Source organism: Oryctolagus cuniculus, chromosome 1 (genome assembly GCF_964237555.1).
Source record: "Oryctolagus cuniculus chromosome 1, mOryCun1.1, whole genome shotgun sequence".
NCBI lineage: Eukaryota > Metazoa > Chordata > Mammalia > Lagomorpha > Leporidae > Oryctolagus > Oryctolagus cuniculus.
In genome coordinates this window covers 236067998-236194152 of record NC_091432.1, presented here as the reverse complement: position 1 = coordinate 236194152, position 126155 = coordinate 236067998, and the positions used below count along the sequence as shown (strand labels likewise).

The 126155-nt window shown below is 69.0% G+C and overlaps 2 protein-coding genes and 1 long non-coding RNA gene across 6 annotated transcripts; 1 reads left to right on the top strand and 2 right to left on the bottom strand.

Moving 5' to 3' along the window:
- Nucleotides 1-458: 458 nt before the first annotated feature.
- Nucleotides 459-2016, bottom strand: LOC138846226 (ficolin-2-like; the record flags this gene model as incomplete). Its single annotated transcript, XM_070061469.1, has 4 exons — nt 459-706; nt 790-803; nt 1095-1212; nt 1812-2016. Coding segments are annotated over 4 exons (585 nt in total), but the record flags the coding sequence as incomplete, so codon positions are not given.
- Nucleotides 2017-10228: 8212 nt separating this feature from the next.
- On the bottom strand, nt 10229-116716 carry COL5A1 (collagen type V alpha 1 chain). Of its 4 annotated transcripts, none has more exons than XM_070066681.1 (66): nt 116658-116716; nt 88554-88721; nt 86433-86646; nt 85655-85817; nt 74766-74897; nt 73739-73876; nt 73338-73580; nt 72500-72673; nt 71960-72016; nt 68845-68886; nt 68596-68658; nt 65204-65278; nt 64348-64440; nt 64038-64094; nt 63736-63789; nt 63145-63198; nt 62125-62178; nt 61089-61142; nt 60581-60634; nt 59079-59123; nt 58481-58534; nt 57299-57343; nt 56822-56875; nt 56649-56693; nt 55159-55212; nt 52918-52962; nt 51647-51700; nt 49222-49266; nt 48701-48754; nt 47249-47356; nt 46693-46746; nt 45248-45301; nt 43194-43238; nt 43043-43096; nt 42394-42438; nt 42001-42054; nt 41503-41556; nt 38940-38993; nt 37983-38090; nt 36404-36493; nt 36202-36255; nt 35727-35834; nt 34106-34213; nt 33475-33528; nt 31930-31983; nt 31380-31487; nt 30472-30525; nt 30269-30376; nt 29542-29595; nt 28718-28825; nt 28250-28303; nt 27958-28011; nt 27505-27558; nt 27006-27059; nt 26420-26527; nt 26285-26338; nt 26145-26198; nt 25356-25463; nt 24500-24553; nt 23821-23856; nt 23630-23683; nt 22757-23012; nt 22210-22322; nt 18487-18555; nt 15515-15748; nt 10229-11964 (listed from the first exon to the last, which is right to left on the bottom strand). In XM_070066681.1, the coding sequence occupies exons 1-66, from the start codon at nt 116704-116706 to the stop codon at nt 11818-11820; spliced, it is 5466 nt and encodes a 1821-aa protein (XP_069922782.1). In that variant the 5' UTR covers nt 116707-116716; the 3' UTR covers nt 10229-11817. The 4 variants fall into 4 exon arrangements, with proteins under 4 accessions (XP_069922782.1, XP_069922781.1, XP_069922780.1 ...); XM_070066680.1 differs by lacking the exons at nt 18487-18555; nt 116658-116716 and adding exons at nt 18617-18685; nt 112371-112638; XM_070066679.1 differs by lacking the exon at nt 116658-116716 and adding an exon at nt 112371-112638.
- Nucleotides 116717-117845: 1129 nt separating this feature from the next.
- Nucleotides 117846-119197, top strand: LOC138847546 (uncharacterized). The gene is made up of 3 exons (XR_011385425.1): nt 117846-117983; nt 118234-118296; nt 119064-119197. It is a non-coding gene; the product is annotated as an uncharacterized lncRNA (long non-coding RNA).
- Nucleotides 119198-126155: the final 6958 nt, after the last annotated feature.

Here is a 126155-nt window from a genome sequence, read left to right as displayed (position 1 = left end):
TCCAGCAGGAGGGCTCTGCCCACCGTGCACCCCCCTCCCCCTGTGTCCATCATACCATCACCCCAGGACCACAGCAGGCCGGGTCAGTCCCGGAGGGGACCCAGGAGAGCAGGCGGCAGTGGGCAGTGTGGGTGAGTGGGTGGGGCTGGGCCCGGCGACCAGGGGCCTTGGGCAGTCCCCGTGGTCTCTGTGGCTTGAAACCTGTGAAGGCTGGTGGAGGCCAGCCTGAGGGCCCTAATCCAGCCGCAGGGCCAGGTCTCAGGGCAGCAAGGGGCAGGCCTGGGGCCGAGCAGGGGGTGGGAGCTGGGCCCGTCGGCCTGGGAGCTGAGTGGGGGTCTTCACTGGCAGCAGGCGCTGCAGCTGGGGGCCTGGGGTGCTGTGCAGCCCGGCAGGTGATGGGGAGGGTCTGGGAGTCCCGGCCGTGGGGGCAGCAACAGGATCCCGCGTGGGCCCCCGGGCTAGGCGGGCTGCACCTTCATCTCCGACCCCCACAGCTGTGGCTGTAGCCTCTCCCGAGCGCCAGCTACGTTGTTGGCAAAGCTGCCGTGGGAGCCGCCGAGGGAGCAGCCGTCCAGGTTGGACACGTGGCACGCCCCGTTCCCCCAGGCCCCCCGGTACCGCTGGGCACAGCTGGCAGAGCTCCGGTGGGAGTCCTGGACTGTGGCGGAGGAGGGCCGGTCGCTGTGGGGTGTCAGCAAGCCGTCTGCTCAGGGGACACGTGTGGTATTTCACACTCATTGGGTCTGGTGCGCAGCCGCCACGCACAGGTGCACACGCCGTGCACTGCACAACTCCCAGGGGCACTGCTCAGACCACAGAAGCCTCAGCCCCAGAGGGGCCGGGCCACAGCACAGGGAGGGGCTCCTGCTGCACAGGGTGGGAACAGAGGCTCTGACAGCGTGGACGTGGACGGTCACTCGGGGCCATCGGCATCAGTAGGGGCCGTGACCAGTCCACGAGCTGAGCCTCAGCATGACCTCTGGTTGTGGGTGGAGAGACCCAGGTTAGGTCACCACCCTACCCACACAGAGGGGGCGGAGCCAGGAGGCACTGCGGGAGGCCCCGCCCCCCCACTCACCGGCGCTGCCCCCGACAAAGGCCCCAGGACCAGCGCACACGTCTCGGCCTCGCTCGCTGTCTTTAATGAGCCGTACCTGGCAGTGTGGTGGTTGCCCTCGAAGTCCACCAGGTCCACGCTCAGATCGCTGGTCCCTGCCGGGGAGGGGCGGGGGGCAGAGGTCAGCGGGAGGGGCCCTGGGCCTGCTGTCCCCGCAGGAAGTCCCTTGGTGGGTGAGGGACGGGAAAGCCTGCACCCCAGGTCTGTCTCCTGCCCCGAGACCCCGCCCTCTCCTTGTGCAACGGGGACAAAACGCGGCTCCCACAACGGGCACAGTCCTGGGATGGACGGAGAAGCCCCCGGCAGCCCCCTGGGAAGCTCGGAGCCTCCCTCAGCCCGGCCCCGCCGGGCCCAGCCTGGGGCACCTGGAAGAGCAGGGGGGCGGAGGATGGACGCGCTGTCCCCTGAGGCGGCAGGTGGCTCAGGGCTGGAGCGGGACCCCAGCCCCAACCCCAACGGCCTCCCACGGCCTCGTCTGTTGGGTGTGAGAACCAATGGCCCCAACACCAGAAGGAGTCGCAGCCAGGACGTCCTAGCATCCCGGGAGCCCTGGCAGGGAGCACACGGCCTGGGATGGCACAGGGAGGCCCCAGCGCCAGGGTCTGAGCCTTGGGGGTGGGCAGCAGGGGTCGCCTGATCCAGGGGAGGGCATGGCCCCTGGGTTCCCACCCCACCAGGTCCGGCCAGGCCCTACCCTGGGCGGTCAGGGCGTGGATGTGGTCATTCCCCAGCCAGAACTCCCCCAGCTGACTGCCAAAGCCCTGCTTGTAGGTGGCCCAGTCCCGGTAGAAGTCCACGGAGCCGTCCACCCTGCGCTGGAAAACCTGAGGGCAGCGGGGGGCTCGGGAGCCGGGGCCCAGGCGGACGCCGCAGTGCCAGGCCCCGGTGGGCGATGCAGAGATGGGGTGGGGGGGGAAAGAGGGAGGGAGAAAGGGAGGGAGGAGAGGGAGGGGGAGGGGAGGGAGGGACAGGGAGGAGGAGGGAGTGGGGGAGGGGCAGGGCTCTCCCGAAACAGCTCAGGAGCCGTGGACGTGCCAGGCCCGCACGGGCGAGCCTGGCTGGGGGCAGCAGGCTCTGGGGGTGCAGAACGGGCCCTCTGCTCGTGGGGGCCAGGAGGCCTTGGGGCCAGTGGCTGGAGGCCCCCCGTGTCCTGCCCGGTGCCCTGGGCGGGTCGGGGTCCCCAGCCGTCACAGCGGGGCACACATGGTGGAGACTGAGTCGCATCTGGGGCACCAGCACCAAGAAGCCAGAGCCTGGACTCCGCGAGCTGCCACCCCGACAACCCAGCAGAGGACGCGCGCATCCATCTTTGCAAGCAGCAAGACAACGCCCCGAGTCACCGGGATCGCAGAAGCGGAGCAGCACCCGGCGGCGAGGGCTCCGTGTGGCCGTGCCGGGGCTCAGCCGGCGGCGCGCACGAGCCCCCGGCGCTCCGCTTCCCGCCGGCTCCCTGCCAGGCGCCCGGGAAAGCAGCGGGGGATGCTCAGGGCCCTGCCTGGCTCAGCCCTGGCCGTGACGGCCATCCGGGGAGTGACCCAGGGGCTGGAAGACCGCCCTCTCCCTCTCTTTCTCCCTCTCTCCCTCTCTCTGTCTCTCTCCCTCTCCCTGTCTCTCTCTCTCTGTCCCTCTCCCTCTCTCTGTCTCTCTCTCCCTTTCTCTCTCTCTCCCTCTCTGTCTCTGTCTCTCTGTCCCTCTCTCTCCTTCTCTCTGTCTCTCTCTGTCTCTGTCCCTCTCCCTCTCTCTCTCTGTCTCTGTCTCTCTGTCCCTCTCTCTGTCTCCCTCTCTCTGTCTCTCTCTCTCTGTCCCTCTCTCTCTCTCTCTCTCTGTTTCTCTCTCCCTCTCTCTGTCCCTCTCTCTCTCTGTGTCTCGGTCTCTGTCTCTCCCTCTCTCTCTCTCTCTCTGTCTCTGTCTCTCTCTCTCTGTCAAATAAATCAACAAGCACAGGGCATTCAGGAGTCACTCTGGCTCCCGGGCCACGGCCCCTGCTCCGCGAGCACAGCCGTCAGGAGACCCCCGCTCCCCTGGGGAGCCTCCTGGCAGGGTGGAGGTCTTTATTTTTTTTTTTAAGATTTATTTATTTATTTGAAAGTCAGAGTTACAGAGAGAGAGAGGCACAGAGAGAGAGAGAGGTCTTGTATCTGTTGGTTCACTCCGCAAATGGCTGCAATGGCCGGAGCTGGGCTGATCCAAATCCAGGAGCCAGGAGCTCCATCCGGGTCTCCCACGTGGGTGCAGGGGCCCAAGCACTTGGGGCGTCTTCTACTGCTCTCCCAGGCCACAGTAGAGAGCAGGATGGGAAGTGGAGCAGCCGGGACTTGAACCTGTGCCCATACGGGATGCCGGCGCGGCAGGGGGCAGCTTTACCTGCTGTGTCACAGCGCCCACCCCGGGCTGAGGTCTTTGACGTAGTGAATGAGTGACCAACTCACGGAGCCAACCAGGAGCTGGAAAACTGGAGTCCTGGGACTGGCGCCTCCCCTGCGGCCACCCTGGTGCAGACCGTCCCCGCGCTGTCCCCGTCACCCTCAGGGCTCTAAGAGGCAGGGGCGAGGCTTCCTGCTGCGCGCCGGCCTCACGGCTGGGGGAGAGGAGGCCGATGAGTCCTGCGCGCCTGGGGTCTCAGAACACACACAAGGAGACAGGCACACGCGGCCTGACGTCACGGGCCGGCATTGCCGCGCCCTGAGAGCGGGAGGTGGCTGTGCAGGAGACCCACGCACGGGCAGACTGAGCCCAGAGCCCGTGGCCTCTGCTGCTCCGTGCACACACACACACACGCTCACGCATGCACACACACAAGCAGTGCCCACAACCCACACACGCGCACACATGCTCACACACATGTGCATATACACGCATGCACACACTCGCACATGCACCCACGTGTGGGATGCTCACAATGCACACACACACATATGGTCACACAGTCACACAATGCATGTGTGCACACGCATGAACACTCATGTATGTGCACACACTCGCAATGCACCCATGTGTGTGATGCTCACAATGCACACACGTGTGCGATGCGTGTGCACATGCACCTGTATTTCTCACCCTCATTTGGTTCAGCGAGGGAGCCCCAGCTGGGCGATGTCTCCCCGACACCTGTACACCTCCCGCCACGGCCCGGTCCAGAGGAGGAGGATTGCACAGCAGCGCCCCCTGCAGGCTTCCGGGTGCTCAGCACCGCCTCTCGGCCCGACACGCGCTGATGCCACAGGCAGGTGGGGTCCCTGCGGGAGGGGGAGGAGGGGGGAGGGGGAGGGGGGAGGGGGAGGGGCCCGGGCTGCAGGCTGCGGTGCACACGGGGAACGGACCTGGCCATGGAGCGTGCCAAAGGTCACCGCGCGCTGCCCGATTGTCCTCCAAGCTCCCTCCTGGTTTCCCCCTGCAGGGGCCTTCCTGGAAAACAGCAATCTGTGGACCCCGCCTTTCACACAGCGTGCGCTCGGAGTTCTGCTGACACGCGTGGGATGTCACAGCACACGGCCCAGGGGCCACAGGACATCCGTGTCACTCCTGCGTGGCCCTTCGCTGCCACGTCTACGCCCTCCGTGTCCGTGGTGGCTCCCGGGTGTGAGCTGACCCCTGTGCCCCTCAGACCACAGGGCCCAGCTGGGAGCTTTTCCTCCTGTGTGCCCGGGTCTCGCGCCTGCGCGCGTGGTCAGCGCGTCACCGGGTCTCGCGCCTGCGCGCGTGGTCAGCGCGTCACCGGGTCTCGCGCCTGCGCACGTGGTCAGCGTGTCACTGGGTCAGCGGGCTGTTGACAGCTTTTCCGACAGCTCCTTCGTGGATGTCCTCAGGCTGGCCTGCTGTCCCCGCTGGCTGCTGGTGCCGGGAGCCGGCCTCCCACGTGTGCTCCCGGCTTGGGACCTCACCGGGGAGGCCTCGCTCTCACCGCGGTTTGGAATCCCGGGTCTGCTGGATGTGGCCACTTAGGAAGCGCCCCCACCCCCACCCCATCTCACCCCGCGGCCTGTCTTTCCCTGCGGCTGCAGGCTCGGCTTTCCCCGGGGGCGGGCGCTGTGGGGTGGCGGGATAAGCCACTGCTAGGACGTCACACCCTGGCTCTGCGGATGCACCTGGGAGACAGCCGATAGTGGCCGAAGCCCCCGGGCCCTGCCACCCACGCGGGAGGCTTGGATGCAGCTCCTGGCTCCTGGCTTCCACCTGGCCAAGCCCTGAGTGTCGCAGGCATTTGGAGAGCGGACCAGTGAATGGAAGATCTCTCTCTCTCTCTTGCTCTCTCTCTCTCTCACTCTCTCTTGCTCTCTCTCTCTCTTGCTCTGTCGCTCTCTCTCTCGCTCTCGCTCTCTCTCACTCTCTCTCTCATCTCTCTGCCGTTCAGATGCACAAATCTTCAGGGAGGAAAGCAGTCCCTGTCTCGGGGCTTCACCCGCAGCCACATTGTCTGTCACAGCCCTCGCCCGGCTGGCAGGAGGGTTCACCCCGTGAGAGCCGTCGTCCAGTCTGCACCAAAGGCTGGGTGTCTACACACTTGGACGCGTGGCGCCTGAGTCGAGAACGGGGCACCCGTGCAGTGGGACTGGGAGACGTCCAAGGAACAGGGAAAGCACCTGTGGTGTGAGAGACGGGAAGGAAACCGGGCCCCAGGCAGGAGCAGAGGGCATGAGAGCAGCGTTAGCTTTAGAAGGCACTGACTGCACGGGTGCAAATGTGTGTCCGCTGCACCAAACATGGTGACACCCCAGGTGCACCCGAGTCCTACACCCTGCACAGAGACACCCCAGGTGCACCTGTGTCCTACACCCTGCACAGAGACACCCCAGATGCACCTGTGTCCCCTGCACCCAGCACAGAGACACCCCAGGTGCACCTGAGTCCTGCACCCTGCACAGAGACACCCCAAGTGCACCTGTGTCCTGCACCCAACACAGAGACACCGCAGGTGCACCTGTGTCCTGCACCCTGCACAGAGACACCCCAGGTGCACCTGTGTCCCCTGCACCCAGCACAGAGACACCCCAGGTGCACCTGAGTCCTGCACCCAACACAGAGACACCGCAGGTGCACCTGTGTCCTGCACCTTGCACAGAGACACCCCAGGTGCACCTGAGTCCCCCTGCACCCAGCACAGAGACACCCCAGGTACACCTGAGTCCCCCTGAACCCAGCACAGAGACACCCCAGGTGCACCTGAGTCCCCCTGAACCCAGCACAGAGACACCCCAGGTGCACCTGAGTCCTGCACCCTGCACAGAGACACCCCAGGTGCACCTGTGTCCCCTGCACCCAGCACAGAGACACCCCAGGTGCACCTGTGTCCTGCACCCAGCACAGAGACACCCCAAGTGCACCTGTGTCCAGCACCCAGCACAGAGACACCCCAGGTGCACCTGTGTCCCCTGCACCCTGCACAGAGACACCCCAGGTGCACCTGTGTCCACTACCCTGCACAGAGACACCCCAGGTTCACCTGAGTCCCCCTGCACCCAGCACAGAGACACCCCAGGTGTACTTGTGTCCCCCTACACCCTGCACAGAGACACCCCTGGTGCACCTGTGTCCCCCTGCACCCTGCACAGAGACACCCCAGGTGCACCTGAGTCCTGCACCCTGCACAGAGACACCCCTGGTGCACCTGTGTCCCCCTGCACCCAGCACAGAGACATCCCAGGTGTACTTGTGTCCTGCACCCAGCACAGAGACATCCCAGGTGCACCTGTGTCCCCCTGCACTCAGCAGGGGCCAGCATGCAGGTGAGCTGGCGTCCACCTCCTCACAAAAACACCTGACGTCCTGCTGGCCTGCGGGAAGTAGTTCTGGGTCTCTGTCCTCCGTGCCCATCCTCACTCCGGTGCCAGCTCCACACGCCTGGCCACTCACCTCTGTCCTCGGAGCTTTCCCTGGACGCCTGCCCGGTGCTCCTCAGGACAGCCTATGCCCAGGCCAGGTTCAAAGCCGTAGCCCCCGGTCCAGGCGGTGCCTGACTCCCTGCCCCCTCTCGTTATCCGACCACCGCGGTCTCAGGCGGCACAGAAGCAGCGCCCTCCTCCCTGGGAAAGGTGGAGACAGGCGGCCCGGGCGCCCCCGGCTGCGGCAGCACACACGCCCTGCTTGCCCCACCTCAGCAGCCCTGCAGGCCCCCTCTGCGCCCAGCCCCGCCTGGACCGAGACCCCCTGGGAACAGAGGCTGTCGGGGGTCCGTCTCTGTCTTTGCATTTGAAGGGGTTCCAGAGGAGCGTGGAATTCCACCTCGGGGACTCAGGGACGGGGACGCAGCTGTTCCCTGAAACGCAGCAGGTGTCTCCTTTCCAGGGTGGCTGCGCCGGTTTCCGGCAAAAGCACGCAGGAACATTCTAGAAATGGGAAACCTCGCTGCCTCAGGCTGCTGCCTTCCGGGTGGCTCTGGATGTGGCAAAGAGGGGCGGACACAGGCCAGCCCTCTCCCTTGCACGGGGGCTGCAGCCACCTCTCCGGAGCAGGCAGGACCCTGGGACTCAGAGCCCCGGCCCCGGCCCCTGGGGCTGCTCAGGCCCAGGGCACCCCCAGGGAGGCAAGAATCTAGCTTTGCAGGGCGACTGTCCCTGAGCCCAGGGTGGACGAGCAGGGGGCAGGGGCTCAGAGCCAGGTCATCTCCAGTGCTGGGTCAAGTCCACTGCTCCAGTTGTCCCCCCGACACACACAGCCTGCTGGGGACGCAGGGAGCCCAGGAGACGATGGTGAACCAGCGGCGCGCCCCCAGCCCTCCGGCCACTTGGCGTCCATGCCAGGCCCTTGTCACTCCTTCCCCCGGGCTCACCGCCTGCTGCTCCTCTCGTCTGTGAGATGGCCGGGCCCCAGGGACGACTCCCCTGTCACTTGGAGGGGTTTGGTGACCTCATAGGCACCACAGGTGTTGGACAGATGAGTGGATGGACGGGTGGAGGGGTGGATGGGTGGATGGACGGGTGGATGGGTGGATGGACAGGTGGATGGGTGGGTGGTATATGGGTGGGTGCTGGGTAGCACAGCTTCCTGGAGGTGGAAGGGGGTGTTGCGTTGAGGAAGGCAGTGCGCATCTCCAAGGGAAGCGTCCACACCCCATCCTCCCAGGCAGCCCAGGTTCAGGGCCAGCTCTGGGAGGCCAAGGGCCCTGATGACCACGGAGGGACCCCTGCCCCACAGCTGGACCTCAGGCTGGGGCACGCGTGGCCCCCTGCCTGCTTCCTCCCTCTCGGCCACGCCGAGGACACAGGGCACCAGCGCGAGAGGAAGGCGGCCCGGGGATGCAGGGAGTTTGAATCGGCCGCTTTCCTGTCCTTGGGGGCAGACGTGTGCTGTCGGCTCCCTCCCAGAGCGGGAAAACCAAAGGACCGCTCCTGGCGGGCATGGCACTCGGAATTTCACCCTGGGCTCGTGAGACGCACGGGGCTGCGGCCCTCGTCCCTGCTGGTGGCACTGTCCTCTTCACAGGGCGGGGGGCAGGGGGCTCACCCCTTCCAAGACTGAGTGAGAACCAGGCGCCCTGGCTCTCCCCCACCCCCTTTGAAGACCCAGCCCCGGTGTGGGCAGGCTTCGGTGGACGGTGGCACTTGTAATGTGTTGCTGGGGACCCGACAGCAGGGGTCGGGTGCCTGGGAGCCAGGGCCCTGGCCCAGCCCAGCCGCTCCGCTCCCATCCCTGCGACGGGAATCTACGGGGGAATGGTCACTTGTTGGATGCCAAGTCCTCCAGCCAGGCTGTGGCAGGTGCTGCTGTCAGCCAGGTCCTAGGGGTGGGGAAGCTGCACGGAGCAGCGAGCGGCTCTGCAAGGCAGCCCGCCACGGTCCCCTCCCGGGGAGCTCTGGTCGGGAGCCTGCGGCCTCGGTGGCTGCCCTCCTCCCCTTGCTGGGCCCCGGGGAGCTGGGTGTGCGGCTGCGCTGTGCAGCTGCACGGCAGAGGGGCTCAGTCCTGTCGGGACCTGCGGGGAGGGCTGTCCCCTTGTCCCCGGCTTCTCCCCTGGCCCAGCCTGTCCTGGACTTGACCCAGGGAGGAGAGGGCCCTGGCTGGTGGTGCAGCAGGGTCAAAAGCGGCTCCGTCCAGGTCTGGGGGCCGGGTGCTTCCTCTGTCCTGGTCGCCTCCTCTCGCCCAGTCCAGACGGGCGTCTGTGGATCTGTGCTGCCTGGCAGGTGCAGCCCCCGGCCGGCTGAGCAGTGTTCTCCCCACAAGCTGCCTGCGAGGGGGCCGGGGGCCGCGGGCTGTCACCTACCCGCTCCCTCCTAACCCTCCGGCAGGCGCCATCAGCTTCCTACCTGCGCGACTCCCGCCCCGTACCCACAGCTCCCCCCACGCCGCCACTGGCCTCTGCCTCCCACCACAGGGACCCCCTCCGACAAGCCTCTCTGCATTCCCGCGGACCCCGGCACCACCTCAGGTGTGCCGCTCGGACCCGTGCCGGCGCTTTCCGGAGCTGTGTCCCCGGAGCACCTTCTGGCCACAGCAGAGAACTGCAGACGGCGAGAGACGCGGCAGCCCCTGACCTGGGTCCTGGCCCCCCAGCCCCCGCCCCGTTCCCAGTGGCGCTGTGCCGAGCTGGTCTCTGTCCCATGACAGCTTCCCAAGGAGAGTAGAGCGTGGCCGCATAGCACTTCCCCATCATCCCCCAGGGCTGCGAACGCCAGGTGTCCAACAAGGCTGCGGTGTGCTGGGGTCTGGGTGACCAGGGCCCGCAGCTCTCTCCCCTGCAGCACGGCCCCGCCCCAGATTGGCCCAGGTCGGCAGGTTAGCAGCCTCCCTTCCCAGGGCCAGCTCCGCACAGTCCGGGGTCACTGGACCGGCAGTGACCACCCTGCGCGTGCATCAGAGTGACCCGGAGGCCTGGGTGAACCACAGCCTGCAGGGCCACCCCGCGGAGCCGCTGTGGGGCGCGGGACTCGGCACGTCTCGGCAGGAGGCGTAGGTCACAAGGCACTGGCTCCAGGTCGGCCGCTGGGGCGAGACGCCCCTGTGCAGCACTCACGAGGGCCGGGGGTCTGCTCCCGCCACACAGAGGAGGGGCAGCTCGGGCAGGCTCCGGACGTCGCTCCAGCAGCTGGGGACCCCGGGCGGCTGTGACAAGGGCAGCATTTACCTTCGGGGTGCAGTCGCTGTGTGGGGGAGGGGAACAAAGCAGGCCCAGAGTCGCTGTGCAAATATAAGTCATTTTATTGCAGAATACCGTAGCTACAGTGGTCTGGAGAGCGCGGGTACAAACCACAAGGACTCGGGGACCCACGGCAGAGGAGGGGACAGACGAGAGGGCGCCTGGGGCGGGCGAGAGGCGGGGCAGAACCACATGACCTAGGCAGGGCCCACGGGGCGGCGCAGCCCTCGCGATGGCTTGTCCGGCGGGAGATGAGGGCGGCCGGCACTGCGCACGCTGGCCTCGGGCTCTTGGGGGAGGGGGCCGTTCTTTGGCAAGGGAGCCAGGCTTGCTCTTTGCGGAGCTTGGTGCCCAGCGCCACAGGTCTCAGAAGCCGGAGCCACGTGCCGGGGGGCGGGAGGACAGCACCAGAGGGGACAGCTCGCTCCCAGGGGGCCCAGCTGCTTGTCCCAAGGTGGAAGGCGGGCAGCTTTTCACAGTAAAGGGGCCGCCTGGGGTCCTCCGGCCCCCGACCCCAGGCACTTGCGGTGGAAATCCAGGTGGCCCGTGCCGGGAGGCAGCCCCAGGCAGCCCCACGGAGACTCCAGGGTTCACTGGGCTCTTCTGCCTCTTGCCCAGGCCACAGCGCGGGCAGCGTGGCCCCGGCTCCATCTCAGTTCTTGGAACAAACGGAAGTTAGCACCACAGACCTTCGGCAACCAGCAGTCTGCCATGGGCGCACCGCGGACCGTGCGGGGAGGGAGGGTCTCTGCATCTGGGGGTGTGGGCGTTTGCACGTCAAGGCCCCGCCGGCTGTGCCATGGCCCGGGGCTGGCAAGAGCCGAGGACAGGAGCGCAGGCACGGCCAGGCACCCCCGTGCGGCCGCCGGGGGTCAGGAGATAGCACCGCAGACGTGGGAGGGAGCACCGGTGTGCGTCTCGCTGTCACGCACGGGTGGACAGGGAGGCACCTGCACCCAGAAGCCGCCCCGTGGAGCTTGGCCGGCACGCGCCGCTTCTGTCTCCTCCCCACCAAACCAAAGTCTGGAGCGAACCAGGGGCTGATGTGCGGGGGGGCTCCGGCCCAGCGTTGTCCACGGGGCGGGGGCGTCCCACCCCTGAGGCCTCGCCCCGTGTGCCGGCCCCCATGCACAAGTCAGAGACAGGCACACGTAACACGTATGACAACACAATACAAATATTTACTCACAACTCACAAAAACATAAGCACCGTGGGTCCACGGGAGAGGCTCCCGCCGGACCGTGGGGGGGGCTTTGGTGGCACCGGCTGACCTCGGCGAGGCCCGCCCAGGACACTTTTGGAAGGTAAGGGAAACGCACATCTTCAAGTCGAATTGAGGAGGAAGTGAGATCCAGAGACGGCGGCCCCAGCCCCGCCCGCGCCCAGTCCCCGGCGGAGGCGGAGCGGGCGCCGCGGCTCCCTTGCCTGTGGCGCGCGGTGTAGACGGGGCGGCCGTGGCCCCCGGGCGGCTGTGGTGCGGCTAGGTCATGTGATTCGGCTCCGGGGTGGGGGCACGGCTCTCTCCCTCGTGCTCTGTCTGGGCCTGGGGTCCGGGCGCCGCCAGAGCGGGGCGGGAGTGGGGGCGGGCGTGCTGAGGTCACGAGGTTGCTCTCTGGAGACCGGCTGGGGCTCCTAGCCCATGAAGCACGCCGGCCCCACCTCAAATCCGAATTTCTGTGTGGCTTCACCAAAGTCGTTGAACATGATGTCCACGATGGGCAGCTGCTCCACCTTCGGGGTGTCCAGCTCCAGCACCGTCTTCTGGTAGCCCTTCCTGGCCTGCGGAGGGGGAGGGGGCGGGGTGAGGGGACACCAGGGCCGCTGGGGGGGGGCAGGGGTCACCGCCCCTCCCCCACCTGCCCAGACTGCGCGCCCAGACCCTTCCCTGCCTGGGACACCGCCCGCGACCCCAGGACCGGCTGTGGAGGACGGGGGCCCACGCCGGATTCACATGAGGGGGTCTTTTCCCAAATGGACCAATCCCGGGATGCCGACAGTGGCGGGTATGGACACAAGTGGGGGCCCCTCCCATACGCAGGGGCAGGAGGCACCGGAGCCTTCCACAGAGGCGTACGCGGCAAACGACGCAGGGAGCCCGGTACCCGTGCTGGCCCGAGGACGGGACCTCAGCCCCACCTTGCCAAGGGAGGGGTGGGGTGGGGGGTGGGGCAGGCCTCGGGTGACAGAAGCTTCCTGGGAGGGGTCTCCTCCGGGTCCTGGGGCGCCTGGGTCCCCAAGGCCAAGAGCTGAGATCCTCTGTCAGCGAGGCCCGGGACGGCGCCCCCATTCCCTCGGGACAGCCCCGATTCTGCCCCCCACCCCCGCCCGCAGCTGGATCTGGGCCTCCCTGCGCTGCCCGCCTCCCTGCAGAAATCATCCAATGGAAGAGCAGGGAGGAGCCGGCGTGGGGGCCGGGGCTCCCAATGCCAGAGCTGCTCAGGGCCCTGCTGTGCGTCAGGCCAGGCCTCCCGAGGCCGCTGGAGGGGTGAGGAGGTGGGGCCCTGCTGGCCCACTCCGGGGCTGGCAGCCCCTGCTTGGGGCCCGGGGTCATGGCTCCTGGAACGGACCCACACAGACTCGAGCCAGGCCTCCCGGCCGAGCCGCCTGCACACGTCCGACCCGGGAAAGCTGTGGCATCCTGGGCGGGATTCACGCAGGGTCACAGCGAGGGCGTGAGGACTCAGCCCCCCCCTGCAGCAGGGGCTCCCCAGCTTCCCAGAGGGACCCCTGCCCCCGCCCGGCCCGTGCTCCCGCCAGGCACCCCAGACCTGAGGGCGTCCCCTCTGTGCCGCGGGGCAGGGGGACAGCACAGCCGGGACTCGCATCCCTGGAGCAGCGGCCGCTCCCTGCGCAGCCCCACCTGCCCCTCAGCCTCAGGCTGGGCTTCGGAACCCGCGCCGTGGGAAGCCGGGGCCCCAGCCGGTTCTGGTGGCCCAGGTTCGCTGTCTGCGTCCCAGGGGGCACCGGGTGGCCCGGGACCTCTACAGTACAAATGCTGATGGCCACCCGCAGGCAGAGTTTCGGGGAAGCCAGCGCCCTGTGACCGGCCTGGCTGGGGGCTCCCCTGAGCTGCAGGGGAGGGCGGGCTGGACAGTGAGGGTGCGGCTGGAGGCCACCTCTGCCGTCCATTCCCCGTCTCCTTGGGCCTTGGGCCAGGAAGTGAGCAAATCAGAGTCCCCCATCGGCAGTGCCGGCACCCTGTGACCTGGGTGGCGGCAGAGCATCGGTCTCTGCCGCCCCGGGGACCGGAGGTGACGACTGAGCCGGCGGTGATTTCCCAGGACTGATGGGGCCCGTCTGTTCCCGTTAGCAGAGCGCTTAGCGAGGGGCGGAGGGAAGCAGGTGCCGCTCGCGCTCCGACACCCCGTTATTCCCGGGCATAAATAACCATTACGGCTGGCGGTGGCCCCGGGAGGCGCCCGGAGCGGTGCAGACGAGGGGATCTGCACGGCGCAGCCCTCCCCGCTCCCGCCCGGTGATTTGTGCTTCTCCGTGGGCCGGGCCTGTGCGGCCTCAGGGCGCCCGCGCCAGAGTTCCAATTTCTCGGCTGTTATTACCGAATGAACTGGGCGGCCTCCTGGCGCTGGGCAACCCGGTGATTAATGGGGGTCGTGCCTCCCCCAGCTGTGGCTGCACTTGCCAGGAGTTGGGGCGAGCGGGGCCCGGGCCGGCGCGGCTGCACCAGGCTGCAGGCGGCTCCCCGCGGACGCCCCGGCCCTGCCTCCACCTGCCTGCTGCTGACCCCATGTTCCTGCCGGCCGGCCGGGCAGCCGCCCGCCTTCTCAAAGAACCTCTTCCTTCCAGAATTCACCCCATTCTGGGGTCGGAGCCCCGGGCCGGAGTCCAGCCCGGATGGTCCCACAATGCCAAGGGTGCCCCTGCGTCCCGAGATGCACAAAGACCCCCCAGAGCCGGGGGGTGACCGCTGGGGGCGGCGGCGAGAGCACGGAGCTTCTCCGATCTGCGCGGTGGCTTTGTGGTGGAGAACGGCCGGACCGGGTGGCGGGCGGCCAAGTCCAGAATCGGCGTGGGCTGTCCCACCCGGGCAGGGGCCATGGCTGTCAGGGCGCGGGCAGGGATGCGGCTGGGGACGGCTCTGCCGCCGAGCCCGCTGGCCCCCGTGTCGGCACTGCCCAGGTTGGCACCCGAGGGTGACTGCTGGACATGCCTGGGCCCTCCCGGTTCTGTGGCTGGGACGAGGGGAGGGCACTTTAAGAGAAATGGGGGCAGGGTGCCGCGGCGCAGGCAGTGCAGCCCCCTGGGGACCCCCGCACCCTGCGGGGAGGTGCTGGCTTCAGCCCCAGCCCCTCTGCTCTCCACCCGGTTTCCTGCGAGCGCTCCTGGGAGCCTTCAAGTCCTTGGGTTCCCGCCACTCACAGAGACCCAGGCAGGGTCCCTGGCTCCGGGCTTGGGTCCGGTCCTGGCCTGGCTGCTGTGGGCGTTTCGGGAGTGAACCAGCTCCCTGTTAACCCACAAAGCTGCCCCTGGGGGCAGTGAGAAAGAGACCCCGCCCTAGGAGAGGGGGCAGGGCAGGGGGGGGCAGGGCCGGCAGCAGCCCCAGGCCTGGGTCAGGGTCAGGGTCAGCGTGGCCTCTGCATTCCTGCCAGGCTGAGCCCCACTCTGTAGAAACCTGGGTGGCTGTGGCCAGGCTGGACAGCACCAGGTCCCCCCGGAGGAGGGAAGGAAGCAGCCCTCGAGTCCGGCCCAGCTCCACCGGGCACAGAACTCCTGGCAGGGGATGTGTCGCGTGCTCAGGGACTCCCCCAGGTGTGACCAGCTTGGGGTGGCGGCCAGGGGCAGGGGGAGCCTAAGGGACCCAGGGGTCTGAGTGGCCTAGAAATCCACGTGGAGGGGTCCTGCGTGGAGCCGGGGGCGAGGGCCTGCCTGGCCCACTGGCCAAGCTGTTTTCATAGGGGCTCCCACCCAGACCAGGGCTCAGCGCAGGCCGGCCCTGGACGCTGGGCCTGGGCTGGGGTAAGCGGAAGGGGTGGAGCGGACACCGGCCCCACCCCTGTGGGCGCTGGCCTGGGGGAGGGGCCGGCAGAGTGGAGAGCAGGGTTCTGATGTTGGCTGCGGCGCTGGGAGCCAGGGAGACCTGCCAGGGTCTCAGCAGAACCGGCCCCCCGCCCCGACATGCGGACACACGGCTGACCCGGGCCGGGGTGGGGGTGCCACGTCCAGCCCCTGTCCCACGGGAGCTGCTGTGACGCCATGTTCTCAGGAGCAGGTTCACTCTGGCTGCCCTGGCTCTGCCCGCTCCAGGCTGAGCCGCCCGGGGCAGGCGCCTCGCGGGGGTCCCGGGGGGGGGGGCGCCCGGGGCAACACTCACAGCGCAGCCGTCCACCAGGGCGCGGATGTAGGGGTTGTTGTCGTGGGACATCTCCTCATCGTTGGAGCCCAGGAAGCGCATGGCCCTGTCGTAGCTGCCCGTGGCGGCGTCCTGCCAGGCCACCGACTGGTAGCAGTGGTAGGTGACGTTCTGGTAGGCGGAGGCACTCAGCAGCCGCAGGAAGGTCATCTGCACCACGCCCACGGGGGTGCCCTCCGCGTCCACGTAGGAGAGCTGGGGGCGGGCAAGGTGGGGCTCAGCCGGGCAGATGGGTCCCGCACTGCCCGGACTCACCGCACCCAGCCCCGCACCATGGTTCCCCCAAACTGAACCAGGACCCACACCTGGTCTCCTGCGGATTCAAATACTCCTCCCCCTCCTCCCTGGCTGGCTAGCCCCTCCAGGCTGGTTCCTCCAGGAAGCCCGCCAGGGTTAGGTGTTCCTGCACCTGATCCGCCCCCCTCGCCCTCTTCCCTGTGCAGGCGGTGAATCCCCGCTCACTGCCAGGCCCCGGCGCCTACTCCAGAGGCTGGCGAGCTTGAGCGAGTCTGCTTTGTGGCTGACTTGTGGCCTCTCAGAGGCAGCAGCCCAGCGGCCCCGGGGCCAGCGGCCACTTGCAGCACCCACAGCAGCTGCCTGCCCAGTGAACCCGCCTGACTCCCCTCCCCCCGCTTCTGCCTGGGACGTGGTGCTGGCCTCTGCCGTGCCTGAGTGCGGCTGTCAGGTCTCCGGCGTCCAGGCAGTGGGCACCACCCTGACACGGGAGCTCTCCCACAGCGGCCCCGACAGCCTGGGACGCAGGCTCTGCACGCCCATGGGGCTGGGTTCCCTGGGGCCTCCCCTCCCCCGCTCTGTGACCCCCCGTGGTGGTGCTGAGGGGGTGACAGGCAGGAATGATCAGGGCGATGCAGACGGCTGGGTGACAGGGGCCCCCTGGAGACGCAGGGGGCCCTGGGGGTGGCCTCTGGCCTCGCCACGAGAGAGAGGCCACGTCTGCCTGTGCAGTGCTGGGCCCGGGGCTCCATTAGCTCGGCCTTGGCCCTGTCAGAGGCAGCCCTGGAGCCGGTGGACCTGCCTGCCCGTCACTGGAAGCCCACCCTCCACGCGGATGCACCACGTCTCAGCGGCTTCCCCAGCGTCCCCGGCTAGGGGTCAACAGCTGGGCCCTGAGCTCGGCCAGGCATGGGGCCGGGGGCCCGGCGGGGAGGTCTCAGCCTCTGCATCTCTTTCGCAAGTGCAAGTGGTTCCCACCCTGTGGGGTGGGGCCCCGTGCCCCACCCACCCCCGTGTCCAGCCCCAAAGACGACAGCTCTGCCGGCTAGAGTGGCTGCACACGGGGCAGGGGCGGGGCGGGGGCCACCACCGTGCCACCTGCTACCGCTAGAGCGAGCCAGGAGCCCAAGCCCCCGGCACACACGGTGCCGTCGGGCACAGCAATGGCGTCACCGTCGGAGCCTGCGGAAGGAACGGATACCAACCAGCGGCCGGGCCATCGGGCTCCTCCAGGAGGACGTGTGACTGACTCGAGAGGGGGACGCGTGCCGGAGAGGCCAGCGGGCGGCACCGGACACAGAAGGACCTGAAGGGCCTGGCGGTGGGGAGCCCCGGGCCCCGGGATGAGGGTCCTGCCCGGCAGAGGGCGCTCGGCAGGAAGCACGGCTTCCAGGGGGTCGCCCGGCCTCCCCGGCTTCCCCAGGGGACCCTCCGAGTGCCTCCTGTCCACTTGGGGTATCACAGACAGCTGGAGCACACGGCCGGCCCCCAAGTCCCAGGGACAGGGCTGTCCCCGTGGCTCATCAGCTGAAACAGGACAGAGGCGGAGGTGGGCCGCCACACCCCTGCCTCTGGGCCGGGAACGTGGGCTTGGGGCACCAGAGGCCTGTTTGGAGCCGGGTCCTCCAGGAGGAGGGGAGGCGGTGACCGCGGGAGCACAGAGGGGGCCGGCCGCCTCCCAGGGGGAGGGGCTCATTCTCTACCTGACCCCGCCCACTCCCCTCCCGGAGGGCTGTGTCTCAGGTCCTTCTGTGTGCCGGCAGCTCAGGTGTGAGGACAGCACAGGTGAGGCGGGAGAGGTGGGGAGAGGCGGGGAGAGAGGCAGGGAGAGGCGGGGAGAGAGGCACACTCAGTCCCCGGCAGGAAACAGCAGAGGAAGCCGGGGGAAGGCGGCCCCGGCCGGCGCAGGGCGCGGGGCATCAGTAGCGCAGCAGGTGCAACCCCGAGGGCCAGCGGTGCTGCAGGCCAGGGCGCGGGGGGCAGCAGAGGTGGGGACAAGCGGAGGAGCCCTGGCTCTCGGGGGATGCGTGGCCTCTGTGCCCACCCAGAGAGGCTGGGGCTGGCACCCGGGGGCCGCGCTGCCGGTGACGGCCGGGCTGGGGGCCGGGGAACCCAGAGCTGCCTCCTGGGCTCGTGTCGGCAGCGTGCGGAGGGACAGAGGAAGGGACGCACGGGCTCCACACGGCCCCCGCGCCGTGGCCCACAATCCGGCCTCAACCTGCCAGCAGGAAGCCGAGGACTTCCGCTCTGCACCCACGATCGGAGGCGCCGCGTGCGCATCGTGGACGCGGCCAAGGCCTCACTCGCATGGGGAAGTCCAGCCCGGCTCTCGCAGGGAGTGACCCCGGTGGGTCCTTCCGAGGGGAGGCCACGCCTTTTCATCTCGGGGTGCCCATTTTGTCAGACGCGCTCCCCGGAAGTTAGAGACCCAGCCACGTGGGGCACAGGTCCCCACAAGCCCTCTCCCCATTCCTAGAGTCTCTGACCTCAAGTCCCGTGCTCTGGTGTGGGGCTCTCCCCAGCCGTCAACCGAAAACCAGGGTGGGCAGGGGCTCTGGTCAGGTGGTGCTGGGGGGCGGAGCAAGGCCCCCACACCCTCGCGGAGCCCTGCTGTCACGTGACGGGCAGCGGTCCAGCCAAGGGGAGCAGCAGGCGTGGCCGGGCATGCAGAGCCGTGCGGCAGCCCAGGGACCACTCACCAGCGCGCCTCGCTTGTACTGACTATACCAGGTGGAAGGCTGCTCTTTGGGCCAGCGGGCCATTTTACTCTGCAAGATACGAGACGGGCAGCTTGAAACCACACCGCAGGGGACCCGGAGGCCACCTTACCAGCTTCCCGCGCTTGAATTCACTGAACCAGGAGCCTGGGTTTTCCTTGGGCCAAGCAGTGATCCTGGCCTGCACGAGGAGCGGCGGGCGCGGGCAGGGGAGAGAAACAGAGAGGGAGAGGGTTACGGGGTTACTTGTCCTCCCCTGCCCCAGGCCCGCCCGTGCTGCCCGGCCGGGGACACGGCCCCGGGGTGACTGCCCAGGGCTGTGGGTGCTGGGGGCAGGGACACAGCCTCCGGGGTGACTGCCCAGGGCTGTGGGTGCTGGGGGCAGGGACACGGCCCCGGGGTGACTGCCCAGGGCTGTGGGTGCTGGGGGCAGGGACACGGCCCCGGGGTGACTGCCCAGGGCTGTGGGTGCTGGGGGCAGGGACACAGCCTCTGGGGTGACTGCCCAGGGCTGTGGGTGCTGGGGGCAGGGACACAGCCCCCGGGGTGACTGCCCAGGGCTGTGGGTGCTGGGGGCGGGACACGGCCCCCAGGGTGACTGCCCAGGGCTGTGGGTGCTGGGGGTGGGGACACAGCCCCTGGGGTGACTGCCCAGGGCTGTGGGTGCTGGGGGAGCCGCCAGCAAGGGGTGGAGGAGGAGAGACGAGGTTTGCTCATGGGCAGGGACATGTGTGTGCGTGTGCTGGGGGGAGGCAGGGTCTTCCCAGGGACCCCCCAGTGCCTCTGGGAACTGCAGGGCAGAGCCCACCCCCTCATTACAGCGGCCGAGCGCGTCCGCCCCTCTAAGAAGGGGACCGTGAGGCGCCGGCTGCAGGCAGGGATGGGCACCGCGGCTGTAGGTGGGGGTGGGGAGCCGCTGGGCTCAGCCTGGGCCCAGCCTGGGTCCCGGATCCCATGGGGGCGTCTCTGCTTGCGACCCAGGCCCCGAGCGCTCACAGTGAGCGGGCAGGGGTCTGCTTCCTTGCTGGCTCCCCTCGCCTCCCCTTCCGGGCTGGCCTGGTGCCCGAGCAGCTGGACGGGGCCACTGCAGGAGGAGGGGCGCCTGGTCGGCCTCCCGGCCCAGCCCCACTCGACTCCAAACAGCTGCTGCCAATCAGGTTCCGATCCCGGGGTGGGGGGTGGGGAACAGGGCAGGCCTGGGGTCATCCCTGGCTCCCGCTTCCGACTCCTCCGGGTCCAAGGAGGCTGGGGCCCCCCTTGCCCGTGGGTGGACTGGCCACCGGGGCCCCAGGCCGCGGAGTGGCAAGCAGCCGCCCGGCCGCCAGGAAAGCCTGGCTCTGGGGATTCCCCAGCAGAGGCCAGAGGGCCGCAGGACAAGGAGAAGCCCCTTCCTGGCCGCCTCTGGCTCTGGGCCTCCACGCGGGAGGAAGTAGAATCCGTGACCTTGCCTGTGGCGTGGGGGCCGTGGCTGGGAATGCAGGACAGAAAGCAACTGCGGGGGAGCAGGGCCCCCACGGATCTCGCGTCCCCCCCACCCCGCTCAGCTCGGGCCGCCTCCAGCTGGGCGTGGCCCCGGCAGTGCCGCCTCCAGCCACCTTTACGGTGTGACTACGGTGTGACTACGGTGTGACTCAGGGACCAGCAGGCCGGGGCCCGGGGCAGGCTCAGTGGCTCCTGTAGGAGCCGCTCTCTCGGGGGCAGGGCCGTTTGCACGCGGGGGCAGCACACGGGCGCTGGGCCGGCCCCACACTGCACGGTGGGGTCCAAACGTGACGGGGTGGTGACAAGAACCAGCCACCCAGGCCGGCGCCGTGGCACCGCACATAAAGCCGCCACCTGCCACGCCGGCATCCAGTATGGGCGCAGGTTCTAGTCCCGGCTGCTCCACTTCCGGTCCAGCTCCCTGCTGTGGCCTGGGAAAGCAGTGGAGGGTGGCCCAGGTGCTCGGGCCCCTGCACCTGCGTGGGAGACCCGGATGGAGCTCCTGGCTCCTGGCCCAGCTCCGGCCGTTGCTGCCATTTGGGGAGTGAACTAGCAGATGGACTCTCTCTCTCTCTCTCTCTCTCTTTCAAGTAAACACATAAACCTTTGTTTCTTTAAGAAAGAACCAGCCGGTCCAGGGCATCATGGCCCCGGGGGGGGGCGGGGTCTGCTCAGGCCGACCAGGGCAGAGCCGGTCGTCTTCCCAGTGAGTGACGCAGAGACCTCGTCCTGCTCCTTGCTCTGGGCCAAGGTGGCCCCTGCAGGAACAGCAGCACACGCCTGTGCACACATGCACCCCGGCATGTCCGTCCACACACACACACACAAGTGTCCATCCACACACATGTGCCCATCCACACAGTCCATCCACACACATGTCCACCCACACGTGTCCATCCACACACAAGTGTCCATCCACACTGTCTATCCACACACATGGTCCATCCACACACATGGTCCATCCACACACATGTCCATCCACACACGTGTCCATCCACACACATCCACCCCCCGTGCATGTCCACACACACACCCTTCCATACACACCCACCCATGTGCACATCCACACATCCACACACACGTGCCCACCCATGTGCACACAAGTGTCCACCCCACTCCCGCACAGCACACACACACCCCATACATATCCACACATATGAGCCCCCATGTGCACACCCATGCACACTCATGTCCACCCTGCGTGGACATCCATGCACACGCACCTTCCATACACAGCCGCCCCACGCACACATGTCCACCCCATGTGCACACTCATCTTTCCATGCACACTTGCCCCACGTGCAACCCCCCCACATACCCTGCATGTACATGCGTGCACACACACTCTTCCATACACGTGCACCCCTGGGTGCACACACACACAACCTGCCACACGGGCACACACACGCACCCCCCCACACGCACACACACACCTGCCGCACGGGCACACACACACCTGCCACAGGGCACACACACACACACACCTGCCGCATGGGCACACACACACACACACCTGCCGCACGGGCACACACACACACACCTGCCACACGGGCACACACACACACACACCTGCCACACGGGCACACACACACACACCTGCTGCACACGCACACACACACCTGCCGCACGGGCACACACACTCCCGCTGCGGACCTGAGGCCCCGCCGGCCCCGGAGGGGACCACTTGGGCGACATTCCGCGAAGTCCCATGACTCGGCACCTAGCCGCACAGCGCAAACCCTGCAGGACCACACGTCCCACTTTGGGGGGCGGTGAGACGCCCGTGGAAGGCAGCATCGGGCAGGCGGCAGCTCTGGGGGGGCTCCGGGCCCCGCTCCGCCCGCCCCACAGGGCCCTCACAGCGGCCGGGGCTCTCGGGCGGGGAAACCGAGTCGCTCGGCGGCCGTGGGCAGGGGCAGGGGAGGCAGCCGCCCGCCTCGCGCCTGCGCCTCTGGGCTGTGCTCGGCCACCGAGCCCCTGCAGCCCCTGACCGCTCCCTGCTCGGGCGTCCTGGGCGGCAGCGGTGGCGGCCCAAGTGTTGAGCCCCGCCACCCACGCGGGAGCCCCGCGGGCTTCCTGGCTCCTGCCCAGCGCAGGGAACCCGCGGACAGGATCTCTCTCTGACCGTCTCGCTCTCTCTCAAACGAATTAAGAAACGCACACCCGACTCCAAAGCCTGCAGCCCTGGGGCCGCGGGGGCGGGAGGCCGGCCGGGACACTCACCCCCTCGGACTTCTTGTCGGGGAAGACGCAGGTGGAGCCGCCCGCCGTGAAGTTGCAGAAGACCTTGAAGGAGTCCCTGGGGCAGCCCTGGTTGGGGTCCACCCAGTATTCACCTGGATTTCGGGCACAGGGGGAGCAGCGGAGTCAGGCCAGCTGCGCCCGGGGCGCCTGTAGACGCCGCCCGGCTACACCGCCCGGCCGTGATGCCCCACCCCCGCATCCGGCTTTGCTGCAGGCCCGGGCCAGGCCCCGAGACCACGGCTGCAGCAGGAAGCACCTGGGGGCCCTGCTCTGGGGAGTGGGGGTGGGGGCGGGGGCGGGGGCGGGGGCGGGGCCCAGCCCACTTGGAGGTGGACAGAGGTCAGAGAATGTTCCAGAATGACAGGGGTCTCACAGCAGACGCTCCCGTGTGGGTCAGGGACGTCGAGGCCCCCGGTCAGGCAGGTGGCCCGCCAGGGGACGGCCGAGGCAGGCCCGGCGTCCCGGTCTGTCCGGCCTCAGAGCCTGGGCCTGGCCCGCGGAGCCCGGGAGCCGCGGGAAGCCTCACCGTCGGGGAAGTCGGGGTGGCAGAGCTGCAGGTCCTTGCAGGTGCGCGCGGGGCTCTGCTGCGTGCCCAGCGGCCGCCGCATCTGCTCCACCTCCAGCTTCAGCGAGTTGAGCGAGCCGAAGATCTCCTCCATGCCGTCCGCGTAGTCCGCGTAGCTCTCGCCGGCCCCGTCGTCCAGCAGCTGGCTGGCGTCGATGTTGCGCCGCGTGCGCGAGGCCTGGATCGGCAGGGGCTGGATGACCTCGCCCGGGGGGCCCTGGGCAGGAGCAGGGGGCGGCGGTGGGTGGGAGAGGCCAGGCGTGGAGCTGGGGCGTCCCCAGCGGGGCCCCTCCTGGCCTGCTCCCGCCTCGCCTGGGCATCCCAGCATCACCCTGCTCCCCGCGTGTCCCCGGAACATTCCGCACGCGTCTGCGCTGTTCTCGCCTGCACAGGGCCGCCCCCGAGCTCCCAGCAGGGGAGGCCTTCCCTGTCTCCACTCCAAAGCTCAGTTCTCGGCCAGTTCGCGGCGGAGTGGTGACCCTGCCTCCGGGGCCCACCAGGAGAACCGGCGCCTGCTCACGGAGGACCCAAGTGCTCCCGGGAGGCCACGGAGGGAGGGACCGTGTCCAGAGACTGCACCCCCAAGGGGGCGTGCCCTAGAGTGTGCACGGCCGGCTTCACCCCGCACCGGGCTTTAGCCGGGGCCCTCCCCCGACACGTGTGCACAGCCCTTCTCCGCATCGGTCTCTCCTCTCCGGGCTCTGGTCCTTCTCTGGACTGGGGCTGTGCCTCTGTCCCTGGAACAAGCCCCCGCTGCCCCTCCCCGGGATGCCTCCTGAGTCCCCTGGGGCGGCTGCAGCTCCTGCCCTTTCCCCGTCTTCCACAGCGACTTACGGGCAGGCCGGGGGGTCCTGGCTGGCCTGCCTCCCCCTTTGGACCGGTCGGGCCCTGCAGAGAGAGAAAAGAGAGCCCTACTCACGGAGGTGCCAGGGCGCAGAGGCCCCCGCTGAGTGGACCTTGAGACCCGGGCGGGAAGCAGCCTCCACCGGGGTCCAGGCGTCTGGGGCAGGGGCGGCGTCACTTACCGAAGAGCCCTTAGCACCTTTTGGACCGGGAGGACCCTGTGGGGTGGAGGGAGGAACGTTCATGGGCAGAGCCCACCCCCCCAGGCCCCGCCCCCAGGGCCCCAGCTCCCCCGAGTCCACCCTGCACTTGTCTGGCTGGGCGAGGCCGCCGCCCACCAGCAGGAGACAGCGGTGGGCCGGCCACCCTCCCCAGGTGGGGAAGGACCACCCAGCTCCCACCCGGTGAGAGGGGAAGGCCTGTCCAGGCTCAGAGGCCCTGCCCTCGTCCACGGCACGTGGTGGGGTCAGGGGTCCGTTCACAGCGGCCGGGGACGCCTTGGGCCACGTGGACTTGGGCTGGGGCAGGTGGGGCCCCAGGGCCCCGGGGGGGTATCCTTGTGGAATGCAGGGGAGGCCCAGGCGGGAGCCCAGAGGGTGGGGCCGGCTCCTGAGGGCTGGGAAGGCTGGGGCCGCCCGCAGACCAGTGTCCACTTCCCGGGGCGCCAGAGGTGGGGGCTCCTGGCCCGCCTCCCCGCCTGGGCCCGCACCCCCACTCTTTGCATCTGAAGTTTGGGACTGCAAGTCTGTCGGGTGAGTTAGGCCGGGGCCCCATCCCAGCCGTCTCATGTGACTTCCTGGTTCCTTCAGATGCCCCGCCCCCGGGAAGGATGGGGCCCCCTAAGTCCCCCCAGATACATACCGGCAGGCCGGGGGGCCCTGGGGGCCCGATGGGGCCGGAAGGACCAGTGATACCCTGTGAGGAGGAGGGCACAGGTCACGGCCTGCCCTGGGCAGCGCTGCACACGCGGCTGCCGCCAGCGCCCCCTGCCCACCCCCACACGGCCCCTTCCCTCCCAGGTCCGGCTCTCGCCAAGGCCGGGCCGGCTGCACCAGGCTGGCCTGGGGTGGTCGGAACAGCAGCCGCTGGGTGACACCCCCACGCTGCTGCCCAGGCCGGAAGGGATGCCTGTGTCACCGGCCACGGGGCCTCACTTGGGAAACGTCGGCCCCTTGGACACACAGAGTGACCGCTCCAACGCCCCAGCCGGGCCCCTCCCCGCTCTCTGCCTGTGGCATCGGCGTCCCCACTGGGGCGGGGGTCGAGAGGGGAAGCAGGGGCCTGCGTCCTGTCCTGTCCAGTGCTCGGCTCATCCCCGGGGCTGCCGGCCCCTCCCACACAGAGCAGGCTCCAGCGGGGCCCCGGGAGCCCCCAGGTGCTCGTGGTGAGGCCCCAGGGCCGCCACGAGGACCGCGCCCTTACAGGGACAGCCAAAGACAGGCGCAGCCGCCGGTCCCCTCCACTCCGCTCCTGCCTCCGGCACCCGCGCCGCTTCCCAGACCACGGCTCCGAGGGCCACCACGGTGACGAGGAGGGGGCGCCCAGGGCTGGGACACCACGGCAGGCCTGGCTCCGCCCCCACCAGCAGCTCCCACGTGCAAAGCAGGCGCCACCAGGCTCTGGGGTGCAAGGACGCCCTGCTGGGCCGGGCCGCCCCACCGAGTGCGGCAGCCCGGGCGGTGCTCCCCGCGTCACCGGGCAGCTGCTGCTCACGCACCTGCTCTCCTTTTGGACCGGACGAGCCCTGGGGGCCGGGGAGACCGCGGTCACCCTTTTCTCCCTGTTCTCCTGGAGGTCCGATGAGGCCGATGAGGCCGGGATGACCCTGTGGGACGAGGACGTCACGAGGGGGCCCTGGTCGGGGCGGCCACGCAGGACGCCACCGAGTCGCCAGCGAACCACGCAGAAGCCGGGGCAGGAGAGCCAGGCGGCTCTGACACACCAGGAGCAGGAGCAGGTGCAGTGGGGGCCGCCGGGCTCCTCCCGCGTGGCAGCGGGTGCACGCGTGTCCCCTCCTCCCACACATTTTCCCCGGGGAAATCCACGTGAGGAGCTAACGCAGAGTTTGACAACCGACAAGATGGCGGTGGGCGTGGCACGGCTGCCCGGGTTTCTGTCTTTCCCCTGGGCCCACAGAACTTTCTGGAAGGGCTTTGGAGAGGCAGTGGGCGGCGGGGACGGACGGGCGTCACCCCGGGAGGGAAAGTGGGGTCTCTGTTGCTTCCCCACGCCCAGCTCTGGTCCCGAGACGTGGCGTCTTTGTAGAACGCGCCCTTCAGGGAGCCAAGTGGACTAAGCCTGGCCCGGCTCCCACGCGTCCCAGGGGAGCGCCCACTCCCCGGCGAGGGTCTGGCCCGCACCGCCCTCTGCCAGCTCTGCGGGCGCCCACCCTTCACTGCCTCTCGGGGCCCCTGTCCCCGCCCACAGCAGGTGCCCGGCAAACCCAAGCCACAGAGGTCGGAGACCTCGGGCGCCACACCCACAGGGAACCCGGGCGCCCTCTCACCTTTTCACCTTTGGGGCCGGAATCTCCTTTGAGGCCGGGGAGGCCGGGGGGCCCCTGGGGGGGAAGGTGGGGTGTCAAAGTCCACATCACAGGGGTCACCGGAGGCAAACCTGCCCTCCCGCCCTGCGGCCGTCACTCACCATGGGGCCCGGGGGGCCGTCGGGGCCTGGCGACCCCGGGAGACCTTGCTCACCCTGCAACAGAGACCCCGGGCGTGAGCCCCGCGCCCTGAACCTGCCACCCTGCAGCCCCCTCCCCCACGCCCGTGTACTCACCACAGGCCCGGGGATTCCCCGCAGCCCGTCGGGGCCAGGCTTGCCCGGGGCGCCCTGGGGGCCGATGGGGCCAGTCTTCCCAGGAGGGCCTTCCAAGCCGGCTTCTCCCTGCGGGGTGGCGGGGGAGGCACTGGCTCAGAAACCTGGTGCCTCTGGGGTCTGGTTCCCGGCAGCTGGGGCTCCCCAGGGCTCTGTGGGCCTCATGGCAGCCCCCTGCTGGTCGCACCAGACACCGCCATGCCATGGTGGCCCTGGTGGCCGCGGCCGCCACGCGGGAGCAGGCACAGGGACATAAAGGCCTCCACTGTCTCAGCCGATGCCGGACGTCTCTGGGTGGAGGCCGCGGTGCCAGCCCTCCTGCAGAGACGGTGCCCGGCGTGCCAGGCGGAGCCCCAGGCTCACCGTAGGGACGAGGCCACCTCCCTGCCCACGCTGGGCATTGCTGGCATCTCCTTCTCAGAGGTGCGGCCGGCCCGGTCTCCCCCAGCTCCCACACCCCACCTGCCCCCTCCAGCAGGCGCCTCCCTGGGTGCCACCCTGAGCCCCAGCCCCTCCACCTCCCACCGAGCCGGCGCCAAGCACTGACCTTGGCTCCCTTCTCTCCCTGTCTGCCTTCGGGGCCCGCGGGGCCGGGGGGACCCTGGAAGGAGCAAGGGAGCAGGTGGTGAGCTCAGCCCGAGGGAGCCGGGTCAGGAGCTCAGGGTGCGGACTCGGGCCAGTGTGCGAGGGGCCACGGGGGCGGGAGGCTGCCCCGGGCCCTGGGGACGAGGCTGCTGCTGTGTGCCAGGGGGCTTGTTGCCAGCCGACAGGTGGGTGCTGGACGGCCCGCAAGCACGGACACCTCCTCCCTCTTCTGGCCACAGGGAGGCCTGGCCCAGGGCAGAAGCAGCGTCTGGGTTGGTGTCTTTTTCTCCCACCACGGGACTGACCGCTGGGGCTGGCGGGCAGCGTGGGAGCTGACGGCCGGGTCTGGAGCAGAATTGGACCCTGGTGTCCCCTGCTCGGCCTGCACGGAGCACCCAGGGCCCCCGGCTAGTATGGCTGGGCGGGGCGGGGCAGGGGGACACGCGTGCCGCTTTATTTACCCTTTTTCCAGGAGGTCCCGATGGACCAGGCTCGCCAGTGGGGCCTGGGGATCCCTGTGGACACAGAAAGACCGTTAGGGTCCAGGCCATTCCCAGGGGTCGTGGGCTTCGGAGGCGGGCAGCCGAGGGTCTGGACGCTCAGGCTCCGACTCCCTCTCCCAGGCCCGCTGTGTCTCAGAGCCTGGGTGACAGCCAGCTCTGCCCCCACCCCACCCACAGCTTGGGGCTGTGCTCCCGTGGCCATGGGGCTGCGTGTGGATCGCGTGGATGTGGCTGGAAGAGGCCCCGGGGCTGTCGGCCCCCCGCAGAGGGAGGCCCCGGGCCCCAGCACAGCCAGGAACCATCGCTGCAAGGACCCTGGGTTTGGTTTGCTCTCAGAAATCAGCCGAGAGCGGCAAAGCCCAGAACACGCAGCGGCGGCCCCGCAGAGGAGCCCCGACACCAGCATCTCACCGTCTGCCCCGCTTCGCCGTCGTCTCCCTTGTCGCCAGGGGGGCCATCTTGACCCTGAGAGGACAAAACCAAGTCTCTTCCCGCTCCCTGGACGTCACCCCCAGGCCCCACCCCTCCAGCCCAGTCCCCCCTTCCAAGGTCAAAGCCACTGCGGGGCCAACACCCAGCACCCCAGGAGAGGCCATCGCCTTCACCAATCCTCAGGACAGGGGTGCCGAGACCCGGGGGGGAGCAAGGGGACACCGTGGCTGGCAGGGGTGGGCAGGGCGGGCGGCAGCCCCCGAGCACCTACCGCAGGACCAGGCTCTCCAGGGGGGCCGGGGTCACCAGGAAATCCTACAGGGCCCTGGAGAGGAGACAGACAGAGGCCCAGGCCTTCAGCACCCCGAGCCGCCCACAACACACCGTCCAGCTCCAGACAGCACGGGCAGCCGGAGGTCAAGGCAGGGGTCACAGACCGGCCAAGAGCAGGCGCTCAGGCTGAAACCAGAACCAGGCTGCTAGAACGAGGTTCTCTGTGGTACCCCACCTCCACCCCGGTGTGAGAAGAGCCAGAGCCGCTCTCCGCTGCGCGCCCATTTCGGCGGGCGGCTGGGCCAGGAGCTCCGGCCGCCACGGGCCTCGCCTGCCTCCCAGGTCTCTGCCCACTTGGCGCCACCTCTGCGGCTCAGCCAGGGCCTGAGAGAGCCACCCCAGGAAGCAGCGTCCCAAGCGTGGGGAGACCTGGGGTGCGGGGGCACGGCCTCCCCGAACTACTCACCGGGCTGCCTTTGGGGCCATCGTCGCCGGGAGGGCCTTTGGGCCCGGGGGGTCCGGCAGCACCCGAGGGGCCTGCCTCGCCCTTCTCGCCTCGCTCGCCCTTGGGGCCCTGGAGGAAGAGGCCAGCGTCCGTCTCAGGGCCGACCGTGGGTGCCCAGGGCAGCGCTGCCCTCCCCGTCATGAGCCCGCCCAGCTCTGAGTGCCGTCCAGGGAGCGGGCGCTGGGCTGGGGGGGCACTGTGCCGGCTCCTCCACTGGCCATGACCGCCCTGGCCGTCCAGAGCTATCTGGGGCCGAGGTTGAGCTTGGCTCGGGGAGAGCCCCTTCCCGGCTCAGGACGGGGGTGGGGGCCGCAAGGCGCACCCACGGCCCCACGGTTCCCAGACGGAGGGAGTGGCCGGAGCCCTGGGACCTCAGCCCCCAGGTGCTCCTGGGCCAGGGGCCGCCGCCTGGCTGCCTGCGATGACCCCGTCTGACTCCTAGGGGCCTTCAAAACCTGGGGTGACAGCAGCGCCCTTGGACTCAGGGCAGCCTGTGACGGCCTGGACGCCGCCGACGGGGAATGACAGCAGGCCCTGGTTGCTGGTGGCCATGCTAAGGTCTTGCGTGCGCACACACACGTGTGCACACGTGTGCACCACACACGTGTGCACACGACATAAGCTCAGTGCCCCCTCCCACAGCAGCTTCTCCTCTTACAGACTCTGTGAGCCGGGCCGAGGCTGGGTCGTGACCCCCACTTCACAGATGGGGAAACTGAGGCAGTCAGGGCCCACCCCCACTCCCTGGGCCACATCCCACCCCTCTCCCACGCCCGCTCACTCACCGGGGGGCCTCCTTCTCCGGGAAGGCCGGGCTCACCAGCTTCGCCAGGCTCCCCCTGAGGAGACAAGACGGGGTGTTCTAGGGGGCCAAGCGGGCCCAGTAGGGGGCGCTGGAGCCACATCCGGGCCACAGGGACGCTGTGGGGGCCCCAAGTGCAGATGTCAGGTCAGGGTGGGCGCTCGGGGAGCACGGGGGGTGGGCAGCCGAGAGGAGCAGGCGCGGACCCCACGGCCCGGAGCGAGGCAGGCGCCACCCCTGCCCTGGGGATCCTGAGGGCGGAAGGGGGGCCCCGGACACGCACAGCCACAGCCACGCCTCCCTCTTGTCCAGGGAACCCACACACCAAGGTCCGGGCGCTCACGCGGGCCCAGATCATGGCACCGCCACACCCACCACACCCGGGCACGCACAAGCCTCACCACGCGTGTACAGCACACACACGCGCACACACACAGGCCCATCAGGGTCATCTTGAGGGTCTGGGCCTAACGTCCACCAGATCGAGTGACAAGGGGTGGAGCTTCTGGCACAGGAGCTGGGCTGCAGGGCGCGGCCGGGGCCACGCGCCACTGGGGAAGCCTGCAGATTCTGCCACACACACACGTGTGCACGCACACACGTGTGCACACACATGCAAGCCCAGGAATCAGCACACGCACACGCGAGAGCTGGCACACGCACACCCCCGCCCTCCCTCCCACAGCTGCAGCTGCAGCGAGAGGCGTCACCTTCTCTCCCACGGCTCCGGGATTTCCTATTCCACCGGGTGGACCTTGGGGCCCGTCGGCGCCTGGAGCTCCGGAGGGTCCTCGGGGGCCGGGGGGACCAGGGGGGCCCTAGGAAGAGGGGAGCCGCTGAGCCCGGGGAGGAGGCCACCTTCCCCTCGAGGGCAAGGGGCTCCGTGGCCAGGGCCCACACCCCCCGCACTCACCATCTGGCCCACGTCCCCGGTGTCACCCTTCTCACCAGGAGGGCCCGGCAAACCCTGAGGAGAGAGAGGCAGTGAGAGGTGGCTCCACACGGCTCACGGCAGACACCGGGGACGCCCCGCTCCCTGCCTGGCCACGCATGGCACGTGTGGCCCTGCTCTGTGGAACACTTAAACCCAGGAGCCAAGGGCAGGCAGGTGTCAAGGTGGACCAGGTCCAGGGCATGTGACCACGTGTGCCCAAGGGAGCAAGCGGCCCAACGGCCACCGACACGGCACCCTCGGTACACACGCCACACGCGACTCCATGTTGCAAAGATCACGCGTGCATCTGTGTGCACAAGCACACACAGACAGGGCTGGCGGCGAGTCGTGTGTCTGCTGTTGCCGAGGGGGCACGCGTGTCCTGTCGGGCTTCTCTTACAGGTCATGCACCTGCACCGGGAGCGCGCCGAGGGGGCGGGCAGAGCCGGGGGGCGGAGCAAGGGCGCCAAGGTGGGGGCAGAGCCTGGGGACAGAGCGAGGGCGCTGGGGAGGTGGGCACAGCTGGAGAGCAGAGCCAGCAGGCCGAGGGGGCGGGCAGAGCCGGGGGCGGGGCAAGGGCGCCAAGGTGGGGGCAGAGCCAGGGGGCGGAGCAAGGGCACCAAGGTGGGGGCAGAGCCAGGGGGCGGAGCGAGGGCGCTGGGGAGGTGGGCACAGTGGGGGGGGGCAGAGCCAGCAGGCCGAGGGGGCGGGCAGAGCCGGGGTGGGGGTGGAGCCGGGGGGTGGAGTGAGCAGGCTGAGGGGGCGGGCAGAGCCAGGGGCGGAGCGACGCGTCGGTGGATGCCCTGGGTGTGCAGCAATTCTCGGCCGCCCCCCCCCCCCCCGACAGCCCAGCAGGGCCCCCGCATGCGCCGTGGTAACCACGTTACCTGCAGCCCCACCGGCCCGGGGGGCCCGGGGAAGCCTCTGGGACCTTCGTCTCCTTTCTGCCCGAAGAGGCCCTGCTGGCCACGGGGCCCAGGCTCCCCGTCAGCGCCCTGCAGAGACAGAGTGCGGCCGTGGTGAGGGCAAGCTCCTGGCAACCAGGCCCACCTGGGTGGGGGTCCCCTGGGTGGGGGTCTCCTGGGTGGGGGGTCCCCCTGGGTGGGGGTCTCCTGGGTGGGGTCCCCTGGGTGGGGGTCCCCTGGGTGGGGTCTCCTGGGTGGGGGTCTCCTGGGTGGGGTCCCCTGGGTGGGGGTCCCTGGGTGGGGGTCCCCTGGGTGGGGTTCTCCTGGGTGGGGTTCTCCTGGGTGGGGGTCTACTGGGTGGGGGTCCCCTGGGTGGGTTCTCCTGGGTAGGGGTCCCCTGGGTGGGGTCTCCTGGGTGGGGTTCTCCTGGGTGGGGGTCTCCTGAGTGGGGTCCCCCTGGGTGGGGGTCCCCTGGGTGGGGTCTCCTGGGTGGGGGTCCCCTGGGTGGGGGTCTCTGGCCACAAGCACTCACCGAGGGGCCTGGCTGTCCGATGGGGCCTTGGGGACCTGTTGGCCCAGGAGGACCCTGCAGGGGACAAGGCAGAGGCTTGGGTGAGGCGGGGAAGGTGGATCCTGGCCAAGGTGTGGACCGGGCAGCCCCAGGGCCGACGTCAGGGGCCGTGCGTGGGTTCCGTCCTCAGATGAGGCATTCGAGGGAGCGCTGGCCACACCTCCGGCCCTGAGGGCCGCGTGGGTCCCGGTTCGGCCAAGCCTGCCGCTGCTGGTGGTGGGGACAGCAGCCCCAATGACAGGAGCTCACGAGGCCCCGTGTTGCCAGGAGGAACCGGGGCCACGCTGCTCCTCCGTGGCTGGACTCCACCGTGACCCTGTTCCCGGGCTGTCCCCAGACACAGGTCACTGTCAGCCCAGGGGCGTGGGACAGGGCTTGGCCGGAAGGGAGCAGAGCCCGAGGCCAGCACAGAGGCGTGGCCGCTATGCCTGGGCCCAGCCAGGACATCCAGGACATCCGGGACGTCCGGGACATCCGGGACATCCCACTTCCGCGGCTCCGGGGGCGGGGGCTGAGTCTGCGTCCTCCGCGGAGCCCTGGCCCGGGGCTTCCTGCTCACGCCAGGCTCACGAGGCTCGCGACGGTGCTGGTGCCGCCGGGACAGGCGCTCGTGAGAGCACACTGCGTGGATTCAGCCTTTTTTTGCACCAAAATAAACTAAACTTCTAACTTCGGCTTTTCCACAAACGTTCTGAAGTGCCCCCGCACACAGACGTTGCCCCAGGAAAAAAAGCCAGGCCACGTGTCCTACCAACCACGCACGATGTCGGTAATCACCCCACATGTGTGTCACGCGTGGCGCCACCATGTGGCCCCATTAACCAGCCCCCGGCCACCCATAGTCACCACCGCCCCCCCGGCCACCCCAGTCACCGCCGCCCCCCCGGCCACCGCCGCCCCCCGCCACCCTGGTCACCACCACCCCCCGCCACCCCGGTCACCACCACCCCCGGCCACCGCTGCCCCCAGCCACCCCGGTCACCACCGCCGCCCCGGCCACCCCGGTCACCGCCGCCCCCAGCCGCCCCGGTCACCGCTGCCCCCAGCCACCCCGGTCACCACCGCCCCCCCCAGCCACCCCCATCACCACCGCCCCCCTGGCCACCGCCGCCCCCCAGCCACCCCGGTCACCACCACCCCCAGCCGCCCCGGTCACCGCCGCCCCCAGCCACCCCGGTCACCACCGCCCCCCCCAGCCACCCCGGTCACCGCCGCCCCCAGCCGCCCCGGTCACCGCCGCCCCCCCCGGCCACCCCGGTCACCGCCGCCCCCCCCCGGCCACCCCGGTCACCGCCGCCCCCCCCGGCCACCCCGTCACCGCCGCCCCCCCCCGGCCACCCCGTCACCGCCGCCCCCCCCCCGGCCACCCCGTCACCGCCGCCCCCCCCCGGCCACCCCGGTCACCGCCGCCCCCCCCCGGCCACCCCGGTCACCGCCGCCCCCCCCCGGCCACCCCGTCACCGCCGCCCCCCCCGCCCCCCCCGTCACCGCCCCCCCGCTCCTCACCTGCTCGCCTTTGTCGCCCTTGCTTCCTTTCTGCCCCGGCTCCCCGATCTCCCCCTGGAGAAGACGAGAGCCCTCGTCACACGGGCCCGGGACGGCCGCGCAGCCTCCAGGCCCCAGAGGACCACCCCCATCCCGGGGCCGGCGGGCGGAGGCCAAGGCCTCACGCGCACAGTTCGGGGCGGGTGGAGAACGCGCCGGGCCACACTGGGGCACCTACGCTGCTCCTCAGATGGGACGCCCCACGCGGCACCCCAGCGCCACGAGGCTCCGGCACGAGGCGGTCACACCTCCGCCACCGCTGCTGGGGCGGGGCCGGCCCCTCGGCGTGTGCAGCCGGAGCCGTCACCGGGGAGTCTCCAGGGGAGGAAGCGCCTGGTGCAGGAGCGCCCGCGGCGCGGCACAGGAGTCACAGGTCAGTGCAGAATTCCCAGGACTCGGCGCTCTGGCTGCCAGCACGCGGCTCTCGTCCACGGCCGTGTCCCCGTGGGCTGCTGTGAGGTCGTCCCCGAGCTGGGACCACTGTCGGCTGAGCCCCCCACTACCACCATCACGTCCATCCTGGCGCGGACCACGACCACCGGGCCCTCCCCTGCCTGCCCGCCCGGCCTCCCCTCACTCCTGGGCTCCGCACCTTATCTCCGTCTTCTCCAGGGGGGCCTACGGGGCCGGCAGGACCAGGGAGCCCCACGGGGCCCTGGAGGCCGTCTCGACCAGCCGGGCCTTGGGGGCCTTTCTCGCCCTAGGGGAGACACAAGATGCCAGTCCAATGTGGCTCCCCAGGGGGGCTGCCCCTCCCCCGGGCGCAGGTGTCTGGGCCAGCTCCCCACGGTCCGGCACAGCTAAACAAACCCAGCCCACGTTGGGCTCCTCCCATTGAACAGCGGTCTAGACCCCCTGGGCCACACCCACAGACATGGACACACAGCGGGAGGGGCCCTGGACAGGGCACAGCGGGAGGGGGGCCTGGACAGGGCCACACCCACAGACATGGACACACAGGGGGAGGGGCCTGGACAGGGCCACACCCACAGACATGGACACACAGCGGGAGGGGCCCTGGACAAGGCCACACCCACAGACACGGACACACAGGGGGAGGGGCCCTGGACAGGGCCACACCCACAGACACGGACACACAGGGGGAGGGGCCCTGGACAGGGCCACACCCACAGACACGGACACACAGGGGGAGGGGCCCTGGACAGGGCCACACCCACAGACACGGACACACAGGGGGAGGGGCCCTGGACAGGGCCACACCCACAGACACGGACACACAGGGGGAGGGGCCCTGGACAAGGCCACACCCCACAGACACGGACACACAGGGGGAGGGGCCCTGGACAGGGCCACACCCACAGACACGGACACACAGGGGGAGGGGCCCTGGACAGGGCCACACCCACAGACACGGACACACAGGGGGAGGGGCCCTGGACAAGGCCACACCCACAGACACACAGGGGGAGGGGCCCTGGACAAGGCCACACCCACAGACACACAGGGGGAGGGGCCCTGGACAAGGCCACACCCACAGACACGGACACACAGGGGGAGGGGCCCTGGACAAGGCCACACCCACAGACACGGACACACAGGGGGAGGGGCCCTGGACAAGGCCACCCACAGACACGGACACACAGGGGGAGGGGCCCTGGACAAGGCCACACCCCACAGACACGGACACACAGGGGGAGGGGCCCTGGACAGGGCCACACCCACAGACATGGACACACAGGGGGAGGGGCCCTGGACAGGGCCACACCCACAGACACGGACACACAGGGGGAGGGGCCCTGGACAGGGCCACACCCACAGACACGGACACACAGGGGGAGGGGCCCTGGACAAGGCCACACCCACAGACACACAGGGGGAGGGGCCCTGGACAAGGCCACACCCACAGACACACAGGGGGAGGGGCCCTGGACAAGGCCACACCCACAGACACGGACACACAGGGGGAGGGGCCCTGGACAAGGCCACACCCACAGACACGGACACACAGGGGGAGGGGCCCTGGACAAGGCCACCCACAGACACGGACACACAGGGGGAGGGGCCCTGGACAAGGCCACACCCCACAGACACGGACACACAGGGGGAGGGGCCCTGGACAAGGCCACACCCACAGACATGGACACACAGGGGGAGGAGGAGGAGGGGCCTGGACAGGGCCACACCCATAGACATGGACACACAGCGGGAGGGGGAGCCCATACAGGCCCCCCCGAGGCGAGGGCAATACTTACAGGGGCCCCTTTCTCTCCAGCAGGCCCTGGGGGGCCCTGGGGCCCAGGTCTCCCGGGAATGCCGATGGGCCCAGCAGCCCCGGCGGGGCCTCTCTCCCCTGGGGATCCCTGGAGGGGTCAGAAGGCGGTGACTCCAGGAGCACGGGCGCAGGTCCCGGGGGCAGGGTGCCCACCCGCCCGGGCAGCTCGTGCAGCCGTGGACAGCCGGCTCTGGGAGTCCAGGAGACCGTGCCCACCCCTCCCCGCTGGCCCAGGCCAGATCCACACCGCGCGTGGGGTCCCCTCCCTGAGAGCCCCTGCCCCTCCGGCCCAGCCCCCCACCCTCCCTTCGCCGTCCCCGCCAACGGCTCAGGGTGCACTGTCCCCTCCCTGTCCTGGCCGAGGCCCTCCCATGCCATCGGTGCACACTGGGGGTTCGGCCAGCCATGCGGGCCGGGCGGGCTTGCGGGCAAGGCTGGGGCAGACTTGTACTCACCGCGGGCCCTGGGGGGCCGGGAGGGCCCTCGCTGCCCTTCAGTCCAAGTGCACCCTGCAAGGCAGCCAGGTGTGGTTGAGAGCACCGCGGGGAGAGCCCCCACCAGCCAGGCCCACACCCCCACCCGCTGGCCTGCCGGGGCCACACCCCCGCCCGCCCAGGGCCACGCCCCCTGCCCGCCCAGGCCCAGCCACTCACTCACCACTGGGCCTGGCAGCCCGCGATCCCCAGGGAAGCCGCGGAGTCCTGGGGGGCCGTCCTTGCCAGGGAGGCCGGCAGGACCTGGGTCACCCTGCAAACAGAGACACTGACCGCTGACCCCCACTGGCCTGAGGGAGGCCCAGCCGGCACGGCCGGGAGCCAGGGCACCAGTGAAGACGCCCTGGGCCGCCCCGGCCACCCAGCCCCGAGGGGAAGTGCGGTCCTGGCCGCTCGCTCAAAGGAACCTGTGGCCAACGAGTTGGGAGGGTCTTCCTCCTGGCGCCCCTGGCTTGGGGCACCTGCTTCCAGCCTGCCCCTGGGCCTACACCTGCCCAAGTTACGCCTTCCAGAATTTTCTCTGGGGCCCAACAGGGGAGCGCAGAGGTCTTCCCGAACCAGCAGGCCCTCGTGTGGCCGTTTATGCTTGGAGCCTCTTCCATGCAGCTCTGAACGCTCACAGGCGACAGCCAGGGCTGGGCCAGGCTGAAGCCGGGAGCCTGGAGCTCCCTCTGGGTCTCCCACGCGGGTGCAGGGGCCCAGGCACTTGGGCCATCTTCCTCTGCTTTCCCAGGCCACAGCAGAGAGCTGGATCAGAAGTGGAGCAGCCGGGACTTGAACTGGTGCCCCACGGGGAGGCCGGCACTGCCAGGGGCTTAAGCCACGACCCCGGGCCCTGCTGTGCTGTTTTTCTGCGGTCACGGACAGGCAGGCTTGGGCTTCCTGTCCCATCCTAAGAAGCTGACGGCAGGGGGCTCTTTGTGCCTTGCTAACGGTGGGGTGGGGTGGCCCCACCAGAGGGTGGGAGCCAGCACTCAGCGCCGGGCTGGAAACAGTAGTTCCCACGTCTGTCAGCCTCTCGGGGCGGGACCGCTCCCTCCTGTTTGCCACAGAACACAGAGCGCAAGAGCTTTGCACCCAATGCCAGGAGCAGAGTGGATTGGGGCCGGTGCAGCTTGGAGGCGGGGCTACGAGGGAGGTGGTGTCCCAGCACTCCTCTGAGAAATGAGCCGCCGGTCAGGAAAGAGGGCGAGACAGCACGGAGATACCACGGAGACACGGGCGGGAGACAAGGGAGACACGGGAGACACAGGGGAGACATGGGGAGATACGGGCGGGAGGTACGGGCGGGAGACACGGGCGGGAGACACAGGAGGAGACATGGGGGGAGACACAGGAGGAGACATGGGGGTAGACACAGGGGAGACATGGGGAGATACAGGTGGGAGGTACAGGCGGGAGACACGGGTGGGAGACACAGGAGGAGACATGGGGGGAGTCACAGGGAGAGTCACAGGGAGAGACACGGGGGGAGACACGGGGGGAGACACGGGGGGAGACACGGGCGGGAGACATGGACGGGAGACATGGGGGGAGGCTCCCTAGGAGAGACACGGGGGGAGAGACATGGGGGGGCTCCCTAGGAGAGACATGGGGGAGAGACACGGGGGGGCTCCCTAGGAGAGACACGGGGGAGAGACATGGGGGGGGCTGACTAGGAGAGACACGGGGGAGAGACACGGGGGGAGAGACACGGGGGCGCTCCCTAGGACACTGCCTGATCCGGGGAGCCAGGAACTCACCTTTGTCCCTTCTTTTCCCGCAAGGCCCGGGAGGCCCTGCTCACCAGGGGGCCCGGGAGGCCCGGGGTGGCCACGCTCACCCATCGGACCCGTTTCTCCTGTGGGACCCTACAGGGGAAATCAGCGTCAACCACTGCCTGGCTCCAGTGCCCTGCAGGGGAGGGGGCACCCTGTCCACAGACACCACAGGCCCACTGAGGCCCCTCCCTCACCCCACAGGACCCTGCTCCTGCCCGCTGCAGACCCCCCCGCTCCTGCTGGTGGCAAGGACAGAGGGGAGGGGAGGGGCGGGGCTGGCCAGGTGGGGACCCTGCAGCCGCCCACTGCTGGCACTGCCCGGGATGCAACGGGCAGACACGCAGGATGGGGGCCGGGCGTGGGCGTCCTGTGCCTTCCCTCTGGTGGCAGCAGGTTAACCTCTGACCCTGCCCTGTTCCATTGCTCCAAGTCCAGCCATCCTGGCCCTCGGCCCCCCTGTCACTGGTGCCCACAGCAAGGCCAGGTAGACATGGCTGCCCTCCCTGGCCCCCATGGGAGGGTCAGCGCGTCCCCCACTTTTACCCTGGGGGGTTTCCTGGGTGTGAAGGGGACCCCGGGAGTCCTCGTGCCCCACGTGGGGTCTGCATTCCGCAGGGGCCTTGCACGCGGGGACTTGGGAAGTCACTGGGGCAGCTCGCCCCACGCCGCCACGCTCTGCTCAGCCCTGTGGGACTGAGCTCAGGGGAGCCAGCACTGCGGGACTGAGCTCGGGGGAGCCAGCACTGCAGGACTGAGCGCAGGGGAGCCAGCACTGCAGGACTGAGCGCAGGGGAGCCAGCACTGCAGGACTAAGGAGTCTCCATCAGCAGTGTGGACATGGGCAGCGTCACAGGGAGCACTGACCACCGGCCATGACCCTCTCCCCTGTGGGGTGCCTACACTCGCTGACCCACGGAACCCAGGGCTGCTGTGTCTCACCTGAGGGCCGACCACACCTGGGGGGCCTGGAGGGCCGGTCTTGCCTTGGAAACCCTGCAAGAGAGAATCCGCGAAGAGTCTGCCGGGGGCCCATGCCTTGGGGCCAGCCGGAGTCCCGTGACACAAGGGGACTCCCCGCTGTCTCCCTGCCACACCCCCAACTGCTGGGCTACCCCAGACTTCACCGGGAGGGCCCGGTTCTCCCACTTCCTGATCGTGTTGATCTCACAAGGGCACGGAGGCCGGGGGTCCCACAGCCCCTTGCCGCCCCGGGGTTCCTGCGCTGAGCGACACACCCGAGCGTGCGTCTTCCAGGAGACCTGGTGTCACCCCTGGCTTGGGGGCCACCCCACCAGTGATGCAGCGAGGCCCCTCCTGCTCCCCTGGGCGGGCGGCCTGGCCACAGCACTTGTCCTGCTGTGCTTAACGCGAGCGGAGGAGGGACCGGCTGGCCGGCTGCGGCCCCAGCGGCTCCACCGCATGCCCCCTGCTGGCTTCAGCGGCTGCGTCTCCCTCGGGCTGCGTCTCCCTCGGGCTGCGTCCACCCCGGCACGGGCGGGAATTTGCTGGACGTTCCGTGGTCCTTTCAGAAGACGCAGCTGCCCTGGAGCAACGCCGGCCCCATTTCTGGGCACAGCCGCCCAGCGGGCGGGGGCAGGGGCTCACGAGAGGCCCCCTGCGCGCGCCGCTGGCCCGCATGTGCAGAGGCCCTGCCTGGACGCCTGGAAGGGAGCGGCAGGCCGCGCCCGGCTGGCCGGGAGGGTGGGCACGCCCAGCACCTGGGCTGGTTCCAGGCCCCCCAGGTGGCGGGCGGCGGACTCCGGGGCTCAGGCGTTACAGCGCACAGCTGCAGGCAGTGGGCCAGACGGCCGTTTCACGGCAGTGCCATCTGGGGCTGCACTTATGGGGTCAGCAACGAGGGGTGGTGGGCGAGTGCAGGGGGTGGGGCGCCCACGGGGGGCGGGAGCCTTGGCTGTTTCTCGCTGTGCCAGCATCAACGACAAAGGCAAAAACAGCCATCAGGGCAGAGCCATGGCCGCTGAGGGCGGAGCCACAGCCGCTGAGGGCGGAGCCACAGCCACTGAGGGCGAAGCTACAGCCATCAGGGCGGAGCCATGGCCACTGAGGGCGGAGCCACAGCCACTGAGGGTGGAGTCACAGCCGCTGAGGGCAGAGTCAGTCATTGAGGGCGGAGCCACAGCTGCTGAGGGCGGAGTCTGTCTCTGGCTGTCACTTAGGAGAGGCAGTGGCCTCAAGGGCACCCCCCTGCGAGGACCCCTCTGGAGGACAAGGTGAGGAGACCCTCAGTCCCCCCGACCCCTGAGTCTCCGAGCTGAGGCCTGCAGTGCAGGAGCGAGGGGCGGTCGGGCAGGGTGGCAGGTGCCACGCGCCCCACGTTCCCGGGAGAGGAGCGGCCCAGGGCTGGTCTGGCCTCCGTCCTGAGCCACGAAGAGGAGGCACGGGGACTAAACCCCCGCGGGTCTCCTTGCAGCGCCGGGAGGGGAAGCCCTCATTTTCTCTGCAAGCAAAGGAGCCAAGGCCTCCCCTCCGCCCGCCGGCCCGGGCGGCGCAGCCCCCAGGGAGACACGGGGTGCGCAGGTGCCAAAGACGCAGGCCCGGGCGGCCGCCTCACCAAGGGATCCTGCGTACGTGGGTGCCGTCAGCCACAGGGGCGGCTCCATCCACCCTCAGCCTGCGTGTACGTCCACGTGATGTGGGCACACAGGCAAGGTGACAAAGCTGAACCCTGGCAGTCAAAGCCTGGAGCTGGAGGTCACAGGTGTGCACCAAGGTCGCAGGTCAAGGTCAAAGTTGTGCCCCAAGGTCATAGGTGTGCACTGAGGTCACAGATCAAGGTCACAGTTGCAGCCCAAGGTCACAGGCATGTGCCAAGGTCACAGGTCAAGGTCACCGTTGTGCCCCAAGGTCATAGGTGTGCCCCAAGGTCACAGGTCAAGGTCACAGGTATGCCCTTCCTCAGGACACTGCTTTAGGGCTTGGGCCAAACCCCAAGTGGCTGTGGGGGCCAGGAGAAGGCCCATTTCCATCAACACTTCTACCGAACACCATCAGCAATGCGGCTGGCCCACCCACGTCCAAAGTCAAGGGCATAGGGTATCCCAGCCTTGCAAAGACGCCAACAGATCACGTGCTAAGCAGAGGGCTCAAGGGCCAGACTTTGGTCACCGCCTTTTCACCACAGGGCGGTGAGCCCTGTCCCCCAGCCCCGAGGCTGGCCAGGCACAGAGGCGCAGGATTGGGGGGTGAGGCCCATTGCCCGACCCTCGGAGTTCTGCCATGGAGCGCAGCTGAGCGGCTGCAGGTGGGGAAGCTCCCGGCCACTTCTCCAGCGGGAGCCAGGCTGCGTCCCCGTCCCCGCCATCCGGTTTTACGGCCTCTGAGCAACACCAGCAGGGGGCCGCACCTGCCCCCAGGCCGCACAGGCAGCCTGGCCCCCGGGCCTTCCGGGGCTGGAGGTCTCTCCTAGCCGTTGCCCTGTGAGGAGCCTGCCAGCAAGAGCCCAGGCCAGACACGTCCCCGCCCACCCCACCCGAGTACTCACGGTCTCGCCTCTCTGTCCAGGATGTCCTGGGAGCCCGTCCTTGCCCGGAGGGCCCTGAAGAAAGACCCAGAGGAGACATGGTGCGTCCAGGCCCGAGAAGCACCGAGCCCCGGGACCGAATGGCACACCATGCCATGCCGTCAGCCACTCCCTCCCAGGGCCTCTCGCCTCGGGAGCGCCATCTGACATGCAATTGTCCCACCAGTCACGGGGACAGGGACCACTGACAAGGGCCACGGAGATGACCGTCCAGGCGCTTCTAGTGTGGTTTGTCTTGTACAGCCCCCAGGGACGCCCACACGGCACACAGCTGGCCAAGGTCGGCGACCGCTGGTGGCGCTCGCCAGCAATGGGGTGGGGGTCCTCTCTGCTGACCCAGCCAGGCCCTGACCGCGGCCTCCCCTCTCCCTGCTGCTGAGAGGGCCATGTAGGGGCTGCAGAGGAGGACAGAGGGGACACAGGTGCCCAGGGAGCCCCAACATGGAGGAAGCCACTCACCGGGGGGCCCTTTGGCCCGGGGAACCCTGTGGGTCCTTGGGGTCCGTTGGGTCCCTGGGGACAGAAGATGCTGCCTCAGGACAGAAGCTCCCTCCTGGGGTGGGGGTGCCCAGCCGCTCCCCACAGCTGCATCCGCCCCACCCTCATGGGGGAAGCAGCAGGAGCCCGAGTCGGGGTGCTTGGGGGACCGGCCCCAGCTCCCCACAGTCTCAGCCCCCATCCAAAGCCCCAAGACCAGGGGTGGTGGAGGGGGCAGAAGATGCCCCTGTGGGGATCTTAGGAAACCCCCTCCCACAGTGGGGCCCACGCATGCCCCCTGCTCCCCGGCCCACCCCAGGGTGTCACACGCAGAGGACCTCGGGGGCACCCCCGGCCTGGGCTGGAGATCCTTACCCGCTCGCCGGGGGGCCCGGCTGGGCCGTCGCCTCCAGAGGTGCCCTGGGGAGAGAGGGAGGAGCCTGTGGCCGCCGTGATCGGGATGCAGACCCTGGCCACCGGCATTGTCATAGCGACCGCCCTGTTGCTACCCCTGTGCCTTCTGGGGTCCTGGCCCTCAGTCTTGGCCCTCGGACCACGACTCAGCACTGCCCAGTGGTCCCCGACACCTGCCCGCCCACAGAGAGTGACGGACGGCGGCATTCCCACCACGGGCTTCAGGAGGTCCCACAGATAGGGCCCAGCCGCAGGAAGGCCCATCTGAGCGCATCTCACTAGGAGTCCAGGGTGGGACAGGCACAGCCCTGCAGCTCGGGGCACGGCCTCACGACAGCAGGGAGAAGAGGGTCAGCACCAGCCACAGCCCCTCCGCAGCTTTCCCAGGGCAGAAGCCCCCTCCCCGCCCCAGCACGGGGAGTCTGCACGGGGCCGCTGGGGTCCCACGGGGAGGGGCCAGGACCTACGAGTGTTGCCCTGGCCCTGCTCCCTCCAGCTGATCACTGAGCCTGTGACGCGCCCGCGAGACGTCCGCCTCTCTCCTTCTCTAAGGCGGCAGCCACGGGCCGGCCACGGGCGCGCCACGTGTCCACAGCCACTCTGCTCGTACCTTGGGGCCGGGCTTCCCGGTGATGCCTCGCGGGCCTCTTTCACCCCGGGGACCCTGGACAGACAGAAGCAGGTCAGTCAAACCCTCGGACGCCCCGGGCCCGCCCTCCCGCTCCCTGGTCATGGTGGCACTCAGGCCCCGGGGCGGTTACCGTCGGGCCTCGCTGTCCTCGCGGTCCAGGCTTCCCAGGTGTCCCCTGGAGAATCAGAGCAGGGGGTGGTCAGTGCCTCTGGCCCGGCCATGCCCAGGTGGCTGCCCCCATCTCGGGGGACGGGGAGCGAGGCTAGGAGGGGTGTGGCCCCCCGGGTCTCCCCCGTCATCTGGACTCTCACGGGAGCTTTTTCCAGGCCCCGCACCCTGCACCCTGCACCCTGCACCCTGCACAGGAGTAGAACCTACTTCCCTCCAGCGGGCTGGGATGTTTCCTGCCGCTGTCAGCTGCCCCCAGCTCCCTCCCCTGCTCGCTCGCGCCCGCTCTCTCTCTCTCCCTCCCTCTGGGCGGGGGAGATCATGATTGCAAGGAAAGAGAACGGGAACTCGTTTCATACATAATTGACTTGGGCCACCGTGGAGAACATCGGCCATTAAGTTTTCAGCAGGCTCGGCGGCGGGAGCCACGCGCCCACCTCCCGGAACTGAGGCCCCCAGGGCGGCCCTGGCTCTGCCGCTTTCCAAACCCAGGTGGCAGGTGCACCGCACCTGCTCTTCCGGAAGCCAAGAGATGGCCACGGGAGGGTGCAGCCCACCACAGCTCCGATGAGAGAGCCCAGCCTGGCCCTACCCCATGAGGGGCCCCGCGGCAGGGCTCTCCTTGGCTCTCGCCCCGAGGCCGCCAGGATCGGCGCAGCTTCCAGTCTCCGGTTCTGAGCGCATTACGGATGCCACTCACAGCGCCCAGCCCGCCCAGCACTGCGAGGACACGCTCCGGCCCGGCGCCGGCACCGTGGGGCCACACCCCTCGGTTCCATGTAAACGTGGGCAGAACGACCCCCCCCAGTGTGGACCCCGTGCCCACCATGGTTACTTCCTCTCCCTGAGGCTGAGCCACGCCTGCCTGGTTTTCCGACCCCCGCCTGCACCTAAGCCAGGGTCGGGGTCCCATCATGGTGTTAACCTTGCCGCCCGAGCGGCCTCAGCTGCCATCCAGAGAGCTGTGCCCGAGACCAAGCACCAGAGCCCGGGCAGGGGGCAAGACAGAGCCGGGCTGCAACCCCATCTGGCCCCGGGCTGCGTCCGGCCCGCCGGCTCCCCACACTCACAAGACCCTAGGCCGCTCCTCACCAGTGCACCCGAGAGTTTCAGAGGACGGACTTTTCCCAAACGCACAGTGTCTGGGAGAAGGACAGGCAGACGGACAGACAGACAGAGAGTGCATGGCCCCAGGGTCCATGCGGCCCCCCTCCAGCACCCGAGTCCTGTTTGCAAACGCGATCTCGGCCAACGCGAGGCCCTTCTCCCCGCCCTCCGAGGAACCCGGCCACTCTGCTCGGCCGGTCACGGCCCCCAGCCCTCTCTGCACCTGCAGGCCAGCAAGGCCAGCGGGGGCAGGTCCTCCCCAGGCTTGCTCGGCTGCTGCTGCCCTGCAGGTGGCCTCTGTACCCCGTGTCCCGTGGACACGGCCAGCTCAGCCCAAGGTCCAACACGACCGTGGCTCCTGGGCCTGACCAGGCTCACTCAGGTGTGTGCCTGCCGACCAGGCCGGGGCCAGCGGCGGGGAGAGCAAGACTCAGTCGCCCCTGCTTGGCCCCAAACACCTGCACTTATGGCCACGGCCACGTGCTACCCCCAGGGGTGACGCCACTTCAGTCTGCACGGGGGAGGTGGGTGTGGAGCATTCAAAGCGAAAGGCAGAGAATTCTGCCCCCGCCTCCCCCACACCTGCATGCAGGTGTCTGGGGTGGGGAGAGAAGACTCCGCCCCACCCCCACGCTCTCAGAGGAGAGAAGACTCCGCCCCACCCCCACGCTCTCAGACGGGCAGCACCGGCCCTGGGCTCCCCCCACCAGGGTCCGCCCCTCCCCTCCGCCCAGGCTCCGGGATGAGCACAGCACTCGGGCTGACGGCCGCGCACTTACAATCCGGCGTCTGGAAAGCCATTCGGGCAGCAAAATGGGAAAGAGACAGACGGGCCACGGCGTGCGAACCAGCCCGCCACGCGCCCACAGCAGCAGAAGCCCCGCCCAGAGCCCCCCGTCCCGTGCTCACCCTGCCGCCCTTCTCGCCGTTGGCACCAGGGAAGCCGGGGAATCCGATGGAGCCCTGAAAGAAACAGAGTCAGAGTCAGGGACAGGGGCCACGGGGCGGGGCTACGTGGCCAGTGCGGGTCACGGCCTCCGACCAGGCTCCACCCACCCAGCTCCCCATCACCCACCTACCCACCCAGCCACCCACCTACTCATCTCCCCCACACCTGCCCCGCCCACCCACCCACAACCACGCCCCTCCTAACACCTGCCCACCCACCCGCCCGCCTCCCCACCACCTGCCCCCTTACTGAACACCCATCCCCCCACATCACTACTCCCCCCACTGCCTACCCAACACCCGCCCACAGCCCTGCCCGTCACTCCCTACCCCATGAACACCCGAGCATCCCAGAGGCCACGTGTAAAACCCAGATCCTAACCACGCTCCCCGCCCGGCTTCCCCACCCGCCTCCCACACGCCCGGGCCGACCAGACCAGCGCCAGCTGGGGTTTGGGAGGAGGGGGCGTCCACACTGAGCTCAGCCGGGCCGAGCTGGGAGGCTCCGTTCCGGCACCTGCGTCACCCGGTGTTTTGTTATCTCCCCACACGCCGCCAAATGAGGCCTGGCAGGGTGCCAAGGCCGAGTGCGAACGTGCGCCGAGCGCGGCAGCTCACGGCTGTTCAATCAGAAACCCACGCGGTGCACGCGGGCGAAACACGAACCCCCAGCACCGGAGACGTCTCCGGAGACGCCGGCCAAGGCCGCCCGGGACGCACGTGCTGCCCGCTGTCCTCCACTCTCTCTGCTCCCCGGGCTCAGCGTCCACAAGCTTCCAGGCCCTGCTACTCCTCAAAGGGCCGGAGCAGAGGCGGCCCACGCGTCGGCCCACCTGCCCATCCGGGCAGGAGACAGGACGGAGGAAGCGTGGGGTGCAGGCGACAACTCGGCTGAGACACGGGGTCACCGTGGGAGGGGAACAGCGCCCCAGGATGCACTCCCGGCTTCAGCACCCTGCCCGCCCCTTCGAGGAGCCGCCAGAACGGAATTTCTCCCCCGCCCCCAGCTCGCCCAACGCCCCTCTTCCGCCAGCACTCGGGTGCACCAGGCCACGGCCACAGCCACATCAGAGCCACGTCCCACGTGCCCCTGAGGCATTCGGGGCACACTCCTGCTCTGTAGCCGAGCGCCTCCCCCCGGCCTGGGCGTGTGTGCCTACGCCCGGCTTGGGGGCAAATCCCGGAGAGGATTCGGCATCACGGTTCTGGGTGCGGGCACCAGGCACAAGGCCACCAGCAGGACGCCGGGCGTCCGCGCTGCCTGCAGCTTCGGTGGCTTTGTGCTCAGGCCCACCCGCCCACTTGGGAGAAGTGAGGGGCCAGTGAGGAGCCAGCGGCCCCGCCCCCGTCACCCAAAGTAGGACCTCGGGCGTGGCTGGGCCGGGCCTGACCCAGCTACGAGTTACCTTTGGCCCCTGTCGTCCTGGGTACCCTGGCAATCCGGGGACGCCGAGTTTCCCCTGGGGGACAGAAGACACGAGTGTTGGAAGTGCACATGCCGTGGCCGCCCCGTGGCCTCGCGCAGAGGGGTTCGGGTGCTCCGGCAGGGGTGTGCACAGGCCGCAGGGCCGACGGGGCCCAGCCGTCCACGGAAAGAGCCCGCCCCAGCCTGGAGCAGACGCTGCCGGAAGCCAAGGCAGGGACACCGATCTTCTACCTCCTGGGATGGCCCTGACTCCGTGCCGGGGCCCAGCCACTGGGTGGGCAAGACAGGCGGGAAGCCTGGGCCAGCCTCCCTGCCTGTTCCTGCCAGGGCCAAGGACAAGGGCCAGGCCTGACCATGGCCGCGGCGAGGGACACCGTGACCACCCCCAGTGTGGCACAGGGAACTCGGAGGTCCAGACGCAGGGCGAGAGCAAAGACCCGATCAGGACACGCACCCCCGCAGGGGCAGCCAGCGGCCTGGCTGGGGACGGACGGAGGAGCCGCTCAGGAGCCCCCCGCCCCGGGAGCTGCACCAACCTTCTCCCCGGTGGGCCCCAGAGGCCCGGGATCACCGTTGGGACCACCACGGCCCTTGGGGCCCTCGGGGCCATCTTCGCCCCTGGGACCGGGTGGGCCGACCTCGCCCTGCAAGGGAGAGAAAAGCGGGTGAGGGGGACGCCCACTGTCCCCAGGCCCCCGGGGAGGACTCGCCCACAGCCCCACTCAGAGTCCCCAAAAGCCACCCATGGGCTCCGCCCAGCACACCCGCCTCCCGTGGCCCCTCTGAGCCGGGAGCCTCCCAAGACAACCGTGGCAGTAACCGTGGCTGGGAACGGTGCCTCCCAGCAGCCCGGGACGCCGGGAGGAAGGAAAGTGGGCGGGGCCCCAGGGCGGGGCGGCCGGAGACCCCGACACAGAGGGGCTTCCTTGCTGCCTCATTGGTCCCCCCAGGCCCCAGGGCAGCACCCACGGCCCCCGCTGGCCCCTGACTGGGTTTCCAGGAGCTGCTGTCAAGCAGGCGAGCGAGCGGCAGCCGAGCTGGGCAGGGCACGGACAGAGTGGGGGTCTCTCCCGGACGTCTGCCGGGGACTGCGTTCCGGGGAGAAGCCCCCGCCCAGTGCCAGGACCCCTCACGAAGTCGCCGGGCGCCCACGAGAGCCCAGTGCTGGGCTGTGCCCTCGGGGTCCCTCGCTGCCCGGGTCCTCGGGCCCCCATCGCATGGCACCCACACACGAGGAGGGCATCGTCCTCCCGGCCGTGTCATCTGAGGCTGTGCCCCGTGAGGGGCCCGGGAGTGGGCTGAGCCTTCCCCAGGGAGGGTGACCCGTCAGTCACAGGGGCCCTCTCCACCCTGAAGAACGTTCTAGAACGACGTCACTAGCAGCTGCCTGCGGGGGCAAGACCGAGAGGCAAACCCTCACGCCCAGCGTCTCCTGCTCCGGGTGCTGACTGCCCCGGCCTCTTGCCTGCCAGGTTGGGACAAAATGTGGACAGCGTGGGGCTCTCCTGTCCTGGAACATTCTGGAAAGACTCCTGCAGACCCTGCTCTTCAGGGGGACGATGAGAGAGGCGGACGATGCCTTGCATTGGCCAACAGATGGCCGGCCAAGCGACACAGCGCTACCGCCACCGCGGGGCCCGCTGGCCTCCCAAGCTCTCCTGCCCGGGCCCTCACGACGTCTGAAGCCGTCGGGGGACCTCCGAGACCGCATGCCGGCAGTGGCCGCCCCGGCTGCTCCACACTGCCCAGAGACGTCCCCGGGGTCCTCGCCATCACACAGCCCTCAGCTGCCTGCAGGCACTGGCTCCCTCTGGTTCATTTAAACACTGGCCTGGGACCGGCACCGCACTGCAGCAGGCTGTAGGGGCGCCTGGTGGCGCACCTGGGCCAGCAGCAGCACTCCGGGCTCCTGGCTTTGCCTGGCTCAGCCGTGGCTGCCGCAGCCACTTGGGAAGCGAACCCGCGGGTCCAGGAGCCGAGATACTCACCCGGTCACCCTTGATGCCCATGTCACCCTTGAAGCCAGGGAAGCCGTCTTCACCCTGAACAGGAACACGCAGGGGCTTCAGTCCCAGGAGAGACCCCCCCACCCCCACCCTGGCTTCCACAGCTGACCCCGGTCAGCCCCAGGGTCCCCCCTCGGGCCCTGGGCAGGGTCCCTGTGAGCCCTGCTGTCATTAACTCTGGGGCTCACAGCACACAGAGCAGCACCCCACCGCCCCCCTTCCTGGCCAGGCTTGGGTGCAAAACGGCCCCTTTGCCAGCTCCCCACCAGGGAGAGGTGGGCGCCAGCCCCCGCGGATGGCGTCTTGGCTGGGCCGGGGCCTTCCCTGGACAGAGGCACGAGCCCCAGGCCCACCTGGCCCTACCAGAAGAGGCTGCCCACGCTGCCCTGGGCCCATGGGAGACATCGGCTCCCAAGGCGCACAAAGGAGACCCCCGCCCCAGCTGCCCCCGCCCCCCGAAGCCCCTGCCGTCCAGGGGCCGCAGCCGGAGGACAGACACTCACCTTCTCGCCCTTGGTGCCCTTCAGGCCTCGGATGCCGTCCGCTCCCTGCACAGGCAGAGGAAGACGGGCGGTCACCGGCCGAGCCCTAGCCCAGCCTCCAGACGCAGGACGGCTCAGGCCCCGCCCCCAGGCCCAACACTCCCATGAGGGGCTCTGTAGTGTCTCCCGTCCACAGCCTGACCCTGCCCATGCCCATGTGAGACCCAGAAAGCCCACGATTCCTGGGTTGCTCCCCACTGACGTCTACCTCCAAGTTACGCCCCCAACTTCACCCCAAGAGAGCCTGGGTCCTCCTTCCCTCGGCCCCCATTCCCCAGACCAACGCCCCTCCCTCTTCTAGAAACTTCTCCACCCCTCATCCCTCAGAGGTTCGGAGAGGAAGCAGGACTGGGCCCTGGGGAGGGAAAGATGGACTCAGCTCCCAGCCAGCCCCCCCCCCCAGCGTCCTAGGCTTCCCCATCCGAGGAGCAGGGTGACAACCCCCCGGGAGCCCCCTGGTACACGGACACGATGCACTGGCCAACTGTTTCAGGTCTACGTTATCCCTAGCACGGCACTCGGTGTGGTTTTACCTATTTCCTCATCTGACAGGCAGAGACACAGACTCACTCCCCGAAAGCCTGGGACAGCCGAGCGAGGCTGAAGCCAGGAGCCAGGAGCTCCATCCTGGTCGCCCACGGGGGTGGCAGGGACGCAGGCACTTGAGCCGTCACCTGCCTCCCAGCGTGTGCCGTGGCAGGGGGCTGGGGCTGTGACCGCAACCCAGGCAGGCACTCGGTGCAGGATTTGGGCGTCCCAAGCACTACGCCAAACGCCCGCCCCACTAAACACGGTTAATTAATCACAACAACCATCACGCGGCCACCATCAGCTCAGGGCAAAATCTCCTCTCGCTCCTGACCCAGAGCTTCAAGACCAGCGAGCTGCCCGCTGTGAGACGCTCCCTGCACCGATACCTTGGCCGGTGGTGGAGGTGCCATCGGGGAAGGGGGACCCGGCCTTGCTCCACGGTGACGCCCCTCAGCCTCAGACCTCCGACGGGCGAGACTCAGCTACGAACAGTGGCTGCCGGCTCCAGAGGCTGGGCTGGCCCCCTGCCCACGGGGCCCCAGAGTCTGCTTCCCACGGAGCCCCCTCCCTCCAGGGCTGGGGGCTGCCGGCCGCCCACCCTCCTGCGGCCAGAACTTTCCAGACTCCACAGTTCTGAGGTTCACTCTGCAGAGCTGGACTTAGCTGGGGCTGCCTGGCCGCCCCCTCTGGCCTCTGCCTCCACCCCCAGGGTCAGCAAACCTGACCCAGAAGCACCTGGACTCTGCCAGCCCGGACTGCACGGTCTCGGGCCAGGTTTGCAGGGACCCCAGGACCCCGATCCCCGGGGCGCTCCTGTTGGCCATCGCACCTGCTCAGCACCTGGGCCACTGCCACTCCCAGAAGACGCCCCTGACACCTGGGTCCCGGGCCTGCCGTGCAGAGGTGGCCAGTGGGTGGGGTGGGGGCCCCCTGGAGTGGCCAGAACTGGGCCGGGTCTCAGATGGCTGTGGCCCACCGTCCCTGGGGGCATCAGATCTATGTGGGCCAACACTGCAGGTGCTACCCCAGCGGGGATGCAGGCTACAGCCGCAGAAAGAACCTGGGGAGGGGGGGCGCTGAGCCACACGGGGAGAAACAGAGCCGAGGCAGGAGGCGTGGCCCGGCGGGAGGCGGCGCACAGCACCCACGGAAGGAGAGGCGGCGCCCGCTTCCACACCGCAGCCGGCCGGGCGAGGTGGAGGCAGGTGGCACCAGTGCTCTGCGCACCGCCCAGGATCCCCGTGCAGGCTGTGACACCCACGGGCCCTCTCGCGGACGGGGAATCCTGGGGCTTTGAGACACTGAGAAATGAGAGGCGGCCCCGTGCCCTCCTAGGGGCTCCCCCGGACACAGAGGCAGCAGCACTGTCTGGAGCAGGGCTCAGCTCAACGCCAGCACAGTCAGTGCTGCCCTGGGTCTGGAGCTCGCGTGGGCCGCGTCCAGCAGCCTCCTCCACCCCAACCCCGGCAGGAACCTGCCACAGACGGTCCACCCACAGCACCAGCCACGGCGGCCACAGGCGCCTGCGTGCCCTTGGAACCGTGGAAGCGGCTGGGCAGGAACGCTCCGAGCTCCCCCTGCACAGGGGCCGGGGAGCAGCGGCAGGAACAGGAGGCAGAGGACGCTCTCCTGCCCTGACAGACGCCCCGCTGGCCCCTGGCTGGGACAGCCCACGCCCACGCCCTCACCCCAGGGCTGGTGCTGCACCCCCACACCTGGGAATCGGGCTCCTGCAGCGCAGGCTGGAGGGAGGGGTGGCCCCACAGTTCCCAGAGCAGCCCAAGCCCACTGGGCCGGGACCACTGAGCCAGGCCTGACCTCTAGGATGGCCAGGAGCGGCCAAAGCCCCTCTCACCTTCACTCCGCGAGGGCCTGGGTAGCCGATGGGCCCCTGGGGGCCTGGCGGACCCTACAATCAAAGAAAAAGACCACTGCAGGGACTGCTGGTGACCCCAGACCACCCTGGGTCCCTGCAGCACAGGGACCGTCTGTGTCCACCAGCCTGTGTCTCCCCCCGAGCTAAGAGCACGCAAACCCCAGACCAGACCCCCAGAAGAGGTTCTGGGTGGGGGACACTGTGGCCACGCCACCGTGAAGGCGGCTCTGGGAGGTGGCAGAGGCCACCCGAGACCCACGGCACCACCGTGTCCCGCTCCAGGTTTAAAAGCAGACCAGGGTCAGAGGGGTGGGAGGAGCAGGCTTGGTGCCCCCGAAAAGACACACCCCCAGCCTATCGTGGGCCTGCCACGGCCAGGCTGGCCCTCGGCACTGCCCCAGCCGGCTGGGAGAGGACGGGGCACAGTGCTGCGCACAGGTCTGCCCGAGCCCCTGGGAACTCCGGCCTGGTTTGAGAACGGCACGTCCCTGGGGCTGGGTAGTGGAGCCTCCATGGCCACAGGGCTGCTGGAGGGAGGAGCCTGCCATAGCTGGGGCCTGCTGGGCGGGGCTTGAGTGACCAACCTGCTGGGGGCGGAGTCTCCTACACTGAACAGAGCGCGAGGGGACGGTTCTGCTCCAGGGTCTTAGGGACAGCCCGGCAGGTGCTGCCCTGCAGGCCTGGGCAAGTCCCCTGAGGTGCCCTGCGGATGCGTGAAGTCCAGAGCTGGCCCCTCCATGCCCGGGGCTCGGGAGGCCGGACCCGAGCGTCAGACCCCAGGCTGCTGGCTCGCGGCCACCTCGGTCCGAGTGGCAGCTTCCTGTCCCTATGTCCCTCCGGCCAGCTCCGCCGTGGGGAGTGCCCTGGTGCACTCTGAACCAGCTGGCCCCGAGGGGCAGAAGTCGGGGCTCCTTGCGGTGCCAGCACACAGGCGTCTGTGGCAAGACCACCAGCCTGACACCTGGGCTGCCGCCAGGCTCTCCCCAAGCCCACCCCCCACTGCTACGGCGCCACCTGCTCGCGTCTCCTTCTTTGGCCCAGGCCTGCTGTGGTGACACGGTCACATGTGGTCACCCATGGATCAGGTGGGGTCGCACGGACCCACATGGGGCACCTTGCTGGCAGGGGTAGGGGGCAGCCGGCTGCCGGGGGAAGGTCCCTGCCCGGCCGGACTGGGTGTCATCGGCAGAGACGCCGAGGAAGGGCAGAGCCGCCTGGGGCCCCGGCCCAGCCCAGGGGCGAGCACTCACCTGACCGCCCTTCTCGCCGGGGGGGCCTTCCTTGCCGGGGTGCCCCTGTACAGAAGAAAAGCCCCTGTTAGCAAGCAGCTGCCCCGCCCTCTCGGCTCCCGGCCCCAGCCTCGGGAAAACGGGGGTGCTGCACGTCCAGGGCCTCGAGTGACTCAAACCCCAGCGCCTCGGCCGTGCCGTCTGCAAGACGGGCAGGGGACGCACAGCCCGGCCCCGGCAGCCCCGGCTCAGTCAGCACGGACGCCAGGGGGAACAGGTGGGGATGGCCCCAGAAGGCCCTGGGGGGAGCAGGTGGGGATGGCCCCGGCAGGCCCCGGGGGGAGTGGGTGAGGATGGCCCCGGCAGGCCCCTCCCGCCTCGGGCAGGGCTCAGGAGTCCCCAGGGCACAGTGCGAGAGGGGACAGGGACAACGTGGGGATTCGCACACAGTCCAGTGCTCTGGGAGCCAGGATCAGACTCCCGGCTCCTGGACCTGCGGCCCCGGCGCCATCTGCACAACGCGGGAGCCCTGACCGTCACTGTCCTGGGGACAGGCAAGGCCAGCGCGGGGCCAGGGCTGGGGGTCCCAGGGTGTCCCCTGGACTCGCACAGCTGTCTCCAGCGCTCCCCAGGGAGCTGCGCAGGGAGGCTGCGGAAGCACCTGGCTCTCTGGACTCCGCCCCTCCCCTGGGCCTGGACCGATCCCGCCCTCGGGAATGCAGCCTCCTCCGTCCAGCCCAGGCCGGGCACCGGGCTGGGGCCTGAGAACAAGGCCCGCGAGCCAGCGATACGGGAGGCGAACGGTAGGAGGTTGCCGTGTGGGAAACGAGTCACGACCAGGGAGCTGCTGAGAGGCAGCCAGGCCCCTGGAGGATGGCCTGGTGGGGGGCGGTCCCAGCTCTGGACACACTGGACACTGGGTTTCATGGGATCACGCTTGTCAGTTGCACGCCTGGTGCGAGGCTGTGCAAACCGCCCGTGTGACGGAAAGCCAGGCAGGGCCGGGGTGCAGACCCGCGGGGAGAGCCGGGTGGCCCCGGGACCTCGTCTGCTGCAGTGGGTGGCCGGTGGGGGGGCAGGCTCCATGGGGGCTCACCCCAGTCACCAGGGGAGGTCAGCTGACTGCGCCACCTGTGGCTTTCCCAGGTACGCGCTGCAGATAGCAGGGGACCGGCACCATGGGCCCACGGGGCCGCTGCGTGGACATCACAGCCGCCACAGCGCCCAGGCCAGCGCAAGGCGGGTCTGCCCTCACCATGGCCACCACGCACGCTGAGGCCACACTGCTTCAGGCCCGTCTCCAACCGTCTGCACAGGAGTGACTGTGGCGGCGGGGGTGGAGCCGGGCACAAACTGGGGCATTCGAAATAGGCCCCTCCCCCCCCAGGGCCGGGGGCTGGCCGTCCCCACCACGCCCGCAGCCCACGCCGCACAGACGCGGCCTTTCCGGGAGGTGACAGAGCCAGGGCGGGGAGGTGAGGGCACCGCTGGCTGCGCGGCCCTGGTGTTCTCGCTTCTCCCAATTCTAGGCCGTGTGACCTTCATGTTAGAAAAAGCAGCCGACACAGCAGAATGGAGGCCACAAAGGAGAAGACCCGTCTCCAAGTCGCCGGATCCCCGTGGCCGGGCCGGCGTGCACGCGGGGCCACAGACCGCGAGGGCGGATCCGCGGCATCCCGGGCTCGGGGCAGGCGGAGCCGCTCGGTAACGCTCGCCAAGGAGCCGTCAGCAGGCTGGACATCCTTGTTGAGTGTTTAATGGCTTATTAAAGCCGTAAAGCACGCCGGCTTCAATAATTAACGCAGCCAATCTCCTTTTCCACTCAGCCCACTTTCGGCATCCGCTGGTTGTTCCTGCAAATCCCAGCAGCGACGGACAGAGCGTGCAGTGGTGCAGATAAGCCCCCACGTGCGTGCGCGCTGCCCGTCTCTCCCTTCCGCAGCGGGGCCACAGACGGCCCGTGGCCAGCCCGCCACGTCCAGGAGGCGACAGATCTGGCTCCGAGCTGGGCACGCACAATGCACACGGCACACGCGCTCGCTCAGCGCCGACACTAAACAAACACACGGCGCCCCCAGCACGGGAGATCCCCCCATGGCTGGGGCCAGGCCCCGCCTCCTCCTAGCCCAGAATGCAAGGCGGGGGGCTGCCAACAAAGCCGTCGGGCAATCGCCACATGCCGCGATTACTGATGAGTGGGCTCAAGACCACACGGGCCTCACCAGCGTCCCCGGGGGACAGGGGCTGCTCAGGGCGACTCACCGGGGGTCCGTCGGCGCCTGGCATTCCCGGGAGGCCTGGCTTGCCCAGGGGTCCCTGGAACGAGACAGAGTCTGTGAGGAGACGCCCCCTCTCCGTGCTCCGTTTTACTTGAAAGGCAGAGAGGTGAGGAGCTCACGCACGCGCCGGCTCATTCCCTGCAATGCGCCGGGGCTGGGCCCAGCTGAGGCTCCACCTGGGTGTCTCGTGTGGGTGGCAGGGGCCCAAGCACTTGGGCGGTCACTGAGGCCCCCCAGGGTGAGCACCAGCAGGAGCCCGGACTGGAAGCGGGGAGCTGGGACTCGAACCAGGCACGCGGACACGGGACACCCAGGGGGCATCTTCACCCTGCCAGATTTCCTTCCCACATTTCTACCCAAACAGACCTGCTGAGGCGGGCCGTGTGCCTGCCCGGCACCCACAGAGAAGCCCCCTCCTTGCTGCCGGGGAGCGTGACCCCCTGGGGCCCTGCCCCCCACCTGCTCAGGTACTGGTCCCCAGGAGCTTCCTCCCTGCCCCCGAGGGCTCTGTGCCTTCCTCGTGTCCCCCCAGGGCCGACCCCTCAGAGTCTGCTCACTAAAACACCCCTAGGGGGCCAGCAGAGAGGCCCACAGCGTGGGGACCCCAGCCTCACCCCGGCACCTAGAGAGATACCAGGGCTTACGACTTAGCGAAGTTAAATGACGCTAAATGCCGACACGAGGACGCCGGCCACGTCTGCCAGTTGGATAACCACACGCCCTGCTGAGGCCGCGCTGTGGGTTTCCCTGCCAGGGTGGCCAGAGTGGGCACTCTCACGGCTGGCTTGCTCTGTTCTCGGGGCACTGGGCTGTGACACCTCCAGAGGAGCGCAAGGTGCCATTGCTGCCTGGCCCAGGCCCCGCCTCCCAGCCCCAGCCTGGCCCAGGCCCCGCCTCCAGCCCCACCTCCCAGCCCCAGCCTGGCCCAGGCCCCACCTCCAGCCCCACCTCCCACCCCCAGGCCCCACCTCCCAGCCCCAGCCTGGCCCAGGCCCCGCCTCCAGCCCCACCTCCCACCCCCAGGCCCCACCTCCCAGCCCCAGCCTGGCCCAGGCCCCGCCTCCAGCCCCACCTCCCACCCCCAGGCCCCGCCTCCCAGCCCCTGCCTGCCAGGCCCCGCCTTCAGCCCCAGCCTGGCCTGGGCCCCGCCTCCCAGCCCCAGCCTGCCAGGCCCCGCCTACAGCACCCGCTTGGCCTGGGCCCGGCCTCCCAGCCCCAGCCTGGCCCAGGCCCTGCCTCCAGCCCCACCTCCCACCCCCAGGCCCCACCTCCCAGCCCCCGCCTCCCAGCCCCAGCCTGCCAGGCCCCGCCTCCAGCCCCCACCTGGCCCAGGCCCTGCCTCCAGCCCCACCTCCCACCCCCAGGCCCCGCCTCCCAGCCCCAGCCTGCCAGGCCCTGCCTCCCAGCCCCAGCCTGGCCCAGGCCCCGCCCCCAGCCCCTGCACCCCCACCCCACACAGCCCACCCCACCTACCTTCTCTCCTGGAGGACCGATTGCACCCTGGGGGCCTGGGAGACCCTGGGAGGGGAAGAGCAGGTGGGAGACGTCACCCCCTGTGTCCCCGCTGCCCGGCCTGGGCGCTGGCCCCTTGCAGGCAGCCGGTGGGGCAGCGACGAGAGACCCCACCCCCGCTGCAGGCCACTTACCTGGGCTCCGGGATTACCCTGCTGTCCTGGGGGGCCGGGCTCTCCTTGAGGACCCTACAGGGACAAAGGCAAAGGCACTTGCGGGGGCTCTGGGCGCTGCCCCCTCCCAGGCTCCTTGTCCTCCCCTCCCCCGCCTCAGCCTTTCAGCCTCTGCAGGGGAGTAGTGGGGGGGGCAGCTCAGAGAGCAGAGGGGGGCTCCCGGGGCCCCTGAGCTGCCGGCGCAGCAGCGCTGCCTCGCCCCCGCGAGCGCACCCCAAGTCCATCCAGGGGCCAGAAAGGACCGAGGCCTCCCGTCCTGCTGGAGGCTCCCAGCGCCCCCGGAACCCACGGGGAGCCCAGGCTCCTCTCGCAGGCCGCACGGCCGGCGCCAGCCCCGCGCACAGCAGGGAGGGACAGCGCCCACCCCAGGCTCTCAGCCCAAGGGGCTCTGCCACGGGAGGTGGCACCGTGGCGGCCCACCCGGGACCCCAGACTCACCACATTTCCTTTCGGGCCTGGCTGGCCGTCCATACCCGTCACACCCTGCAAGAGAGTCACAGAGGGAAAAAACACCCAGTGAGTGCGGGGTGGGGGGCGCCCACTGTGTGCGGGGGAGGGGCTCCCACTGTGTACAGGGGGAGGGGCACCCACTGTGTGCGGGGGGGGCCAACACCCACTGTGTGTGTGGGGAGGGGCGCCCACTGTGTGCGGGGGAGGGGCGCCCACTGTGTGCGGGGGAGGGGCGCCCACTGTGTGCAGGGGAGGGGCGCCCACTGTGTGCGGGGGAGGGGCGCCCACTGTGTGCGGGGGAGGGGCGCCCACTGTGTGCAGGGGAGGGGCACCCACTGTGTGCAGGGGGAGGGGCGCCCACTGTGTGCGGGGGAGGGGCGCCCACTGTGTGCAGGGGAGGGGCGCCCACTGTGTGCGGGGGAGGGGCGCCCACTGTGTGCGGGGGAGGGGCGCCCACTGTGTGCAGGGGAGGGGCACCCACTGTGTGCAGGGGGAGGGGCGCCCACTGTGTGCGGGGGAGGGGCGCCCACTGTGTGAGGGGGAAGGGGCGCCCACTGTGTGCAGGGGGAGGGGTGCCCACTGTCTACAGGGAGAGGGGCATCCACTGTGTGGGGCATCCACTGTGTGCGGGGGAGGGGCGCCCACTGTGTGCGGGGGGGGGCAACACCCACTGTGTGCGGGGGGAGAGGCGCCCACTGTGTGCGGGGGGAGGGGCGCCCACTGTGTGCGGGGGGGGGCAGTGCCCAGCGGGTCGACCCCCAGGAGCTCTGGTGCCAGCACAGGGCATCAGAGGACAGGGAAGAACAAGACGCCATTCCAATCCCTCCCGAGGATCTGCCCCAGCAGCCCCACAAAGGGCGGTCCGGCTGTCAGGCCCCGGCTGCCCCGAGCCCCAGCCCAGACCCGGCCCCGGGGAGGCTGCCCACTGGGCTGGAAGCCCACGAGAACCAGAGCTTCTGCCTCCTCCTGGAGGTCACAGAGGCCACTGGAACTTCCTGCGGGCGGGGCGGGGCGGGGCGGGGCACAGCATCCCGGGGCTGGCCAGTCGCGGGGGGCCGTGAGCCGGGCACCTGGGCCCCCACTCGGAACCCGCCGGCTGGCTCACGCCCGCAGTGGGCGGCAGGGTGTCGGGGGCTGGGGGGCAGACATGCGGAGGGGGACAGGACTTACGGGAGGTCCGGGGGGGCCCGGCGGCCCCTTGGGCCCGAGCAGACCACGTGGCCCCTGCGAGAACAAACAGGAAGGTTCACAGCCAGCTGGGCCGCCGCCCGCCCGGGGACGCACCTGTCACCCGGCCCCTTCCCGCCCCTCCTCCCCACCTCAGCACTGGGATCAGGCGGGGTGCTGGGTCTGGGGGTGCCCTCCGGGAAACGGGGGGCTTTCAAGTTGACTGGTGCCTTTAATTGCTCAGAGCAGACACACGCCCACCATGCTGTACCCTGGAGGCCTCCAGGCTGCCCCTGGACACCCCCATGCTGCCCCCTGGGGGCCACCGTGCTGCCCCCTGGAGGCCTCCAGGCTGCTCCTGGACGCCCCCACACTGCCCCCTAGACACCACCATGCTGCCCCCTGGAGGCCTCCAGGCTGCTCCTGGACGCCCCCACACTGCCCCCTAGACACCACCATGCTGCCCCCTAGAGGCCTCCAGGCTGCTCCTGGACGCCCCCACACTGCCCCCTGGGGGGCCCAAGTCTTCCCCATCCCTGCTCCCGGGGAGCTCAGCCCGACCACAGGCGGGGCCCAGAGTCGCCCTGGCCAGGGGACCTACCGGTTCCCCAGGCAGCCCCCTCGGCCCGACTTCTCCGTCGTCCCCCTGTGGAAGAGAAGAGAGGCAGGGGTTGGGGGGCTCCGGCCGCTTCCCCTTCCACCACACGGCGCACCTTGGAGCTGGGGCGGAAGCTGACCGCACCCCGCAGGTGCTCACTGCCAGGAGCCACGCACACGGTGCTGGAGGGGAGCCGAGAGCCACGCACAGGTGCACCCCGAGGGCTGAGGCCGTGCACAGTGCCCGGGTGCACCCCGAGGGCTGAGGCCGTGCACAGTGTCCGGGTGCACCCCGAGGGCTGAGGCCGTGCACAGTGTCCGGGTGCACCCCGAGGGCTGAGCCCAGGGAGGGAGCTGGGCAGGAGACGGCTTCACCCCCAGTGGCTCTCCTGGGGTGACAGGTGCAGGGTGCAGGGTGGGCACCGGGGGGCACGGATCGCCTAGGCTGAGGTCGCTGCAGCCGCACGGCCCCCCGTCTCCCCAGGGCTGCATCGCGGCCGTTCTCGGGGTCGCCCCACGTCCCCTGCACTCCCCTCACGTGCAAGCATCCCTGCATGCACACACCATGTACACACACAGAGACACGCACACACCCTGCACGCACACACACACACACCCTGCACGTACACACACACACCGTGCACGCACACACACACACCGTGCACGCACATAGACATACACACAGACACGCACACACCATGTACACACACACACACCGTACACGCACACATGCACACTGTGCACACACAGACATGCAGACACAGACACGCACACACACCGTGCACGTGCACACAGACACGCGCATGCACACACACACATGCACAGACACGCACACAGACACGTACACACACACTGTGCACACAGACATGCACACACACACACACCCCGTGTACACGCAGACATGCACACATACCATACACGTGCACACACAGACACGCACACACAGACACACACACCATGTACACACACACCGTGCACGCACACGCATCTGGAAGGACCTCTCCGTTTGCTCACCCCAGAGGCCCCCTGGAGGCCGAGGCAGCGGAAGGCGCCCTGACAGCATCAGCCTGGGAGCCTGCCCCTCGCTCCGCCCCCCCCGAGACGCCCGGCCTCCAGAGGCTAAGCCCCCAGTCCCTGCAACCCCTGGAACCAGGGCTGTGCGCGACAGACGCGGGGACCGCGGGGCGTCAGGCCCAGGCTGTGCACCTGCCTCCAGCCCGCGGCCCCCTCGGCCACAGTCGCTTGGCCCAAAGCCGTCCCTCCCTCGGGCCCTGGGCCTGCACCCAGTGCCGTGTTCCTCCAGAGGGCAGCAGAGACACGAACTCATGGCCTCATCCACCGTGCTGTGCAATCTGGGGCGCGTCTGGTACCCGATCCCGCCCCTTGGTGCCCACAATGGAATACTTCAAGGCCCCTGGCCGCCTGCCCACGGCGACCATCGCACGTGCCCGGAAGCCCCCGCCCTCCACATGCAGCAGGTGCAGCCAAGGACTCGCGGACACATACCCTCTCTCCGTCGTCTCCTGGGGGTCCCGGTGGGCCAGAAGGACCTGGATCACCCTACAAGGCCAGGGGGACAGCGTCAGCACCCCTAAGAGTCAGCACCCCCCAGCAGGCCGCCCAGAGACATCCCAAGCCCCCCACTTGGTGCCCCTTCAACTCCGACGCTGACAACGCCGAGACCTCAGCACTCCTCATCGCAGGCCTGGGGAGTCTGCCAAGTGTCTGGCTTAAGAGTGGCCGTGGAGAGCCCGCCCTGGGCAGCCCACGGTGGGAGGGTGGACGGCTTGAGCACCCAGCAGGCCCAGGCACACACAGACACCCCCGGACATGAGTGGGTCTGGGGCGCGCTCGGCCGGCAGTCTCAGTGGGAGGCAGGGGCGCACCTGCTGCCCCACACGTGCGCCCACAGGGGGGGAGAGCTTGGCGACTGTGGGGCGGACCCCAGGGAGGGGCTCCGAGACTTTGGGAGGGGCCCCCGAGAAACACGGACCCCGGCAGAGGAGATACTCACCCTGTGCCCCTTCTCCCCCGGCAGCCCGGCCAGGCCGTCAAAACCGCGGTCGCCCTGCGGGGCGGGCAGAGAGCTGCGTCAGACACACCCACGATGACCGCCCCCCGCAGCGCCCACGAGCCCCGGGGGCCCAGGCCCCCTCCCCCTCAGTTGTCCACTTTTGTGGCCAGAAGGAGGCCCCCCAAGGGCAGGGGCCCTGTCCGTCCTCTCGTGCCCGCCCCCCAGCGCCGGGGGCCCACCCGCCCGTGAAGACAAGTGGGACAGCGTCAGCACCCCTGGGAGCCAGCACCGCCGAGCAGGCCGTCCGGAGACCGTCTGGAGCCCCCACTTGGTGCCCAGTGCTCGTGCGCAGATGGCCGGGCGCGGGCCCTCGGGCGTCCTGGCTCCCTGGCCAGCCCCTCCCCTGCGCTCCTGCAGCCCGGGGACCGTGCCCGCCCTGTCTCAGGGGGAGCCGAGGGAGACGCCTGAGGTCTGCAGTGAGAGACAACGTGGCTGCCCCGCCTCTGGCAGCCCAGGCCACCGGGGCCAGCCGGGAGTCCCGGCTCATCTGTGGCCAGCGCGGTGACGGGTGCAGGGACACCAGGCCGGGCCAGTGACCCAGCCTCCACTCCCCTTCCAGGTACCAGACGCTGTCCCCAACGTGGGCCCCTTGGGGGAGGTCAGTGTGTCCTCCGGCCCTCCTGTGGCCTTGGACAAAGTGTTCCAGGAGCTGAGACACAGGGGTGAGCCCGGGACAGGGAGGCGGCCTGTGCCGACATCAGGGGCAGAGGACCGACCCATGAACGTGGCAGCGAGAGGACACGGGGCATCCACGGGCACCAGCAGGTGCACCCCTGGGGGCAGGCCTTGCACCCACACAGGGAGCTCCTGCACCCGCCCACTGCAACATCGGTCCACGCCCCGGAGCCCTGGGAGCCCTCACAGTCGAGAACAGACAAGCAGACTCTGTCCTATGGACTTGGTAGGGCCGACAACCTTCAGGGCCGCACGTGTCCCGCGTCCACCCCACACCAGGGGGCGGGGCGCGGCCGCCTACCTTGGGGCCGGTCTGCCCTGGCATTCCTCGGGCGCCGTCACTGCCGGCTCGGCCCTGGAACAGAGAGGCGGACTCAGAAGGAGCAGGCAGCTCCCCGAGGGCTCCTGTGGAACCGTGACTCGGCCACCGCGCCGTGGCCCCGTGGTCAGGAGGCTGCACACCGAGTGGCCCAGGCGGCGCCGACCTTGCCGGGCCCGCCGTCCGGACCTGCAGCTGCACGCGGCCGCCTGGCCGGGGGCTCCTGGGGCGGAGCAGCCGTGGTCCCAGGGCCATACTCACGTTTGCCTCGTATGAGGGGACTCAGGGGAGTCCACGGAAAACGGTACCAAGAGGGTTGTTATGGTTAAAAAAAAAAAAAAAGTTGACGTCCACGCGAAAGCGGGGTCTTCAAAAAGTTCATGGAAGACACAGGTTCCGGGAGAGCTGCGCCGGGTTTCTGAGGCTTTGCACCAAGATAAAGTCATCCCACCACCTCGCTTGCGTGTGTATTCCACGGGCAGAGCTGCCAGCCCCTTCACCCCACACGCGGGGGAGCCAGCGCGTGCCCACGCACACAGCACGCGCTCGCTCGCTCTGACATGAGCCCTGGCTAGATGGGCCAGTGGGGGCGGCGGCGGTCACCATGACACAAACGCCTCACTCATGGCCGTGGTGCTGGGGAAACACAGTCCACCCAGGCAGCCACGCCCCACACGTGACGCGGCGGCTCGAGGGACGCCCAGGGCTGCGGCAAGGCCTGCCGGGGCCCAGGTCAGCGCTGCCGGGGTCCGGCCACCCCCTACGCCGGGCAGCCTCGGAGACACACAGCCCTGCGATGTGGTCCCCGCCACCTGCCACCCAAACGCTCAGGGAGCGCCAAGCCCAGCTTAGGGCAGGACTGGGGTGGGGCCAGGTGCACTGTGCCCCGCCTCCCACCCCAGGACACAGCGCACCCCCGGAGCGGAGCGGGGCAGCTGCCTGCCCCAGCCCTCAGGCTCGGGCCCCGCCCGCCGCGGAGCTGTCCCCGAGCCCCACACTCACCCGTCTCCCAGGCTTTCCCGTCGGGCCAGGCGGCCCCTGCACACCACGGGGACCCTGCCGGGGAGCAGAGGACAGGCAGGGTCAGGGGGGTGGGGCTCCGTGAGCGGTCAGCTGCTTTCCGGGCCCACACACGTGCACGAGGCCCAGGTTCGCTGTCCTGGAGGCCAGTGCGTGGGCAGCACAGGGCTGGACAACTGGCTGGGCCCTGCAGCAGGAGTCACGCTCCCTCCTCTGCTTCCGGTACACGGTCACCCCCACCCCCATCGGGAGCCGGCCTCCCACATGCACGGACAGGACCCCCCGTGCCTGAGACCCCCCCACATGCACCTGAGACCCCCCCACATGCACCTGAGACCCCCACACACCTGAGACCCCCACACATACCTGAGACCCCCCCACACCTGAGACCCCCCACACATACCTGAGACCCCCCCACACCTGAGACCCCACACACATACCTGAGACCCCCCACACCTGAGGCCCCCACATACCTGAGAGTCCCCCCATCTGAGACCCCCCCACACCTGAGACCCTCCATGTGTCTGAGACCCCCCCATACCTGAGAGCCCCCCCACCTGAGACCCCACGTACCTGAGGCCCCATGTCTCCTGGCTCACCCTTCAAACCCCCACTCCCAGGAGGACCCTGTGGAGAGAGCTCTGGGTTAGTGGTCCCTGGGACCAGAGCTGGGGCCGGCAGAGGCTGGGGGGCGGGGGGGGGGGGAGACTGCAGGTGACCTGGTGGGAGGGGGTTCCTCTCGGAGCGCAGGGCTCCAGCGCCCACACCACACAGAGCAGCACAGCTCCCGGGAGGCGGGAACCGGCGGGGTCACTCGGTAGGGGGCCACCCTCTGCCCCCACCCGGCGTCCACTCCCACGCAGTCAGCCACTCACCATGGGGCCGGGCCTCCCGGTGAGGCCCATCGGGCCAGCCGGTCCCCTCAACGCCAACTGCAAAGGAAGAGGGGACACGCTGAGAAACGGCGGGGCAGCCGTGCGGTGGCCAGCTCCTCCGGGGCGGCCCTCCTCCGCCCCCTCCCTCTCTCCGGACGAGGAAGCCCGGAGCGAGCGGCTGCCCGAGACGCCCGAGCCTGTGCGGCCCCGGGGACACGGACACGGCGGCCGGGACGCTCCTGCGGCTCTGCACTCCGCATGGGGGCACCCGGGGCTCCAAGGCAGGCCCCCCTTGTCCCCGCGCACTCACCCTGGCCTGCTGCAGGATGGCCTGCGCCTGCGACTCCTGGGCTGAGACCATGGGGCCCTTGGAGCCCGCGTCACCGCCGCCTCCGAAGCGGAACTGCGGGGGGAGGAGGGGGTCACGGGTGCGGGTGACGGGGGGTCCCCAGGGGGCTGGCGCGGCCCGGGGCACACAGCTGCCCTCGCCCCCTGGACGCGCTCTCTGGCACCCACAGCACCTGAGACCTCCCCCCACCCCACCCACACCCCACCGTGGGCCCCTGGCGGCAAAGAAAAGCCAAGGGCGGGATGAAGATGGCCGCGGGGGAGGGGGCCTGCAGCGAGGGCCCAGGCTCCAGGCGGGGCCTCTCAGGCTGCAGTGGGGCCCGAGCCCTGAGCCAGGGAACGGCCGGGAGCCGAGGGCTCCACCACGCAGGCCCCACCGGCCCGCTCACCCAGCTGCCGGCACACGCGCCCCCTGCAGACCCTCCCAGCCGGCTCTCGGGGGTCAAGCAGGGGTCTCAGGGGTCTTAAGCCCTTCCCCTCATGGCCTCCCTGTGATCCACCACACCCCCCAGTGCCTGCGGCCAGGGCACCAACACCCAGGAACCCACCGGCCCCAGGCACCGTCCGAGTCCCGGGCTCCCCGTCTGAGAACCGGGGCCACAGGGGCTCCTCCTCCAGGTCTTGCACACGGGACACGTGGCCTGGCCTGCACTGGGCCACGCCACTGAGGGTTAAATGCCAAGGCCCGTGTGGAGCAAAGTCCCATTGCATTCTGGATAAAGCTCCATGGCTCCCAAGGAGGAGAGACGACCCCGGGGCAGCCTCCCACGCTGCCACGAGCCCCGCCCGCTGCCCAGCCCCGCGTCACGGGTACTCACGGGCAGCATGAGCATGGTGCCCGGTGGGCCAGGCAGGCCGTCAGCCCCGGGGAGGCCCGGGCGCCCCGGGGGACCCTGTGGACAAAGAGCATGGGGTCAGAGTTCACCCAGGGCCCGAGCGGGAGGGCGGTGGGAAGACAGACACAGAGAATGTTCCAGAAAGCCCGGCCCAGAGAGGGAGGGGCACAGCTGAGAGCTTAGAGTGGGAGGGGAGGAGGGAGACAGAGGGAGCCTGCTGGGCCTGGGAGCACCCAGAGGGGGGCAGGGCGGGGGACGTGAGCCTGCCAGGCCCCCGCACCCAACAGCACACAGGAGCCAGAGGCGCAGGGCCACGGCGCCCGGGCTGGAAGACGGGACAGAACGTCCCCTCGCACACAGCACAGGTCGGGCCTCGCAAACAGACCTGTGACCAGCCGGGGGTCCCTGACACCGGCCCAGGCGTGGGGACAGCGTGAAGGCAACACAAGTGAGATGGGTCCTTTCCCAGGGGACCAAGGCGGGCCGGCCCCGGGGGCTGGAGGTGACGAACGTGGCTCCGCACCTGCCCGAACCTAAGCTGTCTCTGGTTTGGGACGGGCACCCTTGCAGATGGAGTCACCCTGGGAACGCCACGGGGCCCGAACTCCTCCGATGGCACAGGAGACGAGGGAGGGGTGGGGAGGGACAGAGAGCCAGGGGCGGCCGTGGCCACCGGGAGCTGCAGCAGAAGGCAGGAAGCCCCCCCTCCACCCCCAGGAGCCAGCTGAGCCCCCGACTGCAGACCCACGGCCTCCAGGACGGGGAGCGGGGACCACTTAGGGCAGCCAGGAAGCCGCCGTGTGTCCGCTCGGTGTCTCCGGAGCCTCAGGGGCGTGGTGCCCGAGGCCACGCCCCTCAGCCAGCACCCACAACCGGGCGGCCGCCGGGGACAGGGCTCCCAGGAAGACCTGGGGCCTGGGGGGCCCACGAGAGAAGGGGCAGCTTCCTGCAGCCCCATGAGCCCATGTCCAGGCGCCCTGCAGGGGGCGCCCCCGGGCCAGCAAAACAGGAGTCCCCGCACTGGCCCGCCCCTCCTGGGCCGGACTCAGCCTCTCTGTCCAGGTGTGGCCACCACAGCAGGCCCACCCCCACCCCCCACCGTCACAAATCCAGCCGGGGCCGAGTGAGGGCACCCAGGGTGCTGCCCGGCGGCTGCCACGCTACAGGGCGGGGTGGGGGCAGTGGCAGCCTCGGCAACCTCCACGAGCCCGGGTGTGGAGTGACAGTGGGGGAGGGGTCAGCGCCCAGCTGTGGGCGGGGCTCCCCATGGAAACGGGCTCCCGTGCTGGCCAGGAAGTGTCCAGGAGGGACGGTGTGATGCCCAGTGCTTCCACGGGGGCCAGCACACGTGGGCCTCACCCAGCAGCCCCGGTGAGCTCATGGCCGGTAGCTCAGGGAGCCCCTAAGAGCCTCGGGGACACCCAGCTCTTCTGAGTGCACTGGGACCCACCTCACCCCCAGCTCTGCCCCAGCACGCCCCTCCCCACTCGCTGCAAAGCCCCTCTCAGGCCAGAACAGGAAGAGCTGCAGTACCACCAGGCGGCCACCAGGGGTCAGTGGTCCCCCGCAGGCCAGCCGCTGCTGCCCAGCCTGGATGTCTGCCAGGCAGGCGGCTGACCCCAGAGCCTGGAGCTTCCTGTCTAGTACGGAGGACAGGGAGGCAGGAACACCGTGCCCTGCCCCACGCGGCTCACGCGCCAGGCTCGGAAGCACCAGAGCTCTCCCCATCTGCCTGACCACACTGCTCCTACCAAGGACGGCCCAGGGGGTCGCGGCCGGGAGCTGACTTCCTGTGTCTGGGAGCCGACCCTGCGGCTGGGACCCGATCCCGCCTGTGGCCAGGGGCCGACCCCTGCGGCTGGGAGCCGACCCCTTGTGGCCAGGAGCCGACCACCCTGCGGCTGGGACCCGATCCCGCCTGTGGCCAGGGGCCAACCCCTGCGGCTGGGAGCCAACCCCCCATACAGCCAGAAGCTGAACCCCCGTGGCCAGGAGCCGACCACCCTGCAGCTGGGAGCTGACCCCCTGTGGCCGGGAGCTGACCGCTGCTGGCCTCGAGGGTCCTGCTGGGCCTCTCTCTGAGAGATGTCACCTGCCCCAGCCTGGGCAGGCACCTGGGGCCCCCACAAGTATCTGCGTGGGAGTTGGTGTGAGGGAGCCTGGGGGAGGGGCAATCTGAAGAACAAAACTGACAAACACTGTCACCCCCCACATGCGAGGTGTGGGCAGGGAGGGCCTGGGGACAGCCCACGGGGGACACGGGGACAGCCCACAGGGGGACACAGGGACAGCCCACAGGGAGACATGGGGACAGCCCACGGGGGACACGGGGACAGCCCACAGGGAGACATGGGGACAGCCCACAGGGGGACATGGGGACAGCCCACAGGGGGACACGGGGACAGCCCACAGGGGGACACAGGGACAGCCCACGGGGGACACGGGCACAGCCCACAGGGAGACATGGGGACAGCCCACAGGGAGACATGGGGACAGCCCACGGGGGGACATGGGCACAGCCCACAGGGGACATGGGCACAGCCCACGGGAGACATGGGCACAGCCCACAGGGGGACATGGGCACAGCCCACAGGGGACATGGGCACAGCCCACAGGGGACACAGGGACAGCCCACGGGGGACACGGGCACAGCCCACAGGGGACACAGGGACAGCCCACGGGGGACACGGGCACAGCCCACGGGGGACACGGGCACAGCCCACAGGGAGACATGGGGACAGCCCACAGGGGGACATGGGCACAGCCCACAGGGGACACAGGGACAGCCCACGGGGGACACGGGCACAGCCCACAGGGGGACATGGGCACAGCCCACGGGAGACACGGGGACAGCCCACGGGGGACACGGGGACAGCCCACAGGGAGACATGGGGACAGCCCACAGGGGGACATGGGGACAGCCCACAGGGGGACATGGGGACTGCCCACAGGGAGACACGGGGACAGCCCACAGGGGGACATGGGGACAGCCCACAGGGGACATGGGCACAGCCCACAGGGGACATGGGCACAGCCCACAGGGGGACACGGGGATAGCCCATGGGGGGACACAGGCACAGCCCACAGGGAGACACGGGGACAGCCCACGGGGGACATGGGCACAGCCCACGGGGGACATGGGCACAGCCCACAGGGGGACACAGGGATAGCCCATGGGGGGACACAGGCACAGCCCACAGGGAGACACAGGCACAGCCCACAGGGGGACACGGGGACAGCCCACAGAGGGACACGGGGACAGCCCACAGTGGGGACACAGGCACAGCCCATGGGGAGACACAGGCACAGCCCACAGGGGGACACGGGGACAGCCAGGCTCACAGACGCCCCCCCGTGGCCTCCCAAGCACTCACCCGCTCTCCAGGGTCACCCACTTGGCCAGTGGGACCCGTTGTTCCTGGGGGTCCTGGAAGGCCCTGGAACCAAGCACAAAATCGAGACGGAGCTCAGACGCCAGCCTCGGGCCTCATCCCAGCTCTGCCAAGTGCGGGTGGGCACAGAGCCAGGGCGGGGCGGGCCCCAGGGGACCCCGCTTCGGCCAGGGACCTGAGGGGGACACCAGCCCCTCCCCCAAGTCATGGGCAAATAAAGCGGACACTCACGGCGGGGCCTTCCGGGCCAGGTGGGCCCTCGATGAGCATGCCCTGTGGAGAGAGAAGGCACCTGAGGCCACGCCTGGCCACACCAGGCCACACCCAGCCAGGCCAGGCCACGCCAGGCCACGCCCAGGCCCAGGCCCTAGAGTGTAGGCTGCTGGTCCAGAGGCCAGCTCCATCCGCGCAGGCGCACAAGCAGTGGGCTGGAGGGTGTGACCCCCACCCTCTGGCTCTCGAGGCCACGGCCCCCAGGGGCCCTGCACCACAGACAGGAATCACTGAGGACACAGACAGGGATGGCCCGGGAGCCGGGGGCGGGGAGGGGCCCAGGAGGACTAGGGAGGAGCCCCGCAGGCTGATGCCCTGTGGGCTTCTCCCCCCTCCCACAGAGAGAGCTGCCAGGCCCGGCCTGCGGCCCCCAGCCCTGTCCCCCTGCGGGAAACCTTCCGCCCTCACCTCACCCCCACACTGGGCCTGGGCCGCCCCGTCCGCAGCGCCGCACCTCCTGCCCCCACCACACCTCCTGCCCCCGCCGTGCCGCCTGAGCCCCAGGAGCGGTAGAAGGGCCCCAGCTCCCCGCTGGGTGGAGCTCCCCGCTGGGCCCTACTGCCGGCCCCCTCCCCATGCTGGCTTCTCCAGGCACCCCCAGCACCCCTGGGTCCCCCGCCACGCCTGGGGCCCCTCAGACTGACGGCGGCAGGGGCGGACGGCGTCGGGGACCCGGTCCACATCCGTCCTGCGGGGCCTCGGCAGCTGGGCTTGGCCGGGGGGAGGGGCGGGACAGATGCCCTTCATGTCATTCTCGGGGAGAGGGGCCGCGCCTCTGGAGCGGAGTCCTGGGCCTGCCCGCCCAGGGCACGTGGCACCGGGCCAGCACGGAGCACCTGGCCGGATCACGCTCCGTCTGCCCGCCAGGCTCAGAGCCGCCGTGTTTACACAGATGCGCTCCAGAGAACGCTCGGCACCCGGCCAGCAGCCCCCGGGATAAAGGGAGAAGCCAGCGGCCACTGAGGGCCAGGCCACACACGTGCGCATGTGTCACACACACGCAAACACATGCACATGCAGACATTCGGACACACACCGCACACACACGCAGGCACGCACACACGGACTGACACAACACATGCACACGTGCACGCACGCACACGGCTGGGCTCAGGGGGCTGCAGCCATGGGCACCGGGTCTCCTGGGCAGGCGAGGAGGGCAGCCGGGACGGGCTGGGAGCAGCCCGGGGGAGGCGCCTGGCTCTCCTGGGCGAGCTCCCCTGCCCCCGCCAGCCCTGCCGCCCTTTCTGAAGGGAGCCAGGCCCGTTCTGCACCCCAGCGCCAGCAACAGTGCGGACGTGGGAAAAGCTCAGAACGCCGCATCGCACGGTTTGTACCACGGTCATTTGCCACTCGAGTGGGTCTTAGGTCGTGGCACACAGGACGGGGACACCAGATGCTGGCCGTGGGCACAGATGGGCGTCAGCCAAGGCTACCTGAGCCGCAGGTAAATACCAGGCACTACCAAGAGAATACACCAGCCAGGGCCGGCGTAGTAGGTCAAGCCTCTGCCTGCAGCACGGGCATCCCACAGGGTGCAGGTCCGAGCCCCAGCTGCTCCACTCCAGATACAGAAAGCAGTGGACAATGGCACAAGTGCCTGGGCCCCTGCACTCATGTGGGAGACCCAGATGAAGCTCCTGGCTCCTGGCTACAGCCCGGCCCAGCCCCAGCCATGGCGGCCACTTGCAGAGTGGCCCAGCAGATGGAAGACCTCTCTCTCTCTCTCAAATAAACAAGTTAAAAAAAAAGAGCTTAGCTGCAAACAGCCCCCAGCGGACCCCCCCTCCTACCACGTGTGAGCCCGCGCAGGGGAGAAGCCAGAGAGGCAGAGCTGGGTGCCCACCAGGCGACAGACGCGTGGGGCACCGCTCCTTTTACAGGGCCCATGGCCAGGCCGCCGCAAGGCCCACCCACAGCCTCCGCCTGGGCGTCGTCTGCCAGCTGCTTCCCCGCAGGTCACCCTGGCCTTGGCCTTGAGACCGGGGACCCTGGTGTGCACCGGGCCCTTCCTACCTCTGCACCTGCTGACCCCGTGCATCCTGGTCCCTGGCCTCCAACTCCGGGCCTGCAGACGGCTCAGGCCGGGATGAGGATGTGTGAACCCAGTCCCACCCCAGTGAGGACGGATAGGTCCCATGCCGGGCACAGGCCGGGGGCCAGGCACAGAGGCGCCCTCTCCTGCCTGAGCCCTGCTGAACCCCTGGTCCAGGAGTCCCACCCCTCGTCCTGCCTGCCCTGGCCACAGGCGGCCCACGGTGTCTCTGAGAGCTAAGGACTGGCCAAGCACCATTGGTGGCGCCCAGGAGGTCTTCCCAGGTCTGCCAGAGGCCAGCAGGGCCCCAGGGAGCCCCCCAGGCTGTGTCCCCGGCTCAGCCCCCAGGGAAACAACTCCTGGCAGCAGAAGCAATGGCGTGGCCCGGGGCCTCGTGGCTGCTGTCGCCAGCACCAACACTCAGCCACGTGCCGGGCGAGGGCCTCGGCCGCCGCCCCTCCCTGCCCTGGCGGCCCGGCCTCTTCCTGCCCACACCACAGTGCCCACTGCACGCAGCGGCAGAGACGTGTCCAGCCCGACTGCTGGCGAGCGTCTGGCCCATGGCAGGGGTCAGGCCCTGACCTGGCAGCTCTGAGACCCCCGGGGCAGACACGGGGGTGGGGGGGACGAGGACATCCCAGCCCGGGGCAGGGGGCGGCACCCAGGGTTTGTGCACGCCAGCTGCACACACCAATGTGCCACCACCGCTAGCTCTCGGTCCACTCACCCCGAGCCCACCGCCTGACCGGCCCCAGTGTGGGCCCCGTCCTCAGCCTCACGAGGGCTGCAGAGCGGTGCAGGAGGCCAGGCTGTCCCACTGCGCCCCGCCCCCATCCGGCTCCTCTGACCCGGGGCACGAGGGACGCCGACCCTGCTCCACCAGCACACAGAGCTCTGGCCGATGTGGCTCCCACCGCCCGGGCCGGGGTCTGCAATGTGCCCCACAGGCGGGCCCGTCCGCGGGTGCAGTGGCCCAGCCCACAGAGGCGGTCACGCCCCGCAGAGCCCTGGCCCCCGCGAGCACGCGAGCTTCCTTACTGGTTCGATGATGGCCGGCTCCCCCTTCTGCCCTTTCTCGCCCCGAGGGCCTCCAATCTGCGGTGACGCCGGGCAGGTGCCGAGGACGGAGAGAGAACAGAAAGACAAAGTCACCATGGCCAGGAGACGCGGTGAGGCCAGGGCACCGGCACGGCGTGCGCCTCTGCTCCCACCAGCCCCCTGCAGATCCCGGGTGTGGGACAGCGGAGGCCACGTGGGCTTAGAAAACACAGCACCCGAGACTCCCAGAAGCCAACGCTCCAGACAACCCAGAGAGAAGCGAGCGGCACCCGGGGCTGTGGGTTTGAGAGAACAGCGGGGGTCACACAGGGTGGGGAGGGGCCTGGAGGTGCAGCCACAGTGAGCAGCCAGCCAAGCCCGCCGCAGTGCCAAGAGTGGCGTCTCTTGGGCTACGCCCACCTCAGCCTTCTGCACGAAGATGCAGGCCATGATAGCAACGATAAAGCAAAGCCAGGGACACGCGTGGGGCACTCCACCGAGCTGAGCTCCGGGGAGGGCCGCCGCCCCCGACCCACTCACCCCCTCGTAGATGGTGTCCTGGTTGGCCGGCATGCCGGGCCCGATCTCCGACGGGGACACGGTGGAGTCGGGGTCGTAGTAGGGGTCGTAGTAGCTCTCGTCCAGGTTCCTGATGGTCTCCTCAGTGAACTCCCCGTCCGGGTCATCCCTCCCTTCCCCCCCAGACGGGGCGGGCTGCACAGGGCGGGGAGGGCAGCAGGGTCACCAGGCTGGCACTGTCCCTGTGCTCCGCTCTGCCGGCACCAGGAAACCCGCAGAGAGCGCCCCGGCTAGGACGGCAGTGCTGGGGCCTCCCAGCACCCTGGAGCCTGCAGCCCCCGGGGGCTCCTTGCCCCCCCCCTGCTGTGGGAGACTCAGCCCAGGCAGGCCAAGCGAGGCGGGGCCAGGCCTGGGCACGGCCCACCCACACGTGGCACACCGGCTGGGGCTGTGGTCTCGGGACCAGGGGTCTGCACCCACTGGAGCCCGGGGTCCTCTCTGGGGGCCAGGAACCCGGCACTGCACAATGGCCACTTGCGAGCGCGGGCCCGAGCTGCCATCTTCCCCGACTGGAAACCGACAGCAGGCACTGCCCGTCGTCAGCAGGTACCCGAGCTCCAGGGAGGCCGGCTGGCGTCCCGGGGTCACGCAGAGGCCTTGGGCCGGTCTGCTTCCGCCTGGGGACCCCTGGCCTAAAGGGCAGGGCCGTCCCAGCCCACCTGCGGGTGAACCCCTGACCGCAGGAGCCTCCCCAGGACTCCCATGGTGAGTGACCGAGACAGGAGGCCCCCAGGGGCCTGCCCCCACGCCCGCCCCGCCCCCCCCCCCCCGGCCCCAGGAAGTAAGGATGGAGAAGTACATTGGAGGAGTTGGAGGTGACGGTGGTGCTGGTGGGGACTTCGGCCTCGGCTCCCCGGTCGGGCAGCTGCTCAGGGCTCTCCAGGCCCTCTCCGTAGCCAAGGTCATCGTACGGGGCAGGCGTGTAGTCGTCCTCTATGGGCACGTAGTCGTAGTCCCCGACACCGGGGGCCTCTTCCCTCCCGGCCCCCTCGCTGGCTTCGGGCGCCAAGGGGGCTTCCGTGGTGGGCGGCAGGGTCAGCTCCTGGGGAGAGCGGCGCGGTGAGGGTGTGGGCCGCGGAGGCAGGGGCGCCTCCCACGAATCCGTGGCTGGCGACAGAGTGGCCGCACCCCCATCCCCTCCTCCTCCCGGTGGCCCTGAGTGCCACCCCCGCCCGCCAGGTCCCCGCGGCCAGCCCAAACCTCAGGTATCTCTGTGGTTTCTCTCGCAGCTTCCACGGGCTTCTTGGTGGGGGTGGGGTCCTTGCCGAGGTCATCAGGGTCCTCGTAGTAGGGGTACTCGTAGTAATAGGTCTCACCCTCACCCTCTCCATCCGGGTACTGAGAGCAAATGCAGATCTCGTGAGTGAGGGGAGACACCGAGAGACCCCCCCCCAACCAACCACCACCACCGCAAAGCCACTGACACCCTCCGGGATCACTGCCTGGCCCAGCCCCGGGCATGGAGCTGCCCGGGGCCAGCGTGGGAGCCCTCACCCTCCAGCCCCCGCCCTGGGAACCCGAGTCAGCCCCAGGAGCCCAGGGGGCACAGCAATCAGAGGAAGCTGGACCCGAGTGTGACACGGGCCCCTTCAGAACACAGTGGCCGTGTGGTCAGCCAGGCCGTGGCCCCCGCCTGGCCCCGTGGCCATCGCCAGCCTGCCCTGCCCTTCAGCCCCAAACCCCAAGCCTGGGGGCCTCTGGGAGGGACAGAGCCGTGTCTGCCTCAGGTACAGGGAGCGCCTGGCTGGGGGACTCGGCGGGGAGCTGCCCCCAGCTCTGTCCCCGGAGGCACATGTGGCCTGGGCCACGGGACCAGACAGCTCCAGGAATGGCGCCCCTCCTTCCCCTCTGGGGTGGCCGAGGAGGTGAGAACGGGCTTTGAAACGAGAGTCAAGTTCAATGAGGGGGAGGCGGGGGCAGGGGGCAGGTGCGTGAGGAGGGCCCACGGTGACCAGCACAGGCCATGGGCCACAGGCCACGGGCCACGGTGAGAGGGACAAGGGCATCGGCCGCCACCAGACTCTCTCGGGACGAGGCCAAGGCCACCCCGGCAGCAGCTGCCCGCGCACCCGCCAAGGTCACAGGCAGAGGTCAGGAGGGCACCCCGGTGACGGGGGTGGCCTCGATAAAGTGCGGCAAAGGTCACGGGCGCACACACAGGGCTCACAGGAGCGGGCGAGCTCGGTGGCTTCTGCAGCCCCACCGTCCCGGGGTCTGCCCGACTCACGTATTCGTCCGGGTTGGGGTCCTGGGATTGGGGGGTGTCGGGGACGGCCGTGTCGCAGTCGGGGCTGTAGTGCTCACAGTGGTCGTAGGCGGCCCTGTGGTCCGAGACGAGCAGCAGCTGCTGGATGTCCCCCTGGAGAAGGACAGGCGCTCAGGCCAGGCACTCGGCACCCACAGCGCCCGGGGCAGGGGGCAGAGGGCAGAGGGCAGAGGGGCCCGCCCCGCCCCGCCCGGGCTCCAGGCCAGACTTCCCCCCAGAGTTCCTGCCCCTGAGAGCTGGGCGGGGCCCCCACCCCCACCCATCACCCACCACCCACCGCCCAGCCATCAACACCAGCCCACCCACCCACCCATCACCCACCGCCCAGCCATCAACACCAGCCCACCCACCCACCCACCCATCCACCAGTTCACCCACCACCCAGCTATCCACATACCAGACCTCCCACGCCCACCCACACATCCAGCACCCACCCACTCACCCAGCCGCCCCTCAGCCCCCACCCACTGCGAGCCCGAGAACACCCTGCTGCGGACCAAGGCCCCTGGGGGGCGCTCACCCCGGCAAGCCTGGCCCTTGGCCCTGCGGGCACAGAGGGCAGGGGTCTCCCACCCCCACTCCCGCTGCCGTGAGGAAGGGGAAACTGAGGCATGGCTGCTCAGAGTTCTGCAGAAGCTGAATCCAGCCCAGACCTGAGTCCCCGTCCAGCTCACCTATCACTTCCTCCCTGTACGGGGGTGATGAGGGAGCCCCCGCCAGAGCAGAGGGGCCCCCCGCAAGGCCGCCAAGGAGCAGGGGGCTTTGCAGGACCCTGGGGGGAACACAGTGCAGGATCCGCTCCATATGCCTCCCCGGGGCTGGCGCCACAGCTGCGTGGGGGCCACGGGCTGCTCCCCGGCTGCCTCCTGGGGGCGGGACAGGGCCCCTTGATGTCTGCACCCCTACCTCTTCCCCCAGCAGACCCCAGAGGACTCAGCGGAAGGCAGCAGAGCCGGGGGGGGGCCCTGCCTCTGGCTGGGCCACACTGGGGGGCCCTGCCTGCTGCCGGGCCCGGGCAGGGGACTCCCCCGTGCCAACAGTTACAGGCTCGCCGCCTGCAGAGACCAGATGGAACCGGAGGCCGGGGCGGGGGCAGGGGCGGGGAGTTCGCCCAGGGCCCCCGACTGTGACAGAGGGGGCTCCCTCCCTTCACTCAGCAGCCGACACCAACAGAACACGCCCCTCCACCACGACCAGTGGGTGACGGGAGGGGTCTGGGAGCACCCAGGGCTGGGCCTGCCCTTGGCAGTCTTCAAAGGCGGCACGTGGACACACGCCAGGCCCTCCTGTGTCCCTGAGCGTGCAACACGCCTGCTGGAACACGCACGCGTGCAGGCACACACGCAGCTTCTCTCTGGGAGCCGAGGCAGCACACGGAGGCCCCAGACAGGAGCAGCCCCCGGAGCCCGCGTCTCCCTTCTCAGAGGCGCGGTGCCCCTGCGGGCCGAGACTCTGCGGCCACAAGGCGCCCCCCGTCCCGCACACACAAAGCCCCCGCTGTACGCTGAGGGCGTCCACCAGGCCTGCGGCGACGTGAAACCCAGCCCGGAAGCTCAGCCCTGAGCTCACCCCCGAGGCCTTTCCAGGGCTGGGGCCTGCTGGGAGGCTGGGGGCCCTCCCCCCCAGAGCTGCCGGCCTCGGGGTTCAAGGCCACGGTGCTAAGACTTGCGACCTTGGCTCGCTGATCCAGCAGCCCTGTGCAGCCATTCAGGCTGCCATGACCCCGGCCGCCAGTGGGTGTGCTGCATCTCTGCTCCCCGGGCCCAGGCCTGCCGCAGCCCCAGCCCTCCGCACCTCTTGTCCCGTGGCCGCCCGGAGCTGCGGGCAGCAGCCGTCTCCCGTCATCCCGTTCTCGCCTCCCGCACACCTGCTGTCGGCCCCACCAGGTGAGTGGGGCCCTGCCAGGCCCCGAGAAGCCTCCGCCACCATGGCTACCGGTCAGTACCGCAGACCACAGCCGCAGCGCCATCACCCAGGCCGGCCCGAATCCCTCACGGCGGACGGCACGGCGGCCTGCCACCTCGGCTCCTGCGGGGAGTCTGCCTGCCCTGGCCGGCGGGGGGTTCCAGCCAGGCTTTGTCTCCGTTGCAAGCAGGAGCAACCTGCCAAGTCTCGGAGACAGCTCTGCCCCCCCGGGGCCCGGCGGCCTGGCCACCCGGCCTGGCCGTGAGCACCCGCCCGCCGCCACCTCGCTCTGCGTTCCCCCTCCCACTCAGTCCTGCCCGGGGTGGGGGGAAGCCGGCCCACCACAACCACCGCCCCTCCACCCCCAACCCAACCAGGCGGCACGGGGATCCGGCCGAGCACCGCTCCTCTGTGGACTTGTCAGCCAGCTGCGGCCAGGGCACCTCACTGGGCAACAGAGACAGCGGAGCAAGCATCGTCCCGGGAGCCAACCCAGGAGGCAGCACGGGGTCCCCGCTGCCCGCAGGCGTGGGCCACAAACCACCCCTCCCCACCGCCAGCCCCATGCAGACACCGCAGGCACCTGTGGCCGGGAGGGTCCCGGGGCTGCCCAGCGCACGGTCGCGCCCCGGCACGCCGTCACGGGACAGGGGAGGTGGAGCTGCGGGCGGTGCCGGGCAGCCGTGGCCCCGGTGGGCTCCCGTCCGAGGGGAGCCCCGTGCCGGCTGAGCGCGCCACGCCTCCCTTCTCTGCACGGGGCCACGCGGGAACAGCCTGGTCTCAAGAGAAACCTTTCAAACCTCACTCGGCTGTTTTCACCCAGGAGAAATGGACAAACAGTGCCAGAAGCCACAGGGGGCCGAACCACGAGGCCCACGATTTCCAGGGTGCCCCCGGGGCCCGAGGATGAGTGGAATGCGATCCACGCAAGCGGTCAGATCTCCAGACGGTCAGACCACGTCCTGCTGTCCCCGCCGGGCGCCCTGTGCTGGTGTGCGCGCTGACCAGCCGCATCCGCCTCGGGCCACTTCTCACCTGCAGCCACTGGCCACAGCGGTCTGGGGTTGAGCCTGCTCGCACCTGTGCTGGGGGTGGGACCAGGGGACGCCACACCCACGTCTCTGCCACAGGGCAGGTGAGCGAAGGGGGACGAGCCGGCCACAGCCTTGTGCAGCCCTCGGAGCCGGCCAGACGTCCCAAGAGCCAGCTCGGCAACCTGGAGAGGGGACGGGGCGGCAGCAGCAAGGGTGGGCGCCGTGTGGCTGCCCACCCCAGGGGCCTGGACCTCAAGGCCAGGGTCCACACTTCTCGCACTGACAGCTGCCCCGCCCCCCCACGTGGACCCCTGGGCAGCCTGCAGGGACCATCCCACCAGACACCTGTGCCGAGCTCCACGCAGCCGGCCAGGCACAGCCTGGGCAACGCCACCGGCGGGAGAGTGGCACAGGGGCGAGGCCCTGGGCACCGCGCTGTCCGTCACTGGCTGTGAGGACAGAAACGTGCGGCTTCGCTCCTCCAGACGTCCACTCGTGGTAAGGCCCTCCCCTGGGAGTGTCCCAGGGCCTGGAGGGGGCAACTCTTCCAGAACATGGCCCACAGCGACAGCAAACTCCACGACCACGACCATGCGACCACCGTCACTGCCATCACCTCTATCATCATCACCACCATTACCTCCGTCACCATCACCATCACCATCGTCACCTCCACCATCACCATCACCTCCGCCTGGGCCATCACCATCATCCACCACCTCCACACCCACGCCAGCGACAACCCGTGCACTGCCATCTCCATCACCTCCGGCCATGGCCCAGCTCCGCCAGCACCATCACCATCACCATCACCACCATCACCTCCATCACCACCACACCCACCTTCACCACCAGCACCACCTCCTGCACCATCAACCTCCATCACCATCACCCCACCACCACCACCTGCACCTCTATCACACCACCACCATTACCGCCGTCACCATCACCATCGTCACCTCCACCATCACATCACCTCCCGCCAGGGCCATCACCATCACCTCCATCACCATCACCATCACCACCACCACCATCACCACCACCATCACCTCCATCAACTCCATCACCTCCACCATCACCTCCATCACCACCACCACCTCCACCATCACCTCCATCACCATCACCTCCATCACCATCACCTCCATCACCATCACCATCATCACCATCACCACCATCACCACCACCATCACCTCCATCACCACTATCACCTCCATCACCATCACCTCCATCACCTCCATCAACACCACCTCCATCACCTCCACCACCATCACCTCCATCACCATCACCTCCATCACCACCAACACCACCATCACCTCCATCACCACCTCCATCACCATCACCTCCATCACCACCATCACCTCCATCACCACCATCACCTCCACCAGTGCCATCGTCACCACCACCCTGACTCCCACTGTCGCTGGTGCCGCTCCAACAAGCCTCATGGCCCCGGGGAACGAATCCGCCCCCCGACACTGACGCACCAGAAGACGCCTGTGGTGCACCTGGGGTGGGCAGCACAGGTGGCAGAGCCCAGCCCCGCTGCAGGCCAGGGAGGTGCTGGGAGCTGCACCCTGGGGAGGCTCGCCGGGGCCAGCGACCACTGCACCCGCTTCCTCTGCCCAGGCTCAGCCCCCAGTGCGTCCACAGTTCCCAGACCCGGATCACAGGGCCCCGACAGCACCGAGACGGCACGCGTGACCTCCCGCGTGACCTCCCGCGGCATCGCTCGTGGGCTCACACGCAGTCTCTGCCCTCTCGCCGCCTTCCTGCAGCCTGCACGCGTGTGACTGGCGCTCTGATTCTGCACCGGAAACACACCCTGTGCCGTCTCCGCCCCCAGCACAGGGGTCCTGGTCGGAGTGGGTGGAGTTTGCACCAGGGGCCCGTGCCCAGGGAAGGGCCCTCCTCCAGCCACACTGGTGGCCTCACACGAGGAGGCCATGAGGCCGCTCAGGCCAAGGTCGTGGCTGTACCCACACCCGGCCTCTGCAGCGCAGGCGCACGTGTGGGTCTGGGGGAGCGCGGGAGAACAGTCCAGTGTGGAGCTGCAGCCAAACAGTCCCGGTGCAGCCAGCAGAGGCGGGCGGCCAGCAGGGCAGGCACACACGGCACGGGACACAGGGCAGCCTGGCAGAGGGGCCCCATCCCCTCAACAGCCCCACGCCTCCACGGGCTGACACGGGCTGCCTGGTGCCCCCGGCCTTCCTGGAGGATCTGCTGGGGCACACAGCCCGGAGGGGCGTGGCCCGTGAGCAGCTGGACAGACTCTCTGGAAGGCCAGTCCCAATGGTCCAGGATCCCCCAGTCCCCATGGTCCAGGATCCCCCAGTCCCCATGGTCCAGGAACCCCCAGTCCCCATGGTCCAGGAACCCCCCCAGTCCCCATGGTCCAGGATCCCCCAGTCCCCATGGTCCAGGTTCCCCCAGTCCCCATGGTCCAGGACCCCCAGTCCCCATGGTCCAGGATCCCCCCCAGTCCCCATGGTCCAGGACCCCCCAGTCCCCATGGTCCAGGATCCCCCAGTCCCCATGGTCCAGGACCCCCAGTCCCCATGGTCCAGGACCCCCCAGTCCCCATGGTCCAGGATCCCCCCCAGTCCCCATGGTCTAGGATACCCCCAGTCCCCATGGTCTAGGATACCCCCAGTCCCCATGGTCCAGGAACCCCCCCCAGTCCCCATGGTCCAGGATCCCCCCCCAGTCCCCATGGTCCAGGATCCCCCAGTCCCCATGGTCCAGGATCCCCAGTCCCCATGGTCCAGGAACCCCCAGTCCCCATGGTCCAGGATCCCCCAGTCCCCATGGTCCAGGATCCCCCCGTCCCCATGGTCCAGGAACAACCCCCAGTCCCCATGGTCCAGGATCCCCCAGTCCCCATGGTCCAGGAACCCCCAGTCCCCATGGTCCAGGAACAACCCCCAGTCCCCATGGTCCAGGATCCCCCAGTCCCCATGGTCCACGATCCCCCCCCCCCAGTCCCCATGGTCCAGGATCCCCCAGTCCCAATGGTCCAGGATCCCCCAGTCCCCATGGTCCAGGATCCCCCCCCCAGACCAGGGAGAAGTCCCTGAGAATCAGCGGCTCGGGAAAGTGAGAAGGGCCAGGGCCTGGGGGCAGGGGTGGCAGGGGGACAGGAAGGAGGGGATGGGGGGAGAGGACAGGGGAGGGGTCAGGGAGGAGGGGATGGGGTGGGGGAGGGGATGGGGTAGAGGAATGGGGAGGAGGGGGGGTTGGGGAAGGGGACAGGGAGGAGGGGGAAGAGAGAAGGAGCCAAGGAGGAGGAGTTTGGGGGGTGGGACAGGGAGAAAGGGGGATGGGGCAGGAAGGAGGGGCAGGGAGGAGGGGGAGGGGGAGAGGAAAGGGGAGAGGGAGGGGGAAAGGGATAGCAGAGGGGGAAGGGAGAAGAGGGACAGGAAGGAGGGGACAAGGAGGAGGGGTTGGGCAAGGGGACAGGGAGAACGGGAGACAGGGCAGGGAGGAGGGGGCAGGGAGGGGGTGGGGGAGGGGAACAGGGAGGAGGGGTGATGGGGAGGGGGCAAGGAGGAGGGGTGATGGGGAGAGGGCAAGGAGGAGGGGGGAGGGGGATGGGGGAGGGGACAGGGAGAGAGATGGGGAAGAGGGAGGGAGAAAGGGGAGGGGGAAGGGAGGAGGGGGCAGGGAGGAGGGGGACAGGGAGGAGGGGGAGGGGATGGGGAAGAGGGGGACAGGAAGAAGGGGGTGGGGAGGGGACAGGAAAGAGCTCCCTGCTGGTCTCTGTCCTGGCCCCCCACAAAGGAGGCCCCGTCGCACGCCCACAGCTGCGCCCAACACAGGGCACTTGGCAGGTGACAGAGTTGAGTCCCGGCTCCTCCCCCTACCAGTCCTCTGAACCCCGGCGCCCCTCGGGAATTGCCCCGGCAGTAGGGCAGGGGTGACGCCAGTGCCGGCCTGGTTGCCGCAGGAACAAACCACTGCCCTCCTCGGCGCGGCCAGAGAGCACAAGGACAGCTGTCCTTCCAAATGACAGGCAGCAGGGTGAGGCCGGGCACAAGGCTGCGCCTGGCTTGTCCCCTCCGTGCTCAGCACAAGCCAAGGTGAGGGACATGAGGCGGGGGCTTGGCCAGGTCAGGCCTGGACGCCAGTGCCCTGTGCAGGACGCCCTGCCCACCAGACACAGGGCAGCCCCTGGCGGAGGGCAGGCTCAGGCCACGGGCAACACCCTGCCCTCCCCCCGCTGACCGCCCAGCAAGGCCTCCTTCCCGGGCCCCCGCCGCACCCCCTCCTCGGGGGACGCACAGAGCAGAGCCGCCGGGCGCCGTGTGATGTTACCGGCAAGGCCCGGCTTCCAGCATGATGTCAGCCCCGCGGCTCAGAGCTTCCACGGAACAAACCCAACGCCCTCTGGGCCCCACGCGGGCGGGAAGAGGCAGGCCCCACCCACCTGTATGCTTTTCTCTCTGCCCCTCTCCTGTCAGGTCCCCCAACGCGCCACCAGCAACCCCACCCAAGCCAGAGCCCCGCCCACTACACAGCCGCATCACATGGGAGCCGGGCCCGTGCCCGTCCACGGCCCAGCTGGAGATGAGGAGGCCACCGCAGGCTGGCACCCCAGGCCGGCCCTGCGCTCAGCCCCACTGGCCTGGGCCGCCCAGCCCAGGCCACCTCAGCCAGCCACGCAGCAGCCCGCACCCCTGCAAACCCACGCGGCACCCCTGCCTGAGACCCCTCCTAAGCACGCAGGCCCTGCAGAACTGATGGGAGGCGCCCCTCCCACCGGGGCAGAAGCCGTGCCCGCCCCCCAACCCGGAACCTGGGGGTGTGGCCTTGCTCACACAGCACCATGTTGAGGGTCTCAGGTGAGAACAGATTCAGGCCGGGCCCCGAAGCCAAGGCCAGGGTCCTCACAGGAGACTCGGGGGCAGAGACCCCGGAGAAGAGGGGAGGCCGGGGAGGAAGGAGGCCGAGGGTGGGGCGCAAGCCGAGGGAGGCAGGCGGGGCTTGCCCTGCAGCCTGCAGAGGGGGCGGGGCCCTGCCACACCTGGCCGTGCACCTGCGGCCCCAACCCCACAGGAGGACCCGGCCCGGCCGTGGGCACCCAGAAACCCAGGCAGACAGCAGGGCCCCGTCGCCCCAGGGCTCCCCAAGGAAGCTCCCAGCGAAACAGGCAAAGCTGAGGCCGCAGCCCAGAGCCCACCGGCCTCACCCAGCTCTAAGTCGGGATCCGGGGGCTTGCACGGGTGTCGGCACTGAGCCACCCAGGCCTCTGCCGCTCGAGTCACCCAGGACAGCGGCTCGGGCAGGAGCAGGGACCCTGCCCCGCTGCCGATGCCACTGGCCAGGGCCCGGCCAGCCTGCCATGCCAGCCCTGGCTGCCTTCCACGGACGACAAAGGTGGCAGAGCCCCGGGCCGGGGCGAGGGACAGAAACAGAGGCAGCTCCCGTGTGGTGGCAGCAGCTTGGCACTGTCCCCTCTCCCTCCGAAATGTCACAGATCCGCACCTCCCCGGCGCCCGTTAGGCCTCCGGTGGTGCGTGGCAGTCACCTCACTGTCCGTGGGTCCACCCTGAGCCACCCCGGAGGGCACCCTGAGCCCGCTCCTCCCCGGCTGAGGCTCCCCCCACCCCGCCCCGGCCCAGCACAGCCGCCTGGCGAGGCACGGCCTGGGAAGCAAGAGAGGCGGCTGGGCCAGGGCCCTGCTCCAGTCCCGGGAGGCAGCTCTTGGAAAGAACAGCTCACCGGGCCAGCCAGCCCTGGAAAAGGCCGGGCTGAGGTCACCGGCTTGGCTTCGCCAGTGGCTGAGCCCCGGGCAGGCAGACCAGGGCGCCGCCAGCCGCTGGCACCTGCCGCCCTCGCCCCTCCCGCCCGCTGGCCGCGTGGCCCCTGCAACCTCAAACGCCTTCAAACGGCTTCGGTGCGCCTCTGGCTCCCGGCCCAGCCCTTGCTGGCTGCCTGCGCCCTGAGCCCTGGCTCGCCCTCCTCCTCCACCCTTCCTCCTGCTGGGCTCCCCCCAGACAAGGGTCCTCCCCAAGGCCCGGCTCCGCCCCAACGCCCCGCCCACTCCCACCCTGCAGCCGCCTCCAGAGCTCAGATGAGTTGGGGCTCAGAAGGAATCGCCCAGGGGGGAGGGGCTCCCCCACCAAGGAGGGGCTCTGCGGGGCACACGCCCGGGAAACCCCAGTGCCCCAAACACTGTCTGGAGGCAGCAGAACCCAAGCTGGGCGAGCGAGTGCCAGCAGAGACCCGGACGCTGGCCGTGCAGGGCTGGGGACGCGCGAGGCTGGGGACGCGCGGGGCTGGGGACGCGCGGGGCTGGGGACGCGCGGGGCTGGGGACACGCGGGGCTGGGGACGCGCGGTTCGCAGGAGGGAGCCCCCTGGCAGCCCCCCCACCCCAGAGCACCCTCCGCAGCCCCACACCTCAGAACCTGCCGGAACACAGAGCGTTCCTTGCAGAAGTTGGCGAAAGTGGCCTCCTGGGAACCCCTCAGCAATTATGGGATGCCTGCTGTATGCGATGCCTGCTGTATGCCCTGCACAGGCATCTCCTGTACGCCTCAAGCGTGCACACACACAAAAGGGGAGGAGCCACGGTCCCCGCCCCCATTTCCCAGATGGGAAGACAGACTCAGGTACACGGCTCACCCGAGCCGAGCGGCGGGGCCGGGACTGGAGCCGGCGCTCCCGGCAACAGCGGGCTCGTCCTCCTTCCCCGCCCAGGGAGAGTCGAGGACGCGCTGTCTCCTCTAGGGCCCCAATTTCTTAAAGGCAAGACCAAGCTTTTTCCCGAATCTGTGCACACGAGGCACAAAAGGGTCCTAGAAACAAGGACGTGGCACGGCGCGGGGAAGCCACTGCCCGGTGAGGCGGCCGCCCGGCCTCGGGCCTCCCCTGCAGACACCCTCCCTACTCGGCCCAGGAAGCCGGTCCTCCAGCAGGTCCACCCTGGTCTCAAGGGCAGGAGCCCACCCAGAGCTGGACTCCACGGGTCACAAAGGCAGCCGTGCCCACCGGGCCCAGAGCCAGCCCGGCCTGCAGAGCCCCCGCCGGGCTGCGTGTGCCGGCAGCCAGACCCACAGCTCCCCGGCCTCCCCGCAGCTCACCCCTCTCCACACCCGCCCGGCCACGGCGGGGGTCCCTGTGACAACTGCGCAAGAAGAGGGTCCTTTGGGAATTCCCCTCTGCACAAGGCCACAGCCCCCGGCTCGCCCTCATCCTCGCCCGGGTACCGGCGCCCACGCGGGTGTGCGGGAAGCAGGTGCGGTCTCCGCGGTGTGTCGGCAGCGCCGGGACTGCCTCGACACCACGCATGGTGTGGGGGTCCCGGGCCGCCCAGGTGAGAGGCCCGTGGCTGTGCACTGGGGAGGCGCGGCGGGGGGAGGCCGGGCGAGAGCAGGACACGCTCAGACACCACGTCTGCAAACACGCTTCGTTCACGGAGCCCAAACAGGTATGCAGAGCCAGACGGCCGGGCTCCTGGCTGCCACTCAACCCAGGCCCAGAGGACAAGCGCTGCAGGCGTCTCAGCCCGCACGGCCACCTGGCAGCGGCTCCCTGACCAAGCACCCCCACTGCGGGCTGAAGCTGGGGCCCCGCGTCCGCTCCACTCAGGCTCCCACTCCCCAGACGCCCCACGGGACAGCCGGGTCCCCCGTGACACACGGCCAGAGCACCACCGACCAGAATACCCCGGGACCCAGCCCCGCTCTGTCCCCATGGCCACAGGAGGGCGGCTGTGCCTTCCCAGCATGGCCCCTCGGGAGCAGGAGCCAGAAGCCTGCTGGGAGTTTCCAGAAGTGTCGGTGGTCAGGCGCCGGCCTGCGTCATTTCCAGTGTGGCCCGGTCTGGCCTCTCCATCCAGCGGGCCACAGTGGCAGTACCACGGGCCACGAGAGCACCTGCTAGTCCCCGGCCAGGACACGTCCCCGCTCACCTCAAACACTTCCTCATCCAGGATGCGGGTCCCGAACACGATGATGCCGTTGACGTCGATGATGGCGTGGTCACTGCGGTCCAGGAACTTGGTGACCTTCTTCTTGCAGTCCAGGATCAAGGTGACGTTTTTCTTGTGGACGCTGAGAGCGATCCGGTGCCACCTGCAGAGGAAGGGACAGCCCGGGGGTGGAGCGGGGGCCTGCACCACGGAGCGCCAGCCCAGCGGCCTCGTGCTGCGACAGGGAGGAAGCCCCTCCCGGCACAGGCAGAACAGAGCCGTGGGGTCAGCGGGGCCAGGGCGTGAACCCCAGCTCCGCCGTGCAGGGCCCAGAAGCCTCGGGCAGGCGTCGGAACCCCGGCACCACGGGACGTTGCAGTGAGACGCCCGGAGCGGACCGGTCCACGGCTGTCCCTTGTGTCACGAGGCACAGGAGGGGCCGCCGGGGCCAGCGCCAGTCTCGTGCGCACGGACCAAAATCCGAACGGGAATCCGGGAGTCCCGTCCTGGAGACGCATCGGCGGCCGCGGAAGAGGGGGCTTCCGGGCCACCAGCGTGGGGACCCAGCACCTTCAGGTCTTTCCGGAACGTGCCGGGGAGGCCACACCACCCCTCCACCCGGCCTGGCACGCGGAGGCTAGCACCGGGCGCACTGTGTGCATTTCCCAACCAGAGACCGGAGGGCCAGCAGGCACGGGAGATGCCCCAGAGCCACAGAGCATAAACCAAGACCGACCCCGGGGCTCCCCGGGCTCCCCGGGCTCCCGCCCCCACTCACTTGCCGTCCGACAGGTTGATGCCCCTGAAGAGGGGGTAGGCCTCGGGCCCCGGCTTCCCCGTGTGGTCCTCGTAGAGGAAGACGGGGGAGCGGCCGAGCTCCAGGCCGACCTGCTGGACGCCCTGCTCATTGTAGATGGACACCAGGAAGGCCTGGCTGCCCTTCTTGGCTTTCACAGTGGTCAGGATGGAGAAGTCCTCGGGGAACGCAGACGCTGCGGGAGGGCACGGAGATGAGACGCCCCGGGAAGCCCCTGCGCACGCCCAGCCACCACCCTCTGCGGACCAAACAGCACGACGCCCCGGCCGCCTCTGCAGCCCAGGCACTGCACAGCCGTCCACCGCCCTCTGCCAGCCATCCACCTCCCTCTGCGCTCTGATCAAGCCGTGCCTGAGCTCCCTGCACACGGCCAGGCCTGCCCCTCGGGGCCCCTGGCTGGTGCTACCTTGCAGGCTGTGCCCACCGCAGGGGAGCACGATAGCCCTGGGGGCCTCTCTGAACCCACCCCCACCCCAGATCTGGGGCCCTGGGAACTGTGGGTCGGGAAAGGCGGGGCTTGGAGTCAAGCTCCCTGGCCGCCAGGCGCACAGCAGAGGCCAGGCTGAGCCAGGCCAGATGACTCCCGCCTGGGGGGTCTGGCCTCCGCCCTGCTCCCAAGGGCGGGGACCCCCAAGGTCCGGCCTTCACTGGGCGGGGCTGACCTGTGGGCCTCGGCCGCCCCCGTGCGCGGGATGCAGGGTTTATGTCTGTCCCGCTCATGGCACAACCTGGCGCCCACACCACAGGCGGCTTTGTCCCCTGCACGGGACACAGGACTTGGGGTCCACGTGGGGGGAGGTACAGGTTACTGCCCGGCCAGTCAGGGCTGTGAGCAGGGGACCAAGCCAGGCAAAGCTCACAAAGGCCCACCCAGCCCCACGCTGGGCGCCCACCAGGACCCAGGTCCCGGCACCGGCTTGGGGGGCTTCTCCCGGTCTCCGGGCAAGGGCGTCCCTTGGACCATGCTCCACCGGGTCTGGGGCCCACACCGCCCTTCCTCTGCCACCACGTGGCCGGCAGGGACCTCCAGGTGCCCGTGGACACTGTGCACCCTGGGGGACGGCAGGCACTCGCGGTCAGAGGACCACCCCCCAAGGTGGCGGCGCGGGGCCCTGCGGGCCATAGAGAAGTGGCAGCTCGCTCAGCACTTCCCAGCCAGAGAGCAAACCGCCCCGGCAGACCCTGCCCCCACGGGAGACCCTCAAGTCGGCAGGGGCAGAGGGGACTCGCAGCCCAAAGCAGACGGGGGCTGGGAGGCCGAGGGGCTGAGGGTCGGCGCCTCCTCACTGGTGAGCTGGCATCCACGAGCCAGAGCCAGAATCGGGGAGCCAGGGTGACCCCGGCGCCCAAGGGGGGCTCGGCAGGAGGCTGGGCCGTGGGGGGCCAGGCTGGGGAGACACCCCCCCAACCACGCGGGCTCCCAGGAGGCTGAGGGAGCGGCTGGGCGGGCCGGGGAGAGGCCCCTGGTGGCGGGGGCACACGGGATCCCAGGCACCGCGGGGCTCCTCCCGGACCACGGCTCACAGAGCTGGGCTCCCGGTCCCCATCTCAGAGATCGGAGGGAGCCGCCCACGGCCCACGGCCCACGCCCCACGGCCCACGGCCCACGCCCACGCAGGGTGAACAGCTGGGCAATCGCCGGCTTCACTGCGCGGGGCCGGGTGAGCCAGGGCGTGGGGGTGGGGCCGGGGCCCTACTGTCCCGCGGCCACCCCACAGGGCGCCTGGACACTGCATCCCGCAGCTCCGGGGTCATCGTCAGGAGCGGGGGCTAGCGCTGTCAATCGGTTCTCATGGTCTCGCAGGGGCCAGGCTGCTGGCTGCTGGCTGCTGGCTGCTGGCGGCCGACGCCCCGCACCCCGAGTCCCACGACCCTGAGGTTTCTCTTAGCCTTGCGCCCCCTGGCGGCTTTGCCCACCTGCCGTCTGCACTTGGGGCTGGCCTGTCCACTGCGGGAGGGTCACGCGTGGAGGGGACAGTGACAGCTCTCCTGGGAAGGGCGTCCCTGAGAACCAGGCCCCTCCCAGCTCGGCCCCGCCCCTAGCCCAGGCCACCCGCCGGCGTGGCAGCCGGCGCCTCTTACCGGGGTACAGCTGCTTGGTGGGCGCGCTGAGCTGCGCATCCTTGGTGACTCGGTAGGCCACGTCCGGGCCCGCGGCGGAGCGGCGCGTGGCACAGAAGCCCGTGGTCTTGGTGACACCGTCAGGCAGGTTGTGAAAATCTAGAACCTTCAGCAGATCCGCGGGCTCAGCTGCAAGGACAGAGGGCGGGGTTAGCACCCGGGGGCGGGGCCTGGAAGCCAGCACGGCCCCCGCCTGGCCACTGCTGCCACCAGCACACTGAGGAACACCAAACGGAGCGCAGGCGGCCCCTCCCACCCCTGCAGCAGCCGCCCCCGGCGCAGGCCTTGCGCACGCCCCCTCCACGCGGTCACCTTCTTATCCACCCCTGCGTGGCTCTCGTGCACCCCAACCCTCAGGGGGCAGCCGCGATGCAACCCCAGGCTCCCAGGCGGCTCTGGCAACCCTGGACACAGCTGACGGCCGTGGGGACCCGGCCACTGAGAACCACCCGTGCAGAGTGCGCCACGCCGCGGTGACCGTGCACCCCTCCCGCGAGCCGCTGGCCTCCAGCCCCTCACTGCCCCGAACACCCACCAGTGACAGCCACACCCTGGGGGAGTCGAAGGGCAAGGGAGGAACAGGTGTCCCTTCGTCCCTTCCGGAAGGTTCCTGCCCTCCGTCCAGGGCAAGCGCAGGGGGCCTGAGGGCTGGGGAGAAGCCGTGGTGGTCCCTGGACAGCTGCCCCCAGCACAAGGCAGCCGCCCTCTGCCTTGTGCCTCCTCCACTTACATCTCAAAGACCCCAGCCGCCCAGCCGGTACCCACCGAGGGGCCTGGACCTGGACAACACAGCCCAGCCCAGGTCACCAGAGTCTCCCTGGGAGACTCAAACATGGCAGCACGGTGAGAGCAAGTGTCCTGGGGCCACCCTGGGCATTTTGGTGTATGGGTGTGTGTGGAGAGGCGCCGGCCGCTCAGGGCACAGGCCCACCCTGTCCCCAAGACGGGGCCAGGCCAATGAAGCTCCACCTGGCACCAAGCACAGATGGGGAACCCGGAGCTGCACAAAGCTGGCCGTGTCCTGGCGACCGGAGAGAGAGCGTCCAGGGAGACGGACCCTGGCCATGTCGCCCGGGCACCTGGATCAAGCCTGAGGACACATTCCGTGCACCCAGCCAGTGTCCACTTCTCCCCAGCACCCGTTCCTGGGCTGAGGCAGGATCGCCCCTGGCCTCTCGGGCCTCCTGTACCACGCGGGTCACCAGCTCACTGCGAGCTGGGGCTCGCTCCGAAGGGAATTCCTACGCTTTGGAAAGGCGGGAGGTCTGTGCGTGAAGGAGAGCCGTGGGTGCTGGCTCCTCCCAGCCGGCTGCTGCCCCGGCAGCCTCGGTGCTGTGGGCGGGGGCGGGGGCCCAGGGCGGCCACACGGCCTCGCTGTTTGTCCAGGCGAGCCCCTAACCAGAGGACAGACCGGGTGGGCAGCGGGCACAGCAGCAGGTGCGGGTGAGGAGGGGGCGGGAGGAGAGGACGGCACCAGGCCAGCTGCCAGTGGGGACCAGGAGAGCAAGTCAAGGCTGCTGTCCCGTCCCGGCGCCCCCGAGGCGAGGAGCCGCGTCCCCCGGGGCCTGCAGCGCCCAGGCCCCTGCCTGCAGCTGAGTCGGAAACACGGGGGCGGGGGTTTCCCTCTTCTGCACGGAAACCAGTGCAAAGTGGGGGGGCACACGAGGACCCTTGGTCCTTAGAGAACCCCAGCCCCCAGATCCCACCCACATACAGCACCCAGGGCGGCCCCTCCGGTGGCTCAGTGCCGCGGACAGAGCCCTGGCCGGGCCACCGTCCCCGAGTACAGCTGCCAGGCCTGGCCTGGACGCGGCCGTGGGAAGAGGCGACGGAGCCAGGCGCCGGTGCACCTGCCGAGATGACACAGCGCCGAGCCCCGGGCCCTCAGAAGCGGCTTCCAGAGCCGGGCGCGGCTGCGGGCAGGGAGCGAGGCCACCACCTGGGGCCTCCTGGACGCAGCCCGCCTGCCGCCTGGTTTCTCCATCGCAAGGCAGAGGGCTGCGCGCCAGCTGTTTCCCCGGTGTGTGTTCCCGGGCCTCTGTGGCAACGCGCTAAGGCCACAGCACCGTTCCCAGGCCCGGTGCCACCCCTGTCGCCGGCCAGGGCCCTCCTGCGCCAGAGCTAAGAAAAGCCACAGCTTGTACAAGGTGTGGGGCGGGGCTGGACAGAGTCCGGGCGTCCCTCCCTGCCCAGCCTGGCACCCTCCCTCCGGCTGCTGCGTCCCCGCTTCCATCTAAGCGCGGGCGCTGGGGACACGTGGACGCGGGTCTGAGGCCAGCGTCACCCCCAGGAGGCAGGAGCTGTCTCAGCGGGCTAAGGGCAGCGGGAGAAGCAACAGGAACCAGCAGGCGCCCGCCCACCTCGGAGCTGCCGTGGCTGGGTTCTGGGGCTGTGGCTGGGTTCTGGGGCCGTGGCTGGGTTCTGGGGGCCTGGCTGGGTTCTGGGGCTGTGGCTGGGTTCTGGGGGCCTGGCTGGGTTCTGGGGGCCGTGGCTGGGTTCTGGGGCTGTGGCTGGGTTCTTGGGCCGTGGCTGGGTTCTGGGGGCTTGGCTGGGTTCTGGGGCCGTGGCTGGGTTCTGGGAGCTGTGGCTGGGTTCTGGGGCCGTGGCTGGGTTCTGGAGCCGTGGCTGGGTTCTGGGGGCTTGGCTGGGTTCTGGGGCCGTGGCTGGGTTCTGGGGCCGTGGCTGGGTTCTGGGAGCCGTGGCTGGGTTCTGGGAGCCGTGGCTGGGTTCTGGGAGCCGTGGCTGGGTTCTGGGGCCGTGGCTGGGTTCTTGGGCCGTGGCTGGGTTCTGGGGCCGTGGCTGGGTTCTGGGGCCGTGGCTGGGTTCTGGGGACTTGGTTGGGTTCTGGGGCCGTGGCTGGGTTCTGGGGCCGTGGCTGGGTTCTGGGGCCGTGGCTGGGTTCTGGGGCCGTGGCTGGGTTCTGGGAGCCGTGGCTGGGTTCTGGGGCCGTGGCTGGGTTCTGGGGCTGTGTACCACAGAGGCAGCATGGAGAGAAATAGAACATGAGACTCTGCACATGGGGGGGGCTCACCCCAAGGGGAGGGTTAAGAGGTGAGTGGAGGATGGATGGGTGGCTGGCTGGCTGGACAGATGGCTGAACAGGCGGAAGGACAGGTGGACTGAGAAGTTGGCAGGCAGATGTGTGGGTGGGCACCGGCGGATGGGTATGTGGGAGAATGGGAGGATGGATGGAGGGACGGTTGGGTGGGTAAATGGGGGGTGAGTTGACGGGTGGACGGATGGATGGACAGGTGGACTGACGGATACGTAGGCTGATGGGTGGATGAGTGGCTGGGTGGGAGGATGGGAGGATGGAAGACAGATGGGTGCAGGGAGGGAGGGGAGGGTAGATGGGTGCATAGATGGGGGGATGGACGGCTGGGTGGGTGCACAGGCAGGGGCTGGCTGGCTGGGTGGGGGCTGGCTGGCTGGCTGGCTGGGTGCACAGGTGGGGGCTGGCTGGCTGGGTGGGTGCACAGGCGGGGGCTGGCTGGCTGGGTGGGTGGGGAGCAGGCGGGGGATGAATCAGTTAATGAGCAAATGAAGAGGTGGATGGTGAGCGCAGGGGGCGGAGCTGCCAGCGGATCTTAGCCCGGCTGGCGACGCGCAGGTGTCACCGTCCTGTCTCCACTGACGGACCAGGAGGGCCTCCCTGCACCAGTGCCGCTTCCCAAGCACCCCCAAGCCAGCGTCCTGTGCTGGCAGCCATGGTGGGGGAAGCCGGCCCGCTATGCCCCTCCCCTGTCACTAGGCCGCTCGGTGCACCTCCCAGAGCGGGTCTGGCCCCTTCACCGCGCTGTGGCTCGAGCAGGCAGGGCCAGCACGGTGGGGCGCTGGCCGACACTGGCCAGCGACGCTAACAGACGCTGTGTCCCCCACGACGGGCCGAGCAGGCGGCTGCTCCTCGCTCCCTGGCCGTCCTTCCTGGAGCCAACAAGGGCTAGAGCTCCCAGAGGGTGTGACCCAGCAGGGGCGGTGGCCCTGGGGGTCTCACCTGGGGCTGAGCCGCCACACCAGCCCCCACCCCCACCCCGGGCACGCAGCCTCAGGCCGGCAGGTGAGAAACCAACAGACACCAGCCCAGTGGTGACACGAGCCACGCCAGCAGCGAGGTTCCACGGAGGGACGGGGGGGGGTTTCTGCAGAGGGGACCTAGGCCACGTCTCTAAGGACAGAGAGCAAGACAAGATGGGAACACAGTCGAGGGCCACCCATGGAACGTTCTGGACAAAACTCAGCACCTCGCCCAAGCCCAGGCCACCAGAGGGGGCCGGCCCCAGAGCAGAGGACTCGGGGGAGCAGCAGCCCAGGAGCCACCTCGGGCGGCACAGCGCGCCGGCTCCACGGCATCTGCCAGGCCTCCCGCTGTGCTGTGGTCGCCGCCCTCCAGCGCCTTACTGATTGGCACGCTTCTCTCTCCCTCGCATTCCTCAGAGCAGAACCTCGCCAAGACACGAAGCCGGCAGAAGCCGGCACACCCAGCCACCGCCGGCGGGATCTGCGCCCACAGCCTGACCGGGGACGAGACGATGCCTCTGGGGTTCCCCAAAGGCGAGCGACCTCGGCACGCTGGAGGACCGGGGCGCTGTGCCGGCGCCAGACCCCACCGCGCCGGGCCTGCTCACTGACAGGTGTGAGATGCGCTCTTCTGGGAAGGCCGAGGCTGAGCCGCTGCGCCAGGCCAGCGGGAGGCCCTGAGGACACAGCGCGGCCCCTGGGGCCGCACCCAGGCTCGGCAGCAGGAGGCTGTGCTGAGGACGGTAGCGCCTGACCACGACAGGGGTCACCCAGCTCCGGAGCAGACCGCCCCGCGGGCCCGAGGGACCCCAGCAAGCAGCTCCGGTCACCGGGGCCGCCTGGCTGCTGTGGGGGCAGCACCCACCCAGCAGTGCCTACTGAGCCCCCCCGGGTGTCGGGCACACCCCAAAGCTCCACGCCGTTCCTGAGCTGGCGCTCCCGGCACCCCAGCGTCAGGAGCACAGCCCGGCCCTGCTGAGCCGAGCCAGGCCCGTGGGCCTCTCGTGTGCCCCCTGTCGAGTTTCGGGACTCAGAAGGCAACGGAAGAGCACCTCGCTCAGGGCAGCAGGCGCTGGGACACAGGCTGAAGGCCAGGGCACTCCCGGGGAAGCCCCGAATGGCACCTGGCGTTAGTAGCAGCAACCAGGCCGGACCTGGGCCCCTCCCTCCCCCCCTTCAGACTCGTCCGGAGCAAAGCAGCACCCAAGAGGCCGTCAGTGACGGAGCCCGAGGAGAGCCAGAGGCCCAGGGCACGGCGAGGGGCTCCCCCTCCGCGGAAGGGCTCCCCCCTCCGCTGTCCCCGCTTCCTCTGCCTCACGCATCAGGCCCAGGGGCGCTCCCGGGCCGGCCACCTCCTCCAGGGAAGGGACCAGACTCAGCACTGGCACACGGCGGCAGACGAGGGCCCGGAGCGGTCGCTCAGAACAGCGCTCGAAGAAAGGAAAGCAGGAGCGCGCGGGCCGCTCCCACGCAAGCGGGGACCCGGGCCGGCCACCCCGTGCCCCAGCCGGCCAAGGACGCACAGTGGGGCAGGCGCGGGCTCTGCGGCCCTGAGACAGCTCAGCTGGGCTGTGCAGGAGACCCAGACCTTCCCCGGCGGGCTGCATCCCGCAGAACGACCCGGATCCCGCAAACCCGTCCCAACCGCTGGCGGAGCCCCTCGGCCTGGCCCTGAGGGCCACCACGGGCGGACTGGAACTCCATCTACAGCAGGCCGCCTCCTAGGCTGACGGTTCTGCATGGCCTGCGGGCGACGCTGAGATGGCCAAAGCACGCTGGGTGGAGAGAAAGTTCACACCCTTGGGTTAAATCCGCGAAGCTGCGCCCCGAGATGGGTGCAGGAGCTGGCCAGGGAGCGGCTGAGGCAGACGGCCAGGCCGGGAGAGACGGCCACGGCAGAGCGCACGAAGCACGAACGTATCCTCGTGGGAACACAGACAGGAAGCCAACCAAAGCGACAAACGGTGCGTCCACGGAGGGCGTGGCAGCCCTCTGCCTGCTCCCCGGCGTCCACTCGGGAAAAGCTGCCACACAGGGGCCGGCGCTGGGGTGTAGCCGGCAAAACCCCCGCCTGCGACGCCAGCATCCCATACGGGCACTGGCTCAAGTCCCGGCTGCTCCACTTCTGGCCCAGCTCCCTGCTGTGGCCTGGGAGGCAGCAGAAGATGGCCAGGTCCCTGGGCCCCTGCAGCCACGTGGGAGACCCGGGTGGAGCTCCTGGCTCCTGGCTTTGTCCTGGCCACTGCAGCCATCTGGGGAGGGAACCAGCAGATGGAAGCTCTCGCGCTCTCGCTCTCTCTCTCTCGCTCTCTCTCTCTGTGCAAGTCTGACTTCCAAATACATTATTAAAAAAAAAAAATCTGCCCAAGTATAAACCCAAGTAACACCTGCCCCATTCTATGAAAACACAGAGACCATTTGACGTGCAGACATTTCAGTGGCCCACCAGGTGCGAAGTCTGCCCTCCCCTTTGGCCCAGGTGGGCTCTGTGACTTCGCGGCCGACAGGACGTGCCGGAGGGGACACCGAGCTGGTGGCGGCGATGCGGCTGTGTCTCGGAGCCCAGCCCCACAGTCATGGGGAACCCACGCAGAGAGAAAGCCAGGACTGCAGCCAGCAGCCAGGACCAAGTGCCAACCGTGTGGGTAAACCAGCAGGAAAGGAGCCCCCGGCCCCACGGACCCCACGGGAGCAGACGGAGCCCACCCCCAACGAGCAGAGGAAGAGGCGGCTACGTCTTCAGGCGCCGGGCACTGCCCGAGCCAGGAGCAGGCGATGAGCGCGGACACACGCGCGACACAGACCCGCCGCTGAAAGGCAGGGCGGCAGACAGGGGGGACAGTGCACTGCCGCCAGCACCAAACACAGGCGTGGAGGCCCCCGCTGCCCAGCCAGCCAGGAACCGCTGTCTGTGCATCAGATCCCGAGTCAGCCCCGAGGGGACACTTTGACCCCTGCACCTGCGGCCCCTCTCCTTCCCAGCTGAGCTGCACTCCCGCCCAGAGGCACTGCAGTGGGCGCAGCCCGGGCTGTTGGGGCTCCAGGCTGTGATCTCTGTGCCCACAATGCAGCGGCGCTGGGGTCCCCCCACCCCCATGTCCATCAGCTTCCACTTCTCGTGAGCGAGCGCCTAGAAGTAGAACTGCTGTGTCCCGGGGCGAGGCGGGGGTTAACTTTACAAAACGCTGCTTTCCCAAGAGGCTGCCCCCACCAGCGCCGTGCGCCCGCCCGTGTCCCCCCGCCTCGCCCGCCAGCGCGCAGGCGTGCAATGCCGTCACTGTATGGTTTTAATTTTTACTTCTCGGATGACCTAAGCTGCTAAGCATCTCTTCACAGGCACGGCGGCCGTCGTCGATCCCGTGAACCAACGTGGGCGTCTTCTGCCCAGGCTTAAATCCGTCAGCTGCCTGCTGTTTGGAAACTGTAGCCTAACTACAGTTAGGCTGACTGTGTCTCCTAACTAAGGCCCTTACTAGGGGAGTGTTTTGTAAACATTGTATCCCAACCTCACTACCTCTCCGGTCTCTCCACGGCGCCCTCTGAAGAGCGCGCCAAGTTCCAGGCAGGAGGTCTGGCTCGCCTTTGCACCCTGCACAGCTCGGCCGTCCGTGTCCTGAGAAATCTCCGCCTGATTCGGGTCAAGAAAGATGCCCGTATCCACTATTTTATAACTCTACATATTACACTCGGATCCACGGTCCACCTTCAATTTCAAAGATTTATTAATCTGAGAGGGAGAGGCAGAGAGAGAGAGAGAGACAGAAGCGGGGGAGAGGGAGAGAGGGAGAGAGACAGAGAGAGAGAGAGAGAGGTCTTCCATCCGCTGGTTCACTCCCCAAATGGCTGCAATGGCTGGAGCTGCGCCGATCCGAAGCCAGGAGCTTCCTCCAGGTCTCCCACGTGGGTGCAGGGCCCAAGGATTGGGTCATCCTCCACTGCTTTCCCAGGCCACAGCAGGGAGCTGGGGCGGAAGTGGAGCAGCCGGGACTCGAATCGGCGCCTGTATGGGATGCCGGCACTGCAGGTGGCAGCTTTACCCGCTAGGCCACAGCACCCCCCCCCCCATAAGGACGGCGCAGGCCAGGCCAGGATGTTCACGTCAGGAACTGATCCTGCCGTCGAAACCCACACTCAGCGGCTGCAATTCCTTTTCAGTGTCTTCCCCGCGCTCTCTGGTCGCTGGCGGACAGAGACGGCTTTTTTCTTTTTTTTTTTTTTTTTTTTTTTTTTTAAATTTGAGAAACAGAGTTACAGAGAGAGAGAGAGAGAGAGAGAGATCGTCCATCTGCTGGTTCACTCTCCAAACGGGCCAGAACTGCACTGATCCGAAGCCAGGAGCCAGGCACTTCCTCCTGGTCTCCCATGTGGGTGCAGGGCCCAAGTACCTGGGCCATCCTCCACTGCCCTCCCGGGCCACAGCAGGGAGCTGGACTGGAAGAGGAGCAACCGGGACTAGAACCCAGCACCCACATGGGAAGCTGGCACCACAGGTGGAGGATTAACCAAGTGAGCCAAGGCGCCAGCCCCGACAGAGACGGCTTTTACAGAAAATTAACAAAATCTGTGTCACCCAATGTCCACCGTGCAATGGCTTCGTGTAATGACACAGGCACGGTCTCTGCACGGCCCCGGGACTGCACAGCAGGCGCCGGCACTGTCACACAGCAGCAGGTTACGTGCCACCTGCAGTGCCAGCATCCGACACAGGCACCAGTTCGAGTCCCGGCTGCTCCACTTCCAGTCCCGCTCTCTGCTAATGCACCTGGGAAAGCAGAGGAAAATGGCCAAGTACCTGGGCCCCTGCACCCGCGTGGGAGACCTGGAAGAAGCTCCCGGCTCCTGGCTTTGGCCTGGCCCAGCCTTGGCTGTTGTGACCATCTGGGGAGTGAACCGGGGATGGAAGACCCCTCTCTCCCTGTCTGTCTGTAGCTCTGCCTCTCAAATAAATAAAATCTTTATAGGGAAAAGAAGAAGGGGAGCACAGCGTGTGGGGCCACACAGAAACCATCAGGGAGGCTCTGCCCCGTGGCCGCACTTGCTCAGGCAGGGCCTTGAAGGGGAAGCGGCTGGAGGGCGGGGAACAAGGACAGCGCCCGGAGACCCCGCGCCGGACAGGCCCAGCCGGCAACAGCTGCTTCTGGAGCAGCAGCAGAAAATCCGAGCCCGCGGCCAGCGCCCTGGAACCCCTGGGCCCTCGGCCTCCCGCGGCCGCGCCAGAGCTGCCTCACGCTTCAAGGCCACGGGCACCGGCCCGCTCTCCCCACCCGTGCACCTCCCTCGGCCGAGCACGCAGCTGAGCTCCCTCCCGCGAGCCGGCCGCTCCAGCCCCACGGCCCCTCCGGGCGCATCTCGCTGTGACGGCGCTGAGGTCACGCAGCCACAGTCGACAGTCGCAGGGGGAGCCCGCCGAGGTTAGCACTGCCGAGGCCGGAGCCGTGTAGCCACTCCTGGTCTCGGAGGAGCTCTGGCGCAGAGCGCGGGAGTCTGCATTGATCATAAACCCCCCAAACACCAAGCGGTATGGTAGGGGGCAGCTCAGCGGGCCAGAGAGGGGATGGACGAGTGGGTGATGGGTGGGTGGACAGACGGACAGCTGGGTGGACGGGTGGGTGGGTTGATTGATGGATCGTTGGATGGGAGGGCGGTTGAGCGGGCAGGTGGGTACGCAGTGGACGCATGGGTAGAGCAGTTAGGAATAGATGGAGGCCAGGACACTGGACGGGAGGATTAACGAGGTGAACAGGTGGGTGGGTGGGTTGACAGTCGGATGCATGAGCGAGTGATGGGCGAACAGGTTGAGATGTAGGTGGGTTCCGCACAGACAGACAGGAGGATGGATGAGCGGGCGGGTGCATGGGAGGGTAAGCACAGCGGCACACCTTCCTAATTTAAATGGAGTCACAGACGCCCAGCGCCTCGCTCTGCTCCTCTCCCCTCCTGCTGCCCCAGCTCACGCTGGGCCCCGGCCGAGCTAAACCCGTCCCTCAAAGACCAAGGTCCCGGACGTCGAGGCCGCGACTCCTTCTGCCCCTGCGCCCCGAACCCTCCGCCCGCCCCAGCCCCAGCCCTGAGGAACCCCCACCCAGCTGCAGGATCTCAGCCTGGCCAGCGCGGCCTCTGCGGCCTCACTTGGCGGTCTCCCTTAGTCGTCACTCTCGGGGCGTCAGCTTGGCGTGGCGAGCGGCTGACCAGTGAGACCTAGAGAACGCAGCTGCACTCGGGTCAGCCGACAGACCCACACGTAACCGGCCCGCCGTCCAGCCCAAGGCAGGCACCAGCGCATCCCTTCCCTTCCGGCATCTGGCGCCACGATTCACCTGCTGGGGGCGCGCCGCGGGCCAGGAGCGAAGGAACGGAGCCCAGCCCCTCCCCACCGCCTCCCGGCTCTGAGTCCCAGAGGCAAACGCGCTCAGCTGTGCCACCGGCGGGAACGGTGGCGGGGGCTGGGGGCAGAAATTCATGATCTGCAGGGCCGGGTGGAAACAAGACACCAGGGTCCCCGGCCAGGCAGGGGGCATGCCCCAGCCCTCGCTGCCTGTGCCTGGGCATGTCCAGGTGATGGACCTGAGACCCACGCCTGGGCTCAGGTTCCAGGAGGTGGGCAGCCGTCTGCTTCTGGCTCCCTGGGTCCACCCGCGGGCTATCCGGGAGCAAGACAGAGGGCAGAGGGACCAGCCCAACCCGTGTGTGCCGAGGATGAGCCCCCTGGGTGAGGTATATAGCAGCCTCTACCTCCTCACCTGTAAAATGGGCACAAGGCGGCCACAGAGGACAGAGTCGGCTCTGAAAACCTCCAGGAGCAGGACCTGTTCCCAGGGCTCCCTGAAGAACGCCAGCCGCCAGCAACCGGCCCCCACCGGGTCCGCCTGGCTCCCTCTGAATTCTCATTCTTTAAGAGCAGAATCTTGTTTGACTGAGCGAAGTCTTTTCAGACGAAAGCGGGCGAGCTGGCCAGCATCCCAGAGCGGCCACAGCACAGCCCCCAGGCTCTCCCCGCCTCCCCGTGACCACATACTCGCCCCTTCCCAGGGAGCCGCGGGCGGGGACCACGCCCCCTGCACACAGCTGCCCACTGCAGAGAAAGCCCCAGCTGCCCCACAGTCCACGGCCACACGGCCCAGCTGCCAGAGTCTCCCTTCACCAGAGGGGGCGCCCCGAACCCGGAGGGGCACGCTGCCGCCGCCTCCCCTGGGCACTGGGGTGGGCCAGGCTTGGCCGTCCACGGCACCCTCAGGAGTGCCCCGGCAGACTGGAGGGCGCATGCGTGTCGGGGGCCCGCGGGGCCGCGCTGGGGCCGCTCCTGCATGCTCTGCTGTGGCTCATCTTCCCACGCGTGTAAAAGTCGCCTGGGTTTTCCGTCCGGAGCATTTCTTAGTGACCTGCAGCTGCTCTTTGCATAGGACAGCCCTCCGGCCCCGTTCCTCTGCTGACGGGGCCTGGCTTCCTGGCAGTCACACGGGAAGCCGGGAGTCTCGCAGAGCCGACACGGTTCTGCGTCACCTCGGGGTTTAGGCCGCCCCGAGATGATGCAACGCGCTCCCCTCTGCTTTCCTGTGCGGGGCTGTGCAGCGTCATTGCGAAAGGTTCACATCTGGGCCGGTGCTGTGGCACAGCAGGCTAACAAGCCACCGTCTGCAGTGCCGGCATCCCACATGGGCGCTGGTTCGAGTCCCGGCTGCTCCACTTCCCACCCAGCTCCCTGCGGTGGCCTGGGGAAGCAGTGGAAGATGGCCCAAGTCCTTGGGCCCCTGCTCCTGCGTGGGAGACCCTGGCTCATGGTTTTGGATCAGTGCAGCTCCGGCCGCTGTGGCCATCTGGGGAGTGAACCAGCGGATGGAAGACCTCTCTCTCTCTCTCTCTCTCTCTGCCTGTCAGTAGCTCTGCCTCTCAAATAAATAAAATAAAATAAAATAAAATAAAATAAAATAAAATTCACATCGGTCCATCTGGGCTACATTCTGGTACCAGAATGAGAATGGATCCGCCTCGTGTCTCCAGGGGTTCTCCAGGACCCCCGCCTGCCCGCCCGGTCAGCGACTCCCCCGACTCCCCAGGGCCAGTGGCTGCCAGCGCCCTAGAGTTAAAGGCAAGGGCATGCCTGATGACCGGCATGTGGAGGAGGGGACCTGTGCACCCCCAGCCCCTCCCCAAGGGCAGCCCCGAAGGACTCCGGCGCCCCCTGGTGGGGGCAGCTGTGGTAACGCCCGCCTTGGCCATGGACCGGGAAGTGTGAGGTCACGCGTTCAGACCCCAAGGCTGCGCCCTGCCGAATGGGAGCTGGGTGGGGCCGGGCACCGGGCACCGGGCACCGGGCAGCCAGTACCCTCAGGTTCCCTCTGTCTAAAGATGGTGGGGGATCCTCCTGTATTCCTAAGATACATCTTTTCTCACTAAAAATAAAGACATCACGAGAGCAGGAAGGGGAAGAACCTCACAGGAGAGGCCTGTCCGCCCCACCCCTCCCCTACACCTGCGCAGTCCTCAGCCCCGGCCACCGCCTCCTCCCCACCCCTGCCCAGGCAGCTGCCAGCCCGGCCCTCTGGGCCACGCAGACACAGGAGGCAACGTGGAGGGGGGAGCACAACAGATGGGGGGCAGCCTGGTCCTGGCGCTGCCCACGCCAATGGTCAGCCTGACCTCGCAGCCCCAGAGGCCCCCTGCTGGGCAGCCCAGAGACCTGGGGGTTAAGGAGCAGCTCATGCGGGGCCACCAAGCACTGACTGTTCTCTCTGGGGCCCAATCGGAAGCTGCCCAAGGCAGGGCTAAGTCGGCGTCACTGGGCTCCAAGCCACACGGTAGGTGGTCAGGAAACACAAAGCTACATTTTAGCAACCCTCGGCTGAGCCCAGCCCCGGCTGCAGTCGATTTCCAATCAAGAGGCACTGACGGGGCAGGCCGAACGCGCTCACGGGGCCCAGGCATCCGGGCAGCTCCAGAGGCGAGTGTCATGGCGCAGACCCCACGGCCCGGTGGGAAGTGAGGAGCAAGGACTCCGAGCGGGCCGTGCCCCCCATGTCCACCCACCCTGCCTGGCGTGGCCGCTGCCCACCCGGCCCCCAGAGCAGAGCTGTGCAAGTGGATGTGGGCGGCAAGATCAGGGCAGAGACACAGCAGGTGCAGAGCCGCGGGCACAGGAGCGTGAGAGCCCACCGAGAGCTCCCACCCTCAGATCCCGGCCCCCACGGAGGGCACCACGTCCCCGTGGGACAGGTCCAAACTCGCTGGGCAGAGGGCACCGGCAGCCAGGGCACTGGGAGAGGCTTCGGGGCTGCCCGGGGCCACAAGCAAAGGCAGCGTGCGGAGGAAGGAGGCCGTGGGCCTGGGCAGGAAACCAGCTGAGCCCGGCCGAGACAAACGTGCCCAGGGAGGGGCTGCCCGGGACGCAGGGACCGCGGGGCGCCGGGGCTGCCCACGGCCCCCAGCTAGGCTCGGCCGCTGCAGCAGGCAGATCAGCAAACATCTCCCAAGAGGCTGGGAAGAGAGACCAGGCGCGCCCTCCAGGGGCCTGGTTCTCCTTTTTCCATTTGGACCAGCAAGGGAGCAGGCGTCAGAGTTCATGGAAAAGACAGGCCTGGAGCCCGGCACTTTCACTCGGCTGCAATCCCAGCCCGGGAGGGCAGCAGAGCCCCGCCCGCCTCCTCGGCACACACAGCCCCGCCTCCGCCCCGGCGGGAGGCAGCTCTGAGCGCGGGGCGGAGCCGTCAGGACGCCAGCACCCGCGTCCAGGCAGTGTCCTGGAGACGCCAAGGACAGGGGCACATCTAAGGATGGGGTAAGACGGCGGATCCCAGAACGAAAGGGACTGGGGCTGGGAGGACCCCCAGGGGCTCCTCCGGACAGGTGCAGCGGAGGGGGCAGGGCAGGAGCTGGGCGGCCCCGCGGGGCACCGGAGCCAGGACCTCAGCTGTGCTGGGCAGGGGCAGAAGCACAGGCAGGAAGCACCCAGGACGCACTCCTGACACCTGTCAGTCAAACAGCTGAGGGGTAACCAGAGGCTGCAGAGAGACAGGGTGGAGAGACAGTGCCACGCACGGAGACGCCACGGCGGGGGGGAGACAATGCCACAGAGACGCCACGGGGGGGGAGACAGTGCCACACAGAGACCCGCCACAGGGGGGACAGTGCCACACAGAGAGACCCACACGGGGGGGGGGGGACAGTGCCACACAGAGACCAGCCACGGCATGGAGAGACAGTGCCACACAGAGACCAGCCACGGTGGGGGGAGACAGTGCCACACAGAGAGACCCACACGGGCGGGGAAACAGTGCCACACAGAGACCTGCCATGGCGGGGCATCCCTCAGAGAGCTGAGACAGCTCACACCGCTCCCCGCCAGGGCCGGGTCAGTATCAGACCCAGGTGACGCAGCGGAATCCTGAGCCCCCAGACCCCAGCCCAAGACTGCCAGGCGGGCAGCTGCCCACTCTCCCTCCCCTGCTCACCTGACCACACCCTGGGGGGCAGGCCCCCTCCAGACTGTCGCAGGCCACCACCCAGCACCTGCCGACCTCCCCCAGAGCAGCCTGGCGGCCGTGCGTGGGGGTCCCCAGACGTCCTGACATCTGCCCGCCCTACACTCTGAGACCCTCCCCCCAGAGCCACGGAGCACCTCCAGCCCCCCAGCCATGGTTGCTGAGTGCCCCCCACTGCTGCACCTGCCGTGAGGTGTGGGGGACCCAGGAGGTCTAAGCTGTGCCCCTCGACACTCTCTAGGAGGCAGGGAGACATCACCGAGCCCATTCTACAGATAAAGAAACCGAGGCACAGAAGAACCACCATGTTTCTGAGATCACACCCAGAGCTGCAGGCCAAGCCTGGGTCTTAGATGTCAAGTGGAGCTGGAGCGCAATACCTCCCTTGTCCGCTAGGGGCGCCAGTCTCGTCTCGGTCTCCTGCAGGACTCGGTTTGTGCAAGGCCTCCACGCCCTGACCATGCCTAGGGCCTCGCTCCGCCAACATTCACGGAGGACTGAGCTGACCCTCAACTAGAACCACCCAGAACCACGTGCTGGGATGTCCAGCTCGCTCGGTGTCAAATAGACTGTGGTCCCCTCAGTTTCTGGGGCGTGAGTGGGTCTGGGGATGCGGGAGGGGCGGGTGTTGCGGGACCGACCGTTCCCCAGGACCCACGGCCGTTTCCCTGACCGTCCACCTCCAGAGGAAACCCAGAGCGGAAGCCCTCTGAGCGTCGACGGCTCCCGAGTCCGGCCTCGGGCTCTGCGTCTCTCGCCTGGACACTGATGGGTTAAAGCTGGGGGCCATGTCCCGCTCCCACGTCCTGACCCGCGTGAGGTTCTGGCTAAGCCACCCCAGCCAGACCCCCACCCAGACCCGGCTCCCTGCGGACAGCTGACAGGAAGCAGACGGCACCTGCCCGGCTCTGGCCCCGCCCCTGCCCCGCCCCTGCCCCGCCCACAAGAAACTGGACAGGTGATTCCAACCAGAGCCGCTCAGACAGCCGGGGCCTCGCTGCTGGAGACAGGAACCAAGGGCAGCACCCAGGCCGGAGGAGGGGACAGAGGTCACCAGGCCTCTCCGCCACCCCCTCTCCCCCTCCCCTCCTGCCAGGATGACGGCTCCACGGAAAACAGACAGCCAGAAGTGACCCCATCTCCACCGGGGCCGGAAGTGCAGCTCCCTTCCCAGCCCAGGGGTCTCGGGGCCGCCAGGACGCCCCTGCAGCCTCCCGTCCTAGGGGGCCCGGGAGCCAGGGGGCGGTCCCCAGCGGGGGAGCCGGGGGAGCCGCGCCATGCTGCCGCCCCTCCCCCACGCACTGACAGGCAGGGCGGGCCCTCCTCACTGGCCGGGAGCAAGGAAGTTTCTCCCGGTGCTCAGGCCCGAGTTTGGGGCGAGGGACTGCCCCTTCCAGCCCCTTCCAGCGTGGGGACCACCTGGTGTGGGCAGACGCTGGCTGTCGGGGTCCACCCGAGACGGGGAGACTCTGCACTGGCAGGCCCAGACCCCTCAGGGTTCTCCTCACGTCCAAACCCCTTCCCACCGCAAACATCGCCAGGGACCTCTCCCCAGGGACGGGCCGCCAGCCCTGGTGCCCAAGCGCTCCCCAGGGCGGCCTCGCCAGGGCCGGGCCCTCAGCTGAACGGCCTGGGCCTGCAGGAGCCCCACAGCCCCCCCCATCGTCCTCTCCTCTGCAAATGGCCCAAGGCCGGGGCCTCCTCCCTGCGCCCGGGCTCGCTGCTGGCAGAGGAAGCCTGCAGCGGCCCCCGCGGGCTCAGCGTGCCGAGGAGGGGCCCACAGCCCCCCGGGGGACGTGTCACCCACGCCCCACGCCCCAGCCACCAGCTCGGTGCCCTCTGCGCTAACCATTGAGCCCCACGGCAGCAGGGCGGAGACCCCCGTCTTTCAGGTTTCCCAACGACCACCAGCGGCAGCGGACCGCGGCGGGCAGGGCCAGGAGCGACACACAGGCGGCGCTGCCCCGCCCCTGCTGGACACGCCACGGGCTCCCCGTGCGGGGCCTCTCTCCTCCGGTGGGCGCTGCTTCTGCCTGTGTGCCGCACCTGATCCCCGGGCTCAGCTCACCTGCTCCAGCCCCACGCCGGACTCCTGTGTCCCATCCCCGGGGTTTCCTCTCCTTAAAGAGCCGGCGGGGGGAGGGGGGTCAGGCGCCACCCAAGGACGGAGGCAGGTTTGGTCACCCTGCTCTGCAGCACTGGGGTTTCCCACAGAGCCCCCCCCACGGGCCTCTGCCCCCAGCCTCCACCCCGACCCGAGAACACGCGGCTGCAAGGCAGGGGCCCTGGAGCCGGGCTGAGGGGTCCCCACTCCCTCTGCCAGCTCCCCCTCCACCACCCTCACCGAGCCCCCAGCCCCTCCCCGCTGGAGGCTGGACCTGCTCCCTGGGGAGCCCCAGGCAGCCACATGCCCAAAGCGCTCCAGCCGACTGCGGGACCCCAGCATGCGGTGCCGACTCGGGGCCCCCTCTGCGATGCTCACAGCGCTCCTGGGTGGCTGAGCCCGGCGGGGCTGTCCTGAAGAGGCCGCACAGCCCCGTAGGGCCCCGCACACTGAGACCACGCGTCCCTCTCCCGGCCCTCGGCCCTGCCCCGCAGAGCCGGAGTCCCCGGAGCTGGGGAGCCGGGGCCCCTCCCTCCAGGGAACCACAGTGACGGGCAGGTGTCCCGTGTCCCACCCCTCAGGAGCACCTGCGGGGGGGGCGGCCCGGCTGAGCAGCGCCAGAGTCCAGCGCTCACACCCTCAGCCCAGCCTGCACCTTCCTGGGGCCTAAACAGAGGCCAAAGAGGGGCCCCCAGGCCTCCCCCCGCAACCTCTCAAAGGGCCCAGCCCCCAGCCCCCAGCCCCGCAGCAAGAGCACCTGTGTTACCTGCTGACATCACGCACTCGACACACGTGACAGTAACCACGCATGAACGCCTCCGGTTCATCACTTCCACACGCACGTTACAGATGGGGAAACTGAGGCGCAGGGCGGCACTGCTACACAGAGCCCAGGGAACTCACTCACGAGACAGCCCAGCGGCCGGAGCTGTGGAGCCAGGCTGCCCAGACAGCGCCCGGCCAGCGTGGGCCCCGTGCCTGCGTCCTGTCAGACTGACAGGTGGGGGCAGTCTCAGCCCAGAGGCGGTGGCTCCCCGACCCCGTCCCCAGGGAGCTCTGGGTGCCGGGAGAGGCACCAGCAGAGGGAGGGGTGAGTCCGGCTGCGAGCCCTCCCTTCCCAAGGCGGTGGGCTCAGGGCTCAGCTTCAAAACCTTGGGGCAGGGCGGGGCGGGGGTGGAGCCCATCCCTGCGGAGCTTCAGGGGGTGGGGGCGGAGCTGTGCTGAGTTTCAGAGGGGGCAGGGCAGCCGCTGCCTGGGACCCCCTCACCCCACCCCGACCCCCGCCAGCGCCTGACTCAGGTCCCAGCTCCCTGCTCGTGCGCAGCCTGGGAGGCAGCAGACGACGGCCCAGGTGCTCGGGCCCCTGCCACCCACGTGGGAGACCCGGGTGGAGCTTCCGGCTCCTGCCTTTGGCCTGGCCCAGGCCTGGCCGTTGCGGCCATGTGGGTCGTGAGCCCATGGATGGTCCCCAGAGAGGAAGGACGTGATAAAGGCCAGCAGCAAGGCAGGGCACAGCCCCCGCCCCCTGCCCCCACCCACGAGGGTCCCTGCAACATGGCTCCAGCTTCCCACACCAACGAGGCCCCCAGCTCGAGGCCACGAAGTGAACCCCTCCAGCGGGCCAGCCCCCCACACCCACCACTGTCTGCCACCCCCCAGCGGGGGCCTCGCTACGCGGCAGGGGGACAGCGACGCCCAGACACCCCCCCGGCTTGGGTTCTGCTATAGCTGGAAACAAGCAGAGAGTGCAGCCCCCCCCAAAACCACGCGCTGCCAGCTGTGGCCTTTGGGATTCATTGACTTATTTGAAAAGCAGAGAGAGAGCTGAAATCTTCCAAGCTCTGGTCACCCCCCATACAGTCTCAGTGGCCAAGGCTCGGGACAGAAGCCAGGAGCCTGGAGCTTCTTCCGGGTCTCCCACGCGGGTGCAGGGGCCCAAGCACTTGGGGCATCTTCCACTGCTTTTCTAGGCCACAGCAGAGAGCTGGATGGGAAGTGGAGCAGCCGGGACTTGAACCAGCGCCCATACGGATGCCGGCACTGCAGGCAGCGGCTTTACCCACTGTGCCACTGAGGACTCTCGAGGGACACGGACCCGCTGAGCCAGGCCACCCTCTCCCCACCCGGTCGGAGGCCCCTGGGGCCAGTGCATTCAACAGCAGTGACCAGCAGACGATGGCCAGCGTCTACCTGCACATCTACAGGACGGACTAACACACCTGGTGCAGGGGGAGGCACGGGTACCACCCCCAGAGCCAGGGAAGAGCACGTGGGAAAGCGCCAGCCCCCCCAGCACGCCAACACCCCCACCCCACCCTACTCCATCTGACTGGCCAGGGCCCCACCAGGGCTGCCAGGTGCCACCATCTGACTGGCCCGGCCACGGGCTTCCTGCTCTCACGGCACGGCACCCGTGGCGTCGGTGGAGGCGTCAGAGCCCCCACTGCCCGCTGCCCACCTGTGCACCTGCCCAGGTCTCCCGCATCGGAGGCCTGTGAGCACCCTCAAGCCAAGGCACCGCCGTCTGTGCAGCCTCCGCGGGCAGGGGCAGGAGGCGGGGCCACGTCACACCTGCCACCCCCCCCCGCTGAGGGACCGCTACTTCTGCAGCGCGCGTCAGAGTGTCTCCTCGCAATGCTCCCTGGGAGGGGCGTGCACTGTGGCAGCGTTTGTTTAAAATGACAGAGAGGCCCCTGGGACCCCCAGGACTGGGGCACAGGCAGGAAGCGGGGGACGGGAGAGTGGGCGTCCCCGGGAGAAGGCAGGCCCCTCCCACAGGCGGCAGAGAGCGAGGCCGGGCCCGGCCCGGGGACGGTGCATGCATGGCGGCCGTGGCCCCCGCAGGGCTGCGTAATTGCATTGAGAAAACTGGGTCAGACTGCGGTTCCGTCTCAGGTCTGAGTCACACGGCACCGCGGCCGTCCTGCTGACGGGACTCATTAGCGAGCCTGGGAACCTCCCAGAAAGACGGCTGCGCGGAGGGGACGCCGACAATGCGATGGCTCAGCCCATCCGACGGGGGTGACGCCAAGTGACCCCAGTCGCCCACACCGGGCGTCCACCCATGCGGCCAACTGCCAGCTCATTCTAGAAACTTCTCTCCGGGGGCCGTTGGAGACGGCAAAGCCAGCCCTTGGCCCAGCCCTGGAACATGTCCTCACACCATGCCACAGTGTCAGAGCGGGGCCAGGCGGGGTCCACCTCCGGACCCCAAGTCGTCCTTGCAAAGAGGGGGTACTCTGAGGAGGACAGGAGAGTGGCCTGGGCCACCACAGACCCCCACAGCTGGCCGCTGGCACGCCCGTGTCCCCTTGTCCCCGGGACGCAGGAGGGAGGCGCAGGTGTGGCCCGCACGGGGGCTGCCTCGGGGTCCCCGCGGGTCATGACGGGAATAACGGGGTCCCCTCCGCACGACACACAGGTCGTGATCCTGACACCCGAAGTCTTTGCCCCTTCCTACCCAGGAAAACCCGGGCCGGGGCTGGGCAGGGCACAGCTGGTGGGGCGGGGCCCAGGCGGCCTGGCCTCCTGCTGGCTCAGCACGTGGCCGGAGGGCCCAAGGGCTCCAGGAGCCAGGCTCCAAACCTCACCAGGACCCTCTGGCAACGCCCCGACGGCCGCCGAGCCGGCCGAGCAGGACACCCAGAGTGGGGGCAGAGGACATCACAGCCTCTGAGCAAAGAAGACCCCCGCTCGGCCGGGGAACCCTGCACCCTGCCTGCCCTGCGGCAGAACCCGGAGCCGCACAGGGACACACGCATGTGTGTGCACGCTCACAGAGGCTGGAACCCCGCAGACACGCGTGCACGTCCTTGACTGCACACGAACACGCGGTCGCTTCAGCAAGGCAGGCACGTGGCCGCCCCACCCTCCAGCCACGCTCGACGCTCGAGGCCCACACAGGCCCCTGCCGGCCGCCTGCCTGCCCGTCTCTCGAGAGAGGGCACAGCGGTCCGGTGCCTTGCTGCCCGGGGACATCCCCTCCAAAGCCCTGGCTGCCGGAGCCCTGGTCCCCAGCTCGGTGCAGCGGGCTGTCCCTACGCCAGCCCCGCCTCCCGGCCCCGGAAAGGGAACGGCTGCTCCCTGACCCCCACCCTCCCCCTCTTGCTCCTCCTCAGCTCCTGGGCGCAGCTGCGTTCTGAGGGCCTCCCCAGCCAGGGGCGGCAGCCCAGGGAGCCCGGGACACGGCCAGGGATGTCCTGCCAGGAAGGAGGGGCCAGGGCGAGATTAAAACCAGAGCAGGAAGAGGGCCCTGCCAAGGAGACTCCAGTGGATTCTGCGGCAGCCAGGGAACGAGGAGGAAGGGCGGCCAGCAAACGCCACCTCCTCCAGGAAGCCCCCCAGTGTGCCCAGGGCCGGCCGCCCCCTACGCTGTTCTGCCTCATGTCCAGCACAGCCGTATGGGCCCCAGAGGAAAACCAGGCTTCAGCCACAGACTGTGAGTGCCTGGAGCCAGTGCAGAGGCCCCATCTCCATTCGCCTCTGCCTCCTGCCACCCCAGGCTGGGGTGCAAAGCCTTCGGGGCCGGGCAGGCTGTGCCCGTGGCACAGTGGCCCAGCTGGTACTGGTGAGCCTGTGGCCCAGTAATAAAACAAGGGCAGGAGGGAGAACGGCTGGACGCTAACACTGGGCTGGCCCATGAACACCTGGTCCCTTCCAGGGCCAACTGGGCTGCGCCCTGGGGCTGGACCAGAGCTCTGTGGGCCGACCCCAGAGGGCAGCTGATGATCCAGGGTGAGGGGGGAGTCAGAGCGCTCCCCCAGGGACAGGAGTCAGACCAGCCAGCCAGGGACCCCTGCTGCCTGACCCCTGGCCTCTGTCCCCTAGCTGGCCTGGGTGAGGGTCCAGCAAACTCACTGCCAAGTGTAACTGTCTCCAAGCCACACCCGGAGCCGGACGACCTGGGGGGAGGGGGCAGCCTGGGCCCAGGTGACTCCTGGGTGGGTGCAGGTGGCTCGTGTCTGGCCCTCACGGTGCCCGCAGCAGCCCTGTCTCTGTCGTTGCACTGGGGGGGGGGGGGGGGGACTAAGCCTGCACCCTGGGGAGAGGGGACGGTGGGGGCAGCGCAGGGAGGAGGCGGGGCGGGACCAGGCGAAGGGTGCGGCCATGGAGCAAGCTCTGAAGTGTCTGAGGGGTGGGGTGACCGGGCAGGCTCCGGCCAGCGCCCCGGGGCGACAGCAGCGGCTGTGAGCACCAGAAAGGCACGGCTGGTCAGCCACAGCCCCCCGGGGGCAACGGCCACAAGCCCCGCCCCCGCGGCCACGGCCACATGGGCCAGATGGGGGGAGGGCGGGAGCGAACTTGGCTGCGGAGGCTGCGCTGACTTTCTTCGGGGGGCAGGGGACAGAAACGCTGCTCGGCGGCCAACTGGACGGCGTCAGAGTTAACCATTTGGTACCTGTCGAGTCGCACAGGACTTGGCCCGCTCTCCCCACGAACCGCGGCCAGGAGCCACCACGTGGCTGGAGGCCGCCAATGGCCTGCCCAGGAGATGACCTCAATTTCCAAATATTGGGGTCATGTTTCATTTCCCATCCTCTGAACAGCCCGCAGTGAGCCTAACTTTTCCCTCCTTCACACACTTGGCCACGAGGAAGGCAGGAAAAAAGAGCTGTTCTCGGAGAGAGAGCTCGGAAAACATCTGGCGACTCCCGAGATGGAGCGGGAGCGGGAGCGGGGAGCGGCGCCCGCAGCCCGCGCCTCTCCCGCCCGCCTCCCTCCGCGTGTCCAGTGGACAGCGCCCGGCCACGCACCACACAGCGGCGGGTCCCGCCCAAGGGGTGGGGAGCAGCTGGCGAAGCCCAGGACCCAGGCGGCTGCCCCCCACCAGCCCCCAGCTGGGAATCAGAGCCTGGGGCAGGGGTGGGGCCGGAGCGCAGGGCACCAGCAGGAGCCCAGCCCAGCCTCGAGGGCTCGGTCCCCAGGGGCGCCCTCCCAAGTAACTGGGGGAAGCCCAAGACAATGCTGGGCCCCTGACCACCCCCACCCCCAAACACTGCTTTTCTGGGGGTGTCTACTGTCCCCGTGTCCAACGTCACCTCGAGAAACACACTTCGGCCACTTAGCCTGGGGCAGGCAGCCCAGACACAGGACCCCGGGTCTTAGGAGCCGGGCGAAGCTCCTCTCTCCTCCCCGGCGCCCACAGCCCCCACACCCTGACTGCCACCAGTGCTCTCAGGGTGCCAGGAAAAGGGCCAAGGGCCTGTGCAAGCGGACGTGGGAACTGCCTCTTCCCACTTGTCCTCAAAGCCAAGGCCCGGGGAAGCAGCCTCTGGCCCCAGCGCAGCGGGCGGTGCAGCTGTCCCGGGAGCCCGCCGGCCACCCCTCTGCTGCCACTGTCCCTGCCCCTTCTCCTCGGGACTTCAGGGCTCCGGGCTCTGACCCCAAGGTCTGTGCAGGGCACCTCGGGGACGCCCTCCCGCAGGCCCCCGCGGGTCAGAGCTGGGGCTGCAGGAAGCCAGGCAAGGACAAGTCCCGGCCTCCCGGGCCCTCCCCGCCCAGGCGGGCTCCTTCCTTGTAAGGGCTGGCGTCTGGCAGGAGGAATCTCACACGTGGACACCAGCAGCGGACCCGCCCACAGCCCAGACCTCCTCTCCAGGCACCCTCTCTGCGCAGGGGACCCAGGAAAGCTGCCCCCCCCAGGGTGGTCAGCCGGGAGGCGTGGCTTTGGTTTAAAAGCTGCCCCCCCCCAAGTGCCCGAAGGATCCCAGGACTGACGGAAGCCTGAGGGGGCATGGGGGGGGGGCGTGCGCAGCGCTGGGGAGGGAGGGGGAGATGGGGCGGGGGTGGGGGGAGAATCCGGCTCCTGGGATTCCCCCCACCAAGGAGTCCCCGCCCGCGTCAACTCTAGGGGGCGACCCTCCCCGGCTTTCGGAGGAAGTTGCGCCGCAGGGTGCGCTGTGGGACGGAGCGCGCGGCTTAGGACAAAAGTTTGGCAGCGTCCCGGACAGCCCCTGCGGCTGACCCAACCCCGCGCCTGTCCCTGGGCCCCGGCCACAACCCCGCCCGTTTGGGGAGGGGGCGGCGGCGGGGACTGCGCGGGCCTCGCGCTCTCCGTGGGCCCCCGACGAACGGCGCTCCCGGTGTCGGCGCCCTGCATACCACAGGCCAGGCCGGGAAGCCGTGCAGGCGCCCGCGGGGGTGACAGCGGCGCCGGCGCCCCGCGCCCCCGAGCGCCCTTACCTGCGCGGCTCGGAGGCGGCGCCCAGGGCAGCAGCAGCAGCAGCGGCAGCAGCGGGGCGGGCAGCAGCGGGGCGCCCAGGCGGAGCCGGCTGCGCGCTTTCCAGCGAGTGTGGGCGTCCATGCCGGCGGGGCGCGGGGCCGGGGCGCACGGGGACGCGCGGGGCGCGGGGCGCGGCCCGGACAGCGGACTCGGCGGGGGGCGCCCGGCTTCAGGAGGGCATAGGGAGCCCGGCGCCGGCCCGCTCGCCTTTGTGGCGCTGCTCCGTCGGGCAGGGGGCGGCCGGCGCGCTCGCCCACGGGCGGGAGGGCTCGACGGTGGCCCGAGGCGCGGCCGCGACCGGCTCGGCTCGCTCGCCCTGGCCGCCTCTTCTCCGCCTCCTCCTGCTGCCCCTCTCCCGACTCCCTCTGGCCTCCTCCGAGCCGCCGCCGCCGCCGCCCCGCGACCCGCTGCCCGTGGGCGCTCCGCCGGAGTACGAGGACCCGGAGTGCGAGGCTCGCCGCGGCGCCGGGCGCTTTCCCCCTTTTGCGCCCTCCCTCCCTCCTGGCAGGCGCCCGCGGAGGCTGTCGATCCCCGGCGCCCGCAGCAAATCAGAGCCCCGCGCTGGACTCGGCGAGGCCGGCCCCCGCCTCCCACTGGGCGCCGCGGGCGAGGGGGTGGGGACAACGGGGCGAGTCTCGGCGAGGAAGGGGCTGGCCGGGGGCGGGCGCGGGCGCGGGCGCGGGCGCGGGGCGGGGGTGGGGGCGGCGCCCCAGTTCTCTTGGCGAGCTAGCAGGGCGGGTGGGCCTGGGAGGGGGGGACGGCCTGGGAGTCCCCCCACCACGGTCCCCACCCCGTGCGCCCCCACCCAGAGAAACAGTGCGTGCAGGAGGCCCCCGAAGTTTGATAACTTTGGGTTAAAACAAAACAAAACAAAAAGATCGCAGCGCACCCCGCCCGGCCTGTCCTGGGACGTGGAAGGCTCTGCAGCTGCTCTGATGGGTGGAGCCTGCAGCTCCAGTGCGGCTGGGTCGGGCGCCTAAGACGGGCCGAACGCATCCACCCGATGGGGGACCTCTTGGTGCGGGTGCCCGCGCCGGCCCAGCCGCCTGGACGTGGAGCCCCGGGGCAGCTCACCAGGCCACAGCCGGCCCTGGCTCCTGCCTGCTCCCTGGTGCCCTAGAGCAGGCCCAGGGACGACTGCTCTCGGAGCTGACAGCTGGAGGCCTACCAGGCCCTGGTGATGGTGGGAGCCTCTCCCGCGGGCGCCCCAGGCCCCGAGGGCGCCCTGCCTCACCCCTTCTCCAAGGGCGGCAGGCGTGAGTTGAAGAAGCCGGAATCAGTGAATTAAGAGGCTTTTCAGAGCCTGGGCCATCCCGCTCCCCTGACCAAACAGCGTCCTGCGAATGTGCGGGGAGGGGCGGCGGGCGGGTGGCCACGGGCTGGCCGCAGGGCTGGCTCTGGGGCAGAGCCTCTGTGGGTGGGCAACGTGCCACACGCAGAGGTCTGCACGCAGGCCACGGGCAGCGGGGCAGCGTCAGTCCCGGCGCTCCGTGTTACTTCCTACAACTTGCACAAGTCGTATGTGACCAGGGAAAGTGCATACGTGTGCGTTGTGTGCACGCGTGCATGTGTGAGGATTGTGTGTACGTTTGTGCAATTGTGTGTTGTGTGCATGTTTGTCAGAAATGTGTGCGTGTGTGTGCACATGTGAGTTACATGCGTGTGGGCATGTGTCAGTGTGCATGCATATATGTGTGCTGGGTGTGCGTGGATGCATGTGTGTGTGTCGAGTGCATGTGTGTGTGTGCCGAGTGTGTGGTGTGTGCTGAGTGTGTGTGCCGAGTGTGTGCCATGTGCATGTGTGTGCACATGCAAGTTACATGCATGTGGGCATGTGTCAATGTGCATGCATATATGTGTGCCAGGTGTGCGTGCATGCATGTGTGTGTCGAGTGTGTGGTGTGTGCTGAGTGTGTGTGCCGAGTGTGTGGCGTGTGCATGTGTGTGCATATGTGTGGCGTGTGCACGTGTGTGTGTGCGTGTCAGAGCTCTGAGCATGAGAAAGGCGGTGCCCACTCCCTGGTTCCCCCTCAGGGACGCTGTCCTTTTCCCAAAGGACCCCGGGGCCTCCTTTCTGACGGTCAGGGCTGCAGACACCGGTCACTGGGAGCTGGCATCTGAACTCTGGCCTGGACTAGCACAACTGCAGGTGCCCACCCCAGGGCCCCCAAGGGCGCCAGGCACCGTCAGAAGCTGGCAGGGCCTGGCCGTGTGGGCTCCTGGACAGCACGGTGACCAGTGCAGGGCTCCTCACTCTTGCCAGCCTGGGGGGGCAAGCTTCCGTCCCCCCAGGAAACGCAGAGAACAGCGCCCATGCTGGGCAGCCTGACCAGTCGGTCCAGGGCAGTGGGGGAATGACAACCAGAATGCTGTTGGTGGGGCCAGCGTGTGGCATGGGGGGCTACACCGCTGCCCACGTACCCCACACGGACGCTGGTTCAAGTCCCGGCTGCTCCGCTTCCGACCAAGCTCCCTGCTAATGCGACTCGGAGAGCAGTGGAGGACGGCGCACGAGCTCGGCCCCGGCACCCGCAGGGGAGGTGCAGACGGAGCTCCCGGCTCCTGGCTTCGGCCGGTGCAGCCCAGTCATTGCAGCCATTGGGGGCGTGAACCAGTGGATGAAAGACCTCCCTCTCCCTCCCTCTCCCCCTCCCCCTCCCCCTCCCTCTCCCTCTCCCCCCTCTCCCTCTCCCTCTCCCTCTCCCTCCCCCTCCCCCTCCCCCTCCCCCTCACTCTCCCTCCCTTTCCCTCTCCTTCCCCCTCCCTCTCCCTCTCCCTCCCTCTCCCTCTATTTCCTCTCCCTCTCCCTCTCCCTCTCCCTCTCCCTCTCCCTCTCCCTCTCCCTCTCCCTCTCCCTCTCCCTCTCCCTCTCCCTCTCCCTCTCCCTCTCTCTGCCTTTCAAATAAACACAAATAAGTTTTCATGGGAAGATTGTTTCTGGTGATGGCACAATGCCGGCTGCTCCTGGAGCCGCGCACCTCCCAGGGAGCCGCGGGAGAGAGCGCCGCCATGCTTCCGGTGCAGAGATGAGGCCAAGGACCCACCCAAAACATGAGCTCATCGTGAGGAGCCGGGACCCGACCCCAGACCTCCACAGGGGGCCCCCGTGCACCTGCCGCTGACCCTTGACGCCTTCTGGAGCCAGAGGGAGGCACGGCCGGTTGCACCCAGACTCACCGAGCAGCGGTCAGCAGTCTCCCAGGCCCGGCATCCTCTGTGCCCTCCTGCTGCTGGACAGCCCGTGGAGCAGTGGGCCCCCGGCCAGCACCGAGCCGGCTGGGGGCCGCCGGGGAGCAGGACGCCCGGTGCCTCCCGCCGCTGCCTGAGCTGCAGCAGAGTGGCTCTTCCGGGCCTCCTCCTCCTCTTCCAAGATGGCCCGGGGTCCCGCTGTCCGTTTCCGCCCTCAGAGCACCCGTGACCAGCACCCAGGGCTGCTCCCCAGGGGGCTGACGCCTCCTCCTGCCCTTAAGGGGTCGTCCCTGTTCCCAGAGGCTCTGCCTATCTGGGGACCCCCGGGGCGGTAGCCAGATCCGGTCACCCCTTCTCTTCCCCAGCCCTTGCAGAGGGGGCGCAGGAACGCGGGCAGCCCAGCCCCGGAGCCAAGGTTCTGCTGTCCCTCAAGAGGTCCTGGTCCCCGGGACCCTGAGGCTGCAGGGCCCAGGAGGCCGGGGGGCGCGGGGCTGAGGTCCGGCAGGGAGGCTGGTACTACCCCCCACCAGCAGGGGACACCCTGGGGCAGGGGAGTTCCTCGGCTGCCCAAGTCCACACGGCACCTGCTGCCGTGTGGGGACCAGGCCCGAGCCGCTGGCTGCGCGACCCTGTCCCCCAGCTTGGCCGGTCGGAACTGGGGGTGAGCAGCAGCTCTTCACGTCCCCCCGAAACTCACAGGAGAAGGGGGCAGAGGGGCCTGGCACGTGCCAGAGGCTGTGAGGGCGCAGTGCCCTGCCCCTCCGGCTTCCCGCAGCTGCCGACGCCGCCCAGCCTCTGCCCTGCCCCGCCGGCTTCACCCGTGTGGGTCCCTCCCCCGGAGAGCCCAGCTCGGAGGTGGGGAGAGGCTCAGAGAGGCGGGGAGCTGCAAGAAGGTGTGGCTGAGCCAGACTCCAACCCAGACCTCCCACCGGCCCTCGGCCACCGCAGGGGCAGAGAGAGGACCGAGAGCAGGACGAGCTGGCTCCTGGAGCCCCAGCCGCAGCCCCCGCCTGGGGACCGGCCCCTGCTGATCCCCCGCTCTCTCTCTGAGAAGTTACCTGGGAAAACCCAGCCCTTGAGGGGCCTTGGACAACGCGCAGCCATCATCGCCCGGGTTCCGGAGCATTCCGGGGGCGGGGGGGGGGGGGGCGGGTGCCGCGGCGAAGGGCCACAGGCACAGTTCCGGAAGCTGAGGTCTGGGATGGAGCGGAGGGCAGGGCTGGCCCTGTGCCCCACGCGGTGACCCTCTGTGACTGTCCACGTCCTAATCTCTGCTGAGGCCAGGCCAGGGCCACTGATGGCCCCCTTTGACTTCGTCGTCTCTCAAAGGTGCCAAGTTACCCGTGAGCCTCAGGGCCATGCAGCTCAGCCCAGGACCCCAGCCCCAGCCTGGCCAGAGCCTCCCTCCGCACGCAGAGGGTCACAGCCGCTGCGACAGGTGCCTGCCGAGCCCACTCTGGCGCCCAGGGAGGGATCCCAGGCCCCCAGAACATGTGGTCATGCCTGTGGCCCCCCACGTCCAGGGGGGCAGCTGTGGGTGCGATCCCAGCACCCCAGGTCCAGCCCACGGTCTCGCCCCATCAGGACGAGTCGGGGTGAGTGAGAGGCCCCGGCCAGGCCCAAGCAGTCCTGGGAGAGACGCCGTGGGAGCACGCCGAGCCCTCCAGGAGCCAAAGCTCCTGTCACCCCGAGAAGAGAAAGCCTCCTGCCGCCGCCCCCGCCCCACCTGCCCCCAGACAAGCCGACTTCTCTCCCCCTGCGCGCCCACCAGGACCCCCAGCCCAGTGAACCACACGCAGAAACAAAGCCAGCCGGGGGGTGGGGGCATCACCTCCCTCCCTGACACAGGAGACTAACAGCCTCCCGTGGGCCCCGAGCCGAGCGGCTGCGTCACACAGGGGCTGCGTGGTGACAGCAGCGGGCAGAGCAGGCCTGGCGTCGCCTGGCCTCCTGGCCGGCTGCTGTGTGTAACACGGCTTTGTTTCCATGTTGTGTCCACAGAGGCCTGGCTTCGCTGGACCCACCCGGTGCCAAGGAAGCCTTGCAAGATGATGGCATTTCCAGGCGAGACGGTGTCGGCAGGCACCAGACGGACCTGAGACACAGAGTCCCGGTGAATTCCGACGGCGGTGAGCGGGGCCGGCGCACTGGGCATGCCGCCCCGGGGAGCAGGCCGTGGAGACAGAGGTCGCTCCGGGGACCCGCTGTCAGCCCCAGCAGCCTCGGCGGAGGTGGTCGCTAATGAGGCCGCCTGGGTTCCAGCAGCGGTGTTCGGGGCATCCACAACGGTGCCCCCACCCTGGACCTGCCCCTCAGCCGCACGGCTGGAGCTGCCACCAGGGCGTCGGGCCCTGCGGGACTCGGCACCGGCAGAAGACTGGCGGGTGAGAGGCCAGGGCTGCCGTGGTGGCTGTGCAGACCTTTCTGGGGGCGCGGGTCCTCCCGCCCCTGCCCACCGGCTCCCCGGCCACACAGCCGTCCAGCGCAGTCAGAACCGGTCCAGGCCGGGGCAGTCTCCCTGGGTGGGAAGATCGGGGTTCCCGCCCCCGCTGGGTGGGGTCATCCCCGGAGCCTGCGGGAGGGGCCTTGGGGCCTTGGCTGAACCTGAACTTGCTGTCCCCGGACACCCTGCAGTGACAGCATTGGCTCCCAGGGGACCTGGCCCAGACTCTGTCGTCCAAGCACTTCTCCCCACAGGTGGGTGGCAGGGGGGCTCGAGCCAAGTCCCAGACCTCTAGGGAGCCACAGGCAGCTGCAAGGGACGCTGGGCGTCAGGGGAGGGCAGGGAGGCCCCCTGCGGAGCTGGCATGGGAGCTCAGACCAGGACACCAGGGCCAGGGCTGGTGCTCAGGGGGCCCGGAGAAGCTGAGGCCCCTGCAGCGGGGAGCCTGGGGGTGCAGACAGGAGGGCAGGGGCTCGGGCGGGGACACTCAGTCCAGACAGGGATTTGGCCTCTTCCCAAGGGAGAGGGGACGCATGGAGGTTTCAAGAGGAGAGGGCGATGTCGCCTGCCTTCTAGAAAGATCTCTGACTTCGGGGTGGGGTACAGCTTGCAGGAGCAAGAGCAGCCAGGGCCCCCAGTGGGCCCCCAGCCCAGCTTCCTGGGAGAGGTGAGGCAGCCTCGAAGTGGGCGGGGCCAGCCTGGGGCCTCCAGGAGCAGGGGCCGTGGTGCCCAGGGCACAGCCCAGCCCATGCCGTGGACACTGTCAGCTGCAGAGTGCCTGCCCAGCAGGGTCCCTGGCACCCACGTGAGGCAGGCCGCCTCCCCGCCCTCTCTCCCACTGCGGGATGCACAGCTGGCCTCGTCCTGGGGCAGCAGGACCATGGGGCTCCGGCAGGGCGTCTGGCTCCGTTAGGCTTTCCCCCAAACCCCCCCTCGCGGCTACCACGGATACCCAGCCGCTCGGCCCTGGGCCCGGCTGTGCCCTGAGAGAGGATGGAAGAGCACTGCCCCCATTTCACAGGTGACAAAACTGAGGACTGTAGAGGGGAGTGGTGTGTGTCAGGTGGCAGCAGCCCAGGGCGTCTGAGCAGCTGGGTCCACGGCGCCTGCTGCCGTCATTGGGCCGGGGGCCACGTCTCTCCCCGCAAGGAGCAGGGCTGCCCGCTGCGCCGAGGGAGCCGCCAGGGCCCGTCAAGTCCAGCCTGCTCGAAAACACCCCACCCTGGAGCCGGCGTTGGGTGCAGCCGGTGAAGCCCGCACTCGGGACGCGGGGACACCGGGGCGGGCGTCCTGGCTCTGCTCTCCCTCCCCCTCCTGCCGACGCACCCGGGAGGCAGCAGGCGACGGCCCCTGCCACCCACACGGGAGCCACACATTCGGTCCTGGGCTACCGGCCTCGCCCAGGCCTGGCGCCGGGGTCTTCCACACAAGCCCCCTGCCCAGCCCCGTTACCAAGAAGGGCCCAGCAGCAGGCTTTGGGCGGAGGCGTGAGCACATCAACCCAGGCCAGACACAGGACACTGGACCGCGGTCCCCGTGTCCTCACCCCGGCCTCCCCGTGGCTGAGCAGGCCGGCCCCAGACAGCCCTGCTTTGCCGGTGCCCAGGGGCAGGGGCAGAAGCCCCACGCCCGAGAGCGTGTCCCCGCGGGAGGGCGTGTCCGCCCTGGCCAGGAGCCGCACGCCCAGGCCGGCCAGGCACCGCTGGCACTGTTGGTTTTTCCAGGAGGCTTGGTTTTATTTGTTTTCATTTTAGTATTAAACCAATGTTTTTCATGGAAATAGCCCTCCTATTAGAATTTCTTCCATAAGAGGAAGCAGAAAGGAGGGCAGATCGCAAGCGAAGCTCCCGAGCTGGAACCCACGCCAGGAGGCAAAGCCGTCCGTTGCTCCGGACGCAGCGGAGACGAGGCGGAGGGGCGAGGGGGAGCGAGCCCGGCGGGGGCCCCGGCGCAGGCACAGCCCAGTCTACGGGCGAGCTCGCACGGGGCTTGGGAAATGGCCCGGGCCAGGAGTTCCCGTGCCAAGCTCGCCCCCTGCTCGGGGCACACGCCCAGTCCGTTCCACCCCAGCGCAAACAGGTGCTGATCCACGGGTGGCTGACCCCCAGGGCCTGGGGCACCCCAGGAGCAGCTGGAGGAGCCGGTGAGGCTCTGGTGCCAGGCAAGGCGTCAGCCTGGCGTGGTCGGCTGACAACGGCCCCTAGAGAGACAGCCGCGTCCCTGCCACCTGCAACGAACGGTGGCCTTACTGGGGAGGGCCTGGACAGCGGAGCTTACATTGGGACCTCAGCAGGGAGACTTCCTGGGCCACCCGTGGGCCCGAAACGCCCCTGCGATGGCCTCACCACAGGGGGCGGGGTGTTCAGATGCAGACCTGGGGGGAGACGGCCGCGGGAGAGAGGAGAGAGGCAGCCGCAGACCAGGGACCCGGAGCCTCCAGGGCCTGCGAGAGGCCGGAATGACCCCCGCTGGGCGTGCAGGGGGAGCACAGCCCTGCCTGCGGGGCCCTGGCACCCGGCCCGGGAGCTGAGAGGAAGCCCGGGCTTCCAGCCCCAGCAGGTGCCTCACCACAGCGGGCCCAGGACGCCCTGCTCCGGCTTCTGCAGCCTCCTGCCCGGTGGACAGCCCGAGAGCGGGGCACCCTGAGGAGGCTGCGTGTGTCAGCAGGGGGAGGGGTGAGATGGGCCGCACCAGCCGGGACCCATGAGTGGACCTGGTCCTCGCTGGGCCAGTGGGGCAGGCCAGGGAGAAGGCACTGGACCTGAACTTGCTGGGGACACGGTGCCAGCCAGCGGGGCCTGCACGCCACCACCCAGGCCGGGCCCCTGCAGGAGGAGGAGGATGGGCTCCGAGGGGGGGAGGGGCCAGGGAAACAAGTCCCAGCCCTGAGCCGTTGTCCCGCCAGGCGTGGGGCCGGGGCTCTGGCGGCTCTGGCGTGGGCTCCGTCCAGGACTTGTTCACGGACTGGACTCCTGGGCATGTGGTGTGTTCTCAGCACCAGCCACGCCCACCGCACGGCAGAGTCCCGGGGTTCCTGCCGTGGACAGCGTGAGCTGCTCCGGGGCCCGAGGAGGGGCCGGCAGGGGAGGGGCCCAAGCCCACCCAAGGGGCCGGTGGGACAGGGCGCCCGGGTTTGCATCAGGGGAAGCCACACGAGCAGCTGTGCTGGCAGATGCGTGGGGGAGGAGGCTCCTTTCAGCAGAGAGCTGGGAGGAAGAGGCAGGACGTGGTCCTCCAGGCCGGGAAGGGGGCGTGGCCGCCTGACCGGACAGGTGGAGTGGACGTCAGATCTTCGGCTTGCACAGGTCTGCAGCTCAGGCCCCCGGCCTGGGCAGGGCAGCTGCAGGCGCCCAGGTCTTAGGACTCTCACCTAAGACCCTGAGCTCGGCGCTTCAAGGGACTGGAGTCGGAGGAGTGGGGGCTCCCCCTGCCTGCCACCCCCTGTCTGTCTGGGGAGCTGGGCGCCACCAGCTGGCCTCCCACAGGTGCCCACCCGGGCTCACATGCCGGCCTGGCAGCCCAGGCTCGCGGCGACCAGCCCCCGGGCGCTCACAGCCCACCTCTCGGCTCAGGAAACCCAAGGCTCAGCCGAGGAGCACGAGGCCGAACGTGGGGCACGGCGTTAATGAGACCCCGGCCGGGCACCTCCGGCCGCTGTGCCCGGGAGGCCCCATCCATCCAGCGGGGCGCCCGCCAGCACCGCTGCTCCATTAGGAGTCGCCCCTTTGAAGCTCCTGGGCCCAGGCCAGTTTGGAAGCCGGGGACCCGGCTCCAGTCAGGAGAATAAAAGCAAACACAGGCTGACACGGATTCCTCTCTGTTGCTGTCCACAAGAGGTCTGTTTTGGTGGGAACCAGGATGCGGGTTTTCTGTCCCTGCAGACTCCCCACACTGGGCAGGACGGCTGCGAGGGTCCCGCACAGCGCGGAGGGGGCAGTGGGGAGGGGGCAGCGCCCGGCCCGCAGGAGGGCTGCTTCCAGCTCTTCCTGCCACTGACCCTCTGCTGGAGACGGCCACCCTGGGCTGTGGGCCCCTGAAGCCACGGTCCCCACTGCAGCTGACTCAAGTGGAGACACGGACGCCTGGGGCCGGCGCCGTGGATTAGTCACCGTCTGCGGTGCCGGCGTCCTGTGTGGGTGCCGGTTCAAGTCCCGGCTGCTCCACTTCTCAGCCAGCTCCCCGCTGATGCACCTGGGAAAGCAGCAGATGGTGACCCAAGGGCTTGGGCCCCTGTGCCCACGTGGGAGACCCGGATGGAGTCCTGGCTCCTGGCCCAGCCTCCGTCATTGTGGTCATTTGGAGAGTGTAACTCTGCCTTTCAAATAAACACAAAAATCCTAGAAAACAAACAAACAAAATGGTGCTGACACCGTCACAGCCCGCCAGGTGCAGGCGTAAAGAACAGGAGTGCTTCCCGCCAGCCGGCTGCACACGGCGAGTGAGACACAGCCTCGTCATGCCTCGACTTTCTCATCTGTACAATGGGGGACCTGGGGGCTGCCAGGAGCACTCGATGAGACCACAGGTGCCCTGAGAACCTGGGGCACAGGGGGCATCGGATTCAGCCTTGCAAGCCTCCCCCAGAGCCTCTGGGAGCCCCCACTGTGGACCCTGGGAACTGGTGCCTGGCCCGCCCCCTCCTTCTCCCCCGACTGACGGCTTAGCCAGGGCTGCGTCCACTTTGCAGATATAGAGGACCTGGCGGTGGGCTGCAGCGTGGTCTGAAGCCCCCCGCCTGGGAGTCCCCTCCCCGCCCAGTCGGTGTTCAGGGAGGCCCTGGGGGCTGTGCAGAGCCGGTACTGACCCCCATCTCTTCCTGAAGCTCTCCGGGGCAGGTGGGAAGGGGCTCCTCCCACTACCCCCGCTGCAAGCTTGGACTTCCACTGGGGCGGCCACCCAAGGGCCTGAGACGCCACCCACCCTGCCCAGCTGCCGGCCTCTCCATGCAAGTCCGGCCCCCACGGAGCCCTCCCCACAGCTGCTTTTCTGACCCGAGCTTCGTTCCCGGGGCACCTCGGGGTCCGAAGTCACTTCAAACCCCAGCACTTCCAAGCTGGGGTGCTCAGAGTCCAGCTACTGGCCACTGGCGCCCTCCCCACCGCCCTGGGGGTCTGGGCCCCAGGTGGAGAGGTGGGTGGGGGCTGCCTCCCACCCGCTAGCAGACTGCTGCCTGCTGGCTCCCACTCCGCCAGCTGCTGCACATCCCGGAAACAAACCACAGTGCTACGTTTTGTTTACTTGTAAAACAAATTGATACAGGGAATGTTGGCTTCGCTGGGGGCTGGACGCGGTCTTACTGGGAGCAACGGCTGTAGGTGCGGGAAAGAGTCTGGGGCCAGAGTCCTAGAGGAGGGACCGTGCCAGTCTGCGAAGGCCGCACTGTGCTCGCTCGCGCTCGCGGGCCACGCGGTGTCCCCAGGCATGGCGCTACCTTAGTGTTCCAGACAAGAACCCGAGAGGAGAGAAGAAGGCGCAGGTGGGAGCCAAGGCTGTCCGGTCCCTAACCCCCTGTGCAGGAGGCTGTCCGGTCCCTAACCCCACGTGCAGGAGGCTGTCTGGTCCCTAACCCCACGTGCAGGAGGCTGTGTGGTCCCTAACCACGCGTGCAGGAGACTGTCTGGTCCCTAACCCCGCATGCAGGAGGCTGCCCGGTCCCTAACCATGCGTGCAGGAGGCTGTCTGGTCCCTAACCCCTTGTGCAGGAGGCTGCCCGGTCCCTAACCCCGCGTGCAGCGGGCTCCCGGCCACCAGCTCCGTTTTGCTCCCGTGAAGAGCAGCGGCTTCCGGAGTTCAGCACGACCGAGGGGCCCGCGATGGAGCCCGCAGCCGAGTGTCCAGAGTCCGCCAGGCGCTCTGTGGGTCCTTCAGACGCGAGTAGCACGAGGGGTCTTCAGAAGACAGGGGCCGGCGCTGTGGCACAGGCATTCCCTGTGGGCGCCGATTCAAGTCCCGGCTGCTCCACTTCCCAGCCAGCTCCCTGCTAGTGCGCCCGGGAGAGCAGCAGTGACGGCCTGTGGGGAGCAATCCGGACTAGACTAAGTTACTGGAATTAAGACTTATTCTATGCATCTGCTCTCCCACAATATGGCGCTGGGAGAGAAGAAGACAGCTTCTACACAGCTGCCTCCAGTTCAGCCAATGGACTGTAGGACTTGCTCCTGATTGGAGGAGAGCAGCGTGCTCGGCGTGTGGGCAGCCGAGTTGGGATTGGTGGAAGAGGACTATAAAGGAGGAGAGAGACGGCATGCACCAGGAACATCTAAGGGGAACATCTAAGGGAACCCGTGCAGCCCCCGAGAGAGCCGGCCGGCGGTGTGCCGCTCCCCTGCGGAAGTGGGGAATGTGGCCAGGGGGAACTGCCCTTCCACGGAGGTGGAAGGGACAGTAGCCAACCCGGGAAGAACCAGCAGCAAACCCGGGGAGGGCCGAGCAGACAGAAGAACAACGCAGGGTCCTGTGTCGTTCCTCCACGAAGACGGGGAGCGACATAATGGGGCCGTGACTTGGATATGAAGCCCAGGCAGGGTTTAGTGTCGTTCCCCCACGAAGACGGGGAGCGACACGGCCCAAGTGCTTGAGCCCCTGAATCCACGTGGGAGACCCGGATGGAGTCCTGGCTCCTCGCCCAGCCCTGGCTGTTGCAGCCTTCTGGGGAGTGACCCAGCAGATGGAAGATCTCTCTCTCTCTCTCTCTCTCTCTCCCTCTCCCTCTCTCTCTCTCTCTCTCTCTCTCTCTCTAAGATGCCTTTCAAATTAACAAATAAATCCTTTAAAAAAAGTTCACATTTTTTCAAATGTAAAACGCACATTCTGGAAAAGCTACACAGATGCCGAAACTGTTTTCCAGAAAAACAAACTCATCCGTGACCCGTGTTCACCCCTGACCCGTGTTCACCCCTGACCCGTGTTCACCCCTGGCCCCGTGTTCATCCCTGGCCCCATGTTCATCCCTGACCCGTGTCCATCCCTGACCCGTATTCATCCCTGGTCCCGTGTCCATCCCTGGCCCCGTGTTCATCCCTGGCCCCATGTTCACCCCTGCGCCCGTGTTCACCCCTGGGCCCGTGTTCATCCCTGATCCGTGTTCATCCCTGGCCCCGTGTTCATCCCTGGCCCGTGTTCACCCCTCCCCTGGTCCCATGTCCACCCCTGCGCCCGTGTTCATCCCTGCGCCCGTGTTCACCCCTGCGCCTATGTTCACCCCTGGCCCCGTGTTCACCCCTGCGCCCGTGTTCATCCCTGGCCCCGTGTTCACCCCTGCGCCCGTGTTCATCCCTGTGCCCGTGTTCATCCCTGCACCTGTGTTCATCCCTGGCCCCGTGTTCACCCCTGGCCCCGTGTTCATCCCTGGCCCGTGTTCATCCCTGGTCCTGTGTCCATCCCTGGCCCGTGTTCACCCCTGCGCCTATGTTCACCCCTGGCCCCGTGTTCACCCCTGACCCGTGTTCATCCGTGGTCCCGTGTTCATCCCTGACCCGTGTTCGTCCCTGACCCGTGTTCACCCCTGGCCCTGTGTTCATCCCTGACCCGTGTTCATCCCTGCGCCCGTGTTCATCCCTGTGCCCGTGTGTCCGCTGCCCGTGTGAGCGAGCCTGCGACGTGGGGGCCTCCACTTGCTGCAGCCTGGCTGGGAGGTGGCGCCCTGGCTGGAGTCCACGCGGTGTCCTGAGGTCCCCACAGCCACGGCCCAGCTGTCCTGCACGGAGACCGCTTGTGGGCTTGCTCCACCGTGCGGGAAAGCGTGCTGGGAAGGACAGCGCAGGTCACAGCCGGTTGCAGCCGGCGGCATGGGCAAGCATCGGCCGGGCCACAGAGCCTTCGAGAAGGCGATGCTGGCGGGAGGAGGGCCCGCGGGGCCAGCCTGTTGCCTGATTCGGCGGCTGACCTCCTCCCCCTCTTCCTTGGGGTGACCCTCCTCTCCAGGAAGACCGAGACACCGTCCACAGTGAGTCCTCGGGCAGCCACCGGCCAGCACGCCCTGTGGGTCGGCGGGGGCACCTGCCCTCCACCCCTCTGCCGTCGCCCGGCTGTGCTGGAGGGGAGAGCGGCTGAGCCCAGGTGCGGCCTGCGGGGACCCAGGAGAGGCTCCCTCTCGTCTCCGCTTGAGCTGGGG

Bases quoted from the DNA above. Each gene is read 5' to 3' on its own strand.
- COL5A1 (XM_070066680.1), bottom strand. From the start codon at position 112,491: ATGGACGCCCACACTCGCTGGAAAGCGCGCAGCCGGCTCCGCCTGGGC. The intron at 55,213-56,648 runs GTAGGTGGGGTG...GTCTCGTTCCAG, and splicing joins TCGGTCCTCCAGGAGAGAAG to GGACCCCTGGGCAAGCCAGG. The intron at 18,686-22,209 runs GTGAGTGTCCCG...CTCCTCGTGCAG, and splicing joins CCGACAAGAAGTCCGAGGGG to GCCAGGATCACTGCTTGGCC.